At 36.9% G+C, this 144,179-nt stretch overlaps 2 protein-coding genes across 4 annotated transcripts; one reads left to right on the forward strand and one right to left on the reverse strand.

Moving 5' to 3' along the window:
- Window positions 1-11,287: 11,287 nt before the first annotated feature.
- SERINC1 (serine incorporator 1) lies at window positions 11,288-54,172 on the forward strand. The gene is made up of 10 exons (XM_028117019.2): window positions 11,288-11,414; window positions 35,991-36,152; window positions 39,197-39,366; window positions 46,112-46,191; window positions 46,428-46,565; window positions 48,301-48,470; window positions 48,581-48,671; window positions 50,297-50,441; window positions 50,553-50,783; window positions 52,599-54,172. Exons 1-10 carry the CDS (start codon window positions 11,376-11,378, stop codon window positions 52,732-52,734), a joined length of 1,362 nt encoding a protein of 453 aa, XP_027972820.1. The 5' UTR covers window positions 11,288-11,375; the 3' UTR covers window positions 52,735-54,172.
- A 1,162-nt stretch (window positions 54,173-55,334) lies between these two features.
- Window positions 55,335-92,294, reverse strand: HSF2 (heat shock transcription factor 2). Of its 3 annotated transcripts, none has more exons than XM_028117088.2 (13): window positions 92,100-92,294; window positions 78,832-78,940; window positions 78,571-78,698; window positions 77,428-77,552; window positions 75,426-75,501; window positions 72,254-72,315; window positions 71,241-71,328; window positions 69,348-69,496; window positions 68,699-68,938; window positions 67,981-68,086; window positions 63,567-63,620; window positions 60,497-60,581; window positions 55,335-57,585 (listed from the first exon to the last, which is right to left on the reverse strand). In XM_028117088.2, exons 1-13 carry the CDS (start codon window positions 92,190-92,192, stop codon window positions 57,581-57,583), a joined length of 1,320 nt encoding a protein of 439 aa, XP_027972889.1. In that variant the 5' UTR covers window positions 92,193-92,294; the 3' UTR covers window positions 55,335-57,580. The 3 variants fall into 3 exon arrangements, with proteins under 3 accessions (XP_027972889.1, XP_027972887.1, XP_027972888.1); XM_028117086.2 differs by lacking the exon at window positions 55,335-57,585 and adding an exon at window positions 58,151-60,060; XM_028117087.2 differs by lacking the exons at window positions 55,335-57,585; window positions 63,567-63,620 and adding an exon at window positions 58,151-60,060.
- Window positions 92,295-144,179: the final 51,885 nt, after the last annotated feature.

The raw sequence follows: 144,179 nt of genomic DNA on the forward strand, positions 1-144,179 counted from the left end.
ATACAATGTAAAACAATGAAACTAGATCTTATCTTACACCAGTCACAAAAATTAACTTGAAATGGATTAAAGACTTAAATGTAAAACCTAAAATCATGAAACTACTAGAAGAAAACACAGGAATAAAGCTTCCTGACATGGGTCTTGGTAATATTTCGGCTGTGACATCCAAAACACAAGCAACAAAGCAAAAAATAAACTACATCAGACTAAAAAGCTTTATACACCAAATAAAACCATCAACAAAGTGAAAAGACAACCTACAGAATGGGAAAAAATATTTGCAAACCATATATCCAAAATATATAAAGAACTCCTATAACTCAATAACAACAACAACAACAACAAAATCCAATTAAAACATGGGCAAAGGACCTGAACACTTATCCAAAGAAGATATATGAAAGGCCAATAGGTACATTAAAAATTCTCAACATCACTAATCATTAGGAAAATGCAAACTAAAACCACAATGTGATATTACCTCATGCCTAGTAAATGGCCAACATCAAAAGGACAAGGGATAACAAATGCTGGTGTGGATGTGGAACCCTTGTGCCGTGTTAGTGGGATTGTAAATTGGTACAGTCACTATGTAAATAGTATGGAGGATCCTCAAAAATTTTAAAAAATAGAACTATAATCCAGCAATTCTACTTCTGGGAATATATCCAAAGGAAATGAAAACACTAACTCAAAAGATAGCTACATCATTCTTACTTACATGGAATCTAAACAAAACAAAACAAACAAACAAACAAAAAACCCACCACACCAAACTCATATGAGTTTCTATGAGATCAGACTTGCAGTTACCAGAGGCAAAGGGTTGGGGGATGAAGAATTGGAAGAAGTTGGTCAAAAGGTACAGACTTCCAATTACAAAATAAAAAAGTACTAGGGATGTAATGTACAACATGATGACTGTAGCTAACACTGCTGTATGATACATAGGAAAGTTGTTAAGATAGTAAATCCTAAGAGTTCTCACCAAAAAGAAAATTTTTTTCTTTTTTTCCTTTATATTGTACCTATATAAGATGATGGGTATTAGCTGAACTTATTATGGTAATTGTTTCACAATATATGTAAATCAAACCATCATGCTGTAGGCCTTAAACTTGTATAGTGATGTATGTCAATTATTTCTCAATAAAACTAGAAAAAAGTAGTTACTATAATTATCCCAGTTTCACATATCAGAGAACTAAGGCAAGACTGTTTAAGCAATTTGCCAAAGATACTGAATTCTTAATCATCACTAGGTTTCCTCCTGCCTAAGCAAGATAATATATATACATGAAGGATACCCAAGTAGTAGCAATTTTACTATTGAAGGGTTCTACCAAAGCTCATAGTTTCCTTAAATTTTATTTTGTACCTTGATGAGAATTTTCTAAGTTTATAATATTACAGATTTGAATGATTACTTGAATTTCATAATAAATTAGTGACCTTTATTTATTGTTGATGACTGTATTCCATTTCTAACATTTTCCATTTGTTTCACTTCCGGGAATTCGCATTTTTTCATTGAAAACTTTTTCTAGAAATGAAAAAAAAATATTCTCTAGCATATATATTGGTACTCCTATTTAAATACTAGGTATACTTTATCAAACATAATATAAAACACCCACAGATTTACCTTCTATTTGTCCATACACAAATAAAGAAAGTACCTGTGAATATATTAGAAATTATCATACAACATAATTTTGATTATTCCTAACAATAAGTATATATTTAACTTATTTTATTATATCTTTTATTTGGTTGAACAATAAAATGTGCTCTTTTATATTTAATATTTAGAATATATATACTCTATTTAGTGCTACCTTCTCTTCAAAACAAAAAAAGAAAGAAAAAAAGAAATATTATATGATGCCCTTTTTCATGTGTCTGTCTATTTCCAAAAGGTTTATAGAATAATTAAAAAACCAAGTTCAATGCAGTTTTGCTCATGCATAAATGAGAAAGACATATGTTAGGTTTATATTGCTAAACGTCAGAGATATATTTCCAAAGGAGTTAAAAGTGAAATACTATAACCTTAAACTTGACATTAAGATATCTGATGTTAGATTACATGAAAGTAACACTTTTTTATATTACTAAAAGGCTAACTTTACCAGTCATATATTGCAGAAAGAATAACAGGATGTTTCTCTTACACTGCAGAATGAGAACTGTCAGCTAAGATCCAACTGCAATAATTATTACTGATGAGAATGCAAAAAACAGAAATAGCACTACTTGCTGACAGATTGCAGATGGATTGTGGGTTACTAGAAGCAACAAAAATTACATTTCCAGGTGAATAGCAAACTTGCTATGGAAATGTTGCTGAGAAATGAATAGGTTCACTCACCATAATCTTATTCATGCAAAATGATATTGCTTGAGCTGAATTCCTAATTTTTATAGTTATATCTATACATGTAATTATTTATAAACATTTTAAAAACTAAATTCTAAATGAATGCTTTCTTTTATGCTCAGGAATGTTATGTTACTGGTCACATATTTTGAGAGTTTTCTAAATAAAATGTGTATTTATTCATTCAACTAGCTTTATTGATTGTTTATCACAGGCCTAACATTTTTTTTAACCTGAGGATACAAAAATGCCTCAAACGGTCACTGCTCTCAAAGAAGCCTAGTATGTACATTAAAAATTCTCAACATCACTAATCATTAGGAAAATGCAAACTAAAACTACAATGTGATATTACCTCATGCCTAGTAAATGGCCATTTGGGTCGGGAGATAAAAGCACAACGGAATAACAACAAGTAATGCAGGTAACAATAAGATATATGTAGGCATGCAAAACTGCTCAGGCCACATAGAGAGTAGATAAATCGTCATACTTAATGTTAGAGATTAGCTAAGGAAAGGAGGGGCTGTCAGGGAGATTGCTTGCAGGAGCTGCACCTGACTATTAGCTGATGAATTGGTATCAGCTATATAAAAGCTTTTATGAGAAATGGTGCTGGGAATACTTCAGGTAGAAATACGTACAGAAACAAAGACAGGAAGATAAAAAAGTTCACAGCATTTTGGGTAAACTCCAAGCAGTATGGAGTGACTTAAGCATAAAATAAAACACAAGTCACAACAGTGGACTTCCAGTTCTAAGATGGAAGTGGAAATTGACATTTTGCTCATTCTATTCCTGGAAGTCATCCAGGAATTGAATGAGGAGAAACAAAAACAAAAATACAATCTCATTTTCAAAGTAAAATTAGGGGACGGCTAAATCCTAGGTGAAACTGAAAAAAGGCTGACAAAAATTACTGGAGAAGAGATGGGAATACATTCAAGAGGAAGAAAAGAGAGGATCCCTTGGATGTAGATCCCCAAAAGAACCAGCAAAATCCACTTCTCAGTGGATGAGGGCACACTTTGATGTGAAAAACTAAATTCCTTATTTGTAATCATGAAAACCAATAGTAGACAATGGTTATAATGTACCTCTGGGCCTATTTTGGGTATGAAAAGCAGAGGTAGGGTTATCTAAGGATCATGAAAATAAGCTCATATCTGTAGATGGGAAGCTGTGGTAGCAAAAGAAAAAAGAAAACAGAAGAAAAATAAAAGAGAAACTTTTGTGTGGTGGTAGGGGATAGAAATAATTTCCTACTGACTAAGGAGAAATAAAATATAAATAACACCCCTCATACTCTCCCCCCGCAAAAAAAAATCCTAGGTCAAAAGAAAATTTCAGATAGGGTGGAACATGGTGCTGGCCATTTCTCCACATGAATCTCCTTTAATTACCAAGTCCAGGACAAAACTCATCATTTAAAGATGAGAAATTAAAATATTATAAGCATAGGATCTATATAAGAATATTATCAGGAATGATGAGAAAAGGAAGAAGAAAAACAAATAGTAGATGATGACTATAAACCAGAAACAATACAACGCAGCAAATAAAATAGTCAACCATGATCTTAAAGACACAAACTGACTTCTGTGAAGCAATAGATCAAAGCCAGGACAGAGAAAAGAACTCAATGAAGAAATGAGGAAATAATAGGAAGAGAGAAATGTTAATAGCAGAGGTAAGGCACTAGGTGGTAGAAGCTGAAAACATAAAACAAAGAGTTTAAAATGATTAGGAAGAAGATAATATGCATGGCAGGCAGGCAAGAAAGCCAACATATAAATAATTGGTGTTCCTATAGAAGAAAAATAAAGTAATGGAAATAAGCAAATAATTTACAATTATATTTCAAGACAACTTTCTTGAAAAAATTAAATCTGAATTTTCCTATGAAAGGTTTCCCCATGCTCCAGAGAAACCTGACTCAGAATGTTCAATACCAAGATATATCCTAATGAAGTCACTGGACTTGCAATTAATAAAACAACACTTTGGAGATGAAGGTTAAAAAAATTAGGTTACCTATAAGAGGAAAAAAAATCAGACTGAGTTCAGACTTCTCCACAGAAACATTTAATTAAAAATTGATACACACCTAAAAAAGTCCTTACAAAGAGAGAAAGTGATCCAATAGTTTTATTTCTAGGCAAACTATTATACAAATACAAAGGCAAAAACAATTTAAAACAAGGAAGAACTCAAGGAATCTTGTTTTCAGAGTCCTTTCTTGGAGAATCCACAGAGAAGAACCTCACTAACCAAAAGATAACTTAAGAAACTACAGCAAAATACTGGAGGTGAACACTGACTATATTTTGCTAGAGAACTAATATTAAAATAAACATAGAGCTGAGGGGGTCAGAAGAGAACATAAATGTTATATGCCCTCATGCCTTAGAAATAGCAAAGAAACAAAAACTGAGGCAAGAGGATGAGGGAAGAAGTGTAAGAATGTTGACTGCTTCAGTTAAAACAGCAAATGGTATCATTTAAAGCAAATCAAAAGAAAGTAGGAATAGTTATATAAATATCAGAGAAGGTGATTATTGGTATGACACAGCAGAATGAAGGATTCAGTGTAATAAAAAAGTTATAATTGAAAAAGTTAATATAACCATAAACTTGAACATATCAAAGAAATAACTAACCACAAAGTAAATACTATGAGAAATGCAAGAAAAAAGTGATTTAAAAACTTAATTATGGTGGGAGGTTCAGCAGACCCCACTTACAACTGGATTTTTCTAGCAAATAAAAAATAAGGACAAAGGAATTAAATAATAGATGTAATAACCCTAACTTAATAGATTTATGGATCTTTAAATTCCTCTAATAGATAATATACTTTTTCCTTTTCATGTCAGTATAACATCCAGAAAAACCAATCAGATGCTTGGTCATAAACTGAAAAAATAAACCAATAACATAAGCCAATAACATCAGAAAACTTATAAGCCAATAATATTTGAAAAGTCTATTTGGAAATTAAGAAATATCATTACTGCTGAAAACATTCATATCAAAAAGAGAATTTTAAAGGAAATCATAATCTTTATACAATGCAATGAAAGGGAGAAATGGAAAATATTACTCAGGGAAAAATCTATTGCTTTAAATGTCTTCACTATTAAAATAGAATTATGAATAATAAAAGACATATGTATTCATACTGAGAAATGTAAAATATTTGTAGAAAGAATAAATAATTGAAAAATGAAGAAATGGAAAGACAGGAGACTGGAGACATAGGCAGATGAGCTACGTGGCACCTTCAGCTTTATTTTTTAGACCAGGAATAAAAATGCAAATGACTTCAGAGTAATATACATGCTTGAAGCAAATGCAACACATGAGACATTGTGAAGGCCACCAAGCAGGGGAAATTAAATATCTTTAACTCACCTAAAGATATTTAATTCTTTTTTTTCTAACCACTTTGCAATTGTTTAAGTATTAGATATTATTGGTTATCCATCCAATTGTCTCCGTTGTTCTTGACTACAGAGTAGAGCTGCCAGGTCTGACTGTTCAGGATAGGTACCACCGTACAGGGGTTCCTCATCTAAGGAGGCATGATTTATAGCATACAAATTTTTATTAATAGGAACATATTTATTGTAGTATAAATATTATTGACTCTAGTGATGAGCAATTTGGATAATTATTTTCTACTATATTCTAATGAAGTATCTTATCCTACTAACCTTGTTAAAACTAATTCCAAATTGATGAAAATAAATGTCTATCTTAACAGAGTTGATATATATTATACTACTCAATTTATGCAAGAGAAATGTTTCCAATAACTGAATATCCTTTGTGTGACTGCTCTTAAAATATTACATTATATTTAGCACTAGTTCCAAATACTTTTACAGTTTTTTCTCTATATATTTATACTTATGCAAGTATACAAATATATTTATGTAATATTATTTGCCAGGGGAGTCTTCTCAAAATTAAAAATTATTAACGACTAGTTAAGGTGTACAGTGTCATAGGAAAGACTTTCAGACCTAGCAATCATTTCTATAGAAAATGAGATTGAAGCAAGTAAGCTTTGGCTCTCAAAAGAATTTTATTTCCTAGAAAAGAAGATGGGTAGTTATTTTATAGAAAAATAGCATCCTGGGGCACCCCGGGTGGCTCAGTCAGTTAGGCATCCAACTCTTGATTTCAGCTCAGGTCATGATCTCAGGGTCCTGGGATCAAGCCCTATGTTGTGCTTGGGCTCAGCAGTCTGCTTGAGATTCTCTTTCTCCCTCTCCCTCCTTCCCCCCTGCTCTCTAAGTAAATAAATAAAATCTTTTTAAAAAATTTAGTATCCTACTGACTTAAGTTTCTAAATATTGTGAATAAAAATTCACATTTTCTATTTATTTTAGAAAATGGTATTTTAATTTTTATTATTTAGAAGTTATACACTGAATTTTAAAAGTTTGCTTGAGAATGAAGCAGCTTCTAGACTTGAGGTGGCTTGGTAACAGAACTTTAATTTTGTTCAGGTTTGATCCAAGGCCATGTTCTTCAGGGCTCTATGTGGGAATGCTGATGAGTAAATCTATCATGGTATCTCCACTCCCTTTCTCAAGAATTGTTTAAAACAATTCTTCTTGATGCTGAAGAAGAATCTGATGGCAGGTGGGCAGGGCTTCTGGAAAATACTTTCCTTCCTTGTGGAAAAGAGATGTTTGGTAAGGAATAAGGAGGGTGCAGAGAATTTCTTTCTTTCTTGCTTGCTTGCTTGCTTGCTTGCTTTCTCTCTCTCTCTCTTTCTTTCAAAATTATCATACTTAAGTGCTTAAATCAAGCAATCCTAGAACTGCTCTGCCTCCAGGATAGGTTCTAAATGCCTCCATTCTCACCTCCTCCTGAAATGGGGTATTTGGTAAGATTTTAAAAAAGAAACAAACATTTTCAAAATAATGCATGGGAGTTGTACTTTAATAAATTAGGTGAAAATTAAAAAACAGCAACCAAAAAAAAAAAAAAACCTCGTTTAGAATGAAGTCGGGAGGCCAACAGGGGGAGCTCTTACACCTAGCACCAGTTATCAATTGCACACCCAACAGAAGAGATGGACTTTGCATGTCCAAACTACTTTACTCTCCCATCCAGAGAAAGGAAGATTTCTTCTTGCCCTGGCAACAGCCTAGCCAATGAAAAGCCACTATACTTCAAACTCCCAATTTACTCCAATGGACTAGGTTTATAACAGTCCCTCCCAACTATCCCCTTTCCTCTACACTCCTTTCCTTCCTTCTCCATACCTGGCTATGGTTTTGCTGCAGCTTGCTTGTCCTGGATTGCAGTTCTCTGCTATTCCTGAATAAACCCTTATTTTGCTGACAAAATAACTGGAAGTTTCATTTCAAGGTTAACAGTTAATACAAATTATAAAAAGGGCCTGTTTTGTCTTGTGGTTTACTTAGCAGGACCTGAAGCCCTTACCCTATTCTACCTTCAGTTCTAGTGAGGAGAAAATTAGATGGAAACATTTGACTGAGAGACAGACACAGGGTTTCAAAGATTAAGAAATTATGGGGGTGGGGGGAGTTATTAAAGAGAAAGAAAACAAAAGAACAGTCCCTAATATCTAGAAGTAGTAGCTAATATTTACTGAGCACTTACCGTGAGCCTGACACCTTTCTGTGCACTTTGCTTGTTTTCATTTAATCCACACAGCAACATTATGAAGAAGGTACTATTACTCTCCCATCTTAAAGTTGAGGAATCTGAAGCACAAAAAATGAAATTTGCCCAAGATTACACAGCTAATTTGAGATGGAGGTAGCATTTAAGCACAGGCATCCTTACTCCAGTTTTAAGCATGTCTCTAAACGTTTCCCTCTACTGACATTTAATCCAAGGTTGTATCTATATGGAGATTCAATGGGAAAAGTCCATCTTCTGGACTCCATTTGTATGAGAGAGCTCCCTTTTTAAAGCATAATTTTCATGTTATTGTGTTAGCCAACTCTTTGTTTTTCTGTCTTACTAAAGACTAACATTTGGGATTGCTGAACTGTGGTGCAGTGTCTAACCATGCCTGAGTCAAAGCATTAGCCTAAATAATTATAAAAACTTAACAATTACCCTTCTTACAGTCTCTCAGATTTGATTTTTATGCAAAAATAATTAGATGAAACCGATTCAATGTCTGAAGTAAATTATAAATGTGGCTCACCTTATATTTCTGTTGGAAAATGATGATTTAAACATTGCCTTAATAACATATTTAATAAGAATTCAAAAATCTGATAAATGCCTACATAGAAATAGTTGGCTCCTTTCTACAGCATAATAACATTTTTTGGTGAATGATTGCTTGATTTTAATAGTTCTTCAATATATGATAACATTGTATTTTATCGCCTCCTATGTGAGGTCAATAAATCGTTAACATATTTTAGCTAATTGTCCTTCAGAAGCAAAATGTTTTAGAAATGCCATTAGCATTTTTTCAAGTAGTCACTCTAAATGATTATAAAATAGTATATTAAACACTAGAAACTTTTTAATTCTCTACCCACTTCATTATTTACATGGTGAATATTTGCTTTTTTCCCCTAAATTTATATATGTTCTGCCTGAAATAAATCTTATACTTTTGTATTCACTTACTTCACTGGTATAGACATATCTTGTTGTCATGGGAATTACTAGTTTACATTTGGGGGGAAAAAAACCTGTGTGGAAAGAAAATTGTTCACAGACTATCTTAATATTAAGGTAATAAATTAGGAGAGTGTTTTACCTTTATTGTATCTTGATTTTTGATTTAAAAAAATCAAAATCTGTCTTCACTAACAAAAGCATGTCTTTAAGCAGGATACAGCCTCTTCCAATTCTAAGTTTATACTGACCCCTATAGGTTATTTTCTCCTAATCTATTCCTGGCTTATTCTTATAGAACATATGTTAAAATATTTAAACATGTTTACATTTAGACTTTATTTTAGGATTAAAGTCATAACATACTTTTCATAGATCCTTTCTCTCCTTGTATTGTACAATATAAACTATGCATAAATTTTATTCATCCTTTAAGACAATTTATTTTGGGGGAAACTAGCTTGTATTGATTGTCTACAATAGGCTTACACTGTGCTATAACTTATAAGACCATGTGATATTATTTAATCCTCTCAACTCTTTAAGGTTGAAATATTACTAACAAGGATTCTGAGATTCTGAGAAGTCAAGTACCTAACCAAAGGTATTTTCACAACTTATATGGAAAGCAGAATTTAAAATGCAGAATTTGAAAGGACAGGTATGTCAATGACATTAACAATCGAAGTGAGAAGTTAAAAACTAAGTCAATAGTTTCTCCCCACTTGATAATATTTCCATTAAGTTTTTTAGATCCATATTAAGGACTTGTGATTTTACAACATTTCTCTTTGGATGTCTACCTCAATCGTGTATCTTTGTTAAAATGACTTAAGTAGAACCATTTTAAAATGGAGCCAGAGCAGCCATTTCAGGGGAAACGGTTTTCACATCCAGTTTCTCGAAACTTTGAACTTGGCCAAACCAACATTCAAGAAGTCAGCAAGCAGGAGAATATTCTGTTTAGAAAAAGTGAACTTTTGCCTAGTGATCACTTCACCTGACCAATCAATGAGTGCAAATCCAGCCCTACTCGTCAGCACCAACGAACACTTATTTAAAACTATTTACCCAATCTTCCTCTTTTTTTTTCCCATGAAAATCCTGTCAACCTCCTGAAATCTGGACACTATTTGGGATTCTACTTAAAACTGTGTACCCTGAATTGCAATTCTTTGATTCCAGTTAAACGCTTTGCTTCTTGAACTGGTTTCTTGTTTCCAGGCTGACATCTTCAACTCTTAACGGCAATGTTAGTTTTGCATCTCATTACTCTTGGTTTTTAAGCTTGCATTTTCACGTGCTGAGGGGTAACATTTCTGAGACTTCAAGTTCAACATGTCCAAACTAAACCCACTGTCCTTTACCGAATTTCATTCCTTCATTTTTGCTACTTATCATTTAATGGTCATAGTTCTAGATTCCTAGGTGTTACCTCACCTTCACCCATCTAATTTTTGTAAACTTTATAAAACTTTTATTATTAATGACAATGACTATTTCTATTTTAAGTTATTTCTGTGCACCAAACTGTTCTCCCAGAATATTTTTGTAAAAGAACTAGAACTTTGTGTGCATTCCCTGGAGATGATCATTATCACTTAATTTGCAAGGATTCCAAATGTCTCCTGAACAGCTCATAACGTTCAATAAAACCAATGCTATGTTTAAGTTTTTATAATCACTATGTATTTTTTACCTAATTAAAATTTTTTAAAGTGCAAACTTCCTGTAACATCTTAATTGGACAAGAAATGAAAATGCGTGTCAACAAAGAAGTAATACAAAGAACTGTAAGTACCCAAACGAATGGAAATACCCCAATAAACTTGTCCCAGTCAGTGGCCTACAGGAGTACCTGGGAATGTAAGTGGGGGGAAAAGGACGCAAAAGTGTAAAAAAGAGAAATAAGTGGATGACCGGATGAGCATTGAGAAAAAGAAGGCAATCCTCCAAAAGCCGTCAGAAATTTTTCTAATAGACGAGGACAAAATCATCAACCACCACCTCAGCCTCTACTAAACCCAAATTCAAATAAACATTAAGTAATGGTGAGTTTTTCTCACATCGTTTCCTTAAGGTGGCAAACTACCCTCAGCCTGCATTAGCCAGAAATTTCCGCCCGGGTGTTAAAGAACTCTGCTCCGAAACCGGCCTCAAATTCCAACAATGCGCACGCGCAATCTCAACACGACACCCTCCCCCCACTCCACCCAACATGGGCCTCAAAGGAAGTGACGCAAAGCTGAGGGGCGGGGTGGGTTATGCGCCGGAAGTGGCTCGCAGATAGTAAATAAGGCCCGAAAGGGTGGCGTGGTACTGTCTCCATTTTGTCGCCAGCGGCTGCTCCTGCGACGTTGCCGAGATGGGGAACGTCTTGGGACTGTGCTCCATGGCGAGCTGGGTAAGGAGGTTTTTAGTGACCTTCAGGGTGCTAAGCATAGGAGGCGAAAGAGAAGGGAATCCGAGCCGGGCTGGATGCAGCGCGTCGGTAACTTGGTACCCCACCCAACAGGGAGTGCCTTCCGTCCCCATTTTCTCCCTATCTCCGGTGGTCACGCCAACTCAGCTTTAGGGCCCTGAGTCTTGCTAAGAGCTGACAGCGGTGGCCGCGAGGAGCAGTGGAGATGGAAAGATAACCCTGATGGGAGAAGCAAAGACAGGACAGCTGTAGTTTCCCTCCCCCAACCGTCTTTCGTGAGTAGCTTTCGTGAAAGCTACTCCCCATTCTTCCAAGTCCCTTTTTGTTGTTGTTGTTTTCCTGTTGTCTGCGTAGGCCGTCTCTACAGAGGTTTCAGGCCCATTCCGTGAAGTACCCCCTCTCTTCTCGTTCTCTTGCCGGCGACCTCGGAGTCTGCAGCACTGTCATCCCTGGAGGCATGTTGGCCTCTTTGTTCTGTCGAGCTGACTACAATTAAACGCCCGCTATTTGGGACAGCCTGGTGGTAATATTTACTAATAAATATTAGCTCTGTGGCTGGGTCCTCGACCTTCATGCTATGAAGAAATTACTGTATTTCTCAAGTAATAATATATGTATCTGTAAAAGCTGGTCAGTTCAATGGTATTACAAATCTTGTATCTTGACAAAAGTATGCTTCTGTAATCTGAAATTTCATGTTTAATTAGGTGTAGGTTGCATTTTAATTAGATAGCATCGTTAGAGTGATACCATTTTTCATTATAGTGGTACAATTTATTCAGGTGGTGCAAATAAACTTTAAGATAACCCCCCAAAATAGACAACATAATAACGTTACAGTTAATAAAGTTCTTTGTAATTTTGGGCGAGGTATTTCGGTTAAAATCATATTTCTTTAATCCATGATTTCTAAATTCCACTTCTAACGCTTGTCTTATTTCCCAAATGACTCCATTATATACAGGAGTCAGAATTTTTATTATTTTACATACCTCACTTTTTTTCAGAAAGTTCTGATATTGTTTGAACTGTAAGTGTTAAATTTTATAAAATAATACCTGAAGGTTGTTACTTAACAGAGATCATTCTCTTGATTATATCTCTTCTTGTAGTTGGGCATGAAAACCAGGTATTTTTAATCTCAGTAAGAAACTGGAGAATCCACCTGAGTCTGTTTAATACAAAAGAGGCATAGTGTAATAAATGTATTACAAAATAATAAATGTTAAAACATTGCTTTTGTTTTTGGGGGGATGGGGGAGTGTGTGATTTGTAAAGTCAAATTTTGTCCATTTATCAAGTAGACATCTTCTTTGTATATAGTAAAGACTTAAAAGAGGGATTCATGTTTCAAGTTTTCTCTCCAGAAGCATGGTGAACACCTTTTTTGCCACAAGAATAATTATGGTTGGGGGGAGAGGGTGTTAAGGATTTTTTTTATATGTTTGTGTTTTTTTATTTATTATTTTTTAAAGATTTTATTTATTTGTCAGAGAGCACAAGCAGGGGGAGCAGCAGGCAGAGGGAGAAGCAGGCTCCCCGCTGAGTGAGGAGCCCAATGCAGGACTGGATCCCAGGACCCTGGGATCCTGACCTGAGCGGAAGGCAGACACTTAACCGACTGAGCCACCCAGGCGTCCCTATAATTATGTGTTTTAAATCAGAAAATCTCTTTAGTGAACAATATGGAAAATTATATTCCTTTTAAAGTTCTTACAACTTAGTATTTCACCTTTATTGACTAGAAAACTGATAAAATTGACACTGCATTTTAGTCACCGTTAATAACAAGGTATATTGGAAAGGTAGTAACAAGGAGGCAATTTTCTTATCCTCCAATAATTAGATCTCTGGCAGATAGGCTAGGTGGCCAAGGTTGATCTTGTGTGCTAGATTATTGTGGCCAGTCTAGGAATTGACTCTGTAGTATGCAGTTCTAGTCATATTTTACCCTTTCCTTCTAGTTGCTTCTGTCTCCATGAACTGTTTGATTTTGGTGTAGTTTGTCAGCAGCTGAAGGGGACTTTGCCTTGTAATATATGTCCGTTTTTTCAACAGTCTTAATAGTCAGTATGCTTATTTACTTAAAGGTTTTGACAAATTCAAAACTTACTCAAATTTTCAAAACTATTCAAGTCATTAAATTAGAACAGTTAAACCACATTTAAACAAATCTTATTTTTTACTCAGATTTTTTGAGGCTTAATCTATTTCTGTAAAGTTTTTTTCTGATTTGTAAAACAGCTGTAGAAAATTTCTGAACTGTGAAAACACAAAAGAAAAAAATACATGTAATACCGTTGTGCATTGATTGGAGCTTTAATTTTTGAGTTTCTTTGCTAAGTGGCCTAGAATTAGATTGATCATTAATCTTGGTTCATGTGGCTGTTTGATCAGTGATTACATTAACCATTAAATATCTGGATCTCCCACCTAATCCTGTAACTACATTACCAGAAATTTATGCCTATTTCAGTGCTTTCACCCCAATCTCAACAATGATATTAATGGCTAAAATTGATTTTTTGAATTATTGGACTTTATATACAATAACTATCCCCCCTTTTTTTGTCGAAGATACTTAATATACTTAAGAAAGAGCTAGTGATTATTGCCTACCTATTTTGTGTCAGCCTCTGCTAGATTTTTTTTTAGTACAATGACTTGTTTTCGCAGAAATGATTCATAGTCACTGAACAGTCAAGCATAGCAGAGTACAAAGTTAGAACGTCACAAAAAAAATGCCACCACCAATAACATTCCTTCTCTCTCAATGTATATATACATGCATGGATGAATGGACAAAAATATATTTTAGGAATGGTAGCATGCTAAACATGTATTTTTAAACAAAGCATTAAATCTATTTTTTCCTGAGTTTAACAAAAAAAGAAAGGAGTTGTTGAATGTTTAATAAACATTTCTTCATCAGGAGAGTTTCCTAAAAAGATTTATCTAAGGAGATGCAGTGGTTCTCAACTGGGCACATTTGGCAATGGCTGCAGGCATTTTTTGCTGCCCAGTTTGGGGTAAGAGGTGCTAATAGCATCTAGTAAGTAAAGGCCAGAGATACTACTAAACATTTTACACTGCACAGGATGGCCCCCAGCAACAAAGAATTTTTTGATCCAAGATGTCAGTAGGGCCAGGCTTGAGAAATTCTGCTTCATCCTCTTCAATTGGCCAGAGCAGAAAAGGAATGAAATCTGTCTTAACTGCTCTTTAAAAAAGCCTTTAATGAATCCTATTTTTATCTCTACCTTCTGCCTCAATTAGGGAGGCTACCTGGTGCCACCAATTCCTGATTGGTTTGGGAATTCTACAAATTGTATTGCTTAACTTTTTCCTTTGATGGCTTATAATTCAACTTTTTAGGCCTTAAAAGGTCAAAAAGAACAGGAGAATAAATCCAGAAGTCTGACCTTAAAGTTTATTCCTAAGTTTGTTCATTTTAAGTGTACTCCTGAGCCCTTTATTTTTTTTATTTTATTGGGAGTGGTAAATTCACATATTTAGTCTGCCATCTTTAACCAGAATCTCTTTGTATACGTATTATTTTTTATATGTGACCTTTGTGTTTTATAACCATAATTATCCTAGTTGTTTAGTCTTGGAACTAAACAAGTCATTCTTGAAGTGTGTTTCGTGGACCCTGTAGCATCAGTACACCAGGAGACTTACTGGAAACACTAAGGTCCAGCACTCTGTTTTGTTTTGTTTTGTTTTTTTAAAGATTTTATTTATTCTTGAGAGAGAGAAGCAGAGGGAGAAGCAGGCTCCCTGCTGAGTGGGAGCCTGACACGGGACTCGATCCCAGGACCCTGGGATTATGACCTGAGCCGAAGGCAGACGCTTAACCATCTGAGCCACCCAGGCGCCCCAGCACTCTGTTTTAATAAGCCCTCCAGGGGCGCCTGGGCAGCTCAGTCGTTAAGCGTCTGTCTGCCTTCAGCTCAGGTCATGATCCCAGGTTCTTGGGATTGAGCCCTCCATCAGGCTCCCTGCTCCGAGGGAAGACTGCTTCTCCCTCTCCCACTCCCCCTGCTTGTGTTCCTGCTCTCGCTATCTCTCACTCTGTCAAATAAATAAATAGACTCTTAAAAAAAAAATAAGCCCTCCAGGTGATTCCAATACCTGCTACATTTTGAGAACCACTGCTCTACACTTTAAGTGGTTTCAAACCTCAAAGCACTTTTTAACCATGGCTTCTCCCAGTTTTTTTTTTTTAATGTAATGTTCTCTCCTAATTGACTAAATTTTATAATCCTGATAGATTTTTGAAGAATTCATGGATACTGAAATCTTTATAAATTCTTTTATATATAAAACTATCTTACATTTCTGAGAGGCATTGTTTAACAGTTTAATAATATACCCATTTCTTTCAGAACTTGATAGTGTTTTCTATGAATCCTGTTTTGTCTAACAACACCATGGTATCCACTCCCTCCCAACACATCTCACATGTTCTGTTGGCTCGTTTCCTCTGCCTGGATATCTGAAGAGTTTTTACTTCTCTTTGAAATTAACCAGATATGTCTAACTTTAAATCTTTTATCATGTTTTTCATCTAGAAGATAGCATTCTTTTGGGGCACCTGGGTTAAGCGTCTGCCTTTGGCTCAGGTAATGATCCCAGGGTCCTGAGACTGGGCCCGGCCTCGAGCTTCCTGCTTGGTGGGGAGTCTGCTCCCTCTACCTCTCCCTTGGCGTGTGCCTCTCTCACTCATTCTCAAATAAATAAAATCCTTAAAAAACAAAAAAGAAAGAAAGAAAATAGTGTTCTTTTAGAAATACAGATTTACTTCTTCCTCTAAGGAAGTTTTTCTTGGATTCTATCTTTGAATGTCCTCTTTGTTTATTTAGAGAATTCTCTATTTTAAGGACACCAGTTAACCTTCATATTACATTGTTTTCCTTCCATATTATTTTTCCGTATCTTTGTCATTTTTTTAGTTGATATAATTTATCTGAAATTCACACTTTGTAGTATACAGGTCTGTGAATTTTGAGAACTCCTTTAGTTACATAACAGTACAGAACACTTAGCACCTTAAATTCTGTCATCCTAATTCTTGGCAACCCCTGTTTTTTCTGTGTCCAGAGTTCGTTCTTTCCAGAAAGGCATATGAGTAAATCATACAGAATATGGCCTTTTGAGTTGGGCTTTTTTTACTGAGTATAATTCATTGAGGTTTATTCATGTTGTGTGTATTAGTGGTTTGTTCCTTTTTGTATAGTATTCCATTGCTTGGATAAACCACAACTTACTATCCATGTATCAGGTGAAGGGTTTTCCAGATTTTGGTGATAAAATAGCTATAAGCATTTCAATAAAGGTACCACCAAGGTTTTTTGTGTGACTCTTAAGTTCTCTTTTGCTTAGGTAAAATATCTAGCAGTGGAATTGATGAGTAATATGACAAGCATTTTTGACTTACAAGAAACTACCAAGCTGGTTTCTAAGATAGCTGTACCAATTTTTGATCCCAACAAAGAGAGTTGTTAGTACTTAATATTATGAGTTTATTTGATTTTAGCCATTCTGACGTGTTTGTAGTGGTACCTCATTATGCTTTTAGTGTGCATTTCCTTAGTAACTGATGATATTGAGCACTTTTTAATGCACTTATTTGCCATCCATATATTTTCTTTCTTAAAATGTTCGAATAATTTGCCCAGTTTTTATTTTGGTTGTTTTCTTAAGTTTTAAAAATTCCTTACATATTCTCAGTACAAATCATTTATCAGCTACCTGATTCCCATATATTTTTTTCAAGTCTGTGGCTTGTCTTAATTCTCTTCAGGGTGTCTTTCAAATAGCAGAAGTTCTTAATTTTGATGAGACCTAGTTTATCAATTTTCTTTCTTCTGTGGGTCATGCTTTTCAAATTGTATCTAAGAAATCCTCAGTTAATTTTGATATATGGTTTGATTGTGGCTTGTTTCTTTTTTTTTTTAAGATTTTACTTTATTAGATAGCAAGTGCATGGGAGAGGGAGATGCTGAGCAGGGAGCCTGACCTGGGGCTCGATCCCAGGACCCTGGGATCATGACGTGAGCCAAATGTAGACGCTTAACCTACTGAGCCACCCAGGTGCCCCTTAGGGTTCTTCCAGTTATTTCAGTACTGTTTATTAAAGAGATTGTCCTTCCTGTATTGATTTGCTTTGGTACTTTAATCAAAAACCCTTTTTACCATATTTATGTAAGTCTATTCTGAACTTTATTCTGTTTCATTTATTTTTGCCTATACTGTTGCCTAAACCCACCCCATTTTGATTACTGTGGCTTTAAAGTTAATCTTAAAGTTAGGTAGTGTGTGTCTTCCAATACTGTTGTTTCTCAAAATTCTTTGGGCTATTCTAGTTCCCTCACCTTTCCATATAAATTTTTAAAGCAACTGGTTTATTTCTACCAGCCTCCTTCTGGGATTGTGATTGGAATTTGGTTGACTCTGTAGATAAGTTTGGAAAGAACTGACATCTTAAAATATTGAGTATTCAATTTATGAGCTCAGTTTTCCTTGCCATTTAAGTCTGATTTGTTTCATCATTGTTTTGTAATTTTCATCATTTGGGATCTAGTACATATTTTGTTAGATTTAGATTTGTTAGTTTATTTTTGTTGGTTTAATTTCTTTTTTGTTGGTATGCAAGATTATGATTAATATGTGTATAATGACTGTATCCTGGGACCTTGTTAAACTCCCTTGTAAATCTAGTAGCATTTTGTAAGTTTTTTGGCATTTTCCATGTAAACAATTATTTGTGAATGGAAAAGTTACTTTTCCCTTTCCTGTGTATATTCCTTTTCATTTTCTTGTCTTGTTGTATTGACTAGAATCTCTAGTGTGAAGTTAAGTATCTGTGATAGCAGATATTCTTGCCTTGTTTTGAATCTTAGGGGAAATAGACTTTAACCATGAAGTATGGATGGCAGCTATAGATTTCTTGTAAATGCACTTTATCAAGTTGAGGATAATTGTGTTCTTTCTTTGCAGAAAGTTTTGTTCGATTTATCGTGAATGGCTGTCGAATTTTGTCAAGTGATTTTCCTGCATCTGTTGAGATGACCGTAAATGATTTTTCTTTAGTCTGTGAATATGGTGAATTGCATTGGTTGATTTTCGAAAGTTCAATCAGCCTTACTTTCCCTGACTAAACTCTACTTGGTTACAGCATTTTATCCTTTTCATATCCTTTTATTTTATTTTATTTATTTATTTATTTTAAAGATTTTATTTATCTTTAAGAGAGCAAGCGCACAAGCAGGGGGAGCTGCAGGCAGAGGGAGAAGCAGGCTTCCTCCTGAGCAAGGAGCCCAATGGGGGACTCCATTGCAGGACCCTGGGACCTTGAGTTGAGCCAAAGCAGGCGCTTAACCAACTGAGCCATCCAGGCATCCCATATAGCCTTTATTATTTTTTTTAAGATTTTATTTATTTATTTAAGAGAGAGAGAGAATGAGAGATAGAAAGCACAAGAGGGAAGAGGGTCAGAGGGAGAAGCAGACTCCCCGCTGAGCAGGGAGCCCGATGTGGGACTCGATCGCGGGACTCCAGGATCATGACCTGAGCCGAAGGCAGTTGCTTAACCAACTGAGCCACCCAGGCTCAGTTTTTTTAAACTGAGGTGGTTTTTTAAAAAACCACCTTTTTAAAGGCTTTTTTTTTTTTTTAGGGGCACCTGGGTGGCTCCACTGTCTGACTCTTGATTTCTGCTCAGGTCATGATCTCAGGGTCATGAGATTGAGCCCTATGTGGGGCTCTGCACTAAGCATGGAGTCTGCTTAAGATTCTGTCCCTCTCCCCCGACTTGAACACTTGTGCTCTCTCACTTAAAAGGGGGGGGGGTGCTTTCTTTAGAGTAGTTTTAGGTTCATAGAAAAATTGAAAGATAAAGATTTCCTATATATCCCCTGAACCTACACATGGATAGCCTCCTTCTTTATCAACATCTCCCACTAGAGTGGTACATTTGTTAAAATTAATGAATCTATGTTGACACATCATAATTATCCAAAGTCTGTAGGTTACATTATGGTTCACTCTTGGTGTTGGACGTTCTGTGAGTTTGGGCAAATGTATAATGACATGTAGCCACCATTATAGTAGCATATAGAATATATTCACTGCCCTTTTTACTCTGTGCCTTGCCTGTTCATTCCTGTACCCACTCCAGCCACTGATCTTACTGTCTCCACAGTTTTGCCTTTTCCAGAATTTCATAGTCGAAATCATACAAAATGTAGTCTTTTCACATTGCCTTCTTCAGTTAGTAATACCCATTTAAGGTTTCTCCATGTCTTTTCATGGCCTGAGAGCTCTTTTGTTTTCAGCACTAATGTATCATTATTTAGATGTACCACAGTTTATTTGTTCATTCACCTACTAAAGGACATCTTGGTTGCTTCCAAGTTTGGGCAGTTAGGAATAAAGCTGCTATAAACATCCACGTGCAGGCTTTTGTGTGTACATGAGTTTTAATATGTATTTCCCCATATGCATATGAAATATGTGGAACAGTTTTTCATATGCTTATTTGCCCTCTGTATATCTAATTTGGTGAGGTGTCTTTTGACCCATTTTTAATCTGATTGTTTCTTACTGTGTTTTAAGAGTTCTCTGTGTGTTTTGGATAACAGTCCTTTAAGATCAGGTGTGTTTTTTGCAAATATTTTCACATAGTTGGCCTTTCTTTTCATTCTTTTGATGTTGACCTTTGCAGAGCAGAATTTTTTTAATTTTAGTGAATATCAGTTTATCAATTATATTTTTGTGAATCATGCTTTTGATGTTGTATCTGAAAAGTCATTGCCACACCCAAGGTCATTTAGATTTTTTCCTCTGTTATCTTATACTGGTTTATGGTTTTAGGATTTATATTTAGGTTTAAAATCCATTTCGAATTAATTTGGGGAAAAGGTGTGAGATCTTTGTCTATATATCTAGATTCATTTTTCTGCATATGGATGCTCAGTTGTTAACAGTACCATTTGTTCAAAAGACCATCTTTGTTTCATTGAATTGCCTTTGCACCTTTGTCAGAGATTAGTTGATTGCATTTATGTGGGGGCTATTTGTGGGCTCACTCTTCTGTTCCTTTGATTTGTCTTTTCTTTTTGACAGTACCATAGTGACCTGTTATTGTTGCTTTATAAGTCTGAAGTCCAGGGACACCCCAGTGGCTCAGTTGGTTAAGCATCTGCCTTCAGCTCAGGTCATGATCCCAGAGTCCTGAGATCGAGTCCAACATGGGGCTTCTTGCTCAGTGGGAAGCATTCTTCTCTCTCTCTGCCTGCTGCTCCCCCTGCTTGTGCACTCACACTCTCTCTCTCTCTCTGGCAAATAAATAAAATCTTAAAAAAAAAAATAAGTCTTAAGTCTGGTAGTGTCAGTCCTTCAACTTTGTTCTTCAATATCGTATTGGCTATTCTAGGTCTTTTGTCTCCATATGAATTTTAGAATCAGTTTGTCAATATCTACACAATAATTAGCTGGGGTTTTGATTGGGATTGCATTGAATCTATAGGTCAAGCTTGAGGGATTGACATCTTAACAACATTGAGTCTTCCTAATCCATGAATGTGGAATATCTGTTCATTTACTTAGTTCTTTTTTTTTAATTTTTTTTTAAGATTTTATTTATATTTGTCAGAGAGAGCACAAGCAGGAGGAGTGGCAGACAGAGGGAGAAGCAGGCTCTCTGATGAGCCAAGAGACCGATGCAGGACACGATCCCAGGACCTGGGATCATGACCTGGGCTATAGACAAATGCTTAACCGACTGAGCCACCCAGGCATCTCTGTTTAGTTCTTTGCTTATCAGAATTTTATGTTTTTTCTCATATTAATCTTGTATGTACTCTGTTAAATTGATACTTAAGTATTTTGGGGTTTTTGTTTGTTTTTGGATGCTAACATAAATGGTAATGTATTTTTAATTTCAAGTTTTACTTCTTCGTTGCTGATAAATAGGAAAGCAGTTGACTTCTATTAATCTTGTATCCTGCAACCCTGCTATAATTATTTATTAGTTCTAAGATTTTGTGGGGGTTGTTTTGGTCAGTTCTTTTGAAATTTCTGTGTAGATGATAATGCCATCTGTGAATGACAATAATTTTATTTCTTCCTTTTATTTCCTTTTCTTGTTTTAGTACATTAGCTAGAACTTCCAGTACAGTGTTGAAAAGGAATGATGAGAGGAAACATCCTTGTTTTGTACCTGATATTAATTGGGAAGGCTTCAAGTTTCTCACCATTAAATGTGATAACTGTAGGTGTTTTGTTGGTTTTATTAATCAAGTTGAAGGAGTTCCCCTCTATTCCTAGTTTATTGAGAGTTTTTATCATGAATGAGGTTGGATTTTGTCAAATAGTTTTTTGGGCATCTACTGATATGATCATCTTTGTGGATGTGATGAATTACATTAACTGATTTTTTGAATGTTGAACCATTCTTGTATATCAGGGATAAAACCTACTTGGTCATGGTATATAATTATTTTCATATATTGTTGGATTTGATATGCTAGTATTTCGTTGAGGATTTATGCATCTGTGTTTATGAGAGATGTTGATGTTGATCTGTAGTTTTCATTTTTTATAATGTCTTTGGTCTAGTTATATTGCTAAAAATAATGCTGGTCTCAGAAAATGAGTTAGGCAGTGTTCTCTGCTTCTGTCCTCTGAAAGAAATTTCAGAGCACTGGCATTTTGTTTCTTTAAGTGTTTAGTAAAGTTTACCAGTGAACTCGTCTGGGTCTGGTGCTTTCTATTTTGGAAGGTTATTATTGACTCAATTTCTTCAACAGATACTGACTTATTCACATTGCCTATTTCTTGTTGTGTGAGTTTGGGCAGCTTGTGTCTTTCAAGGAATTGATTCGTTTTATCTAGGTTTTCAAATTTGTGGACCATTGACAGTATTCTTTTATTATCCTTTTGATGACCAGGGGATTTGCGGTGATGCCCTCTCCTTCATTTTTGATAGTAGTAATTTATGTTCTCTTTTTTTTTTGTTAGCCATAAGTATACATAAGATGCATACATAATTGAATATAGTGTTGTTCTTAAGATTTTTAACAAACTTAACCTGTTTTAGGTCAATTAAGATAAGAAAGAAGTTATTTTATGTTTGATGCTTTTTCTTATTTAGAATCTGACCTATATTATTTTCCTTGTCTCTAAAGAACTTCCTTTAACATTTCTTACAAGGCAGATCTACAATTTGGCAACAAATTCCCTCAGTTTTTGTTTGAGAAAGTCTTTATTTCTCCTTCACCTTTGAAGGATAATTCAGAGTATAGAAGTATAGGTTGGTGGGTTTTTTTCTCTCAACACTTTAAATATTTCACTATGCTGTCTTTTTGCTTACGTGGTTTCTGAGAAGTTTGATGTAATCTTTTCTTTGTCCCTTTATAGGTAAGATTTTTTTCCTTTGGCTTCTTTCAAGATATTTTCTTTATCTTTTATTTTCTGTGGTTTGCAAATGATGTGTGTAGGTGCAGGTTTTTTAACTTCTGTTTGTGGATTTTTTTTTTTTTTGGTATACACATACGTATATATATATATTCTTTTCTGTTCCTTTTTTTTTTCCTGCTATTCCCATTATATTACATCTTTTTAGTTGTTCCACGGTCCTTAGATATTGTCTTCTGTTTTATTCACTTTCTACTCCTTTTCAGTTTGGGAGATTTCTATTGAGATATCCTCACGCTCTGAGATTATCTTCTCAGGCTTGTCCAGTCTACTAATAAGTTCATCAATGGCAATTTTCCTATTATATTTTCTTGATCTCTAGCATTTCTTTTTGGTTCTTTCTTAGGATTCCCATCTCTCAGTTTATATTGCCCATGTGTTCTTGCATGCTATTTATTTTATCCATTGTAACCCTTAACATTTTAGTCATTGTTTTAAATTCCTAGTTTGATAATTCCGGCATCCCTACTGTATTTTTTTAAAGGATTTTATTTATTTATTTGAGGGAGAGGGAGAAGCACACTCCCCGCTGAGCAGAGAGCCCAACGTGGGGCTTGATCCCAGGAGCCTGAGATTATGACTTGAGCTGAAGGCAGATGCTTAACTGACTGAGCCACCCAGGTGCCCTACCATATCTGGTTTTGATGTTTGCTCTATTTTTTTTTTTTTTTTACCTTTTTATGTGGTTTGTAACTTTTTCTTGATAGTTGGCTTTGGTAACGTTGTGGTGAGGTATTGGGAAAGGAGTAGTGTTCCACAGACCTATTATTAGGTCTTAGTCATTTAGTGAGCCTGTGTCTCTGGACTGTGAACTCACAAGTGTCTCTCAGGCTTTCTCTTCCTCCTAGGTGGAAGAGGATGGCTAATTTGGGCTGGAATTGAGTATTTCCCTTTCCCTGCATTATTGTGACACTGATAATACCCCAACAGGTTAGGGTCTGCTTAACTAGTTTCTCCTTATTGTAAGCATTGTAAAGAACAGAGTGTTCTGGGTATATTTTAAAATGGTTCCTTTTCCCCTCTGCTGCAAGAAGCATGAGGGAATTTCCACAGTAAGTTCCAGCAATTTTTCAGTTAAAGTTTAGGTTGTCCTACTTGGGCATTGGTTCCTAAGTTGACTTCCACTTGTGATTCTCTGCTCTGGTAAGGCACGGCTCCCTGTATTTGCCTATCTGTCTCCAGAGTTCTTGATATTTTACTCTGTTCAGCTTTTTATTGGTTAGGACAGAGTGGTGACTGCTGTGCTTCTTGCATGGGGAAACATGTACTAGAAGTCTTCATATATTTTTTACATTATTGATTTTGAATTGACAAGATAATAAAAATTTATGTTCATGAAGGATATTGGTCTCTGTTCTTTTATAATGTTTTTGGCTGTAGTGTCAAAGTAATTCTGGCCCACTAGAAAAGAGTTGTGAAGTGTTTTGCCTCTTCAGTTTTAAGTGCTTAATAGAACTCACCCAGTGAAACCATCTATGCCTGGGAAGGTTTGTAACTACAAATTTAATTTTTTAAAATAGTTATAGGTCTACTCAGTATACACACACACACACACACATAAACACACACACACACACATATACATAAGATTTTATTTTTTGAGTAATCTCTACACCCAACATGGAGCTTGAACTCACAATCCTGAGATCAAGAGTCACATGCTCTACCGACTGAGCCAACCAGGCTCCAACATTACATATATATTTTTATTGAATGATTTCTGGCAGTGTGGGTTTTTCATAGAGTTTGTCTATTTTACCTAAGGTATTGAATAAAATTGTTCATACTTATCGCTTACAGTTTTTTTAATGCTTCTAGGATGTGTATTGGTGTCTCTTCATATTTCCATAATTCATGATTTGTGTGTGTTTACTCTTGCTCTTTTGCTCTTTTATATCCTGGTCAGTCTCTTTCTCAGTTGTAGTGGTCTTCTAAAACTGGTTTCAGTGATTTTCTTGTTCTGCTTTTTACTGCCTTGATTTCTCTTCTTTGTTATTTTCTTTACTTTTTTTGTTTAATTTGCTTATTTGATTTTTTTAAGGTAGAAGCTCAGATTGTTGATTTGAAATCTTTATTTTTGTTTAATGTAATCATTTAGTACTGTAAATTTCACAAACGTAACATTATTTTCATTTTGTATAATTTCCTTTTGATATCTTTTCCCTGTGGATTAATTAGAAGTCTGTTAAAATTTAGTTTCCAGATGTTTTTTCTGTTACTGATGTCTAAATTCCATTGTGGGCCAAGAATACATGGGGGTCGTTTGATTTGAGACATTTTGTATGTTTATTGCAATTTGAGATTTGTTTTATGGCCAAGAATATGGTCTGTTTTGGTTAAGTGTTCTGTGCATTCTGGAAAACAGTTTGTGCTCTGCTCTGGTTAGATTGAATATTCCCTAAGTGTCAGTTAGGCACAATTAATTGATAATGCACAAATTTTCTATATCCTTACTGATTTTTGTTTTGCTACTTAATGAGAGAATATAAATGTGAGTTTGTTATATTCAGTTTTATTATTTTCCCTTAATGCATTTTGAAGTTCTCTTATTAAATGTAGAAAACATTTAGGATTATAGGTCTCCTCCATGAATATCTCCATGTATATCCCCTTTTCATTATGAAGTGTTCCTCCTTAACCCTGGTAGGATTCTTTGTTCTGAAGTCTATTTTGTCTAGTACCGCTATAGCATGGTATTTATTTTTTCTTTCTTTCACTTTTAACCTATTTGCATTTTTATATTTAAGTAGGATTCTTGCAGAAGAAATAGAATTGTATCTCAGTGTTTTATCTAACATACAGTCTTTGCCTTTTCATTGGAAGTGTTTATGCCATTTACATTTAGTGTGATTATTATGTTTGGGCTTAAATCAACCATCTTTCTATTTTCTGTTTGTCCCTTGTTATCCCTTTTGTGTAGTTTTTTTCCCCCCTTATTTTGCATTAGTTGGCCATTTTTAGTATTCTTTTTTTATTGGCTTACTAGATAAACTTTGTCTTGAGTTTCCTGTGTATAGTATTCATTTTCAACTTTTTACAGTCTGTTTTCATGTCCAGTCATACCACTTATTTACAATATAAGAACCTCACAGTAGTGTATGGTTGAATGTCTTCAGTGTCTCCTCTTGCATACTATTTGCAATCACCATATTTTTTTCCACCTTCGTTATAACATAGGCCCACAATACATTGCTATTATTTTTGCTTTGAAAGGATAATTATCTGAAGGGCATGTGTTGTGATGAGCACTGGGTGTTATACGCAACTAATGAATCATTGAACACTACATCAGAAACTAATGATTTACTATACAGTGGCTAAGTGAACATAATGAAAAAAAAGGATAATTATCCTTTAAAGGATTTCCTTATATTTTGACATTTCCATCGTTCTTCATTCCGTTTGTGTAGATAGCTGTCTGGTATAATCTTCCTTGTGTTTGAGGGATTTCCTTCAACATTTCTGGTAGTTTAGGTCTGCTAGTTTTGGATTCTTGTGTTCTTTTTATGTCTGAAAATGGTTTTATTTTACATTAATTTTTGAAAGAGACTTTCGCTGAGCATAAAATTTTATCATTTGTGGTTTTTTTTAAGTGCTTACTTTTGGCTTGCAGTTTTTTAATTAAAATTGATACCCTTCCTTGTTTTTCTTTATATAATATGCCTTAATTTTTCTGCCTGCTTTTTTTTTTACCTTTTAAATTTTTTTATTTTATGTTAATCACCATATATTACATCATTTGTTTTTGATGCAGTGTTCCATGATTCATTGTTTGTTCATAACACCCAGTGCTCCATGCAGAATGTGCCCTCTTTAATACCCATCACCAGGCTAACCCATTCCCCTACCCTCCTCCCCTCTAGAACCCTGTTTGTTTTTCAGAGTCCATCATCTCTCATGGTTCGTCTCCCCCTCTGACTTACTCCCCTTCATTCTTCCTCTCCTGCTATCTTCTTCTTTTTCTTTTTTCTTAAAATATGTTGCGTTATTTGTTTCAGAAGTACAGATCTGTGATTCAACAGTCTTGCACAATTCACAGCACTCACCACAGCACATACCCTCCCCAATGTCTATCACCCAGCCACCCCATCCCTCCCACCCCCAACCACTCCAGTAACACTCAGTTTGTTCCTGAGATTAAGAATTCCTCATATCAGTAAGGTAATATGATACATGTCTTTCTCTGATTGACTTATTTCACTAAGCATAACACCCTCCAGTTCCATCCACGTCATTGCAAATGGCAAGATCTCATTCCTTTTGATGGCTGCATAATATTCCATTGTGTATATATACCACATCTTCTTTATCCATTCATCTGTCGATGGACATCTTGGCTCTTTCCACAGTTTGGCTATTGTGGACATTGCTGCTATAAACATTGGGGTGCACGTACCCCTTCGGGTCCCTACATTTGTATCTTTGGGGTAAATACCCAGTAGTGCAATTGCTGGATCGAATGGTAGCTCTAATTTCAACTGTTTGAGGAACCTCCACACTGTTTTCCAGAGTGGTTGCACCAGCTTGCATTCCCACCAACAGTGTAGGAGGGTTCCCCTTTCTCCACATCCCCGCCAACATCTGTCGTTCCCTGACTTGTTAATTTTAGCCATTCTGACGGGTGTGAGGTGGTATCTCATTGAGGTTTTGATTTGGATTTCCCTGATGCCGAGCGATGTTGAGCACTTTTTCATGTGTCTGTTGGCCATTTGGATGTCTTCTTTGGAAAAATATCTGTTCATGTCTTCTGCCCATTTCTTGATTGGATTATTTGTTCTTTGGGTGTTGAGTTTGATAAGTTCTTTATAGATTTTGGATACTAGCCCTTTATCTGATATGTCATTTGCAAATATTTTCTCCCATTCTGTCGGTTGTCTTTTGGTTTTGTGGAGTGTTTCCTTTGCTGTGCAAAAGCTTTTTATCTTGATGAAATCCCAATAGTTCATTTTTGTCCTGGCTTCCCGTGCCTTTGGCGATGTTTCTAGGAAGAAGTTGCTGCGGCTGAGGTTGAAGAGGTTGCTACCTGTGTTCTCCTTTAGGATTTTGATGGACTCCTGTCTCACGTTTAGGTCTTTCAACCATTTGGAGTCTATTTTTGTGTGTGGTGTAAGGAAATGGTCCAGTTTCATTCTTCTGCATGTGGCTGTCCAGTTTTCCCAGCACCATTTGTTGAAGAGACTGTCTTTTTTCCATTGGACATTCTTTCCTGCTTTGTCAAAGATAAGTTGACCATAGAGTTGAGGGTCTATTTCTGGGCTCTCGATTCTGTTCCATTGATCTATGTGTCTGTTTTTGTGCCAGTACCATACTTTCTTGATGATGACAGCTTTGTAATAGAGCTGGAAGTCCGGAATTGGGATGCCGCCAGCTTTGCTTTGCTTTTTCAATACTCCTCTGGCTATTCGGGGTCTCTTCTGGTTCCATACAAATTTTAGGATTATTTGTTCCATTTCTTTGAAAAAGGTGGATGGTATTTTGATGGGGATTGCATTGAATGTGTAGATTGCTCTAGGTAGCATTGACATCTTCACAATGTTGGTTCTCCCAATCCATGAGCATGGAACATTTTTCCATTTCTTTGTGTCTTCTTCAATTTCTTTCCTGAGTATTTTATAGTTTTCTGAGTACAGATCCTTTGCCTCTTTGGTTAAATTTATTCCTAGGTATCTGATGGTTTTGGGTGCAATTGTGAATAGGATCGACTCCTTGATTTGTCTCTCTTCTGTCTTGTTGGTGTATAGGAATGCCACTGATTTCTGTGCATTGATTTTATAGCCTGCTACTTGACTGAATTCCTGTATGAGTTCTAGCAGTTTTGGGGTAGAGTCTTTTGGGTTTTCCACATACAGTATCATATCATCTGCAAAGAGTGAGAGTTTGACTTCCTCTTTGCCAATTTGGATGCCTATGATTTCTTTTTGTTGTCTGATTGCTGTGGCTAGGACTTCTAATACTATGTTGAATAGCAGTGGTGAGAGTGGACATCCCTGCCGCATTCCTGACCTTAGGGGAAAAGCTCTCAGCTTTTCCCCATTGAGAATGATATTCGCTGTAGGTTTTTCATAGATGGCTTTTATGATATTGAGGCATGTACTCTCTATCCCTATACTCTGAAGAGTTTTGATCAAGAAAGGATGCTGTACTTTGTCAAATGCTTTTTCTGCATCTGTTGAGAGGATCATATGATTCTTGTTCTTTCTTTTATTAATGTATTGTATCACGTTGATTGATTTGCGGATGTTGAACCAGCCTTGCAGCCCAGGGATAAATCCCACTTGGTCGTGGTGAATAATCCTTTTCATGTACTGTTGGATCCTATTGGCTAGTATTTTGGTGAGAATTTTTGCATCCATGTTCATCAAGGATATTGGTCTATAATTCTCCTTTTTGATGGGGTCTTTGTCTGGTTTTGGGATCAAGGTAATGGTGGCCTCATAAAATGAATTTGGAAGTTTTCCTTCCATTTCTATTTTTTGGAACAGTTTCAGGAGAATAGGTATTAATTCTTCTTTAAATGTCTGATAGAATTCCCCTGGGAAGCCATCTGGCCCTGGGCTTTTGTTTGTTGGGAGATTTTTGATGACTGCTTCAATTTCCTGAGTGGTTATGGGTCTGTTCAGGTTCTCTATTTCTTCCTGGTTCAATTTTGGTAGTTGATACATCTCTAGGAATGCACCCATTTCTTCCAGGTTATCTAATTTGCTGGCATAGAGTTGCTCATAATATGTTCTTATAATTGTATTTCTTTGGTGTTGGTTGTGATCTCTCCTCTTTCATTCATGATTTTGTTGATTTGGGTCATTTCTCTTTTCTTTTTGATCAGTCTGGCCAGGGGTTTATCAATCTTGTTAATTCTTTCAAAGAACCAGCTCCTAGTTTCGTTGATCTGTTCTACTGTTCTTTTGGTTTCTATTTCATTGATTTCTGCTCTGATCTTTATTATTTCTCTTCTCCTGCTGGGTTTAGGCTTTATTTGCTGTTCTTTCTCCAGCTCCTTTAGGTGTAGGGTTAGGTTGTGTATTTGAGACTTTTTTGTTTCTTGAGAAAAGCTTGTATTGCTATATACTTTTCTTTCAGGTCTGCCTTTGCTGTGTCCCAAAGATTTTGGACAGTTGTGTTTTCATTTTCTTTGGTTTCCATGAATTTTTTTAATTCTTCTTTAATTTCCTGGTTGACCCATTCATTCTTTAGTAGGATGCTCTTTAGCCTCCACGTATTTGAGTTCTTTCCGATTTTCCTCTTGTGATTGAGTTCTAGTTTCAAAGCATTGTGGTCTGAAAATATGCAGGGAATGATCCCAGTCTTTTGGTACCGGTTGAGACCTGATTTGTGACCTAGGATGTGATCAATTGTGGAGAATGTTCCATGGGCACTAGAGAAGAATGTGTATTCCGTTGCTTTGGGATGGAATGTTCTGAATATGTCTGTGCAGTCCATTTGGTCCAGTGTGTCATTTAAAGTCTTTATTTCCTTGTTGATCTTTTGCTTAGAGGATTTGTCCATTTCAGTCAGGGGGGTGTTAAAGTCCCCCAGTATTATTGTATTGTTGTCAATGTGTTTCTTTGCTTTTGTTATTAATTGCCTTATATAATTGGCTGCTCCCATGTTCGGGGCATAGATATTTACAATTGTTAGATCTTCTTGTTGGATAGACCCTTTAAGTAGGATATAGTGTCCTTCCTCATCTCTTATTACAGTCTTTGTTTTAAACTCTAGTTTGTCTGATATAAGGATTGCCACCCCAGCTTTCTTTTGGTGTCCATTAGCATGGTAAATGGTTTTCCACCCTCTCACTTTCAATCTGGGGGTGTCTTTGGGTCTAAAATGAGTTTCTTGAAGACAGCATATTGATGGGTCTTGTTTTTTAATCCAATCTGATAGCCTGTGTCTTTTGATTGGGGCATTTAGCCCATTTACATTCAGGGTAACTATTGAAAGGTATGAATTTAGTGCCATTGTATTGCCTGTAAGGTGACTGTTCCTGTATATTGTCTGTGTTCCTTTCTGATCTTTGCTGCTTTTAGGCTCTCTCTTTGCTTAGAGGACCCCTTTCAATATTTCTTGGAGGGGTGGTTTCGTGTTTACAAATTCCTTTAGTTTTTGTTTGTTCTGGAAGCTTTTTATCTCTCCTTCTATTTTCAATGACAGCCTAGCTGGATATAGTATTCTTGGCTGCATATTTTTCTCTTTTAGTGCTCTGAAGATATCTTGCCAGTCCTTTCTGGCCTGCCAGGTCTCTGTGGATAGGTCTGTTGCCAATCTAATATTTTTACCATTGTAGGTTACATATCTCTTCTCCCAAGCTGCTTTCAGGATTTTCTCTTTGTTTCTGAGACTCGTAAGTTTTACTATTAGATGTCGGGGTGTTGACCTATTTTTATTGATTTTGAGAGGGGTTCTCTGTGCCTCCTGCATTTTGATGCCTGTTTCCTTCCCCACATTAGGGAAGTTCTCTGCTATTATTTGCTCCAGTATACCTTCTGCCCCTCTCTCTCTTTCTTCTTCTTCTGGGATCCCAATTATTCTAATGTTGTTTCGTTTTATCGTATCACTTCTCTCTCGAATTCTGCCCTCATGATCCTGTAGTTGTTTCTCTCTCTTTTTCTCAGCCTTTTTATTTTCCATCATTTGGTCTTCTATATCACTGATTCTCTCTTCTGCCTCATTTATCCTAGCAGTTAGTGCCCCCATTTTTGATTGCACCTCATCAATAGCCTTTTTGATTTTTGACTTGGTTAGATTTTAGTTCTTTTATTTCTCCAGAAAGGGTTTCTCTAATAACTTCCACGCTTTTTTCAAGCCCAGCTAGTATCTTTAAAGTCATGATTCTGAACTCTAGGTCCGACATCGTACTAATGTCCGTATTGAGTAGGTCCCTGGCTGACGGTACTACCTCTTGTTCTTTTTGCTGAGGTGATTTTTTTCGTCTTGTCATTTTGTCCAGAGGAGAATAGATGAATGAGAGAACAAAATGCTAACAGGTTTACAACGTCCCCAGCAAATATACTGTATACAAATCAGAAAAGACCTGAAACCAGGGGAAAAGAAAGGGAAAGAAAGAAAAAAGAAAGAGAAGAAAAAAAAAAAAGAAAAAGATAACAAAAACAGAACAATACAAATAAAAGCAGAATATGATCAAATATGATCAGGCTAGTGCATAGATAAGTGCCACACACTAGATTTTGGGCGTATTTTGGTCTGTTAGAAAAAAGTGCCTCCTAAAATTTTAAAGGAAGAAAGACATATATGTACAAATAAGGGTTGATACAATGAAGGGATAGAAAATAACTGTAAAGATGAAAATTATAAAAGATTTTATAAAAGGACTTGATAAGATAAGTTGTTTGAGAAAAGAAAGAAGAAGATTTAAGAAAAAAAGAGAATGTGATCAGGCAGGAGACTAGAACAGAGCCATACACTAGTGATTTAGGGTATATTTTGATCTGTTAGGAGAAACTGTATCTCAAAATTTTAAAGAGAGAACAACTTATATATATGTGCCAAAAATAAGGGTAACTACTATGAAGGAATAAAATATGACTCTAAAAATGAAAAATAAAAAATGTTTTTTTTAAAAAAAGATTGATAAGATGTTGGTTGAAAAAGGGAAAAAGAAAAATAAAAAAAAATTAACAAAAATTAACTTTGATGAATTAATGAATCGTGGTAAAAAAAAAAAAGCCATGAGTTTTATGTGCAGTATTCCCCTAGCGCTAGAGTTCTCCCGTTCTCCTTGATCGGTAAACTTGGTCTTGGCTTGCTGGTTGTTTGTGCTGATCTTCTGGGGGAGGGGCCTGTTGCTGTGGTTTCCAAATGTCTTTGCCCGAGGCTGAATTGCCCTGCCCTTGTCGGTCCGGGCTAAGCAAGCTGCTCGGGTTTGATCTCAGGAGCTTTTGTTCCCTGCAAGCTGTCGGTACAGCCTTGGAGGACCAGGGCAAAAATGGTGGCCTCCCAATCTCCACCCGGAGGAGCTGAGAACTTGGGGCCCCGCTCCTCAGTGCGCCCACAGAGAAAAGCAGTCACTCCCTTGTCCCTGGTCTCCGGCCGCTCTCCGCGCTCACCCGGCCTGTGACCAAGCATTGCTATCTCTGGCACCCGACCCCATGTTGAGTCTCCAAACCCAGCAGATCCCTGCGGTGCACTTCCGCGCTGCTCCTCCCGGGGGAGGAAGGGGAGTCTCCCCAGCTCTGCCGCTTGTTGGGTCCCTGCTGGAGGAGCAGTGGCCCGACTGGGCCGCGGATCACAGTTTACGGCAACCCGAAGCTGAGAGCCCGCGCCTCTGCTCCGTCTCTGCATCCGGCTTCCCCGCTCCAATACCTGGGAGCTCTGGCGCACTCAGGCACCCCTGGTCTTTCTGTGACCCCAAGGGTCCTGAGACCACACTGTCCTGGGAGGATTCCACCCCCTGCTTAGCCACTGCAGCGACGTCCCTCGCGGAGCCGACTTCTAAAAGTTCCGATTTTGTGCTCCGCGGCTCTATCACTTGCCAGAAGCGCCGGCGGAGGCCCCCTCCCCCGCCATCTATCCTCCGGAATATCGCCTTGGATTCACTTCTCCGCACGTCCTACCTTCCAGTAAGTGGTCGCTTCTCTGTTCAGAGAGTTGTTGCTACTCTCCTCTTCGATCTGCTGTTGAGTTCGTAGCTGTTCAGAATGGTTTGATCCCTATTCAGCTGAATTCCTGAGACCAGACGAAATCTAGGTCTCCTACTCCTCCGCCATCTTGCTCCGCCCCCTCTTCTGCCTGCTTTTTAAAGATTTTTCTGCTTACGGTTGTTTTTAAGCAGTTTGTGATATGAGTGGATGTGGTTTCCATCATGTTTATTTTGCTAGAATTTCATTGAGCTTCTTGAATCTGGGAATTTATAATCTTGATTAAATATGGGAACATTTTGACAACTATTTCCTCAGTAGGACTCTTCTGGTCATCTCCCCTTTTGAGAGCTCCAATTTCATTTATGTTAGGCTGCTTGAAATTGTCTACACTGATCTGTTCATTTTTGTCCTAGCATTTTTGTCTCATTTCTTTTGCTGTGTTTTTGGGCTCATTAATCTTTTTTGCAGTGTCTTAGTATTTTTTGGCTTAGTTACTTTATTTTTCATTTCTACAGGTTTGGTATGGATCTTTTATGTTATCTTCTGTGGCTCTCCTTACATGCTGATGGTTTTTTTTTTAATCTCCTTGAGAGTATGAAATATATTTAAAATAATAATTTTATGCCATTATCTATAATTAAGTCATCTGTGTTATTGGGTTGATTTTGATTGATTTTTCTCATTAAAGGTTGTATTTTTTACTCTCTTGCATAGCTATCAGATTCTTATTAGATGTCAGACATTGTAAATTTTACCTTGATGGATGTATTTTAAAAAGATATTCTTGGGCAAAGGTGAGTTATTTGAAGAAAATTTGACCTTTTTGATGTTTCCTTTATGCTTTGTTAAGTGAGGCTGGAGCAGCCTTTAATCTTATGGCTGATTTTTTTTTTCTAAGCAATAGCCTATAACTCACTGCCTCCTGGATTACAAGGTTTTTCCACTATGGCTGGTGGCAATACCAACTCTTCCCCCTCCTTGGGGATTTTATTCAAATGCTTGCAGTGATCAGTGCTTTGCTGAAGATTCAAGTTGAAGCCTCTGCAGATTTCCGGAGCTCACTTTGTAGCTTTCTTCTCTGCAGGATTCTGCCTTGTAAACTTTAGCTGCCTTTACTTCTCTGTGATCAACTCTGTTCCAGCTCCCAACTATCTCCTTAATTCAGGTGGACTGCTGGCCTTTGCTTAGATCCCCTCCCTATACTGGAAGCTCTCCCCAGACAGAAGGATGGGTCAGTCATGGAGCTCACATTGTTTTCTCTCTCAGAAATTACTGTCCTGCCTTGCCTATTGTTAATTGTCTGAAAAACCATTGTTTTGCTTAAATTTTTCCATTGATTAAGGCAGTAGGATACATCTGATCACTATTAACTGCATCTTGACCTAAGTTTATAATAATTATCTCAAGCTTTTTTCTGTTAGTAATTTTATTTTCAGCCATGTCTGTTTTGTTACTTAATAATTAATTATTCTTTAAGTTTGACTTTCTTTTTTAATTATCTTATTTTATTCTTTTCTCATTTCATTTTTTAACTTTTTCAATTGCTTTATGTTTTGTTTCAGACTGGATTCTTCAAACGTCTCTCTCTCACCCTTTTTTTCCTCTTACCCCTGAGGGTTGTGCTTATTTATTTATTTATTTTTGCTAGAGTATGTTTGCATAGTTGCCATGTTTTTTTTTTCTTTTTTGAGCTTACTATAAACAGCTTTGTTCCTGCACTATATTGGTTGCTGTAGTGTGTATGACTGCTACCATACTCCCTTCCCTTGGTTTCTGAGACTTTTCCCCCAGACCTATCGCTATAAGGCTGGAATACCCTAGTCTGTCCAGCTTTCTGAAGTCTGACAGTATGAGGAAGCTTAGCCTAGGTTATGGTGAGTCCTTGTGAGAACCTTAATGCTTAACCTTTCTGAACTATTGGCAAATTGCTTTATCAACGTTCGTCTCTCCTGGTGAGGGAATTACCCTGTTCCCCTGGTGTAGTTTTCTGTGGAGTTCCACTGGAGAAAGTTAGCTGGCCTGAGTTTTCACTTTGTTCACTACTACCATCTCAGAAGAGGAAAAGATAAGGATGCCAGTTCCCTTCTTTTTGTCTTCTGGGGTGTTTGAGAATTCTCAGAATTTTGTGAATTCACCAGTATTGTATTTGGGGGCTAAAAGACAGGAGCCAGAGCTTGTTATTTTCCCAGGGTTTTTTGTTTGTTTGTTTTTCTCAACTCTTTGCTGCTGGTGATTTTTTTTTTTTTTTACTTTGTTATTTTAACTGATTTAGAGGTCAAGCACTTTTATGTTTGACTTTGGTCCGTCTTTACACAGAAAGTACTAAGTTTTATTTGTGGATAATTATGTGTGAACCAAATACATTTTGTTCCCCTTGGTAATTACTTTAACTTCAGTCCTGGGTTTGTTTGTTTGAGTGGATGAAACAAATTTTCACTGTATCATTTTAAACTATACTGATTTTTAATACTCTTTTTCCCAGATACCATGTTTATGTGGCAGTGCCCCATGTTTGCTGTGTCGATGCTGTCCTAGTGGAAACAACTCTACTGTAACTAGATTGATCTATGCACTTTTCCTGCTTGTTGGAGTGTGTGTAGCTTGTGTGATGTTGATACCGGGGATGGAAGAACAACTGAATAAGGTTAGTTTTGTTTTGTTTTTTTTTAATTGATCAACTGAACCTGTAATGAGTATGCTTAAAACTGATTGTTGGGTTTTGGAAATCGTAATGTACAAAGTAAGATAACATGTAATTCCAGTTTTAGTAATCCTTAATCTTTTAGGAAAGAAAGACAATATAAGACTTACATAAGCTTTTAACTTCTCTGATGGTGGTACAGATAATGTGCTGTGGTAATGAGAAATAAGTAATTCTAACCAGTTAAATGTCAGAACTCAGTAGGTCTCATGGAAGAAGCAACATTCTAAGAATGAGTAGAACTTTTGTATGCAGAGATTGAAAAATAGGAAGCAAAATGAGGATAAAGAGCTTGTTGAACAGAATATGTATGCTTTAGGAAGACTGATCTGATCATTAGAAGTCAAGCAGTTAAATGTGGAGGCTCTTTTAATTGTATAATCAAGAACTGTATAGGGGGCCTGCAATAGCTTTTCAGAATATAGAATTAACTGAATCTGGATTTAAATATTGGCAGTGATAGAATCATACGTAATACCCAGGTTCTGATTTTAGACAACTAGCATGAAACTGTTACTGTTAACTGGGGAGGGGAGGTGTTTTATTTTTTAAAAAAAAATTTTCAGGGAGTCAGGTTGTAAAAGGAGATGAGGAAAATATGATTCATTTAGTTTATAAAACATTGACTTAGGGATACTGCACTACATACATGTGTGAGAAAGTGTGTTTGTGTATCTAACAAGAAGTAGAAAACACAGTATGTAACAAAAAAGAAATCCTAGCTAGAGGTGTTTTGGGAATGGAGATGAAAGTTGAAACCATGGCAGCATATGCTGAAGAAGACCATTCAAAGTATGAAGACATAACTTTGACAAAAGCCGTTATTGAAAGGGGTTGCTAGAGAAAAGGGAACCTCAGAAGGAACAATGAAAAAGGGTGAAACAAGTGAATGCCCTATTGTGCAGACCTTAGAAAGAAAGTATTTGACATCATTACTGTCTTGAAAAAGCGATTTCTTTAGAGTGCTGGAATCAGAAGTAGGAGGAGAATCAAACAGCCGTGAGGAAATGTATCCAGTAGGTATAAACTGCTGATTTGAGTATTTTTGTAACAAAGATGGTAGTCTCAGAGGGCAGCTGAGTTAAGGAAAAGATTTTTTAGGATGAGATTTAATCATTTATATTTTGAGAGGGGTTAAAGATACGGGCTTTAATCTGTATAAGGGCGAGAGGGAGAAGGTGATCAAGAAAAGGTATGGAAGTTGGCTTTCCACCAAGACAAGACAAATGACAACAGAAAATTTGAGTTTGAGAAAGAATATGGCAGTTGACCTCCATTTTAAAGCACAGTATCTGCTTGATGTTGCCTATGGGGTAAGGAAAATGAGATGATTATGATTGTGAAAGTAACTAGCATTGCACATGGTAGATGTGGATGACCAGTTAATGTTACTCAAGTCCTTGGGTATAAGCAAAAGACATATTTATATGGTTTTGTCATGGATCTGGTTGACCATGGTTATAATTAGTTTAGTTGGTGGATATTAATTCTCAACACCAAATATTTCTGCTTCTCTGCTTTCTGAAGGTCACCAATGATTTGCATTTCCTAGAGTGCTTGTGAGATGTGGGGCCATGTCTCTAGTACTTACTGATCAGTGAGTTGTGAGTTGAAGAAATACACATCAGCCTCTACTTACTGGTACAAGATTTCCTTTTTTATCTGTCACAACACATACATCATTTGAAATGGTGGCTTCCCCAACGGCCTGGACTCCTGAAATGACTATCAGAACCAGTTATGTACATGTACAAGAGGAAGAACTATGCCTTTGTTGTTTTAAGCCACTGATATTTGGGGGTTGTTATTGAACTAGCTTAACCTCACTAAACTAGGTGGTTGAATTAACTTAATGATGGAAATTCTCCATGTGTGTCCTGCTTTCATACAAGGGAGTGGGATAATTAAGGATGCCTAGTTGAGTACATGTTGCAAGTGATTATGGGTAAGTACATACTGCCATAGGGCTTAAACTGGGTTGGAAAGGTGAGATTTAAGTGAGACCAAGAAAGGGTTACAGACCATGTAGGAACTAGCAAAAGGAAGTAGTGCCTCCCCATTAGCTTAAATACAATTGTAAGTTCTTGGTTTTAAAGGCACAAATTAATAGTCCTATTTTGACATATCTGTTTGCTTTAACATTTTCTAGAGGAAATAATTCATCCTCATATGTAGGAGTAGTGTATGTAGTTCTGAGGACTACTCCCATTTATTTCACTAAAGGTTCTTTGTTTTGTTTTTTTTTTTGTATTCTGATTCCATTGTGACTTTCTGTAATGGCCATCAGTCTTTTTCAGATTTCTAAGTTAAAAATAAAATCAGTGCCAGCTATTTGTTAATCCAAATCCATTCATTATCAGAAATAACACTTGTAGGGATGCCTGGGTGGCTCAGTTGGTTAAGCATCTGCCTTCGGCTCAGGTCATGATCCCAGGGTCCTGGGATAGAGTTCCGAATCAGGCTCCTTGCTCAGCGGGGAGCCTGCTTCTCCCTCTGCCTCTTCCCTCTGCTCATTCTCTCTGTCTCTGACATACATAAAATCTTTAAAAAAAATAACACTTGTAGAATTCAGAACTCAAAATGTATTTAGGTCACATTAGCTCTGAGAAGCCATCATTGTTCTCTTCAGTATTTAGAAGCTGACTTACTATATAATTTCTTAATCTTTTATTGATTGTATTTCTCTCTTATACAAGTAATTCAGCATATCACAAGAGAATGCACCTTTTAGGAAATTTAGAATAAGTCTGCAAGTCAGAATAAACATCCAGTTTTGGTTCAGCATTTGTAGTTTTTCATGGGCTCGAATAAAGTAAAAAGAGAGTTAAATGTCTATCTGATGAAAATGTTCCAGACTTAACTTGCTTACATATTCAACATAAACTGTAAAGCAAATTTCTGTTTTCTAAACCTTAAACTATTTGATTACCTAGAACTTTCATTTTTACTTGAAAAAATTCTACATCATAAACTCTTTGTTTTTCTAGATTCCTGGATTTTGTGAAAATGAAAAAGGCATCGTTCCTTGTAATATTTTGGTTGGCTATAAAGCTGTGTACCGTCTGTGCTTTGGCTTGGCTATGTTCTATCTTCTCCTCTCTCTGCTAATGATCAAAGTGAAGAGCAGCAGTGATCCAAGAGCTGCAGTGCATAATGGGTACGTCTTTGAATGATACAAAAGTCTGGGTAGCGTTTTCTCAGTTATTTTGAGTCTGTCTAAAGAAACTTTAAGATAGTCATGGAGTTTGCAGGTTTATTTTGTTATTCATGAATGACCAGGTAAAAATATCTTCTTGTCTCTACTGAGAATATCAGATTTTACCAATATAAATATTAAATAGTAGTCTTGGATTACTTATTGGTATAATCTCTGATGCATGATGTTTTATACTTCATCATAAAAAGAGAATCAACTGGGGCACCTGGGTGCCGCAGTCAGTTGAGCATCTGACTCTTGGTTTTGGCTCAGGTCATGATCTCAGGGTGAGATTTATCCCCACCTCGGGCTCCACACTCAGCGTGGAGGGAGTCTGCTTGAGATTCCCTCTCCCTCTCCCTCTATCCATCCTGCTTGTGCATTCTCTCTAAATTAATTAATTAAAACAAAAGAGGGTCTGCCATATCTGTTACTAATAACGAGGAACTCATTCCTCCTCCTCTTAGCTCTTGGTAGATCAGTCTTACTACATGACACTGAACTTGGTTACTTAGACCTACAGTGCAACCAAAATGAAAAACTTTAATCCTCAGCAGGGTGATTGATTGTCTAAATGGTTGTACTAGACAATCTAGAAAGAAACTTCAGGGTCCCTCTTTTATTAATATCCCTTAATGTAGAGCATCACTTCTGGTACTTAATTTGAATGTTTTGAATTTTATCTGTTCTTTTCTCCCCATAATGAACTAAAAAAATTTTTTGAGTATCTGCTGTTGCTTATTTTTTATTATGCTACCGAAGACAGGAAGAATGAACAAGTGAAATACAAATATTAGTGAAAAATGTGCTGTGACAGGTTGATTTATTTTGTCCTTGTAGTCATTGGTATTTGTTTATTTGTACTTTTACAAATATATTTATTAAATGTATTTTTAAACACTTCTCAAAATGCATCACAGAATGGCTGTGATAACTATTCCCTGTGATAACACTAGTCAAAGTAGCATGCATGTAGCACTCTTGGAACCATCTTCGTTACATGTGTTTTCTTTTTAATTGAGATAAAATTAACAAAAGATTGTAGATTTAGCATATACAAAGTGTTAATTTCATACATTTGTATATTGCACTGTGATTGCCATTGTAGGGTTAGCCAACACCTCAGTCATGTCACATAGTTATTATTTCTTTTTTGTGATGAGAATAGTTGGCAACTTTGAAGTCTGTAGTAACAGTTTTGCTGCTTATAATCACTCCGCTGTGCATTAGATCTCCAGGACTTACTTACTGGTTGCAAGTTTGTTCCGCTTAATGACATCTCCCAGTTCTGCTCCCCCCACGTACCCCATACTCTGGTAACCATTTTATTCTCAATTTTTACAAGCTTGGCTTTTTTAGATTCCACATATGAGTGATACCATACGGTATTTGTTTTTCTTCGGCTTATCTCAGCGCAATGCCTTTGCAGTTCATATATGTCCTTGCAAATGGCAGGGTTTGCTTCTTTCTCATGGCTGTATAACATTCCATTGTGTATCTATACCACAGTTTCTTCATTCATTGACACACACTTAGGTTGTTTTCGTATCTTGCGTATTGTGAATAATGCTGCAGTAAACATGGGAGAGCAGGCATCTTTCTGGTATCCTGTTTCCATTTCCTTTGGATATAAAACTAGAAGTGGAACTGCTAGATCATATGATAGTTTCTATTTTTAATTTTTTGAGGAACCTTTATACTGTTTTTCATAGTGGCTGAACTAGTTTCCATTCCCACCAACAGTGCACAAGGGTTTCCTTTTCACACATTCTTGTCAACCCTTTTTACTTCTTATTAATGATAGCCATTTCATTTTAACAGGTGTGAGATGATACCCCATAATGGCTTTGATTTACATTTCCCAGATGATTAGTGATATTGAGCACTTTTTCTTTTTTTTTTTTTTAAAGATTTTATTTATTTATTTGACAGAAAGAGGGAGAGCTGGAACACAAGCAGGGGGAGTGGGAGAGTCAGAGAAACAGGCTTCCCACCAAGGAGGGAGCCCGATGCGGGGCTCGATTGGGAGCCCCTGGGATCATGACCTGAGCCGAAGGCAGACGCTTAACGACTGAACCACCCAGGCACCCCGATATTGAGCACTTTTTCATATACCTGTTGGCCATTCGTATGTCTGCTTTGGAAAAATATCTAAGTTCCTCTGCCCATCTTTTAATTGGATTTTCTGTTTCTTCCTGATTTAGTCTTGATAGGTTGTATGTTTTTAAGAATTTATCCTTATCTTCCGGTTATCCAATTTGTTGACACATAATCCTTCAAGCAGTTTCTAATGAATGTATATATTTTCATAGTATCAGTTGTAATGTCTTCTCTTTTGTTTCTGATTTTGAGTATTCTTTTTTTTCTTAGTCTAGCCAAAGGTTTGTCAGTTTTATCTTTTTGAAATACCAGCTCTTAGTTTCATTGATCTATGTTTTTTCTGTTCTGAATCATGTTTCTTTCCACTCTGATATTTGTTACTTCCCTGCTTCTGCTAACTTTGGCCCTCTTTTTTCTGGTCTTTGAGGTATACAGTTAAGGTTATTAGAGATCTTTCTGTTTTCTTAATATATGCATTTATCACTATATACTTCCTCTAAGAACTGCTTTTGCAGCGTCCTGTATATTTTATTTATTACGTTGTGTTTGTATTTTAATTTGTTTAGAGATAATTTCTCTTTTGATTTCTTTGATCTCTTGGTTTTGCAGGAGTGGGTTGTTTAGTTGGCACATGCTTGGAAATTTTCCAGGTTTCCTTTTGTTGATTCTAGTTTCACTCTGTTGTAGTTGGAAAAAATACTTGGTATGATTTCAGTCTTAAATTTGAAAAGACTTTTTTGGGTCCTATCGTATGATATGTTCATCCTGGAGAGTGCACTTAAGAAGAATGTATATTCTGTTGCTGTTAGATGGAATGTTCTGTAAATGTGTTAGGTCCATTTGGCCTAACATATGGTTCAATTCCAGCATTTCCTAGTTGATTTTCTGTCTGGAGGATTTATCCATTGCTGAAAGTGTGGGGTATTGAAGTCTACTGTTTAACATCTGTTAGTATTTGCTTAATATACATAAGTGTTCCGATGTTGGGTTATATTTACGATTTATGTATTTACGATTGTTGTATCTTTGTGGAGAATTGAGTTGGCCCCTTTATCTTTATATAACAGCCTTGTCTCTTGTTACCTTTTTTTTTCTTTTAAGATTTTATTTATTTGTCAGACCACGAGCAGGCAGATCAGGCGGAGGGAGAAGCAGGCTTCCCACTGAGCAGGGAGCCCAATGCGGGGCTTGATCTCAGGAGCCAAAGGGAGCCGCTTAACCGACTGAGCCACCCAGGCATCCCATTGTTACCTTTTTCGTCTTGAATTTTTCTTTTGTTTGATATAGGTATGCTAACCCCACTTTCTTTTGCTTTCCAATTGCATGGAATATCCTTTACTATCCCTTCACTTTGAGCCTGTGAGTGTCCTTAAATCTGAAGTGAGTCTTGTATGCAGCATATAGTTTGGTCTTAGTTTTTTATCCATCTAGCCACACCATGCCTTTTGATTGGTAAATTTAGTATATACACATTTAGGGTAATTATTGATACGTAAGGCCTTATTAGTAATATTCTTATTCATTGCTTTCTGGTTGTTCTGTATTTCCATTGTTTCTTTTTCCACCATTTCTGCCTGCTTTTGTAAATTGGTGTTCTCTGGTTCTTTTGTTTCCCTTTATCTTTTGTGAATCTACTGTGTAGGTTTTTACTTTGTGGTTACTGTGAGGCTTACATAAAACATCTTTTAGATAAAACAGTCCATTTAAGCCGATAGCAACTTAACTCCAATTGTATATAAAAGCTCTTATCCATTTACTTCTTCCCTTTTGTACTTTTGATGTCATAATTTACCACTTTTTATATTATGTGTTAACCTAGTATAGTTTTTTAATACTTCTTACTAACCTTTATAGTTAAATATTAACATGTCATCCTATTATAGAATTCGTTTCCTAGATCTTACTGTATATTTATTTTTACCAGTCTGTTAAATACTTTCATATGTTTTCATGTCACTGATTAGCATCTTTTCATTTAAGCTTGAACTTTGACCATTTTTTGCAAGGTAGGTCTATTAGTGGTGAACTCAGCTTTTATCTGGGAAAGTCTTTATTTCTCTTTCATATCTGAAGGATGACTCTGGTAGATAGAGTATTCTTGGCTGGCAGTTTTTTTCTTTCACAACTTGGAATGTGTCAGTCCCCTCTCCTGCCCTGAAGAATTTCTGCTGAGAAATCCACTGATAGCTTAGTGGGAGATCATTTGTAGATTAAGATCCTCTTTTTCTCTGGCTGCTTTTAGGATTCTCTCTTTTTCTTCCATCTTTGACAGTTTGTGTTTTAGAGAAGGTCTTTTGCATGGAGATAATAGCATAATCTGTTTAGAGTTGTGAACACGGGTGTATACTTCCCAAGCTTGGGAAATTCTCCGTTATTTCTTTAAATAAACTTTGCCCCCTTCTTTCTCTCCTCTCCTCTGGAACGCTAATTATTCTAATGTTCAGATACCATAGATCAAATGGGCTTTCTTCACTCTTTTTCATTCTTTTTTCCTCTGTTCACTACTATCGAGTTATTTCAAAATTTGTGTTCTCTAGGTTGCTGATTCTGTCCTACATTTGATCTACCCTGCTGCCAAGTGCTCGTTTGCATTTTTCATTTCTTCCATCAAATTCTTCGGCTCCAGATGTTGGTTCATTTTTTATGGTTTCTGGCTTTGCTAAATTTCTTGTTTTGTTCATGTATTTTTTTTTCCCTCATTTTGTCTTTTTGTGTTTTCTGGTAGCTCATTGAGTTTCCTTAAAGCAACTGTTTTGATTCTTTATTCGCTAGATTGCAAGATTCCATGCCTTTGAGCTCAGTTGTTGGATTATCATCTTTTGGTGTTGGAATGTTTTCTTGTTTTCATGTTCCCTGTCGTTTTGTATTGTGGCTTGAGGTAGCAGCTATCTCAGGTCTCTACTGGTTGCCCTCATATGGGGTATACTCTTCTTGATCCTGTTATATGTATCTGGGGTTCTCTTTGACCTTGTATTTATACACTTGGCACACACTTCTTGCTCCCTTTTGTGGAAGAAATCTTAGGCTTTTATGACTTCTCTGGTTCTTAAAACTCACCTTGCTGGCTACTGGAAATCTTTTTGTTTCCAGGTGGCGGCAGTACAACTCAAGTTTGTGCTTTCTCCCTTATCTACAGATCATGGTGTGTTTTTCTCAGAGCACTGTCATTACTGAATTGGCTCTTTCTGCCACACTTGGGAGCACAAAGAACTGGTGGCCCAGTGGGAGGTGTGGGTTTAGTACTCCAGGTGTTTGGGGTCCCACATAGCCAGTGGAGATATCCTTGGCTGAGGATCTCCCAGAGACTTGTGAACATACTTCCTGCTTAAGTCCTGAATGTAGTTGGCAGAAACTGTTCCTTTAATGGTTTTTGACATTCTTATCTGCTGCTTTCCCCATCTCCTATCTCCCCTTAGGTCCTGCCTCAGTAATCTGGGTGCTTCTGGAGAGAAATGGGTTTCTCCAGAATTGTCCCACAGAGTTGGGGTAGCTGTCACTCCCAGCTCTCATTTTCCCCCATGGGAGAGGTTGCTGCCAGATTGTGTCCATACTGTATTGCCATGGTGTAGGGGCGATGCTGACAGAGTTCCTCTTCTCTCTGCTGCACTGAAACTCATCTCCCCACCCCACCCCCCGACACACACACACGCCATGCTGGAATCTTACCTCAGGAGGGCTAGACTTTTATAAAGTGTCTCTCATTCATGGATATTTGCCCCCATCGGCACTCTAGGTTTTCCCCAACTGGCAAAAGCTGGGAGGGGTTAGGGAAGTTTATTGGTTCTGCAGCCCATGCCAAAGTCTGTCTGCCTATTACCAAGCACACAGGTGCTGAAGACTTTTCCTGGGTCTCTTGGCAAATGTTTCTGGATCTCACATCTTCCACAGAGGCACTTCTGTTAATGGATGGAAGCCTAATTAGTTGTTAAAAACAGGAGAACCAAAAAATAGGGACTTTCGCCATCAAGATGCTGATGTCCTGAAAGCTGGGTTTTTTATCATCAGAGTTTTGGATGAAGTATTTATCATGTGTTTGTAAAACTATTCATTTGTACAGTGCACCTTATATTTTCACATATTATCCCATTCTTATTTTTAATTTCTTCTTATTCATGTAAAATTATCATACAGTGTGTTAACATTAGTTTCAGGTGTACAATATAATGATACAACAATTCTTTATATTTCTCAGCATTCATCAAGATAAGTGTACTATTAATACCCTTTATCTATTTCACCCACCTCCCCTCTGGCATCCACTAGTTGGTTCTCTGTATTTAAAGTCTGGGGTTTTTTGTTTGTTTCTTTGTCTTTTTTTCTTTGTTCATTTGTTTTCTTCCTTAAATTCCACATATGAGTGAAATCATATGGTTATTTGTGTTTCTCTTATTTCACTTAGCATTATACCCATTCATTATTTAAAATCAACCTGTGAATAGAGAACTGATATTCTCATTTTCTTCTAGTGAATTAGTTATAAATCTGTCTTTCCTAAAACTGTCCTAAAGTCACATAAACTGTTTCTTCAGATGCTCTTAAATGATTTCATATATGAAACTTTGTTGAGTGAATATTTATTAGTAAATTGTATTTCTATTTCTTTTAGATTTTGGTTCTTTAAATTTGCTGCAGCGATTGCTATTATTATTGGGGCTTTCTTCATTCCAGAAGGAACTTTTACAACTGGTAATAAATCTTTTCTTAATTGTGTGATGTTGATGTTTTATAAAGAAACTGACATAACTGTTACCTGGGACTGTAACACTACTTGCTTTGTTTTTTTTTTTTTGTTTTTTTTACCCCAGTTGGCAAAATCAAGGCATTTGTGTAAAATATTATTTTCCCTTTCGTGTATTGTATGAAGATGAAATAATAAAAAGTGAACCAGCCACTCATTTGTATATGTTTTTTTTTTCTTTCAGTGTGGTTTTATGTAGGCATGGCAGGTGCCTTTTGCTTCATCCTCATACAGCTAGTCTTACTTATTGATTTTGCCCATTCATGGAATGAATCATGGGTTGAAAAAATGGAAGAAGGGAACTCAAGATGTTGGTATGCAGGTAAGCTTTGTCTTACAGAGCATCTTCAAGGTAGATGAACTCTGAAGGTGAGAGCATATATGTAGATTCTAGGGAAATCAAGATTTTTATGATGTAAGTTTTTGTGAAGCAGTGTTTACTTCAAAAGTTTGTGAGTGGCATCTTAATCACATTGTGTCAACAACTTGTTGAGATAGCTTTTAGGGAATCAGAACATACCCAAGAGCCAGGAAATAATCCAAAATACCTTGAATGGCTAAAATAGATGTTGCAAAGGCTACTGCTGACAGTATGTACTTTTTACAGCCTAATTTCCTATTCTAGAGCAGGTTAAAAATATTAAAGGGACTAGGACTGCTAGAAATAAACAGTGGCATCATTCATAAACATCAGCATGCAGAAAAAATACGAAAAGCAGCTCTAGAACATTTCATTTTATATAAGTAGAAAGATGCCTTTTTGTGTCAGTAACACATAAGGGGATTCTTGTAGTAGTGTGACTGTTTTGTTTGTAATGATGAGCTTGAGTCCAGTGGTTTTACAGCAGAACAGGGATCAGAATTCATTGGCTTGCCCCAAATGATGAAAAGGAGGGAAGAGACTTGGGTTAAGTGCATAGTCAATCCTTGTGCAAACAGAACTGTGATGAAGACCCTATTTAAGGTGTGCATAGCTGCTGCTCAGTTTCATATAGTAGTTGCCTTATGGAAATGTGGGCTCAGTGTTGCTTAAATTTTTTCTTGATTTATTTCAAAAGAAGCCATAAATCTAAATTTTTATGTGAGATGATCTGAGTTTCAGCTAAATATTTTAAATCAGATTGAAAGCTATATCCATTGTATCTGTTAGCCTGGTATTTCTCTCAGAACTAGTTTGTGGTATTTGAATCTCGGTGGTTAAAATAGAGTTTAGTATTCAAAGAAATAAGCTTTAGTCATTTGGGAAATTCACTTTTATAGAACACCTCATTCTTTAATGCAAATCTAATGCAAGTTTCTGTTTTGTTCCCTGCTGTATCAGCAGTGCTTAGAACTTTGTAGGCATTTAATAAATACATGTTGGGTGGATCCCGTCAGGCACATCTGCATAAACACCTGTATATGGAGCACATATTAACACAAAAACAAAACATTGTATGTGTTTTAATTTACATAGAAGAAACTTGGGTTGTCTTATTAAATAATAATGATTTACTGTTACATAATAAAATATTTTTAAAAGATAATTAGTTAAGGGGTGCCTGGGTGGCTTATTCAGCTATGCGTTGGGACTCTTGATCTCATCTCAGGTCTTGATCTCGTTGTGAGTTCAAGTCCTGTGTTGGGCTCCACACTAGGCATGGAGACTACTTAAAAAATATATTTCTAAATAAAAAATAAAGATAATTAGTTAATAGAGAAAAGCATTGTTTTGTGGGCTTAGCATTAAGTACTTTTCCTTTTATTTTTCTGTATTTTGAAAATTATGGCTAATGTATGTGAATGTGTTTGTAATGGAGCTATTACTATTAATAAAATATTTAATATGTCACCTTATTGTCCTTGAAAATACTATAGTGAGCTCTGTGTGAAGACTATAAAGTCACTGTGATAAAGTTCAGAAATATTCTTCTTTGCTTTTATAGCCTGCATAATGCTGACAATGGTAGTTGCTTCAAATACATTTTGAATAAAATGATTGTTTTTAAAATGAGCCCTATGCCTAATTCCTGATATTCGTGATAAATTCTAATTGTCCAATTATATTTCTTTCACAGCACTGTTATCAGCTACAGCTCTGAATTATCTGCTGTCTTTAGTTGCTATCGTCCTGTTCTTTGTTTATTATACTCATCCAGCCAGTTGTTCAGAAAATAAAGCATTCATCAGCGTCAACATGCTCCTCTGCCTTGGTGCTTCTGTAATGTCTATACTGCCAAAAATCCAAGTATGATCTTTATATCATTAGTTTTTATGAAACTTCCATTTTTCTAAGTTTTCCCTAAATCTTGAATGATGTCAGAATATTTATTTGTCTTGCTTAATTTTTCTTTGTAGGAATCACAACCAAGATCTGGTTTGTTACAGTCTTCAGTAATCACAGTCTACACAATGTATTTGACATGGTCTGCTATGACCAATGAACCGGGTATGTTTTGTTTGCTTAGGTTCTTTTTAATGAATTCTACAAGTTTTTTTTTTTTTTTTCAAAGATGGTCATTTTGAGAAATTAAGCTATTTAAAAAATAAGCCTCTAGGGGTGCCTGGGTGGTTTAGTGGGTTAAGCATCTGACTCTTGATTATGGCTCAGGTCATTGATCTCATGGATCCTGAGATCATCCCTGGGTCACTCAGCAGAGAGTCTGCTTAAGATCCTTTCTCTCCCTCGGATCCTCCCCCCCACCCCCCACCCAACGCTCTCTTGCTCTTGCTTTCTTTCTTTCTAAAATAAGTAAATCTTTAAAAAAAAAAATAAGCCTCTAGAGAAATAAACAGTATGGAAATAATACCATTTTCGTGTTTGATGTACTATGTATTTTTTCACTTTGTTTCTTTCACTAATAAATTATAAGAAGTTAATGTGAAAATTATAACAAATATACCTAATTTGTACAGTCATATTTATGATAGTATATAAAGAAAAGCTGTTAATATGCACCTTGATTCATTGTTAAGCAGTTTTTTTTTACTAATTAAGATATTATTTTTGTCTGTGAGTACCTTGCAAATGAATGTAATTGGGCTCTCTGATGAATCTATAGGCCAGTTACATTGTATTCCATGAGATTAGAAGCCAGTGGGGTGAAACAAATTAGCGAGAAATTAGTTACTGATTTTGAAAATGAAGAAAATGTTCCCTTTTACTTAAAAAGAAAATTATCTGAATCTGATTTCAAGTTTATAAACTTTATATTTCAAGTTTATAAACTCAGTAGGTACTTTATCAATAGTTGGAGGAAGGCTGTTTTTAGTATTAAAGATTATTTTTGTTCAGGTGCTAAGTGGTTAGAAAAAAAATTTTATTAATTTACTTTAGAGCTTACTCTTACCTGAATTGCTCTAAGATAAGAATCATTTTTTTTCTTGTTTATTTTTTCCCCTAATTAAGGATCGTTTCATTAATAAGATGGTAGTTGATATATCTGGCTTTGTGGGAGAGAAAAACATTTGGATACTCCAGTGAATACAAACCTTACTTTTTCTTACGAAAGTTAAGAAACAGTACAGATTAGGTCATTATGAGTTATTTGGACATTTCCACAAAGCATTTGTTAAAATTCTAGTAACTGGTAATTTTATGTGTAAGCTACCTTGCTTACATAGCAACATACTTTGGCAAGTTTATAAATTTCATAGTCACGGTTCTCTTACAACGTATATTAGGAAAAGCCACTGAGATTTTCGTTTAGAACACCTGAATTTTATTCCTAAGTGTACTAGAGTTTTATTATACTTAGGAGACCTCATCTAAATTTCACCTATTTTTTGATCAATAGAAAGCTTAATATCTCAGTTCTCTAGGTTTAAAATGAAATTACTTGATTTTTCTGGGCACTTCTATAAAATTAGCAGTATAATATTTAAAAGGTCTCATCAATAAATACAAGTTATTTCAAAGTATTTTTTCTTATATTTGTACCTTTTTCCAGGAAAATTTTTTGAATATGCAAGGGAATAAAGATTTAAAAAACAAAAACAAAAACTAGGCCCCCAAAATAAATTATTTTTTATACGAGTTCTGACATTTTAATTTGACCTTAATTTACATTACAGAAACAAACTGCAACCCAAGTCTACTAAGCATAATTGGGTACAATACAACAAGCACTGTTCCAAAGGAGGGGCAATCTGTCCAGTGGTGGCATGCTCAAGGAATTATAGGACTGATCCTCTTTTTATTGTGTGTGTTTTATTCAAGGTAAGAAAAATTGTGGGTTTTTTTTTAACAAGAAATCTAGCCATTCATTTAAAAATCATTTTTTTAAAATACCCTTTTTCCTTCTTTCTTCCTTAACTGTCTTTTATGCAGCATCCGTACTTCGAACAACAGTCAGGTTAATAAATTGACTCTAACAAGTGATGAATCAACATTAATAGAAGATGGTGGAGCCAGAAGTGATGGATCACTGGAGGATGGAGATGATGCTCACCGAGCTGTAGATAATGAAAGGGATGGTGTTACTTACAGTTACTCCTTCTTTCACTTCATGCTTTTCTTGGCTTCACTCTATATCATGATGACCCTTACCAACTGGTACAGGTAATTATATTTCATGTGCGTGTGGAAATTTTGATGTTTTTCATGATTGCATTGCAAAGCATATGGTATGAAGTACTTTTTATCCTCCAGTGTATTTCAAAATTTACATCTAAATGAATAATGAGATCAGTATGAGAAATGCAATCTTTCCTTCCTTGCTTTGGCATTAATATTGAAATACTTCCAAATCTTGAAGAGATTAAAATCAGAAGCTTCATGAAATTAACACATTTTTTACAGAAATTCCATGTTAATAGTTGATTCAACACAATGCTTTATTTTTTTGACACTCTAACCAATCCTTGACATGGCATAAGATAAATCTTTTTCTCTATTTTGTTCAAACTACTGTTAAAAGCACTTAAGTTTTCAGAATTAAGACATACATTAATGTAGATTAATATAAAGAATATGGCTACTCTAAAAAATTGGATCCTTAGAACTCTCTGTAGCTGTAATTTATGCTTTTTTTATCACTTTACAATTTATAAATCTTTCTAGTAATAGGAAGGTAGTTATTTTGTTTTCAAGAAATTTCTAATTTTGTCGAAATGGTTAGGTTACTGAGAGATTTAATTTAAGATTCAAGTTGAACCATATGGTTTGGAAAGTTCTGTTTTTAATAATTTATAAGCAGAATACCCTTCACAACTTGTAAGAGGACTTTGAATATCAGAAAAAGATGTGGAAAAAGATTCTTCATTTTAAGAGCACACTTTACTGGCATTTACTATTGAAAAATAAGTATTTTTAAAAATTCCTACACTGCAGCATATTAAGTGATAAGAATCCATGTAGTGTTCAGTAATTCACAGCTTTGGCTGTCAGATAATATTAAACGTTAAGACTTCAGATCGGGGCACCTGGCTGGCTCAGAGGAGCATGTGACTCTTGATCTCAGGGTTGTGAGTTTGAGCCCCATGGTGGGTATAAAGATTACTTAAAAATAAAACAAAAAAAAAAAACCCAAAACTTTAGATGAAAATATTTTTTGTATGTTTCATTTGCACAAAAAGGTAAATTTGGGATGTATTCTGAATCTCTTAAATCTGAAAAGGCTGAAGGTGGGAGAGTGGTTTCCATATATACACACTTTGAACAGATTATACTTTCTATACAAGATAGGATTGAGAAGTCTTTTCAGTCCCTTTTCCCCTGGAGGGAGAAGCAGGCTCCCCACTGAGGAAGGAGCCCGATGCAGAACTCGATCCCAGGACTCTGGGATCATGACCTGAGCCGAAGGCAGACGCTTAACCAACTGAGCAACCCAGGTGTCCCTAGGATTGATAAGTCTTTTTTAACAGCATCTTACTTATCCAGGCATCACACTCCATTTCTCTGCTGTCTCTGACTACTAAGGCAAAAATACAGGTTCCCCCCCCCACTGTTATAGTTTGTATTATGCTATTTCATTTTTATGAAAGACTTATATTAGTACCTGTTTTTGTTAACTGAAAGAAACCCAGAGAAATTTTGCTTTTAAGAAAAAAGCCATTTACCTTACTCATATAGGTATTTTGTAAAAGCAGAGTGGCCTAACAGACTTTCAGAAAGTGAGGACTGTACATAAAGAGCCTCTGAGTATTAGTAAAAGGGCTACTTCAGAGGCCAATGTCCTTTTAAAGGAAATTCTTGATTTTTACCTTCACATTAGCTCTTGAAGTAGTATGGCAAGCAGGGCAACAGATTAGCTCAGCAATTGTGTATCTGTTATCACAAACCGTATACAAAGAACACCTTTGAAGTAAAGCGAAATAAGTAGCATGATAGCTGATAATCCAAGCCTTTCCCTTTCATTTTTTTCTTAAATTTTAGGTACGAGCCTTCTCGTGAGATGAAAAGTCAGTGGACAGCAGTATGGGTGAAAATTTCTTCTAGTTGGATTGGCATTGTGTTGTATGTTTGGACACTAGTGGCACCACTTGTTCTTACAAATCGTGATTTTGATTGAACGGGACTTCTGGCATGAAAGTCCCACTTTGATCATTGCTTGAGATTAACAGTATTCCCAACTTTTGTAAAGTTGTGTATGTGTGTGCTTCCCATGTAACTTCTCCAGTGTTCTGGCATGAATTAGATTTTATCGCTTGCCATTTTATTCATTGTATTCTTGCCATGCACATTGATAAGTGTGTTAGAATGAATTACAAAGGGAGAGATTTAGGAGTCTGGTGGTGAGTTAGGAAAAGTGGACATTGTTAGGTTTATCTTTAGCTCTGTGCCTGTGAAATTAAGAGTAAAAACAAAACTGACAATTTGATTTTTAAATTGTGCTAGTCCCTAAGCTGTTTTAGAAGGTATAAAAGGAAATGTATGGCTGCCTTTTGAAATATTTGATGCCTTGCCCTACAAGAGACTGCAAAGAACGTGGCTGTTGTAAAATTGTATAAACAAGTTGTCTGAAAAATCTTTTCAGGTTTTTCCCTTGATGTGAAGATAAGGAATTTATACAGGTAGGGAGTGTTTGATGGACAACAGTGTAAATTAGTATGGAGATTAAGAGACAGAGGCTTCCTAGAAAGATTGGTGGCGGTGGGTTACTAATTTGAATACCCAGTTAGGGTTGTAATCTTCCCTGGGTAGGGATGGCCTTTCATAACAACATACCAACTTTGTTTTAGTCTTTATAAACACTTGCAAAAGTATAGGTTCAATGGAGATGTTAGGAACTCTGAAGGATTTAGACAAAGCTTTTGAAAAAGATAATCGTGGGTTAGAAGGGGCACTTTGAAAGTTCATTTTGAAAATCAAAGGTAGTAAACTTTTGACAGGACAAAACTAATATACTAAGCCTCAGGAGATACTTAGGTAAAATCTAGTCCAATCCTTCATTTTAAAAATGAAGAAAACTGTAGCTAATCAGTGACCAACCTGGGAAATCCCAAGTTTCCCCCAAAACAGCTGGCATTCTTTTGGCATTCAAAAATAACTGCTATTCAAAATACATGCATAATAGATTATACACCTCGTTTGTGGTGGATAATTTGTTATGTGATTTGCTGGTGTCCAGCTTGCCTTCTACCCATAAACTGAGGCCAGGAGAATGATGGAATGCTATAGATATAAACTGCTTATAGTACACTATACAGTTCAGAAGATGTTTAAAATGCTTTTGTATTTGCTGCCATCTGATTGAAATATATAGTTTATTATAATTACAGTCGTTCAACCTGAAAATCAAGCAGTATGACAGTTAACTTAGAAACTTACTTGTACATGTTATTAGTGTCTTAATCTTAAAAATCTACATTTGCTTCTTTTAAGGTATTTATTAATGTAAATGAGAGATAACAATTCAACTTAATTCCCCAACTTTATTCTGTGTTGATACTGTGTTCCATCATTTTGAATGGCTGTGTTCTATCTCTAAATAAATGAATTCAGAGAAAGTGTGTGGTGTATTAATTCTTTAGCAACTCAAATTTAGGTGGCTGTAATACTCAGACCTACTTTTTTCTGTGTATAAAAGAACCTGAAACAGGGTTAACTGTCCGTTTGTGTGCTGAACACCTGAATTGTTTTAAAGGTGGCAGTTCTACTCTTTTGGTCCTCTGTAAGTAACCCCTGAAATTGGATCCCAGGTAATTAAAGTGATGTTCTCCTAAAGAACCTTTAGTAGACGGGCCAGTTTAGTTTGGAGAATATTTTTAATTCATTTGATAAATATTCTATATGTCTCCTGTAGGCATTTTCCTAAGTTGCAAATGGATGCTTTCTGACACAAGATGACATAAAAAAGTCCCTTAACACAACAAAAAATAGTAATGAAGTACTCTATTCCATATGAGTTACCAAGGGTTAGTGTACTTTATTCAATAATTTAAAATGGTATGATTTCTCCAATATTACAGGCAAGACAATGGCTATGGGCATTTTCTCAGAAAAATCTTAATGTTCACACAATCTATACAAGAACATCATCCATTGCTTTATTCGCAATACCCCAAACTGGAAACATCCCAAAGTGCTTCAACTCGTCAATGTTTAAACACACAGTGGTACATCTATACCATGGACTACTAAACAATAAAAGGAATGAACTTTTGGTACACAAAACAAGTTGACTGGATCTCCAAGGAAGTATGCAAGTGTATTAAAAAGCCAATCCCAAAAGGTCACATAGAGTGTCACTTCATTTATTATAATACACTTTCAATGATGAAAATAATCAGTGGTTCTTTGGAACCAGGGATTAGGAGAAGAATCCTTGTGGGTGGGTTAAATGATTAGTTCTGCAAGAAACTGCCATCTTCCAGAGTGTTCACACTATCGATGTATGAACCAGTTTCTTTGCATCCCTGCCAGCATTTGGGGTCACTAATTTTAGCAATTCTGATAGGAATATTGTGTTACCTCATTCTGGTTTTATTTTTTTTAAGATTTATTTATTTGACAGAGATAGAGCAGGAATACAAGCAGGGGAGTGGGAGAGGGAGAAGCAGGCTTCTCACTGAGCGGGGAGCCCGATGAGGGGTTCAGTCCCAGGACCCTGGGATCATGACCTGAGCCAAAGGCAGACGCTTGCTTAACAACTGAGCCACCCAGGTGCCCCTCATTGTGGTTTTTTTTTTTTTTAAAGATTTTATTTGACAAAGAACATAAGTAGGCACAGCAGCAGGCAGAGGGAGAGGGCTCCCCTCTGAGGAAGGAGCCCGACGCAGGGCTTGATCCCAGGACTCCGGGATCATGACCTGAGCCAAAGGCAGACGCCCCTCATTGTGGTTTTGATTTACCTTTCCTAAATGGCTAATGATGTTGGATATCTCATTTGCTTTTTTGCCATCTATAGGTCCAATGTCTATTCATGCCTTTTGGCAATTTCGTAACTGGATGGTTTTTTATTGTAATTTGTTGAGTTTTGAGTTCGTATATTCTAAATACACACCTTTTATCATATAAATGGGTTTGCAAATATTTTCTCCTAGTCTGTCTTTCCATCTGAACAGACAGGGTCTTTTGCAGAGCAAAAGTGCTTAATTTTGATGAGCTTCAATTTATCAAGATCTAACATGTTTTTTCTTGTGTTGTAGTTCCTTTATATTAAACTTGTCACTACTTGGCCAGCTCAACACACTTTTTAGTACAGCTCTGTAACACTCTGAAAGCATCCCCATTTACTGGGCAGATGATTTTCTGTGTTCTAAGATGTAAGATGATAAAGAGAAATTTTTGTTCCTTATTAGGGTTCTCCAGAGAAAAAACCAGTAGGATACTTTAATAAATGGTGAAAATGGCACTTCACCCCTGTGGTCTCTCTTACCCCAAACCCAGTAATTCCTGTCTAATCATGGGAAAAACAGGAAACCCAAATGAAGGTCACTCTACAAAATACCATGCCAGTACTCCTCAAAACTGTAAAGGTCTGGTTTATTTGTATAGTAGTTTGATACCAATTCCATGAAATTTGTTCATTTGTTTTATGGCCTAATATATAACCAATTCTCAAAAGATATTTCATATGTGCTTGAAATGAATATTTAGGCTCTAATTTTTTTTATTTTAAAGATATTTATTTATTTGAGAGAAAGAGAGCATGAGATGGGGGAGGGTCAGAGGGAGAAGCAGACTCCCTGCTGAGCAGGGAGCTCGACACGGGACTCCTGGAACTCCAGAATCATGACCTGAGCTGAAGGCAGTCGCTTAATCGACTGAGCCACCCAGGTGCCCTAGGCTCTAATTCTTAAACGTAACATTCTATGTATGTACATCACAATGAATATCATTTTGTCATCTTCCCAGTCTGCAGACTGTTTTCACATTTAAGCCTTTTATCACTTGAGCATACATACCATCCCTATGAAAAACAAGGTGACACACCCTAAAGGAACATACAGCTCTGTCATATGTGTGGCAATACTTATAACCGCCCCCCCCCAAGTGAAAGAAAGTTATAAAGGGGATGAAGATGGGGGAGCACTCAAAATCAATGGTCTTTATACTGTGGTACTTGTTTTCCAAACAGTACAGAGACTTCCTCTGGTAAACAAGAGTTTTTAGAGAAATCAGTTTCCAGATCTTCAATTGCCTTATTACTCCTTCCTGAACTTGGATCTGCCTGAAAAGATGCCTTAAGGACATCAAGGCATCATCCCTCTCAACAATTACTTTCCACCTTTAACGAAGATGTACCTCTTAAACATTCTGAATCTTACCAAGGCACTTCCGATAAAATCTCGAACACCAAATAAAGACAAAATTTTAAATACCGGTGAGAAAGAATGACACTAGGGAGAAAAAAATCCTGTTGCAATTCAGGTAGTTTCTATTTTTTCACTTTCAACGAATCAAAAGATGATCTAATTAAGTCACCAGCTGGTAAGTCATTAAAAAATAAAATAGTTCTAGTATATAATTCTGAAGTTCAAAGGACTGAGTGATGGTGCTATAACAAAATTCCTTCCATCATAGACTTTTTGGTATTATAAAGTTTTTAAGAGTTGAATACTTAGGAAAACAAAAAGGAATGAAACTGATGCTCTTACAGTGATAATCTTCACCTTCAGATACAAAAAAATTGGAGAAGTACTCTTCCCCACCCCATCAAGACCTGTTCACTAAAAATGTTATTTCTGATAAAATTTTACTGTTTAATGTTTGCTAAAATTTGAGTATTAGCGAACACTAAGATCAACCAAAAAAAAAAAAAAAAATCCAAAGGCAGAACATAGTTTGTTCTCCACTCACCTGAAGTCTACAATGGGTGTCCAAGATTGATGGGTGGCTCTCTTCTAAGCAGTGATTCAGGAAGCCAAATTTCTTCCTTCTTGAATGTATACTCAGAAGCCATATACTCTGCATCAGGCTAGTGGAGGGGTAAAAGAGCAAGGAGGATTGCAGAGGGGAGGTTTTCACAGACCAGACCTGGAAGTTCTGTACATCACTTCCGATTTATCTATCAGAGGTTTATCTGAGGCGCGATTATTGCTATTTATCAGAACTCAGTTACACAGCTACCCTGTTTACGAAGTAGTAGTAATCTAACTGCATGATAGAGAAAATGGTTTGGATAATTAATACTGTCTTGATGAACTGTGTGTAATTGGACACAAACTTCTTTAATGCTTAGAAACTTAAGGTTATAGGAAACAATTTCAAATTTAGTTGCAGAGAAGTGTGACAGTATCTTCGATGTATAACTTTCACACGTAACAAATGTAGGATAAAATTCTTGGGAGAAGTGGAATGGATGATGATGGATATCAAATCAATATGGTATTTAGATTCCTTTAGATACATTTTAAAAAGCATATAACTACGTTTAAACAGTAACAATTTTATTTTTAAGTGGTAGTATTTATTAACAATACCCTAAATTCCTTCCAACTAAAGATGAAAAATTTTAATTTCAACTTAAAAAAGTACTAGAAGGTATTAAGTTTTTCAAGATTTTTAGAAGACTTCTAAAGTTCCAAAATGTCCCCCAGGAGAAGAAACTTAATCATATTCCACACTGAAGAAGAGAAGGGAATAAGAAAAGTCTCTAAAGTTCTCTCTCTCAGGCTCTAAATTCTTGTTCTCACTTTAACAACCTCTAGGAAAGTGACCTCTATAGCTTATGTAGAAACTAACTTCTGGGGACTTGAATTAGTTCACCAAGATGCCACTGTCAGAGCCAAATGTTTTAAGATCTGCGAAGGAAGGGTTTCCTCTCTCTCTGCTAGGCTTTACTTTGAATATTTACATCATAGTAAGAGAAATTCCAGGATATAGAGAGACAGAATATTGCCAAGAGGAAGGCCAAATTTGTAATTACTCATTAAATGGCCCTATAAAATATTCAGATATAAACTGCTCTGCTTCCAGCCTTCTGCCTGAAGGTAGCATTCAACTTGATAAAAGAGGTGCCTGCCTTGCATTAAGCCTCTATAAGCCTACTGAACAACTATTCCAAAGGGAGAAAGTGTTACTGTTTCATCTTCTCTAGGGGCAAAAATTACAGGTCTTTGGGTGGCATCCAGTGATAATGTTCTTATCTCATTTGGGACAATGAGAGGCATACTTCTCTTAGTTCTTTATTAGAAATATAGAAAGCAAGCCAGTATAATTTTTTAACACAGAAGAACTTAAAACACATTAAGTTTAGAGACCTTATGTTCCTTCCTTCTTGTAATACACAGTCTATCTTGAGATGAGGCACGAAGATCTTGGTGTGACTCAATAATGGACAACAGACAGTTTACAATTAAAGTCTATCTACTTCCTATAAAAAGGAAAAATTTTTACATGTGGGTGTCACCTCTAAAGAAGACACATAACAGACACTAGTACGCAACATTCATTATATTTATTTTACTAAATAGTATGGTTCAAAAAAAAAAACACAAACAAATCAGAAAACTTTTACTTAAAACTAGTCCAATGAGATGGATGGGGTTGACGCCATCCCATCCCCCTTCTTTTTATGTGTATGGAGCTGGAGCCCTATCTGACAGCAAGCACTCAGGTATACTTTGCCTTTCCTTTGAACATGAATGAACTTCTCTGAACAAGAGACAAATGAAGTTTTACAAGATACAGGCACTTTATGTTCCCAGTTTTAAAAATAAGCCAAGTGAAAAATATTTGATAAAAGTAACTGGAACAGACAAAGGTTTAAGAGTTCTACCATTAGTTCTAGTGACTTACACTCAATGCAAACAGACAGCATCAAACAAGTAAAACAAACAAAAGTTTAACTGGGGTTAATGGGCATATATGTAAAAAAGAAATCCAAGTTACTACAAGTGGAGAAAAATGGCCATTTGAATCCAACTTAAAGATAATGCCAACAATGTGCATTAAATTTTGTGTACCTACGTAGCTGAGTAACATCTGAAAGCTTTGCAAGAGTGTGTAAGTGAGAAAAGCAAAAGGTGCTTTTGATTCCACAGTATCTGATTAAACAAAACAAAGCAATTTACAAAAAAAAGTACCAAATGATACTTTAAAATAAATAGTTCATCATTTTGATGAATATATACATGTAGAGTCCACTTCCTGGGGATTTAGCTATCTAAAAGGGGCATATCACTATCCAGAGGTGCAGGAGCAAGTTCACATAAATAAAACAGTGTGGCTTCACTAGCTTCGGCTTCAGTCAATGGCTCCAGGCGAACAAGCTTACTCTGGGTTGGCTCTGGATCTAGGCTGCTATCCAGAAGCTCATCAACTTCTATGGGTTTATCTACAGAGGACATAACTTCTGATGATGCTGTACTCCCCTGTTCAACAGTAGAAGCAGGGTTCCCATCGAGGAATGCAAGAAGTGGAAAGGCAGTGTACTGGATAAGCTGCTTATCTATAATAAAGATTAGAAAAATGCTCTTTTATCACCAGCTTATACAGAGTTCAAGCTGAAGGTGGAAAAAATGGAAACAGCTGTGCATATATGCAATCACTACCCTTATACACCCAAACAAGAAATATACTTTGTGTCAGCAAATTTTAAAATGTACTAGTCGGAAGAGTTAAGTCTTTTATTCAATAATTAAGAGAGTTCTTTCAGTTCTCCTAAAGTTAAATTAAAAAAAAAAAAAGACTTAAAGAACTAGTACCTCACCAATTTAATTTTTTCTCTAAGCTGAAACCTTGATACATTATGCATAGAACTGAGAACAGTACATTCTGTGGTCAATTGTTAAATATGGCAAAGACTTTCCTTGGCTCACATTAGTTTCTATGTAGTACTCTTAATTTTAAAAATCTGTAAAAACTAATACTACATTTATACCTACCTGTTTTGGGTTTAGATTTTCTTCCCTCTTCTGAAACTGGCTGAACTACATTGTTCTTGGTAGTTTCTAATCCTTTATTCTCAGACTAAAAGAAAAAAAATAATATAAAAAATACTTGTTTCACATTTTATATATTCCTAAAACAGCAAAAATAAAAAAAACTGGTACAGTATGTGAATATTGGTATATTATCTGAAATAAAGGGGAAAGGGGAGCACCAGGAAAGATGAATTAGAGAGACAAAGAGATTTGAATAGGTAAGACTGGTTAAGAGACCGGTTAAGAAAACTACTGCTATCATCAGTGGCTGAAACAAAGAACCTAAACTAGGAATGACAGTTAAATACGAAAAGAAGGGGCATTTCAAAAAGAACAGACAGAATTTGTCACAGGTAAAAGATGGGAATGAATCAGAGATGGCTGGTTTCAAACTAAGAGATAATTCTTTAATCAATTAAACTCAAACAGTTTTGATTAAAAGTATGTATTACTCATCTCTCTTCACTCACAAACAGAATACTTAGCATAAGTGAACATATTTAGAGTAGCTCAGGATGACATGGTGATATCCTTAAAAGTACTATTTCTGTATTTGGAAGCCTCAAAGTTGAGGTGAAGTTTCTTCATTTCCTTTTTGAGACTCCTGCAAGTTCTTTTCTGTCATTTAAATTGCTTCTTTCAACCAGTCTTCTCTCCTCACATCTGATTATAAAGGGGATTAAACCTTTAGTGCTGTTTAGTTCTTCAGTGCTCTTTTCAACGATGTTCAAACTGAGGTGCTGAGGTTCAAAATTTTCCCTAAATAGCTGTAAGTCCCAGACACCTGCATGCTCGTTAAGTATATACGGTGTAAAAAACATACTAATTCCTATGATTCCCCTGATATTCATCATAAAATGAAGCAGTGCAAGTTTCCAGATTCAGCAATAATGGCCCCAAGGTATAATAAACTAAACCTTTCCAAAAATGTACATAAAAACATTTCTGATTTAGCAATTGCAATAAACATTAATGCAATAATACCATCATTATTTTTTACTTTTTAAAATAGGTAGTTTTCAAGGGTGCCACTGTTGTTCTAAAACATATGAGAACGAGGATGACAAAGGGGATTCATCTCCTGTACAAATTCTTATTCATTAGTAGTGACCACTTAGATGGCTCTACTGAAGAGTACAAGTATCCTGATTTGTTAGAAAAAAAGTGTTGTAATCTAGGTTAATACAATACTTGTCATGAGCAAGGGAATGACAGCTGATGTGCCAATTATTTGAAAACAATCTAGATTTCAGAACTATAATGAAAAGTCATTTTCTTTCTATAGCACTACAGAACAATATGCAATTTGCTGTTTAACTATTCCTGAGAACTTAAGGAATTAAGCAATTGGTTTTGGAATAAACAGGATAATCCAAGAATAAAGAATGATTCAATGTGTAGCAATAAACAAACAGTGTAGCACATTCACTAAATGAATGCATGATATGGGTTCATTCACCTTAAGACCTAACATTTAATAATACCGTATTTACTGAAACCCAGTGTGTTGAGGTGATCCATAGAAACTTACAATATAAATCCAGGCAAACTGTGGTCCACATGCCGAATTCAGCATGCTGCCTGTTTTTGTAAATAAAGTTTTACTGAAGCACAGCCACACTCGTTCTTTTACGTACTGTCTACGGCTGCCGTTGCACTACAATTACAGTATTAAGTAGCTGTGACAGAGAACATATGGCCTGCAAAACTCAAAAGTGTTTACCAACTGGTCTTTTTATAAAAGGTATGCTAACCCCTGATAAAAATTATCCAAATATTCGGGGCACCTGGGTAGCTCAGTCATTAAGCGTCTGCCTTCGGCTCAGGTCATGATCCCAGGGTCCTGGGATCGAGCCCCGCATCGGGCTCCCTGCTCTGCAGGAGACCTGCTTCTCCCTCTCCCAATCCCCCTGCTTGTGTTCCCTCTCTCACTGTGACTCTGTCAAATAAATAAATAAAATCTTAAAAAAAAAAAAATTTCAGGTGCTATTTACTTAAAAAAAAAAATCCAAATATTCAATGTATAATCAACTTTTTAATTCAAAAACTCACAAATTCTTTCAACTCTAAGTTACCCAGGCTATAACTTTGAATATGTAGAAAATCTGGTTAGGCTATCCTCACATGTGACATTAGAAAAATTCTACCCCCTCACTCTAATCACATACATCTAAGTGTTCATTTTTAGACGACAAAGAACAAAAACCAAAATAAAATTTTAAGTTCACTAATCTAGAATTTGTACAAATTTCAGAGGACTTGATTTACACCTTTGTATTCAATAAAAAGTGGGACTGAAGTCTGGTATAAATGCAAGATAAACAGAGTATACATCTATTATAAAAACACCTATTGTATAAGCTATATACAAAGTAACAGAATGATTCTAATCACTTGCTCTTAACAATGTCAAACTGTCCTTATTACTCATTAAAAACCAGTTCTAATTTCCTGTCAACATTTGCTAATCCCAACTGGAATTAGGAAAATAACAAAACCATTACTTTAAAAAAAAAAAAAAATGTCCAAAATCCATACTTCATCGTTTCAACTTGCCTTACCTACAATTAGTACAAATTAGTTCAAATCCCTGAGCTTCTATTGTATGCTAATAAAATGAAGGAACTTATTTAAGAATATGGGTACCAGTGAATTTTCAATAAAAAATGCTGTTTATAGAAGGAATAAGAATGTAAACTGAAGCACATAAAACATGAAGAAATAATATTTTAATAATTTATTTCAGTGATACACCTGAACATGCCAAGTTTAAGTCAGCTGATCTCCCAGCACTTTGAGGGCTCATTTTGTACTGACAGTTAATCAAACACGTGCCTGCAGAACTGGGCAATAACTCACCCCATAATCAAAAGCTATTTTTTCATCTAGAGTTTTACTATCTTGATCACACATATAAGGTAAGAATACAAAATGCTTTTTGTAACTGGGAGTGATACTGCTCTCTACTTACTAGGATTTTTTTTCAGATTCTTACAGCTATGGGTCCTGAGCAACATGAATTAAAACTTACTTTTGTATTATTGATGTAATCTGTGGGATTCATCTGCACAGAACTAGTGAAAAGCTGAAAGACCAAACAAGAAAGATGATAAGTTTAAAAAATATTAAAAAAGAATTAACTGTGTGTTCAAAATTTTTATACAGCCATGTTGGGTGAAGAGATGTAGCTCCTGCACTAGGAAGTTTTCATACAGTCAAACAGTTTGAAAGAGAAAAGCAGGAAAGCAGAAAGAAAAACATACAAAAGCGGGGCAAGCTAGCCCATGCATCAGCTGTTGTAAGAATTTCTCTATAAAACAGTGGGGCAAATCACTTAAGACAAAGAGTGGTTTACCCAACTTCTCCTCTCCTTCATTTCCTTATTATTTTCTCTCTAAATGCCTTTGGCTTTAAGTGGCACCCAGGACCGAGTTCCTTGCCCTGACAGTAAGCCTTCAGTGCTGATTATGTGAGAAATTTACAGAATCTGCTCTATGACGGTGGCTCCTAAATTACACCTCAAACAGAGCCCTCTGACCAAATGGCATACCTCCTTGCTGGTTTTCACCTCATCTAGCAACAGAAGATGTAAATGCTAAGACTACTGCTTACTGCATGCCTCAGTCAAGCCAGTTTACAGACATAACTTTTAAGTCATAAGCTTCATTCATTCCACAAGGATTTATTGAGCATCTAAGAAATAACTGACATCATGAAGAATACAAGATGAAGACACTATTCCTGCTCTCTAGGAGCTTACAATCTAAAAGAAAAGAACAACATCAAATAGCAACATATCAGATACAATCCATTATTATAATACTAATGGATGGTGGGGATCAAAAGTACTAAGAAGAAAAAGGAGAAAATCGTGTGTGTGCGTGGGTGCATGCACACACGCACACACACACACAAAGATGAAACAAAACGTCTTGATGAAGCTATCCAACACATTAGTCACTGAAGAATGGTTAGGACTTGGAGAGGAGAATGGAGGGAAGAATAAATTATAACATTAGCAATAATAGAGAAGGAATGGTTGGGGGGAGGGGGAGGTAAGTTCTAGCAGTAGACAAGATGATCAGTCCAAATAACATAAAAGTTCTGAGTTGAATAGTAAGTTATATGTGTAAAGTTCAAGAAGTAAAGCCAAGGCCGGTCAGAGCATAAGGCCACATTCTGTCAGCAGTAAGAGCCTTGGAAAAGGCCTGAGCAAGGAAATACAGTGATGAAAGCATTTTAGGAGAATGAACACACCAAATGGTTAACAGGATAGAACGAAACGCAGATAGATAACTCCTCCACAGTCTCTAGACATTGATTCCTCTCCTTAAAGTTCCATTTTCAAAAAAAAAAAGTTCCACTTTCATGATAGCCCTAAAAATATCTCCAGCTCTTTTCTTTTAATTTCCTCCCTTTCATACTACCTACTAATCCATGAAAAGGAAGAGACTCAGATCCTTTAGAGTAGACAGTTTACATGACCGCCAATCTAATCTCTGCCAAGTTCAGCTTGTCACTGCCTCTGAGACCTGACCAGATTTTGTCCCTACTGAAAGTGGCATCTGTAGAGTATAAGCTACTCACTCCTTCTTTGCCCCATCCAACGTCACCCACTAAATCAGGGATAATGGGGCACCTGGGTGGCTCAGTCATTAAGCGTCTGCCTTTGGCTCAGGTCATGATCTGGGACTGAGCCCTGCTCCCTGCTCAGCGGGAAGCCTGCTTCTCCCTCTCCCACTCCCCCTGCTTGTGTTCCCTCTTCTCACTGTGTCTCTGTCAAATAAATAAATCTTTAAAAAATAATAATAAATCAGGGATACCTTCACGTATTCCCAGTAGATGCATAGTGTGAAGCAGAAAAAAGTAGACCATACATGAGGAGCTGACACAGTTGGTTGAATCCTAAAGCCAGGCCTCTTCTGCTGACTCTACACAGTCACTCAGAACTGAACTCTGCAGAGAACCCATGAACTCAGCATACCTATTCATGTCCTTACCATCTTTGCCACCTCAGAAAACAAGGCAACCTATGGGTGATTTTTACAATCAGCATAATTCAAGGATGAAATAATGAAGGTCTTAGATGAGGGAGGCAACAGAAAGTAGGGATGATCTGTGAGTGCTATTTTTTGAAAATACACAGGACGTGATGAACAATGAGATAAAGATAAGGAAACCAAATGACTCAGTGATTATCCTCCTGGAAGTCTGATACCACTACAGAAAATAAGAAAGCTGAGAAGTGTAGCTCATTTAGAGAACAAAGAAAAGTTTGGGGTTAAACACAAATAATCTAAGGCAAGATCTTAACTGATGATCCCAAAGGCATGGAATTAGAATTCAAGCAAAGTTTACTTTAAAAAACCATTAAGAGCTGGAGATATAAATTTGAGAACAATCCTATAAGCCAAAATCCCTTCACAGAGGAAGGACAGAAAAAGAAGAGACATAGAACAAATAAAAAGATAAAAGAATGGGTACCTTGGGGAATACTCACAGATAGAAAACAGGAAGAAGAAAAGCTCTTAGAGTAAACAGAGAATAGTTAGGAAGACAGGAAAAAAAGTTCAGTGCCTCTAAAATCAACAGAAGTTCCACTGTCAAAAATAACCAGTATTAAAAATAATAGCACTAATTATTTATAATCCCCACAAGAGCCCTTCATGTTAGGTATTAGCCACATTTAACAAATAGGGAAACTAGGCAAGAGAGGTGAACTTTCCCAAGGTTAAATAGCTTAAGTGACATGAGCCAAATGAAACCCAAATCTGTCTGATTCAAAACAAACCTACTAGCCCAACGGCCTGATTTTTAAAAAAACTGTAGCCTACTCACTATGGATAAACCAAGGCAGCACAGGCTTACAATAAATAAGCAAGACAATGCAGGGTTTCAAAAGAAATATAGAGTAAAAAAGTAACAAATAAAGCCACTCATTTCTAAAGTTTTATAGTAAAAGAATTAGAGAAGCAAAATGGTAAATGATCAGAGCAACACATCAAAACGTTTAAGATGGAGATCTGTATTCACTGAAGCGAGATGGGAAAGATCAAGGACAGAGACAGAAAAACAGAGAGGCAGAGGGCAGGTGTACAAATAAGCTTAAAAGAGAAACTAAGCACTTCCTCTAAGAAAAAAGAGGAGATTCCACAGCTTATGAGAGAACCAGGGCATGGTGATTATCCTCTGTGAAGAGGGAAGAGTGGGCTAGCTAGACCAGGTCTTGAGGACAGACAAGTATAAATGTTCCAAGGTTAAATTAAAATAATCTAATTAAAGACAGCAAGGATTTGTAGAGGGTCAGAATTACGGAATTTTATTTCCTTCTTATGACCTAAGGGACAGCTATTCTAAAGGTCCCTGGATTCAGGGACTGACAGAATCAAGAAGGGCTGACGAATTACTATTAACAAATTAAAGTAGGTCATTAACATGGATGTTGAATTCACTTAGGATGATAACACAGGCCAGTATTGAAAGGAAATCTTCAAAGAAAGTGAAATACATGCTGTAATATACTGATGATTTGGAAAGGATAATCAAATCATGGATATTGACAAAGACTGAGAGGCAGATGGGTAAGGTGGTAAATTAATAAGACTGAAGAGTAGGAAAGGACTAATTCCTTTTAGCCTCACCAAGAAGCTCTTAAAAGGACAAGACTACAGAATACTTTGATGTGAGAGAGCTGCATTTTAAGGCAGAAAATGCAAAAAAAAAAAAAAAAAAAGAGCAACAAAACTTCTCAGGATAAAGAAACATATTTACAACAGAAAATGGAAATCATTGAGAGAACAATATTCATCTGGATGGGACCATTCATCTGGATGGGACTAAGCCACATAAGGGAGAGAGGAGTGGTAGGAGCAAGAGGGAAGAGAGCAAGAAAGATAGCGCCAGAAATGGGAGATAAGGATTCACAGTGCAGACAACACTGGAGTCATGTTCATGTAGGTGGTGGTGGAGACTGGAACAGAATAACCGTAGGACTCAGGACATAAAAAATTTAAAAATATAGCAAATATAATAAAATATAATTCATTTGAGTGGAAAACATTAATTCCCAAAGTATTAAAAAGTGTCTCCATGCTGTTTCCTGCCCAAGTAACTCTATTACTAAATTTCCACCAATTTCCATTCAGTGACAATTTGTTCTAGAGCAAAACAAATACGGCAACAAGTCCAGAGAAGACCTGGATTTAGTAGTACTGTTGAACAGAACTGATATGTTGTTATAGGAGGATTAACTGAATTGCTATTCAGAAATGGGTAGTGATCACTGTCCTGAACCCATCTGCTCATTGTTTGATAAACAAAATCATTCATTTAAAAAAAGAAAATGCAAAAACAGTGAGAATACAAAAAAATGATGTAGTGATTTATAAACAATATACGTAAATACACAAACTGCCAGTAGAGCAAAGATTATTCAAAGTACCTACATCAACCAGGAGATCTGGGTCTATGCTAAACTGTCTTCCTGACAGCATGGCTTGGAAGTCCTCTAAGCTGCAATCAATACTGTCAAGATAATCCAACAGCTCAACCCTGAGGAAAAAAAGATTTAAAAAAATACATCAAATATTAGGTTTCCTTGTTTTTACATTTAAAATCACATTACAAAATTTTTAACCTTAAGAGACCCTATTCAGTATTTGAGATTCCTGAAAATGTGGTTAACTGAGAACTCACAGCCTTTATACAAAACTTTAGTATTTACAGAAAATAGATTCTGCAACACAGTGTGATTTATCTTTTTTCCTCTACACTATAAATTATAAAATGTTTAACTTCTTATTACTGATTAATGCTACTAATTTCTGGTTTCCTTATGCTATAAAGTAAATCCCTTAATGGAGATTATGTTATTCCACAGTCCTGATAAAAACACAAAATACACATACACACACGCTTTATGGACATTTAAAACAAGTATCTTATTAAAGAAATCTAAGGAATTGCCAAGAAAATTTCAAGACTGCTCCTGGGATGATTAAATCCTTCTCAAAAAACATTTGCAGAGCTCAGCCCTGACCAAAAGAAAGAAAGACAGATTACATGGGTTCATAATCTGAAAGGAAGATCATTCAAAGAGAATAGAACATGTGAAGTAAACAAAGAAAGCAAATAAACTCAGATAACATCTACATGAGCACTCACTTTCCCAGAAGATTGATGTTATCATTTAAAATGGAATCCATCATGGTCACAGGATCTTCTGTGGTCAGACTAGATGAGCCATTTAGCTGGACAGCACTAGACATAAGAGGACTGGTGCCATCACTGCCTGAACTTAGGGATTCTCTGGCTGGTTCATTCTGATCTCCACTCTGAATGACAGGTGCATACTCATCTTCATTGTCATCTTCAACAATGACAATATCAGGGTATTGGCTACAGCTATATCAGCAATATGAGAAAGAACCAATTACATTTTCAAATGCATTCAATAAATTCATTCTGTCCATTCATTCTCCATGGAAGCTTTCTCCCCAAAACACATATTAAAAGGCTTAAATTTCTTGGGTGAGTAGCTTAACCACAAATATTGATTCATCCTGTGATACGAGACCACAAAGGATGAATTAAAGATGTTTAACTCCAAAATTAAAAAAATCAGAATTCTCATTACTTTTTGTTGGAAGTCTTTTTGCTGAGGGGAGAACATCTGGTTAAATAATTTGGCTTTTTCAGTTTAATAATCCAAATATGAGTTACAGAGTAGTTTATCATAAAGTGGTTTTGAATTTAGCTCTTTAATAACAAAAGTAACCAAGATTTTCACAAATTTTACTTCAAATTTCCTTACTTGGAGGGATCAGATATAACATCCTCATTAGTTTCTGGAATAATTGGGATATTTTCTTCATCTGCGTTATCATCAGTTACATCATAAATGATGATGTCATCTGAAATCCGCTCCCTTGCCTTTAAACCTTCAGTCCTACTGTGTGGAACCTAAAAAAATCAGGGAAAAATATCAAAAATTGAAATTATATTGACTACCAAACAATATACCATTTAAAAAGTGCTAATTGGAGACCCATTGTTTACTAAATGTTAAGGAAACAATTTAGCTATGTTCTCTGCCCTAACAGGACTCAGACTAATTGGTATTCGTTATCAATTCACAAAGGTATGAGGTGTGTTACTTTATTCTATTTAACTATTTCTTTTACTGTAAGGAATCTTGAAGATGGCATGCCTCAGAATGATTCCATGAAAGATCCTCACATTTTAAAGTATTTTTTGTATCCAAAAGGTTAAAAAAAAAGTCTTAAAACTTCACCAGGAATTTCAAGCATAACCAGATGGCCACTGTGCTGAAGAGGATAATTTTATCTCAAGCTACTCTATTGACATGTGGTTTATTCTTTCTTATTAAACGCTTTCGTTAATAGGAAAAAAAAACCATTACAAGTATTCCACAGTTAAAGGTCAGCCTGAATTTTTAGCAATAATTTTTTTTATTCTGCTACAGATATATTCAGATCATAGGTACCTAAATAAAAAAGCATTCAATTCACTAAAGCAAATTAAGCTATTATAATGCAAAAATCCATAAATCTCAACAGTAGATAAATCTGAGGTAAAAGATGTAAAGTACTTAAAAATATATAAATCCAGTTAAATTAAGAAATCTTCATCCATTTACATTGAGTCTTCAATCCTAAAAACACAATAGTTAGGTATGCTTACTTAAAAATACTGGGAAGAAAAACCTGATATTAACTCCGATTTGCCAAAGAAAAAAAATTTTGGTACTTCAATAACAAATCTGAAGCAGTATTTAGAATTCTAAGATTTGAATGTAGCAATGACAATCATCTATTAAAAGAAGTGTAGACTCTGGGCGCCTGGGTGGCTCAGATGGTTAAGCGTCTGCCTTCGGCTCAGGTCATGATCCCAGGGTCCTGGGATCAAGCCCCGCATCGGGCTCCCTGCTCCGCGGAAGCCTGCTTCTCCCTCTCCCACTCCCCCTGCTTGTGCTCCCTCTCTCGCTATGTCTCTCTGTCAAATAAATAAAATCTATAAAAAAAAAAAAAAAAAAGAAGAAGTGTAGACTCTGGACTGAACTGATTTGCCAACTGTGTAAGTTTGACAAATGATCCAGAGAGTCCATGACAAAAATAAAGGTAAACAAAAATGTTTTGCAACTGCTAAAGAGTCTAGTCTATGCAATTTATAATAAAAGTTGGAAACAATTTAAAATAACCAATGGATAAATTAGTAATTACATTATAATATTCAATTGATATCAGGTAGTAGTTCAGATCTAAATCTGTTTAAATCTCAAAAGCAAAACCAAATGAAAAAGTCACAATGCAAAATGGTATCATTTATATGAAGTTTAGATACATACAAAATAATACCAAATATTGTTCATGAATTCACACATACAAAATGACCATGGGGATGATAAATACTAATTCAAGATAATGATTATCTAGGAGAGACTGAAGAGGAGGCAAAAAACAAACTTGGGAACAGGCAACTAAAACATAATTATATTTATAATACTTTATTTCTTAAAATATCTAAAGCAAGTAATAAAAAAATGTCATGATTAGATAAAACTGGAGCATGAGCACTTAGATTATTCACTGAACTTTGAATGCAAATTCTGAATTCATGAAATACTGCATACTATAATAAAAATTGGTCTGAGATAATATAAAATAGAATTTAAACAAAAAATTACTTTATGATGGTGATTATCAGCTGGTTCTTTGACTATATGCTGAAACAGATTCTTCTTTTGGGCTCCATTAGTGTTTAGAAGTAGAGGCCTGAAAATCAGAATATATTCATGAAATTCAGTGAAGCAAACATATAAGAAATTTCAACTGCTCCTAATATTTTACCCTCCCATGAACATACACACTTTAATAATAAAAGATTTCAGTTAGTGATACACAATGAATTCTTAAAAATGGTCACATCTTAGGAACAGAAACTAGGAGATGGCTGTGTCTAGGGCTTTGATTTCACCATTCTTTTATACTATTTTTGTTAAAATAAATACAATAAACTACTCTCTCTGGATATACTTCATTGCTGACTGAACTGTATCACTCTTTATGAACTGTACTTACATAATAAAAAGTAAGTAGATGATGTAAGAACTAGTTTGTGGAAGCTGACTTAAGGCCATAGCATAAGGTGTAACCATAACCAAGCTTTGCTAAAACTTTAGTCTTACAAGATAAGTTTTTTCTCCTTCCAACTATTCCTTTGTCCACTATCCTTCTTAAGGTTTAGTTGTGACAATGGCAGTTACTAACACTTTCCGGTATCACAAGCCATAGTCAATATATAGGTTTTTAAATTCCTTATTAGTGGATTAAACATGAGAGATTAAAGTTTTTGATTTTTTTTAATATATGACCTTCTTTTAAGGAGTTTCCCTCACTCAAGCCTTCTAATGTTACATTAAACTGCTAATGTGAATAAAAATGGATTCCTTATTAACTATGTATATGTCTGTAAAGTGACCAGTTAGGCTATCCTTGTCTCTGAAAAACATTAGCAGGATGACAGCAGGAAGAAATAACACTACTCTTGAAATGCTGAGAGTATAATTTAACAAGGAAGGACTATTCATCTGGGACAACAGACATACACTAAGCAAATGTAGGCCATGCATAGTTAAGCACTAAAATGTTTAGTTGTCCATGAATAGGTCAAACGAAGTGTTTTACAACAAAAACTTACCTTTTACGTTTTAAACTCACAAGTTGGTTATTCTGAACCAGTGTAACAATAAACTGGACAATCTAAAAGGAAAATATAAACAAAAAATTTTCCATCATAGACTCCTCTAATTCTTTAGTCCATATTACAAGTCTTATAAAATTAATTCAAATACATATTTTCTATTCTAAGCCACATAATTTCTCACATGTTAACAAATTTGAAATCTTGGGTGCATCTTACAATTGTTATATAAAGAAATAATCAGTTTCCAGGCAGAAGAATAACCTGTGATAAAAGTTGCAGCTACCTACGATACCAAAATGCCTAAGACATTCATCTACCCATCCATCCATCCACCCACCCATCCATATATCTACCCAATACTCAGCTCAGTTACTTGTTTTGATGCTAAGAACCAAGCATGCCCGGATAGAGATCCCAAGTTTGTATCAAAAAGAAAAAAAAAAAGTGACAGGCAACATTTTTCTTAACCCAGGTAACACAATTTGAGGCAAAAGAGACTGCCAGCTCTTTCAGAAGAGAGCATAAAATTTTCAAGGTAGGAAAAGCTTCTTGGCTTATTCTAGAAAAATTATTGCTTAATTAAAAATACTGTCATGGCATGCCTGGGTGGCTCAGTTGGTTAAGCATCTGCCTTCAGCTCAAGTCATGATCCCAAGGTCCTGGGATCATGGGCTCCTTGCTCAGTGGAGAGTCTGCTTCTCCCTCTGCCTCTGCCCCTCCCCACAGCTCACTCTCTCCCTCTCTCTCTGACAAATAAATAAAAGCTTTAAGAAAGAATATTGCATGAAATATTTAATTATACAGCAACAGAAATAAACCCCAAAATACAGCAACTAGAGGTTATCCAAAAATAAATTCACAATTTTAAAGTTAAAATACATATACTTTTTTCAAATAAACAATGAATAGATTTTGTTTTGGATGGTGTTGCTCTTAAACATCCAAGATACCCATAGGGCCAATCAAGAGAAGTTGGTTTAATCTTCAGAGCTTGATTAAATTTAAAAGTACTAAACCGATCAAGACATGCAAACAATCTTTCATATGACAGTGTTTCATAAAGTGTGGTCCATGGACCAGCAGTATTAGCCCAGGAACCTATTAGACACACAAATTCTCAACCCCACTCTGGAATTGCTGAATCTGAAATTCTGAGGACAGGGTCCAGCAATGTATGTTTAGCAAGTCCTCCAGGTGATATTGATGTGAATGTGAGAATCACTGGCTTAGGGTATGCCTTGAAATTTATTGTCATCTTCCTGAAGAAGCTGAAAAGGTGAGGATCATATGGTGAACTATGAAAAGCAGTATATCACTGAGAGGCTATAAATAAAGGCCAAAAGGGACTGGAGGACTATTTAGGCTCTTTGCAGAAAAGTTAAACAGCATTAGAGTCATGAAAAGGAAATTAACCACTAAATTGTTTATTCAAAAGAAAATGTTGACTGACGGCTGATGAAAAGACAAATTTAAGCTTAAAGGTACCTATGAAATAATTTGGCTTCAGTTACTTTTGTTAATTTATAAATGTTATAGAAAAATTCTAAAAACATTAGTGGTTGAATTTATGAGAACATGAAGCATTGGCTAAATTTCTCCTGAAATTTGTTCTACATATTAGTTCTCTTATGACAATTCTGCATCACGCTGTACAAAGCTTCCTTCCTGAAGGAAAAGATAAGGCATCTAACATTTACGGCATCTAACTTCTGGACCTGACAAGTTCTATTAACAGGTACTATTATCCTATTCTGTAACAAGTACCTATACCAGGTAACTCACACACACTATTCCAACTAATCCAAGGCCAAGGAGTAAAATGACAGATGTATGAAGCCATTCCAGGAATAGAGAAAAGATTATCAGCTATCACTATGCATTATGAAAACTCCCTAGAGCTCCACCAAACCACATATATTCAAACTCAAATTTGAACAGACAGAATGTTAGCTTTCATGAAAAACTGAAATGTTATGTATTTTACCAACTTTCTTTGCTTTTAGGAAAAAAATTATATAGTATTATAAGCCAATATCTAACTATAAAACACTGTTTTCTGGAAAAGTTGAGAAGATTTTTTAAAAATAAAGTACAGGTTTAATAAAGTACACCTATCGTTTTAAATCAGGTATTCTTAACAGGGTTGCATGCTGGAATCAGCTCTGGAAGTTGTGAAAATATATGCACTTGGACTAAACACTTAGAACTGAATTCTACATTCAACCCTCACTTGCATACTGATTTGAAAAGGAAAAAAAAAAAACAAACACTAGTATACCTATTTTGACTACAAGCCAAAGACTGCAGCCATTCATCTCTGTTCTAAGCCTGCTCCACTAGACCCAGATTCTGTCATAACCCTATTTTTAGCTAAAGGCATCTCAGCACAAACCAAGTGAAGCACTCCCACCCTTCCTCCCCCACAAAAACCTGTTGCTTAAACTTAAGAGTCTAGTTTACTCATGAGCAAAAAATAGCTGCCTTAATTACTTTTATGTTTCAAGTCTTATTAACATATGAAAGCTGATATGAAAAGACTAAAGCACAAGGACACAAGGCAACTGAGAGATTTTCAGTTCTCCTAGTAATTTTCAGCTCAGATACTAAAATCTACAATTTATTTTACAACACACTACTTTAACTGCTTTTCCATAGAGATTAATAATGGCATACACTGATAATTTTTTTGAACTCATAATTTGGTCAACTGATTTGAAAATTTTAGTCATTTGTCTTCTAAGACCATATTTATGCCTTTTCAAGTAAAAAAAAAAATAGTAAAAACAATAACAACAAACCCACACAGTAAGGCTGTCATTCACAGTAAAAAATGTAAAGAAACTGGTAGTTTTCTTTCTATTATGTTCCTAAAAATAAAGTATCTTTAAAGTTGTTCTATCAGGCTAAAGGTCACTTACTAAAAGCTAATGAGACTCAAGCTGAGAGACTATGGAATAACAATACTTAGCTAATGAGAAACGTTTCTTATTAAAAAGAAAATACAACAGTTGACCTAATTTGTTTGATTTCATAGTTTCACTACTATATGTGAACCTAATACATAAGAAGCTAAGATCACTCATTATTCAACAGAGGCTTTTTTGGGTCACAAATGGAACACAAATTAAACAAAGGCAGATTATGGTCATGGGGGAAAAAAGCTTACCTTTCGAATAACTTGTTGCTGTTGTGCATGTTTTGCTCTTAATTCTGACACCTCCTTCCATAGAGACTCATTTTCACTATGTTATCATTTTTTAAAAAACAAAACAGAATTTTGTCAGAAAGCCAGACCTCAAAATCTTTAGTTAAGAATACCAGGGAACTTTGCTATATATTTTCATGAAATTGGAAAAACTCTGGTTCAATTACATAAAATGGCAACTATCTTGACACAACTCCAGAATCATCCCTTCATAACTACAGTACTTTCTACTCATGGCAATATAAACACAAAAATGTAAGACTCATGCCTATAGCCATATAGTAGCAGGCAATTTACTTCTCTGGCAATGTGGTTCATTACTTCTTGTTTAAAAAATAAACTAACCTTTCAACTATGCCTACCAAGTGAATTTAGGACTTGCGCTTAGAAAAGAATTCTTAAAGGAAGTGACATTTACCCAGCACTACCTGTGCTCCAGGGATTATGCTAAGCATTTTATGTGTATTTCTTATTTAAACTTCTATAAAATCAGTCAAGAAAGGAATTATTTATTTTATAGAGGAGGACAATGAGACCCAAGAATTGCGAGGACTTGCCTAAGATCACACGGATTATTTGTATTAAGTGTTGAAGTCAATCAGGTCCTAAAACTATCTTAAAATCTGTTTCAAACATACGAAAACACTAAAAAAAGTTTTTTTAAAGCATGTCTAAATATATGACAAACCAATAACTGGCCTAGTAGTAACAGTTTCTTTTCCTTCATTAACTTTTATTGAAATTGCACTGTTCTGTTATTAAATGTTAGCTGCAACGATAACACTGAGAAGGCATGAAATAATTCACCTATTAAATACTTTAATTTTTGCTCTTGTTAATTTCCATAATATCCATCTTCCTCAAGCCAAACTCTTACAAAAGGGACTTCTATATCTTACATAAAGAAGATCTTGAAAATAAAACTTTAATACTTACTGAATAACTAGGGTATTTTCTCTGACTCAGATATTTAAAGATAATACTATCATCTGCCTACTAAACATAAGTAGAATGGTTACCTCTAAAACTTACAGGATGAATCTGGGATCCCATTCCTTAAGGGCTAACCCTGAGATTCAAGGAACTGGGTCAAAGGGCACCTCAGGAGACACAAGATACATACAATAAACTGGCATAAGTGATTACATAAAATATGCAAAATGGGACAGCTTAAAATTAAGCTTTATTCAAAAAGGGAATCAAAGTTCAAGGTTACTCTTTTAATGAAGACACTTAAGACAGCTAAACTAATGTCCCACATTTGAAATGGGAGACAGAATCCATAAAATAACTACTCTCAAGACCTCAGTCCCTATTAGGATAAGAGAAAATCCCAACCACTTACTAAGGAAAGTACACATCTACTCTATATACAAGTTGTTATTGTGGCAAGTAATGGTGCCAAGAACTGCAATAAAGCAAAAGCATGTTTCTATAATAAAAGTTTTGAATAATGCTTTACCACATCTAGGTAAGATAAATACCAAGTAAGGCAAGTCTCTTGCATCCTTTTTCCCTATTTTTTATGTCTTATTTTTTCCTAAGAGATAGACCACATAGAAAAGTTTTATGAAACCACCATAAAGAATATATGAGTAACGTGTAGTGTTTTTCAACGGCTTGTATGCCTTCATGTGTGTGAACATCATATGAAAGCTAACCTAAGCAGAATCGTATTTCCTACATTGATTTAAAGATCTACTGTTTCATCAGTGGGACTTGTGCATCAAATTGTTTTAAATGCCCAGATTTATAAATTCTTTTGAATACTGTCAAAAAATATAATACTGAGGTAAAGTCAAGGGCTACAAATCAAAACTAAAGGGAACCAATACTTAGAGAAAAATGACCTTTTACCTTGGCTTCAACGATGTGATCTAAGTACTTAAAACACTAACCTTCAACCTCCAACACACACACACCAACCCCTATATTAAAATTATATTTGGAAATAATACTTTACCTTTTTAATTCAGAAAGCCTGGACTCAATAGTTTCCTGTTTTATTTGAACCTTCTGAGCACTACTTATAATTTTTGTTAAATCTTCCTGACGAATCTTATTTTCTTCTGGTTTTGAAGATGAAACCTTTTGAAAGCAAATTTAGGAAATCAAATACTAAACACCATGTTTTTAATTCAAAGTTTCCCTACTGTGTTTTGTAGCCCATTGAGGAACTCAGATTTAGTTCCAAAACGCCCAGGACAGGATTCTATAAAAAGAATAAACTCCAGGGGCGCCTGGGTGGCTCAGTCGTTAAGCATCTGCCTTCAGCTCAGGTCATGATCCCAGGGTCCTGGGATTGAGCCCCGCATCGGGTTCCCTGCTCGGTGGGAAGCCTGCTTCTCCCTCTCCCACTCCCCCCACTTGTGTTCCTGCTCTTGCTATCTCTCTCTGTCAAAGAAATAAAATCTTAAAAAAAAAAAAACAAAGAATAAACTCCAAGACAGAGAATAAGAAATAATCAATCTTTTTTTTTTTTTTAAATGTGCAGAAGTTTCCACAAGCAGGAACAACTTAGGGACTTTTTTTCATTCCCTTTCACCAAACTCACTGTAATTTCCCCAAGCCTCTTTATTATCACATTCCACGTTTAATTAAATTTATGCAGTAACAGCTGCACACTGGGCCATTTTCTTTCATGGTCCATTACTCTTTTATCCCCCTTTTTTGTGGATTTAGTAAAAATATTTTATTTCAGCAAAAGATACCATTAACTAAAAAATGTATTATTAAATGCTTACTATAATGCAAGGGACTTACTTATTCTCAGTATTGGATATTCAACAGTGAACTACAGAAAAAGCCCTCCAAGGGAGTCAACATTTAACAGGAGCTAACATTTTTTAAGCTAAATTGGAAGGAGTGACCCATCCCAATATGGATGATTCTTCACCCTCAGTCAGAGTGTAAACATTTTCCTTCCCTCTAGGAGAGAAAAAATATAAAACAGAAGGAAATAATTAAAGCTTTATTAGTCTAAGTCATTCCAACAGGGAATACCTGTGTATTTCTATACATTCTTAATTTTAACAGGTGAAATACTGTGTTGGCCAAGTATGCTATATGGTAATGCCTTAAATAAATCACATTAACAATAGCTCACCTTCCTTTTAATGTTCTCCAACAAGTCATCCTGGCCTTGTTTGAAGTAAGGATGCTGAAATTCAACAGGACCATCTCGTTCCTGCTTTACAATTCCAGAGTCAATATGCACAACCTTACGGAAACCATCTGAAAAAGATTAAAAATTTAGATGACTAAAACAGACAAATAATTTCCCTTTCCTTTATCAATGTAATGGGAAAAAATGGGTTTAATCAGTGGCTGATGATAGTACTCCAAATAAAATACTGCCCGTACTCACACATATTCAGTTGCCTCACAAAGCTTGCCATATTATTGTGCTTGAAATATTTGGGAAGAATTTCTTTTGCAAATCTTTGTTCATCCAAAACCAGAAAACTCTGGCCATTCTGAAAAAGAGAGAAAAAGTCAATTAACTGAAGTCCTCTTAGGTGATACAATATGAACCCCAAAACTGGGCAGTCCTTCCATGATACTTTTAGATCCACATTTTATTCCTATTAACAGCAACAAGAAACAAACTATAATTAACTGCCAAATTGTAATTAAGCTTTTTGATGTCAACCTCAGAAGTTCAGAAGTATGTCTAAAACCAAAAGCTGCATCACGCACTATGGTGAAATATTAGAATTTCCATTAAATCAGAAACAAGAAAAGAAATACTGTAAGTAAGCAACATAATTATTTAACACTGTTTTAAAACCAATGCAATTAGACAAAAATAGACAAAATTTAAGAGAAAGTCATATCATTATTTGCAACAGACATATCTTTGCATAATCAAGTGAAAAACTGTAAAAAAACTTTCAGTAAAATATCAGGCTAATAATTAATATTTAAAGTCACTAGTGTTTTTCCATACAAAAAAACAATTTGAACCTTACTATAATACAGTATCAAAACAGCACAGTACCGGCATAAACACAGAGACAGACCAATGGAACAGAATAAAGAACCGCCAAATACACCCTTACATAGAAGGTCCAAAGATTTTTGACAAGAGTACCAAGACCATTCAAAGGGGAAAGGAGAGTTTTCAACAAACAATGCCAGGAAAACTGGATACTCACGTGCAAAAGAACAAAATTTATCTTACACCATATATAAAAATTAACTCAAAATGGATCAAAGACCTAAACGTAAATGCTAAAACTATAAAAATAGTAGAAGAAAACATAAGGGGGAAAAGCTTCATGACACTGGATTTGGCAATGATTTCTTCGTTAACATCAAAGGCACAGGCAACAAAAGCAAAAACAGACCACTGATGCTACCTCAAACTTAAAAACTTGTGCAAAGAACACTATCAATAGAGTGAAAAGGCAACCCACAGAATCAGAGAAAATATGTGCAAACTGTTTAACTGATAAGGGATTAATATCCATAATAAAGAACTTCTACAACTCAACAACAAAAAAGAAACAACCCAATAAGAAATGGGCAAAGGACTTGAACATTTTTCCAAAGAACATATACAAATGGCTAATAAATGCATGAAAAAATGCCTTACATATCACTAACCATTAGGGAAATGAAAACCAAAACCACCATCACCACTTCATACCCCTTAGGATGGGAATTATTTTTAAAAAAATACCAAATAAATTGAAAATAAGTGCTGGAGGAATTGGAGAAATTAAAACATTGCTGGTGGAAATGTGAAAAATAGTGCAGCTGCTATGGAAAACAGTATGGTGGTTCCTCAAAAAACTAAACACGGAATTACTATATAATCCTGCAATTCTATTTCTATGTATAATCCCAGGGAACTGGGCAGGTACTCAAAAAGATATTTGTATACCTATGTTCATAGTAGCATTATTTGCAATAGTCAAAAAGTGGAAGCAACACAAACGTCCACTGACAGATGAACAGATAAACAAAATTTGGAATATACACACAATGAGTACTCAACCTTAAAAAGAAAGGAAATTCTGTCAGGTGCTACAACATGGATGAACTTTAAAGACACTATGCTAAGTGAAATAAACTAGCCACAAAAGGACAAATACTGTACTATTCTACTTATATGATATCTAGAATAGTCTAATTCACAGAGACAGAAACAGAATGGTTATTAGGGCTAGGAGGAAGGAGGACTTGGAAACTACTGTCTAATGAGTATGAGGTTTCAGTATGGAAAGGTGAAAAACATTTTGGAGAGAGATGGTAGCGATGGCTGCATAATAATGTAAATGAACCTAATGCCACTGAACTGTATACTTAAAACTGGGTAAAATGGTTAATTTTATGTAAGGCATATTTTACCATAACAATTTAAAACTAAAGTAAAATAAAAGATTCCAATAACAGAAAAAATGTCACATATCTAAAGATAAATCTTAAAAATATACAGGACATTTAAGAGAATATTAAACTATAGAGGGACAAATATAGAACTGTAAAGCTGTCAATTCTAATTAACCAATATATTCGCAATAAATTCTCAATGAAAAAAATTTTTGGAGAGGAGGTGAAGAGATGCTAACACAACCAAATACTAGGGATCAAGTGTAATATCTGTTCTTATCAGTTTAAAGTTCACTTGTAAAATAATTATGTAACAATAGGCAAGAAAATACTAAAAACAATGAAAAAAGAGATATTAACCCTATCCTATAAAAGTGGTACAATTATAGTGTTTACAAAGTTTCATACTAAAGAAGGGATAGTAAAAAATAAATAAATAGAGAGACAGAAGCAGCAGCAAATCTATTTGAGAATTTTTAACAGGTAATAAGTACGGGTAACATTCAAATCAGGGGAGAAAATCAGGAGAAAAAAGATTATTAGTTCATGAACTCTCTCTTTGGAAAGCAAAAAGCAAAAGCTCAATGCTAACTCACTGCTCCATCACTCTTTACAACCAAGCTTTTGGAAGTACGATGCAAACCTAGAAGTCATACTGGTAAGTGGTAAGAATTTATATTTATTCATGGAAGCTGCTAGCTGCCTACCCTATTTCCAAATTCCTCTACTTACCTTTTTTATTTTTGTTATTTTAAAACTAAAATAGCATATTTTAAAGGTGTACAGCATGATTTAATATATTTACGTAAAGGACTACTACAGTCAAACTAATTAACATACCGTCTCCATCAAGCTAAAAAGCCTCTGCAGAGCAAAAAAAACAACAAAATAAAAAGAAAACCTAACAGAATTAAGAGTATTTGCAAGCAATATATCGGATAAGGGAATAATAATCCAAATACGTAAAGAACACATACAACTCAATAGCCAGACAAAAAACAAAAAAAGACACCAATTAAAAAAGAACCCAAATAGGCATTTTTCCAAAGATACAGAAATGGCCAACAGGTCTATGAAAAGGTGCTCAACATCACTAATCATCAGGGAAATTCAAATCAAAACCACAATGAGGTACCCACTTCATATCTGTTAGGATGGCAATTATTAAAAAAATAAAAGATAACAAACGTTGGCGAGGACGTACGGAAAAGGGAATTTTCATATACTGTTTGTGGTAATGTAAATCAGTATAGCCATTACGGAAAACAGCATGAAGATTCCTCAAAAAAATAAAAAATAGAACTACCACATGATCCAGCTACCCCTTTCTTGGGTTTACACCCAAAGGAAATGAAATCAGTATCTCACAGAGTTATCTATGCTCCCATGTTCATTGCAACATGATTCACAATAGCCAAGATATGAAAACAACCTAAGTGTCCCTCAATGGAAGAATAAAGAAACTGTGATACACACACACATACACAACAGAACATCATTTAGCCTTAAAAACAAAGAGATCCATTTGCAAAAACTTTCTTACTAACAGAACCACAATTTTATTTGATGCTGCAACTACATTTCTCAGTCCCCCTGACAGAGGCAGCCGAATACACACCTGGCAATTAAGATATAAACAGAATGGACTGAGTAGGGCTTCCAGAAAAGCTTCTAAAAGGGGAAAGATCGAAAGTGTCAAACCCCTATTTCCCATATCCCTGCTTGGAACTTGAAGCTAATGAGTAAAACTTCTACCACCACTGAGGTGGAGAAACCAAGTAAGGCTGAAAAGACCAGAATGTATCGTCAGACTTAAAAAGAAAATACATCTCTATTTAAACCATTGTTTGGATTTCTTTTTTTTTTTTTTTTTTTAAGATTTTATTATTTGACAGAAAGAGAGAGAACAAGCAGGGGGAGCGGCAGGCAGAAGGAGAAGCAGACTCCCCGCTGAGCAGGGAGCCCGATGCAATACATGGCCCATCCCAGGATCCCCACATCATGACCTGAGCCAAAGGCAGATGATTAACCAACTGAGCCACCCAGGTGCCCTATTGTTTGGAACTCTATTATTTGTGTCTGAAACTAAACCTAACTTAGAGTTATTATAAAAATTCAATTAAGTCAATTAACATAAAAATATTTTAAATATTTATGACAACTGCATTAATTAAAAATTTTGAACAAATCAGTAAGATGAAAAACCCAATGTAAAATTTAGAAGAGGCCCAATCTCATAATAATTGAATGTACAGAAAATAATGATTTTCACTTATTAGACTGGCAAAATTTTAAATGTCTGATGATAATCAGAGTTGGTTAGTAGGTAGTAACTATTAAAATTTTAAATGCATGTTTTTCCTATCTTAAAAAAAACTTTCCCTTTACCTTACTTCCCTCTCAATCTACCCACCCCATTTGTCTTTTCCTTCACTGCAAAATTTAACAAATATTTCAAAGCCCCCTTCTCTAATTTAGTACCATCTACATATTCTTGCTAAAAATTGGTTTCGTTCTCCCTCACTCTACTCAAACCATTTTTCTCTAAAATGTCAAATGCCAAATTCAATGCCTTCTTTTCAGTCCTGATCTTCCCACACCTCTCTGTGGCATTTCATTTGGCACTACTGACAATCCCCTCCTTAAATACTCTACTGTTTTGGCTCTGAAACTATATACTATTGGGTCTCTTTCTCATATTTTCTTCCAATTGTATTCATCTATTAAGAGGTAGTGTTTTTTAGATTTCTATCCTTGATCATGACACCTTATACACTCTTTCCTTAGGCAATCTCATCCACACCAGTGTATCTAACTACTGACTGTATTACGTATGATGATTTATTATCTACTCTCACATCTACATCTCTGCCCTGACCATCTCAAATTTCACATTTAAATTTTTCAATTGTTAACATTTTTGCATAATGTTCTTTAATTCACTATGTTCTCAACCTATTCTCTATTTCAAATCCACCCTCCTACTCACCAAAGTCAACTTTTTTCCTGTATCCTCTCTCCTGGCATGCCCGTCTCCCCTCTAACTATGACATCAACAAGAAAAAGATAAATTTAAAAAACTCTCAATTTTAACAGCTGATAACTTAAGGGGGAAATATGAAAAAATTCCTTTTAAAAATAAGAAAAAGGGATCCCATGATCACTACTTCAATTTGACACCCTGAGGTCTCAGCCACTGCAGGAAAAAAAAAAAAGGTATAAAGTTCTGAAAGAACAAAACTATCATTCACAAATGCACGGATGTACACTTAGAGACCCCAAATCAGTAAAATGATTGGTTCACTAGTTTATTATCAACATACAAATGTTATCTGTATTTATAACTACCAGCAACAGCCAGAAATGTGATTTTAACTAACGGACACCACTTACGACATCTTAAGATACCTAGGAAGAAAATCTAACAAACGTGCAAGACCTAATTACCAAAAAAATATACAACTTTGTTACACAAAATGAATTTAAGAACATGCCTCGTTTATGGGAATATTCAACATCATAAAGACATCCATTTTCCCTAATCTGATTTATAATTTCAATGCAATTCCAATTAAAATTCCAGTAAGTTTTTTTAATGGAACTTGATTTTAAAACATATACAGAAGAGCAAAGCCCAACAATAGTCAAGGTATTCCTGAAGGATAAGCTGCCCTCCCAAAAGCAAGACACTATAAAGCTACAGTAATTAAGACGATAAGGGCAAAAAAAAACGAAAACTGTTCAGTGGAATGCAATAGAGAACCTAGAAACAAAAATCGTAATTATCTACCTGTAATTTTGCTGTAAGACAGAGGGAGCAATACACATCACCACGGAAAGAAGGAAGCATTCAATGAAGGAGCTAGGACAACTGAATATTTATATGGAAAACAATGAAACTGGATTCCTCACACCACACACAAAAATCAATTCCAGATGAATTAGACACATAAAACGCAAACTTTTAAAACTTTCAGAAAAAAAGAAGAGAAATAGAAAAGTATTTTTCTCTCCCTGGGGAAGAGGTAAGAAAAAACATCCCGAAGAAACAAAAAGCATGAACAAAAAAGATGAATATATTATACTAAAATTAAAAACTTGTATTAATCAAAAGGAAAAGATAAGTCTCAAACTGGGAGAAGACATAAGCAATACACAGACCCAAAGAATGGATATACAGAATATAAAAGCAATTCCTACAAATATTAAAAGACAAGCCACCCCATAGAAAAATGGCCAAATACTTCATAGAATAGGAAACACATATGGCGAATAAATACGAAAAGGTGGGCGCCTGGGTGGCTCAGTTGGTTAAGCGACTGCCTTCGGCTCAGGTCATGATCCTGGAGTCCCAGGATCGAGTCCCGCATCAGACTCCCTGCTTAGTGGGGAGTCTGCTTCTCCCTCTGACCTTCCCCCATCTCATGTACTCTCTCTCATTCTCTCTCTCAAATAAATAAATAAAAAATCTTTAAAAAAAAAAGAAAAGGTGTTTGAACACATTACTAATCAGGGAAATATAAATTAACACCTCATTGAGATAATACTTTACTAGATTGGTAAAAAATTAAGAAGAATGATAATATCAGGTTTTGAAGATGTGGATTAATGGAAAATTTCATGCTTGGCTAACAGGAGTATAAAATCATTTAATCTCTTTGGAAAACAATTCATACCCTATTTTCCAGCAAGTCCAATCTTCAATGTAAGTATATATACCTTAAATTCCTGCTTATATACACCAGGAGAAGTATATAAGAATATTCGTAACAGCAGTTGACACAATCATCTTCTATTTTTTGAACCATTTTTTTCCATTAACTTCTATGACCTCACTCCCCTGTTTTTCCTCCTGTTGCATTGTTTCTTCTCAGTCTCCTTTGCTAGCTTTTTCTTATTCTCATATGCCCTCTAAAAATCAGACTGGCCTTTCAGCTTCTTCTATCTTCATTTGTCTCCCTAGATGATCTCATCCAGTCCCATGGCTTTACCACTCATAAGCTCCAAACTCCATCCTGAATGCCAGTGTCTTATATCCAAACATCCTGTTCAACATTTCCACTTGGATGTCTTGGGAGTGCAGAAGTCATTCAGGCTGTTCAAAAATATTCCTGTTCTCCTTCCTAGCACTGAATTTCCCCACCTCCTCTGAAATTAGACATGGTCATTTGACCAAGTGTGGTCAATGAAATGTAAGCTAAACAAAACAATTTTCAAGTAACACTAGTGTCCACTGTAATGTCAAAGTTAATATAGGCCAATCTCCACCTGCATTTCTCTGAATACTCTCCCATCTGAGCAAATGGTGTCATTTATCTTGTCGTTCAGCCCAAATCTGAGTCATTCTTAATTCTTCTGTCTTTCCTGCAACTCCAGACAATTTATTAATAAGTTCTACTGCTTTACCTTTAAAGTAAATATCAAATCCAACAACTTATCATCATCTCCACTGCAAATACACTAGTCTCAGCCACACTATTTTCAATAACATAGTGGAAAACTGTGATAATCTACAAACTAGTTCCCTAGATTTCCAGTCTCCTTACCACAGCCCTAAGGCCCTATACCATCCACTCTTGCCTACTCTGATCTCAATCTTACATTCTCCAGATACTCTAACTACATGGGCCTTCCCCAATCACATGAACATGCCATGTTCAAGGCCTTTACATTTGCCATTCCTCTTTGCCTGGCCCATCCCTTCAAATTGTCCAGATCTCTGCTCAAACATCATCTCCTCAGAGAGGCTTTCCTTATCACTCTACCTAAAATACCCACAAATCCCAGTCATTTTATGTGCTAGTTTATCAATTTATTGCTCCAAATTCATTCCTCATTGTCTGCTTTGCAAATATAGAGGTGGGTCCCTTAAATATCTTTTTTCTAGATGGCATGGTGATAGGCTTTATCAGCAGAAGATACTAGAGAGATATTACAAGAGAAGGGGGTTCTCCTTCCTATTTCCTGGTTCTTTAACAATGGCCAGGTTCCTACAGTGCAGGCAGGTTCTCCAGCACCTAGCTCTTGCAGTACAGAAGGTCAGCAGCGCAAGGCCAACATTCTCTCTCCCTTTGGAGGTTTCAAATCAGAGTATATCTGACAAGACATGTCCCCATGAACAACTATCAAGGGTGCTCTAGAACAAGTGCTGATAAACCTTTTCTTAAGGCATTAGATAGTAAATACTTCGAGCTTGCAGATCATAAGGTCATATATAATACTGCCGTTGTAGCAAGAAAGCAGTTATAAACAATATGTAAATAGATTAGGCATAGTTATGTTCCAATTAAACTTTATTTACAAAACAGATGACTGGCCCATGGGCCATGGTTTGCCAATCCCTGCCTTAGAAGGTATATTTCTCCACAAGCTCTGAAGGATGAACTTCCATAAGTTCCACCTGTGTGGCACCAGTGCTTTCTTTGCCATTGAGATGTGATCATACTTTTTATAACTGCCAGTCCTATCTATATTCTTTATAGAGTTTTTACTCCAATCCCCCTGATATAGTAATTCTACTAAACTTTCCCTGTTTAAATGTTTAAAAACAGTTCTTTCCTTCTTTTACATTATGTGACATGTCTCCTAATTGGACCCTGATCTCTCTCTTTACCCTGCTTTCTTTTCTTTATGGTACTTACCACTAACTGAAATTATATTATCTGTGTTTGCTTACTTTTTAATTATCAGTGTCCTCCTCTAGAATATAAGCTCTATGAAGCCACTCTGTTCACTACTGAATGAATTCCTAGTACCTAGGACACAACATATTCATGATAAATATCTGTGTGTGATCAAATAAATGAACTGCTGGTCACAGTGGACCAAAATATCTTTTTAGAAGTTCAGCTCTTGAATTATATCAAATGAAATGATGAATGCCCCTTGCTTATATCTGCACGTGCTCTCCCTCTCATACAACCCTCATTCGCTCATATTCTGTGTCTCTGCTTATGGTATTCCTTCAGTCTCCACTCTAAAATTAGTAGATAACCTCTGAGTGCAAAAATTCCACCTTACTGCCATTTAAACCTGTGAGGCTCAAGCAATACAATACAGAACTCTCCCAACACATTCCACAAGGGGCAGAAAGCAATTACTGAGTGAGGTGGGAGAGATAGGTAGCTTCTTTTTAGGTTTTACCCATAAAGGTTGGCAGGCTTCCAAATAATAAGTTGTTACTGCTTGAACTGGTAGTAAGTTAAAAACATCCAAAATAATCTTACTAATAATTTTTCAGTCCATTACTTTAAAACATTTTTCAGAATAGAAATTTGTAACTTTTCTTTTTTTTTATTTTTATTTATTTATTTGAGAGAGAGAGAATGAGAGAGAGCATGAGAGGGAAGAGGGTCAGAGGGAGAAGCAGACTCCCTGCTGAGCAGGGAGCCCGATGTGGGACTCGATCCCGGGACTCCAGGATCCTGACCTGAGCCGAAGGCAGTCGCTTAACCAACTGAGGCACCCAGGTGCCCAGAAATTTGTAACTTTTCTTAAAACAGTCCATTAACTTAAGGTTCACCAACCATTCCTTCTGAGTCTCTCATTCTCTCTTATGTATACAAATAAAAAATACTAGTCGTCAATGAATCTTCCAACATTTCTGTAGGCTCATCTAAGGTGGATTTTACTCCTATTCTCCCACAGCTGTGGCTTTCTTGTTTTTACTTGAGAATAGTGTAATAATGCAATGGTTGCTGGGAAGTTCAAGATGATACCCAAATATCAAGTTCTGGATGCTCAAATTCATCCAAAATAGCTAGAAAGCACTAGACCAATACTGGTTTTGCTCCATTTCCTTCCTATTTCCTCATTTGTCTCTGCTGATTTGAGAGGGATGGAGAAACAGAAAATGTCAAAGGTCATAAAAAGGTGGACCAAATAGGTATGGGGTCTTTTTTTTTTTTTTTTAAGATTTTATATATTTATTTGTCAGAGAGAGAGATCATAGGGGGAACGGCCGGCAGAGGGAGAAGCAGGCTCCCTGCTGAGCAAGGAGCCTGATGTGGGACTCAATCCCAGGACCCTGGAATCATGACCTGAGCCGAAGGCAGCTGCTTAACCGACTGAACCAACCAGGCATCCCCCCCTTTTTTTTAAGTAGGCCCCACGCCCACCATGGAGTTCAGTGTGCAGCTTGAACTCACAACCCTAAGATGAAGACCTGAACTGAGATCAAGAGTTGGACGCTTAACCAACTGAGCTACCCAGGCACCCAGGGTATGAGGTCTTTAGTGGAAATCATTTCTTGGTCTTCTCAAACAATCTGAAGAACAGAGACAAAGGTAATAACATTAATAAAACAATGACCTCCAGTTCTTTCCTGCTTTTGTAACTACTTCACTTCAACATACACTATCAAATTTCAGTTAACAGTAAAGGCTGTTCCTCACTATCAATGGCAAGAACTTCCAACTTCCACAACCTCTTGTCCCTGAATATCAAGTTTCTGCAGTTGCTTCCAAGTTAAACCGGTACCTTCTGTTTAGGACTCAGTTACACTTAAAACAGCTTTAGGTAGTCCAACAGTATTATCTCTGTCCCTGATTCTGGCAATTGACTGCCTACCAGAGCCAAAATAGCTATAGGAAATGTAAAAACAAAAAAGAAAGAAAAAGAAACTTTTCAGGGGAGAATATGGGAAAAAAATAAAATATGTACAAATGTTTTAAAGACACTCTGGATCTAAAGACATTTCTGTTGTTTGAATCAATAACATATTTAGTATAATTTTGACTGCTCAGAATATTACATTTCTATAATCATGAGAATGGGGGTGTTATTTCATTTTTCTTCATTTTTGCAATACTACAAGTTTCAAGAAAAACTAGTTATATAAGTAAGTCTTCAGGAATATTAAGCCAAGCTTCTCAAACTGCAGTTGGTTTTTTCCCCTTACCCTACACTCAAGCTAGAGGAGTAAATTATTTTCCACAAGCGAAAAAAAAATTGCATAAAAGATTGGTTTCCAAAACATCTGCTGCTTCTAAAAGGTCTTAATATGATTTTCACTCAAATAGTATAAATGCTAAATTGCCTCAACAGAAATTCAGCAAAATCTATTTGAAGGAAACCAGAAACAACCATAAATAGCAACTTCTAAAAGATGAGAGTAATTTGCTTTGTTTTTTCCATTTAACATCATTGTTTATTTAGAGTTTTACCTTTCATTTCATTGTTAACACTGCTTTTGGAAAAATCTGTGGGAAAGTAACAGAGACAAACTTCCTAAGCAACCAAGCTAAGCCCTAAACAACATTAATCCAGAATTGTTCACTGACTTGCAAAAGTGTAACATTTTGATATAACACTAAATATTGTACCAACCTATATTAAGTGAAGTGCTGATAACGGAAGACTGATCTGGGAGGTCTGAAATCTATGTTAAGAGTCCCACTTCCAATAATGGCTAGATTTGTAATTATGGAGAAGAAATCTAACCTAAGCCTCAAATCCTCATCTATACAATGATGAGGCTAAAGTGGATTATCTCTAAGATTCTTTTCAGGCACAATTCTTTATCATTCCCACCATTTCCATGACATATTCTAAGGATTTCACTGATTCATCAGACATTTATTAAATACCTACTGTGTCCTTGGCACAGGCATGGTATCTGCCCTCACTGAAGTTATATTTCAACTGTCCCATTATGTAGTAGAAAATGAGTAAAACATAAGCCTAGACTTAATAATATGATAACTAAGAATTATTTTTAAATGGCGATACAAGCCAAAAAGGTATGATAAAATCAGCTTGGGTGGGAGAGAGACTCTGAGTCCAATCTCTAATATGAATACAAGGCTGAGTAACAGCAGACTGTGCTGATCCATCCCTGTCAACTTTTAATCCTTCTGACTGATGAAAAGCATGAGACATCTGTTTATTTTTAAGTGTATGCTGGCGGCTGGCTTCCTTATTTTCACCTTTCTTTGTACAACTGTACAGAATTCATCAAACACTTAATATACACCAACCAGCTGATGATAGTGACCTTCAAGAAAATTAAGTCGTAGGAGGGGTATAAAAAAAAATGCACAAATGACAGTAATATGAGAAAGAATATGGTGTTACAGTTGTCGAAAACTTCATGTACTCAATACAGTGCTCCCTCTTAAGATAAAAGTAAAACTGAGAGCTCCAAAATAGTAAAGGAAACGAAAAGAAAAGGAGAAAGAGAGGAAGTAACATTTACTCAGCACTTAACAGGTGCCAGGCACTGTGAGGGTAGTTTTCACTTACTCTTCTCCAGCCCTCTACACAAGAAAATACCCCAAACAGATGATCATCTACAGTAAGAAAAATCCACCCCACTCCACAAAATGATTCCAACAGCCTGAGAGTGCATTTGAATGCAAATGCACTGTTTATGTAATAATCATTCTGCTTAGAATCTTAGTATTTGGAACTAGAAGAGTCTTGGATCACCCAGGGAACCCATTCATCTTAAGGACGATGAAACTCAGGGGAAACAAGGTAAGGAGCTTGACTAAGGTCATCCTTGTTTAGTGGCAGAGTTGGGAATCAAACCAATAATCAAGGCATCACATACCACTCTCCCAGCCAGTTTAGTGAAATTCAGTGATTCATTTTAGCTTCTAAGTTACTAAACACCTGTGTATATTAAAGCACTTTTATTAAAATAATCATAAAAATCCGTTTCTACAAATGGCTCAGAATTTCCAAAGAATGATGTACCATATTCCACACAAAATTTCGAAACCTATTGATAACCAGTAACCTGCGTTTACTGCGTTTGAACATTTGCCTATATTCCTGACTGCTCTCCTCATAAAGATTCAGGTGCAAAGCGGAGTGTATTTTTTAGAGAGAATCAGGTCGCTGAGGTAAAGCTTTCTCAGACAAACCCCCGCGCCCAGGGCTGCCTATGCACTCAGCGATTCGTAATCCGCGAGCCCGGAGGGAGGACGGAGAATGAGTGTGCAGTAACGTGGCTCCCGTGCCCTCGGCTCGTCGGCCGCCTTCGTCCTGCCGGGCCGGTTCCGAACGCCGACGGGGCCGGACCGTTACGGGGCCTCCCGGGCCGCGGCGCCCGGTGCGGACCGCCCCTCCCCCACCGCGGCCTGAGCCAGCGGCGCTGGCCGGGACCCCCGCGGCTCCCCGCGCGAACAATACAAGGAGTCCCTTAGCGAGCCTGAACGCCGGGGCCCGCGCCACCCCGCGCCACGGGCCTCGCAGAAGGCATCGAGTCGCAGGCCGCGAGAGACAACCCCACGGGAGGGAGAGAGGAGGCGGTTAGTCAGGGGGTTCGGAGGCCGCCGTGCCCTCAACCCGTACCTGGCTCCAGGTGATGAACTCGTTGGTGTGGGTTTCCTCCACAAGCGTCCATAGCTTGCTGAGGAAAGCCGGCACGTTCGAACTCTGCTTCATTGTTAACGAGACGCAGGGATTCCAAATTCTACACCCGAACACGGCGGCGGCTGTAGCGGCGGCGGTGGCGGCGGCGGCGGCGGCAGCTGCTGCTCCGGGAGAACGCCCACAACGCAGGCGCAGCAGCTCTCGAGCCCCGCCCCCCCAGCCTTGCCGAGCGCGCAGCGAGGCTGGGTGGACCGGCGGCCGCACATGATGGACAGGTCTCGGCGTTCGGCCCCTGCGCGCTCGTCCCGCGCTGGTCCCGTTTCCGACCAACCCCAGGCGCGGACCGCACGACAAAGAGAAGCGATAGGATGCTGCGACGAGGAGGGGGTGGGAGCAAAGGGGGCGCTGCCTTCTCATTCGCCTTTTATATAGGAGCCGTCACTGTAGCGGACCTTAGGCTTAGTGGGCTGTGTTTGGTTGTTTCACGTGGAAACGGCTTTGGGTTTCTGAGCTGTGGCTGGGAGGCTACAGAAAGTCTTCAGGGGTATTTCAGCCATCAGTTGGGCCGGCAAAGTGTGATTTGGGCTAGTCAGGAGGAAGTATAATAATTCACATGGAGGGTGGGGGGAGGGTAGGGAAGCAGCTTTCCAAACATGATGCTAGGCCCCAATTTGAAACTGTCTTAAAAATAGTAAACCCTGCCCTTAAGTTTTCATTAGGAGAAAATGGTTCCATTAAAATACGTTTATCAAAAAGAGGAATTTAAATATTAACTCACTCTTAATTATGTACTACAGTGAACCATAAACGGCAATAGGCACCTTACACACTGTTGTTGTTGTTTTAAATTTTATTATGTTAGTCACCATACAGTACATCATTAGTTTTTCATGTGGTGATCCACAATCCATTGTTTTCATATAACACCCAGTGCTCCATGCAGTACGTGCCCTCTTTAATACCCATCAGGGGGCTAACCAATCCTCCCTCCCCCTTTCCCTCTAAAACCCTGTTTCTCAGAGTCCATAGTCTCTCACGGTTCATCTCTTCCTCCAATTCCCTCCCCCTGGTCATTTTTCCCTTCCTTCTCCTAATATCCTCCATGCTGTTCCTTATGTTCCACAGACAAGTGAAACTATATGACAATTGACTTTCTCTGCTTGACCTATTTCACTTAGCATAATCTCCTCCAGTCCCATCCATGTCGATGTAAAAGTTGGGTATTCATCCTTTCTGATGGCTGAGTAATATTCCATTGTATATATGGACCACATCTTTATCCATTCATCTGTTGAAGGGCATCTCGGCTCTTTCCACAGTTTGGCTATTGCAGACATTGCTGCAATGAACGTTGGGGTGCATATGGCCTTTCTTTTCACTACATCTGTGTCTTTGGGGTAAATACACTGGAGTGCAATTGCTGGGTTATAGGGGAGCTCTATTTTTAAATTTTTGAGGAACCTCCACACTGTTTTCTAAAGTGGCTGTACCAACTTGCAGTCCCACCAACAGTGTAAGAGGGTTCCCCTTTCTCCACAACCTCTCCAACATTTGTTGTTTCTTTCCCTGTCCATTTTTGCCTTTCTAACTGGTGTAAGGTGGTATCTCAGTGTGGTTTTGATTTGAATTTCCCTGATGGCTAATGATGAACATTTTTTCATATGTCTGTTAGCCATTTGTATGTCTTCTTCAGAGAAGTGTCTTTTCATATCTTCTGCCCACTTTTTGACTTGATTATTTGTTTTTTGGGTGTTGAGTTTGAGACGTTCTTTATAAATTTTGGATACCAGCCCTTTATCTGTAGTGTCATTTGCAAATATCTTCTCCGTTCTGTGGGTTGCCTCTTTGTTTTGTTGACTGTTTCCTTTGCTGTGAAGAAGCTTTTTATCTTGATGAAGTCCCAAAAGTTCATTTTTGCTTTTGTTTCACTAGCTTTTGGAGATGTATCTTGAAAGAAGTTGTTGTGGGCAATGTCAAAGAGGTTACTGCCTATGTTCTCCTCTAGGATTTTGATGGATTCCTGTTTCACATTGAGGTCTTTCCTCCCCTTTGAGTTTATCTTTGTGAATGGTGTTAGAGAATAGTCGAGTTTCATTCTTCTGCATGTTACACGTTGTTTTTAATTCAACGTTGAATGCCAACTGTATGCCTAGCAAAAAAGACATAGTTTCACTTGTGCTCTTTTAATAAATTAAAATAATTATTTCTGCATATACTTAACAAGTATATTCTTGTTTCCCAGAGATTGTCTGATATAGTGGGGGGAAAAATTGGGCAAAGAGTCAGCATATTTGAATTTAAACCCAGTTTCAAGGACACTTCAGTGGATATTAAATTACACTGGTTCTGTGTAATTTAGAGTAATCCCTTATTCTGTCTGTGTAATCCCTTCCCTATTTCCTCATTGGAAATAAGACTATTCCTCTTTTTACCCATGTAAGATAATATTAATAGGTGTAGCAATATAAAATATTGTACAAAATTAAACTTTTATTTTTTGCAAAAGTCAGCATATGAATACAAGAATTTACAAAGAAGTCAGAGATAACATTTTATACAAAATTCACCACAGGATTGGGTTTATTTCCTGGGTGCATGTAAAATAATACATAAAAAAATTAAATACAGGCAATTTCCAGTGAGCAAATATTTATTGAATAGTGACTTCATGTTCAGCCCTCGTCTGCTTGCTGAAGCAAAATCAGATATATGGCAGGATACATCCAATATATCTGCATTGAAGAACTAATATTTGAGAGCACTTATATATGTCTAGGGCTTTATATATATTATCTCTCCTAATTCTCACAACAACCCAACAAAGCTGATTTTATCATCCCATTTTTCCAATGAAGATTCTGAGGCCCAAAAGTGAATTAATTTACCTGTAATGTAGCTAGTAAATGAGAGAGGGAATTTACACCCAGGGTTTATTAAGCTCAAGAGCCTGTGCTCTTTCCATTGCATGATGATGACACCACCTCAGTGTTTAAGATGTTATCGAGAAACAAGATAAACACAATGACCAGCAATTATCAATTTTTTAGAAAAAGCTAAATTGATGGCATTAAAAATACTAGGAAAGTTTAGAAAGGGTTAAGTAAATTAAAGTAGTAAGAGAAGACGTCTTGGAGGATGGTGACCTTAAGTTGGGTCTTGAAGTACAGTTGCATTGGGATAGCTGAAAGGAAGACAACAGTGAGCAAAAATGGGAGGCTAATGAGCATGATCTGTCTATGGAGGGTGACAGCTCAGAAGGGAAGATTGGTAGTGTCTGAGGGGAAAATATGACCTACTTTCATGGCATTGTATTATTTCCATCTGAAAAAAAAAAAGATGTGTTTAGATACAAGGAGAAACTACTCTTTGGGCATTGGACCTGTGTAGTTGTAGGCTCTTGGGTTAATAGGGCTCTGCACTTCAAATGCTTGATTTAACTGCTCTTCTGTCACTGTCTTGAAATTCTTCATTTTTTAACAAGGCACCCTGCATTTTAATTCTGCATTGAGCACTACAAGTTCTGTAGCTGGTCTGCTTTCAATATATTGCATCTCATAGACCAATGGTTCTCAAACTTAAACATGCATCCAAGTCACTTGAAGGGGGGACACTGTCAGTATAAAAAATAAACAAGTAACATGTAGATAGTATTTATCCACTCATGAAGCCCGCTAAGGGGATAAGTTATTAACCAGGAAACCTGGTGATGTGACCAGGAAATAGATGGTGTGTCTAAAATCACATGGCTTTGGAATTGAAACCATGTTTTTCGTACTCTGAAACATACATTTTTTTCCCTTATACCAGTGTGCCTCAAACTTTAGCCTATGTCAGAATTGCCTGGAGGGCTTCTGAAAAAACAGATTTCTGCTTTTCCTCCCACTACACTCAGTAGGTCTGGGGTTCAGGCTAAGAATATGTATTTCTCACAAGTTCCCAGGTGATGCAGATACTGCTGACCCTGAGAACTACTGTTCCAGAGAAAAAATTAGTAAACTGACCTTCCTTTGCTAACATGTACAGACTTGTTATTCACCTTTCACCTCTTAACAAAATCCAGATGTTCCAGAAATAATTTAAACTACTGTGTCTTCTTTCGCATGAACTTAATCCTTAATATTTATTGTAATTAATAAAGTTTTTGAAAACTTTAAGTACTGACTAGAGACATTTGGGGGGAAGAGAAAATTATCATTGACCCATTTGCACTTGTATTGCATTCAGTTATAAAACTGAGAAGGGAGGAAAACCAAATCAAACTAATTCACAGTTATTTGCCACCTACAAATCCCATAAATATAGGAAGAAACAGATTTGACCCAGTGCCCACAATTTTTGAAATGTTTACAAAATTAGAGGATAAAAATGTCACTTTCTTAAAGTGAATTGCCTCCTATTGACTCCAAATTTTAAAAGTTAAAACATTTCCACAGCTCATTTCCAGCCTGAGTGTAAGATTTAGAAGATCTAGAATAACATTAGAAAATATGAGTGACATAGGCTTTTACTTAGGAAACAGAAAAGCATATTGTGGAATACTTTGATGCTTCAAAGCCTCTGATTCAGATTGTACAAATTCTATCTGATCAATTATGCAAAACTAGTTGGAATCAGCAGTACAAGCAGAATACTAGCTTTTTTTTTAAAAGATTTTATTTATTTATTTGAGAGAGAGAGAATGAGAGATAGAGAGCATGAGAGGGAAGAGGGTCAGAGGGAGAAGAAGACTCCCCGCTGAGCAGGGAGCCCGATGTGGGACTCGATCCCAGGACTCCAGGATCATGACCTGAGCCGAAGGCAGTCGCTTAACCAACTGAGCTACCCAAGTGCCCCAGAACACTAGCTTTTAAAGATTATTTTCAGAATAGCCTGATAGAAACCGAAGGTGAACTGCACAGAGGTTTTCATCTACATCCTATCTGGACAAAGTGTTGAGTTTCTTCAATTTTGGAATGACCCAGGTGTCTTTAGGCAAATCACTAGACACCTCCAAGTCCTAGAGGCTTATACATAAAATGTGAGTGAAAAGACCTGTTATATACCTTCACAGAGTAGTTTTGAGGATCAGATAAATTACTTTTTCCTCCAGCCTGCCTCATAATCTAGAGATATATTTCTGAAGCAAAAATCTGAAAAGGTTACTTCCTGACTTAAAACCAGTCAGTAGCCTCACATAAATTTCAAAATAAATTCAAACTCCTTAAGATGGCATAAAAGAGCTTTTATGCTCTGATGCCACCCATCATTCCAGTCACTCACTCTTCACCTTACTCCTACCCTTTGCCACACCCAACTGCTTGATACCCTACTGGTCATGTTCTTTCACACTTCTACATATTTCCACAAGCTGTTGCTTCTGTGTGGAAGCAACTTCTTCTACCCCATTACACCTCACATTTCTCCTTAACCTTCAAGGTCAAGTACAATTCCATACAGAAGTCATCTCCTTTATGAAACTTCCTGGAGACCTTTATTATAGCACTTATTATATCATATTGTAATTATTTACATGTATTTTTTCACACTAGACAATGAAACTTCAACATAAAGACTATGTCCTATTTATATTTATTTTCATCTGCAATGGCTATCACAGTGTCTTGTACATGTTCAACTCTCAATAAATATTTGTTGAATTAATCAATGAATACATGAACAGATGGGTGTTAAGACCATTTAGTCTTCCATGGTTCCCAAATTTGGGATTAGTTGCTCCTCTCATATGCTCCCATAGCATATGGAACTTGGCCCTCATGGTTATACCACACTGCTGTTGCTCATTTACTTCTGAGGAGCTCTCACTGGCCTGGAAGATTGTGCTTACAATGTTCACTGTTTTATCCTTAGCAGCAAACATAGTGCTAATAATATAGGAACTGCTCAATAATTTTTGTTTTTTTAATTTTTTATTGTTATGTTAATCACCATACATTACATCATTAGTTTTTGATGTAGTGTTCCATGATGCATTGTTTGTGCATAACACCCAGTGCTCCACGCAGAATGTGCCCTCTTTAATACCCATCACCAGGCTAACCCATCCCCCCACCCCCCTCCCCTCTAGAACCCTCAGTTTGTTTTTCAGAGTCCATTGTCTCTCATGGTTCGTCTGCTCAATAAATATTTGCTAAGTGAATAATTTTAGCTTTTGAAACCCTTTGGATAGAATGTACTCTACCTAATAGCAAGGAAACTCCTTAAAACTTATTAGGTCTCAGTCCATATGAACTTTTTAGTTGTTAAGAGAAGAAAATGAAGAGGACAACTTAAGGATAGCCCAACTGAGAGGCATATGATTGAGGAGTTATTAGTGGAACAAATATCAGAATCCTGAAAATGCCAGACATTAATGGAATGTTATAGTCCCAGGCTTGAGGTCATTTGTCTTTGAAACAAACAGCACTTTGGTAACAATGGCAAAATGCTTAAAGACCATATAGTAGGCTTTTGAATAAGTAGAGAACTAAAAAAAATTTGTGGAAGTTAATTTCTTAAAATTTTTAAGTAGATCAAAGAAGAAACTTCTTTTTTCGAAGGCTACAACTTAGGTGCCCAGACCCTGACTGAATAAGCCTTTTAAGTAGGACGTGTGTTAGTACCACTTGTAGCAGACTGGGGCTAGGACTGCTCTACATGAAACTTCCACTGTATGCCATGTTTGCTAAAATCTGACCCATCACCCAACAAAGGTGGTAAATCCAGGTTTGCACAGGACTTTCTACCTTAGTGCTGAAAGTCCTAAGCCACAAGTACTCCCTCAGGCCCAGGCAAACCAGGATTGTTGGTCACACTAACTCTAGCCTCTTCCAGTTATTGACATTGGACAGGAAGCAGGGACTGACTCATCAAGCTAAGCCAAATAACTTATATAGCAGCCAGTGCAGATGAATGATCTCAAATTTCAATGCAGTTCTTACTTAGCCTTTCCAGAAGCAGGGTGACAGTACTATTTCACAGGCATCCCAACAGCTAGGTGATAAATAGAAGGACTCATGTATTCCGCAAATCTATATCCCAATGGAGGCCCAGACCCTGAAGAGAGACATTGATAGGAAAGAAAACTTAAGGCCAGAAAACTTAAAAAGACTAGAAGCAATAGAAAAATGTAGTCGATTAGCAACATGGTCTGTGATAGAAGAAGCCTTCCATTATTTCTAAGAATAGCGTCATGCCAGGGCTCCATTTCCATTCCCCTGGGACTGGTCTTGCTCCAAGTAGAAGTAGTGGCTCAGATGCGTGTTTGGACTTCATCTTTCTAAACAATGGGGTTTAAATGATCATTGCATTCAAATCATTTGATGGTGGAGATCTGAGCCCCTTCAACAATTCGATGAGCTGGGTTATATGGCTTGAGTACAGAAATCTACTCATACCCAGGCTTCAGTTAGGAGGTAACCACTGTCATGGATGTGTGCCATGATCTGAGAGGTGTGTAGGGAGAGGTGGCGATGACTGGAACACTTCTAACCTCTTTAACATTTAGCTGAGTACTATGAGCAGCATCCAGCGACCAGCTGAAAAGGGAGACTTCTTTTCTAGTGTATGTGCTCAGAGTGTGGTTAGAATTGGAATGACTTCTGACCTTCAAGAGAAAAATCTGGCATTGTTTGAATCAAGGACTTGCAAGAACACATTAAAGAACTGCTAATTAACGGCAGGACTCTTACTTATAAAGATCTTATATATGAGGATTATCACATTTGCTATAATTTACTTTAAAATACTGCTATTTAAACAGGGGTCTATAGTGTGATAATTCATTGTAATCTAACCCTAGGGGAAGTTAGTTAGCATTTGAAATCCCCTAATTAGGAATGCATACTCCAAGGGTGGTTAGTGAGCACTTGAAAGACCAATCAAAAGCCTACTCCCTGAAGGCTTTGTCTTAATTTTATTTTTTTCAACACCACACATTTTGTTAATTAGGCTAACGGATGTGGAAATGATTTTTCCTTGGTAAAATGAAGTTCAGGATATGGGTATTGGCGAGATACAGTGTATTGGCTTTCTCCACTCTTGACTAACCTAGGCTTGGGGATATCTTGAGCCAGAGCCTATGCCCTTCTGTAGGGACCCTAATCTTAGGATTCTCGTAGGTCCTGTATTCAGAGGGCTTTCCTGGTCAGTCCTGGAGATTTGGGTAGCCTGGGTCAAAGTAAAAATGGAGGACCACACACATATTTTAGAACACTTAAAGATCACATATCAAGTTAACAAACTTAAATAAAATATGTTCTCTCTTCCTACCCTGACAAGTGTCTTCATAATAACAAATTTGAGGGGCGCCTGGGTGGCTCAGTCGTTAAGCGTCTGCCTTCAGCTCGGGTCATGATCCCAGAGTCCTGGGATCGAGCCCCGCATCGGGCTCCCTGCTCCGCGGGAAGCCTGCTTCTCCCTCTCCCACTCCCCCTGCTTGTGTTCCCTCTCTCGCTGTGTCTCTCTCTGTCAAATAAATAAAATCTTTAAAAAAAAAACAAATTTGAAAGATATGTATAAAGCTATAGTTTTATAAGACACTAAGTTGACAAAATATCCAAAAAGACCAAATTTAATTATTATTGTCTGACATTCTGTTGGTTGGAAAGTGGTGTCTTAGATGACCAATAAAATAAATACGTATATAATTCAAAATTATCATATGTTTATTCTATAAAATTGTGTTTTCTTGCCTTTATTTCAGCAAAATCATTAAGACTTCCACATGATCAGTGTTCTATTGATGGTAATGATCAAAGTACTAAAAACATAATCATTTTCAAAGAACAATTATATCTAAAATCCAAATTTGAATATATTTCATAAAATATTATTTAAAATAAGTGCAAAAAATTAGTTATGTTAATATGTTTAGGTTATAAAATACTAAGAATTATGTAATAAAATTTAAAATTAAATATAAACTAAAATTAATATTTTACATTTTAAATGGTTCCCCCTTTTGGCTGTTGTAACACTGCTGTGAACATTGCTGCACATACATAATTTTATACATTTTGCTTTTCTGGCTTGACAATGCATGCTGGACATTCTTTCAAGTCTAATGATGTAGCTATAATTGACTTCTTTTAATGACTCCATAGTATTCCATGGTGTGTGTGAAGCACAATATATTCAGCCATTCTGCTACTTACTGGTGGGCATCCGCTTTGTTTCAAGGCCTTTATTTATTTATTTATTTCGCTCTGAAAGATGCTGCAAAAAAAAAAATCCTTAAACATGTCTTTAAATACTCATGCTTTTATTTTCCAGATTAGTGAATTCAGATTTTCCTGTATAATTTGCATGGTAAATCTACACTTCCTATTATTGTACTGGGTATATAAAAAGAAAGTCCTGCTGATTAAAAAGGCCCGCGTTTGAGCTAACAGAATGCTATTGTGTATGTATCCAATACTATGACACTTCCTAGCAACCAGAAATGTAAACATCATGCATCTATGGCAATAGAAAAACGTTTAAGCTTTATAGAGAAGAATCTAATATTTGGTGCTACCGGCAGTTTTGACTATTAGGTAGAACTTAAAGGGAGTACCTTTATTCTTTGGTAGTTTCACAATAAATTAATGCAAAGCCAGAAAACTATACATTTTATTACACATGATTTTACAGGCACTGGTGGCTGAAGATATGCTGCTTCTGGGCCTGTTTCGTTCTAGTTCAGTTTGCACTGGATTAAACTCATCATTGTCAGTAATGATCTCCTCTAGTCCTTGTCAGCTATGCGGAAAGAGTAAAGGAAAGGAACTAGTGTCATGAAGATATTTACTGAAATGGAGACCTAGAGAGGTTTGATCACATTTTCATACATTCATAGTCAGTATGATACATATTCAGCTGTTTGATTTGGAACTTTGTTTACTTTACAGCGTATGTCTTTCCACCACCTTGTTTAGGATTTACCCTTCGAAGAGCCTAAAGGAATTCAAACCAAATGTGGTGTCCCAAGTCTCCCACCTGGTGTGCCTGGAGTGAGTGCTTGGCTTTTCCAACCAATAGTGACAGTCTTCCCTTTTGACTCTCTGTACTCCTCTAGACCCTATAACTGGGATTCGGTCATAGTTTTCTGATTTGCACTCCAGTTCTGATGCTAGGTCCAGGGCTCTGCCTTGAATGTCCACCCTGTAGGCTGGGCTGCTCCCTTAGTCCTCAAAGTAAGACTCTATGATAGTAAGTAAAGAAAGTGCAATCAAGGTCTGCATTTCTCATGATGACTGCTTTGATACTTTTAGAAAATACAAAAATCTGCAATAAATAAAACAAGTACAAGCAAAAATGCATGTTTGGTTCTCCTGCTTTGCCTAGTGCTTCATTACATCATTGGGTGCTCTCGTCCCAAGTCTTGCTTCAACCAGATAGATCGTTTAGATCTTGATGCTAGGTGTTATGGTCTTGGATTGTGTCTTCCCTCCCTCCCCTACCTCAGTCCACACAATTTGTATGTTGAAATCTTAACTCCCAGTACTTCAGAATGTGACTTTTTGGAGATTGGGCCCTTAAAGAGGTAACTAATGAAGTCATGTGGATGGTCCCCAATCCAGTATGACTGGTGTCCTTATAACAAGGGATTAGGACACAGATGACACATAGGCAGAGAAGCAAGCATTCGAGGACACAGTGAGAAGGTGGCCATCTGCAACTGTAGGAGAGAGGTCTCAGAAGAAACCAAACCCCACAGCATTGCTCTTGCACTTCTTGCCTCCAGAACTGTGAGAAAATTAATTTCTGTTGCTTAAGATCTTTAGTCTGTGACATTTTCTTATGGCAGCCTTAGCAAACTAATATCTAGGTGAGCACTGCCGCAGCCCAGCTATTCCTTGGCTTCCCTTTTTGGGGCATCAGTGCCAGACTGTGTAGGGAAGAAATTCACCGTACCCATTGAATACTGTGATAAGATCTGCTGGCCAGCCACTCCCATCTGGACCTCAGCCAGGCTCCCTGTCCTGCCACGATTTTACCTATCCACCCCTCCTCCCTTGCACACTGGCATTGTTGGAAGTCTTGCAAGTGAGACTGCTAATGTGCTCTCCGCCTAAGGTTTGTGACCTTTAGCTGCACCGAAAACTCAGGTCATCCAAAAAATCCAACCATTCTGCATATTAAAGCAATGTTAATCAAAATATTTACTAACTTCGTTGATTTATTACTGAATACACTGATACATACATTTTATTTTATTTTATTTTATTTTATTTTATTTTATTTTATTTTATTTTATTTTATTTTTATTTATTTATTCACAAGAGACAGAGAGAGAGAGAAAGAGGGAGAGGGAGAAGCAGGCTCCCAAGCAGCAGGGAGCCCGATGCGGGACTCGATCCCAGGACCCCGGGATCATGACCTGAGCCGAAGGCAGACACTTAACCATCTGAGCCACCCAGGCGCCCTGATACATACATTTTAAAGGCTATTAATATTTTTATCTTAATATCAAAACTCTGTGATGATATAATAAGGTATTACTCTAAGCCTAGGTGAATAATTATTTCTCTCTATTAGAATTATAGTTTAGTCCATGATATTTATCATTAACTAGAAAAGTTTTAAGGAATATGCAATTGTTAATATCTAAGAAGAAAAAATTAACCATCAGTATTTTAAAAGTAGTCAAATCATTTTTCCCCTTTGCTAGCCTACTTACTTTTAAATTATTTTTAAATAAGTTTTTATATGGCTTTATGCTATTTATTTTTAACTGCAAATACACATCAAAACATGTTACTACTCTGCTCAAAATCCTGCAAAGGCTTCCTATCTCCCTTTAAGTAAAAGCCAACAAGCTCAGGGCACCTGGGTGGCTTAATCGGCTAAGCATCTGACACTTGATTTTTGGCTTAGGTCATGATGTTAGGGTCCTGGGATCCAGCAGGGAGCCTGCTTGTCTCCCTCTCCCTCTGCCCTTCCCCCTGCTCTCTCTTTCTCTCCCTCTCTCTCTTCCTCTCTCCCTCTCAAATAAATAAACAAATCTAAAAAAAAAAAAGCCAACAAGCTCATCTCTTACTACTCTCATTTCTTTCCAGATGTACTGGACTCCTTAGTGCTCTTCAAACACATCAGGAACACTTTGCCTCAGGGTCTTTGCACAAACAGCTTCTTTGCCTGGAATGCGTTTTCCTCAGTATGTCAGAGCTAACTCCCTACTCTCAAGTATTTGCTCAAAGGCCATCTTTTCTATGAGGACTATCCTGACCAGCCTATTTCAAATTGTAACGATTTCTTACCACCATCCTTTCATGCATCCCTAATCCCTTTTATTAGGGCAAGGATTTTTTTTTTCCTATTCTTTCTCTATTTGCAAGGGCAAGGATCTTTGCTTTCTCACTGATGTATCCCAAGATCCTAGAGGAATGCCTGGCACATCATAGGTACTCAATAGAAATTTATGAAAAATGAATAAATGAAGGCATGAGAGGAACAAATTTTTACATAACACTCTATCAACTAAGTTAATAACCAGAGCTGACTAAAGGACTTGACATAAAGGCAAACTCTGTTTAATGATGCATTAACCATACTCCAAGTTATTAAAGAAATGGCTCACTCATGGGGTCAAGAAAAAATATAGGCTGATCCTTAAAAACAGGAAAGAAAAATCAAAGCACCTTATTGTTATCATGAACTTTGTTCCCTCAATAAATGTGTGTCCAACATTTTCCATACCATCTGTAAAATAAAAGTATTTGTCTCATCATTGAAGACTTAGAATATTAATGTTTTGAGCCTTTGCAATAAACTTGCAGGAATCAAAACTTTTATATCAATTAATTTTTTTTATTATTTATTTATTTGACAAAGAGAGACACAGTGAGAGAGGGAACACAAGCACGGGGAGTGGGAGAGGGAGAAGCAGGCTTCCCGCGGAGCAGGGAGCCCAATGCGGGGCTGGATCCCAGGACCCCGGGATCATGACCTGAGCCGAAGGCAGACACTTAACGACTGAGCCACCCAGGCGTCCCAAATCAATTAAATTTCGACATTATATAGTTCTTGCTAGCTTTCCTTGGATAACTCTAGAAATATGCGTTTTGATTTTTCATTCTTTATTTGTATCTCCATAATTGTTTAGTTGAAAAATAACATTTTTTCTCCATTTATCTTACTTCTATAACTAAAGATGTTATAGAAGAAAGATTCTTGAACAATGTGGGGGTTGGGGGACTGACCCCCTGTGTAGTCGAAAATCCATGTATAACTTTTGACTCCACAAAGCTTAACTACTACTAGCCTACTGTTGACTGAAAGCCTTACCAATAATGGAAAAGGTCGATTAATACATATTTTGTATGTTATATGTATTATATACTGTATTCTTACAATAAAGTAAGCTAGAGAAAAGAAAATGTTATTAAGAAAATCAAAAAGATGGGGCACCTGGGTGGCTCAGTCATTAAGCGTCTGCCTTTGGCTCAGGTCATGATCCCAGCGTCAGGGGATTGAACCCTGCATCCTCCGGTCCCTGCTCAGTGGGGAGCTTGCTTCTCCCTCTCCAGCTCCCCCCTGCTTGTGTTCCCTCTCTCGCTGTCTCTATCAAATAAATAAATAAAAAATCTTAAAAAAAAGAAAGTCAAAGGGAGAGAAAATATATGTACTGTATTGAAAAAAATTTGCTTGTAAGTGGGGCCGTGCAGTTCAAATCCGCATTAAGGGTCAACTGTACTTGGAGTTTTGTAGACACGGATTTGGACCCTAGCTCTGTCATTATTATCGACAGTGTGACCATGGATCTCTTTGAGCCTCAATCATTTAAAAGATCTCATAAGGTTGTTGTGAGAATTTAGTTAAATAATGAATTCATCGTGGATAAATTGGTATGTATAGTAAATGTCCAAGAAATGTCCCCTGACACTGTCAAATAACTCCCAAAGAGTAAAATACTGTTTGTTTTTTTGAGCAGTTCTTAGATATCTCCCAAGCTTATTTATAATTTTCAATTTCCACTAACAAATGAGCAGGCTCATATTTCATACTAGTTACTTATGCACTTGTAAGATATGGAATGCATTGATTAGTTTAGTTAATGTTTCTTTGAGTCTTATTAGGTGTCCTCAATCATACTAGTTCCATAAATCAAACAAGGATACAAAGCTTTGTGGTACCTGCCAAAGGAACTTATGATCACACAAAATGAAAATACACAAAGTCATTACAGAGTAATTAAATATTAACTAGGTAAGATGAACAAGGAGTACAGTGAAGTAAAAGATCAGAGAGGGTTGGAGAGATTAGAAAAAACTGCATGGAAAGAGTACAGGGCATTTGAGTTGTCCTCAATTAACCCTTAATATGACAAAAACACCAACAAGAAGAAATACTTTTACAGCACTTAAAATGTTTCAGGAACAGTTATAAGTACTTTACATTTTTTAACTCATTTAATTCTCACCGAACCCCAATGAATTAAGTACTCTTTTTACCCATTTTACAACAGAAGAAAAGATAAAAAAGGATGAGAATTGGTAATTGCGATATTTGGTCTTTCCCATCGAGATTACAGAAAGGTGGGAGAGGTTTACCAAAAGGCAGAGCCTATTCTGAATATTGCAGAGGGACCACTTTATTGTCTGACAAATACGTACAAAATTCCCAGCTATTCTTTCACAACCCCCCCCACGATTAAATCATTCCCTCTTTCACCTCATGTTATTGTTCATAACAATATGAATTGTTACACTCCTCAGTTACACTCATTAATACCCTTCCATTCCTCAAGACTCCTCACAGAGGCTGTCTCTTTATAAAGAGTTTTCATGTTAATCCTGCATCCCCAGAGAAAAACATTATATTTTTCTTTTTTTTTAAAGATTTTATTTATTTATTTGAGAGAGAGAATGAGAGATAGAGAGCACGAGAGGGAAGAGGGTCAGAGGGAGAAGCAGACTCCCTGCCGAGCAGGGAGCCCGATGTGGGACTCGATCCCGGGACTCCAGGATCATGACCTGAGCCGAAGGCAGTCGCTTAACCAACTGAGCCACCCAGGCGCCCAATATTATATTTTTCTGATGGTACTGATATTACACTGCTTTCTTTTTTTTTATTATTATGTTATATTAGTCACCATACATTACATCATTAGTTTTTGATGGAGTGTTCTATGATTCATTGTTTGCGTATAACACCCAGTGCTCCATGCAGAACGTGCCCTTTCTTTTTTTTCTTTTTTTAAAAGATTTTATTTATTTATTTGAAAGAGAGAGAATGAGAGATAGCACGAGAGGGAAGAGGGTCAGAGGGAGAAGCAGACTCCCTGCTGAGCAGGGAGCCCGATGCGGGACTCGATCCCAGGACTCCAGGATCATGACCTGAGCCGAAGGCAGTCGCTTAACCAACTGAGCCACCCAGGCGCCCCGAATGTGCCCTCTTTAATACCCATCACCGGGTTAACCCGTTCCCCCACCCCCTCGCCTCTAGAACCCTCAGTTTGTTTTTCAGAGTCCATCATCTCTCATGGTTCGTCTCCCCCTCTGATTTCCCCCCTGCTTTCATATTTATTTGTGTCTATTATTATGTCATGGGCGACAGAAGAGAGGAATCATGTTTTTTTTTTTCATTTTCATCTTCCTTATTCATTCCTTCTTGCTACCCGCCCCCCCACCCCTGGTGCCTTGTGTCTTATATAGTGTAGGCATCTGTCAAGCATTTATAAAATAAGTAAACTAGTGAAAAAAGTCACAGATATTGTTCTTCCTGCGACACAGAAGTGGAAAAGAGGTAGCTTTGTAATAAATGTGAAAAAAGAGAGAGAAAAAAATTTCTTGAGAAGATGGCTAGGATTATAGAAGAAGGGAATTTTATGGATGGAAAAAAAACAGGTGGATGAGAAAAAATTATTAAAAAGAAATGAAAGAGCAATAAAAACAGAAGTTGAAATAAAATGTGATTGGAGGAAGAGATAAAGTAAAACTAGGCAAGAATAATTGGGAGACATTTGGAGAGAAGGAGTTGTAGAAATGAAAGAAAAATGGAGGTAAAATTCAAAGAAAAGAAAATATATGAAAACAATAAGCGAGAAAAACATGAGACAGTAGGAAAGAGATAGTGAAAAGGAATTTAAACATGCTTCATTTGTGGGAGTAAGTCTGTGACTGGGCCACCCTAAAAGCTCTTTGTAGAAGTCAGATTTGTTTTGGCTTAACTCCCTACCCCAGATGCAAAATCTTCAGGTAAGGAGCCCTGAATCTTTGCACTAATTGATGATACTCGTACCAGGAATTATAGAGGTGTTGAAATATTTGAAAATGGTGTTTCCAGAGTATTTAAAAAATAAATTGACGATAAGATCTTTCCCTCATTATATTTGTCCCAGAAATAATATTTGGCAACAATAGGCACCATTAAAGACAGTTGACCTTTTTATACTAATTTTAAGAAATCTCCCAATTATTTCGAATGAATATGCTTTGCACACCCTCATGGTGCAGAGTTTTTGCATATGCATGCTTCTGAGAAGTTCAAGCAGGGTTAGGCTGTGGTGAAATTAGCTAGACTCTCTGACGTTAACCTTCTGGCCTGCCCCTTCAGCTCCCTCTGCTGTTCACGCTGCGTTACTGCTGGACCTGTAGATGCATGCACTATTTTTGGACGCTGAGCTAAAACCAAATACCACAGAAAGAGACCGCACTTATGAAAAAATATATCTACTAGAGAAATTTGAATCTAATCTTAAGAAGCCCCCAAATGGTGTTTAATATGATTGACTTCCTAAGTTCCACTCTCCCAGCACTAGAATTGCTTATTCCTAGCAAAACTACATCACCAAATATACTTCAGAGTTGTATTCACGGGGATCAGATTTTTCCACTTGGTTAATATAAGTTTTCTTTTCTTTTTTTCTTTTCTTTTAATAAAAATTAAGGATAGTTAACATATGATGTCAGTTTTTTTAAAAGATTTTACTTATTTATTTGAGAGAGAGAATGAGATAGAGAGAGAGAGAGCATGAGTGGGGAGAGGGTCAGAGGGAGAAGCAGACTCCCCGCTGAGCAGGGAGCCCGATGAGGGACTCGATTCCGGGACTCCAAGATCATGACCTGAGCCGAAGGCAGTCGCTTAACCAACTGAGCCACCCAGGCGCCCCATATGATGTCAGTTTTCTTTAATGATAAGACATGAATGCACAGTAAATTATTTTATTGGCAGTATGATTTTTTTTAAAATGTCTAGAAGATGTTAAAGGCATATGATTTCTCCGAGTCATTTCAATGACTCATTAGGACAATAGAATTTTGGAATACTCTTATAGTATGGTTCATAGTTATTTAAATATTTCTAAAAAGTTATTTTCTTAAATTTAAAAAGTGTGATCATTTCTGAGTTCTTAGGAAACCATTTCAGCATTATATTTATAATAACGAATAAATTGCATTTATGACATGTATTACAATAATGACTATGTTATAGAGATCAACAAATTTTAATTTCTGAAATATCTATGTTCATGGTCACCAAGCCACTGAGTATTAAATACCTCCAACAGGGATAAGCAAGCACTGTAGGGCCACTAGCTACTAAAGCTTAGGCAGGGCAATTAGTACAAAGGAAGAGAAGAAAATAAAAGAGAAAAAGAGATGGGGGAGGGGCGGGAATGAAAGAAAGTGAAGGAGAAAAAGAAAGGAACAATTTGCTCCAGTGAGCAAAGAGGAGTAGAGCACCCAAACACTCTTGCCCAAAAAATCACAGAAGGATGAGAATTTGGCTTAGTAGCACTCACATTAATCCTTTAATTCAATTTGACCTTACCTAGGTTTTTACTAGTTTATAGCAAAGCTTAAAAATTCATTGTGTAAGTTTAAATTTGGCATCTCCAAGCTTTGGCATTGGATTTATTTAATGGTAAAACATGATTTTTAAAGTTAATTGAACAAGTAATTTTTTGTTATCAAAGCAGTAAATGTCCTTGTTAAAAGAAATAAAATAAAGGATAAATATGAAAATTAAGGAAAAACTATGGTTCCTGTCCCCATCTCCACCAGTATTAGTCATCAAAAGCATCAAATATGTATTTATTCACTTGTATGTGGCACTGACAAGGTATTATAAGGGATTTACATACATTAGCTCACATAATCCTCACCCCAAACACCATGAAATACCATTATCATTCTCATTTTACAGATGAGGAAATAGGCACTGTGGGGTTAAGTAACTTAGCTCTCTCACAGCTAGTAAATCTCTAAGACATCTCCGAAGTGTGCTTTATTCCTAAATGTATCAGTTTTAAATATTCTTTATTGACTTCTTGCGACGATAGCTGAGAATTTAGCTTATTTTTACCAAACTTTCCAACATCCGCCTGTCTCCAAATGTATTTTTATCAAGAATTTGATCTTCTATGTCATAGCTTTAGTTTAGCTGAGGTAGTATAACTTTTTTTTACTACCTTTATTTCTTGTTTCTCCAACTATAGAGAGTATCTATACTTCGAAGAGGCAGTAGCCCCTCTTCATTCCTTCAATTCTATTTTCCCTTCCATCTTCACCCTTTGTCACTGTACTTTTGCTTTTATTGAAGTTCATACCCCTGACATTCTACCCTATAAGCATAATACTTTCATACATTGTCCGTAAGTTGATTCTACAATATGAAATTCAATAGACACTGAAAATGCTATTGTGATTGTGTAAATACTGATCCCTGGAAAGTCAAATTGAGCATTATATTTATATTTCTTTTAAGTGGTTTCTTCCTTCCTTCCTTTCTTTCTTTTTAAAGATTTTATTTATTTGACAGCGAGAGAGACACAGCGAGAGAGGGAACACAAGCAAGGGGAGCGGGAGAGAGAGAAGCAGGCTTCCCATGGAGCAGGGAGCCTGATGCGGGGCTCGATTCCAGGACCCTGGGATCATGACCTGAGCTGAAGGCAGACGCCCAATGACTGAGCCACCGTCGCACCCCCAAGTGGTTTCTTTCTTGTGGAATTTCTAATTGGTGTCTTTTTTCCTTGCATCATTTGTCATTATTACATATTAAAGTTTGTTCAAACTTCCTATCATACAGCCTATGATATTGTGGACCTTTTTATCACCGAGTTCTTCTGCTTGGAGCTCTCCTTCCGGTATGACTTGCTGTTCTGGTCATCCTGGAACTCGCCTTCACTGCTCTTCTGAGTAGGATTCACTGTTTCCTAGCATTTTCTTCTTTCTTGGCTTTTCCTTCCTTTTTTTGTTGGGAGTATATCCTAAAGGAATTTCATCAGAAATACCATCCATGGTAGCTAAACTTTCTGGTGGCTTACATGTCTGAAAATATTTCTTTTTTCTTTTTTTTTAAAGATTTTATTTATTTATTCATGAGAGACAGAGAGAGAAGAAGAGGGAGAAGCAGGCGGAGAAGCAGGCTCCCCACGGAGCAAGGAGCCCGATGCGGGACTTGATCCCAGGACCCTGGGATCATGACCCGAGCCGAAGGTAGACGCTTAACAACTGAGCCACCCAGGTGCCCGGAAATATTTCTTTTTTCTGCCCTCACATTTGATGACTGATTTTACTATACACAGATTTTTAGGTGGAAAGTCATTTTCTGTCAGAATTTTGAAAGCATTCTTCTATTGTTTTCTATCATCTAGTACTGTGATAATTTTGATGATAGTTTGTGTTTTGTTCCTTTTTAAGGAACTTGCTTTTATTTTCACACTGGAAAATTTAAATATATAGTTTTTATTTATTGTTTTGTTATACAATGATATGGCTCAGTGTATATCTTTCTTTTATTTATCAAGCCAGACACATCATGGGCTCTTTCAATTTGACTTTCACTGAAATACTTTAGCAGTAGGAGATTTTTTCTATGATGATGATTATTATTTATTACTATTATCCCCTCCCTTCCATAATCCCTGTTCCCTCTAATGTCAGACATCTTAGAGTAATCATCTATGTCTCGTTTTCTGTGATATTTTCCACTTCTTATCTTGTCATTCTGTTATTCTGTAAAGCTTTTAGTATTCATATTTTAATTTGGCATATATTTTAATTTAACACATTTGATTTCTGGTTTTTAATTTTTAATGCCGTCCTGTTCTTGTTTGTTTTTTTATTTTTATTTTTTATTTTTATTTTTTTAAGATTTTATTTATTTATTCATGAGAGACAGAGAGAGAGAGAGAGAGAGAGGCAGAGGGAGAAGCAGGCTCCCAAGGAGCAGGGAGCCCGATGCGGGACTCGATCCCAGGACCCCGGGATCATGACCTGAGCCGAAGGCAGACGCTTAACCATCTGAGCCACCCAGGCGCCCTTGTTTGTTTTTTTTAAAGATTTATTTATTTATTTTAGTGGGGGTGGGAGGAGCGGCAGAGGGAAAGAATCTCAAGCAGACTCCCTGCTGAGTGAGGAGCCCCATGATGCAGGGTTTGATCCTACGACCCTGAGATCATGACCCTGAGATGACGACCTGAGCCAAAATCAAGAGTCCAGACAATCAACCCACTGAGCCACCCAGGCGCCCCTTATATAGTATCTTCTTGAATATCTCTGAATATCTTCTTGAATATCTGAAGATACAATAAGTAGTATTGTTTAAAGATCCCTCTGTTGATGAGTTACCTATGTTTTTCCTGGAGTCATTTTTGCTTATTTTGATCTTTCTTATTCGTATTGCAGGTTTTTCCCTCAGATTTTCGGTGGTCCTTGCCTGTCCATTTATTTTTCTGGGGTAATAGAAAAGCTGAGTGAGTGACTGCCAAAGCCAGTGACTGCACTGGAAAGCTTTGTTTTAAGGTGTGTGGGTGGGCAACTGAACATTGTAATTGGGGACTCCTAAATGTCAGAGTTCCAACTCCCACACAAGCTGCCCTACTTCTTCCCAAGCAGTGTTTTCAATTATTATAGAGAAGAATGGCTGCTTTTACTCCTCCCTTCTTCCCTCCCTCCCTTCCTTCCTTCCTCCCTGCCTCTTTCCTTCCCTCCCTTCCTCCCTTCCTTCCTTCCTTCCTTCCTTCCTTCCTCCCTCTCTCCTTCCCTTCCCATTCTTTCTTTCTTTTTTCCTTTCTGTCTTTCACCCAGAGCTGTGATGAAGGAAAATGCTAGGTGCGGGACCTTCTGAGAAAGATGTTGGGTGACGGAGGAAGGTATGGATGGAGAAAACATGTTTTGTCTGAACTCTTTCAATGAATATCTCCATTTTTAGCCTGTGCCTCACTTCTACTCTTACCTGTAGTTGGCACTTCAGAGTTAGTTCTCAGTCCCCTGGATTCCACTGGGCAGATTAACTTCCTATGTAGCCCTTTCTGTGTGTATACTTTATAGTATCTTTTTTTTTACTTTATCAGTCACTGGTTCATTATCTGCTTGCAGTCTTCCCCAAATTTGTTGAAATAATCTGTGGATTGTCCTGCTTTAATTCTCTTTTTCATTGTTTCTTTATACAGTTTCTGTTTATACCTCTACTATTATTTTCACTGAGTCTTGAGCAAGAGAGGAGATAAATGTCTTTCATCTGATTTTTTTTCTTGTAATGAAGACAGAAAGGGCCATTGTCATTCATGACTTCATTTGCTCATCCAATAAATATTTATTAAGTCCTTATTAATTCTATGCCATGCACTGAAAATAGAATGATAAGCAAGACCAGAGAGTGTTTCTGTGCTCATGGGGATGCCAAAGGGGGCGGATAAGAGGGGGCCTGGCCTAATTTCAGGGGGCAGTTTCCTTGAGAAAGTGAGTTTGAATTGAGATGTAAGGGGTAACTGAGAATGAGATATATTACAATAGAATGGGAGGAATAATGTTCTTGGAAGAAAGCATCTTTTATACAAAGTTCCAGGGTTGGAAAAGAAAATGGTGCTTAGAAGAACAGAGAATTTGAGTGGCTACTGCATGGGGACAAAGGGAAGAGCCAGGTGACGTGAGAGGGGTAAGCAAGTACTGGCCAGATGAGATTGAAGAAACGGGGCCTTCTTAGGTAGCTTCAGAGCTGGAGCCTCCATCCCTAGGAGCACTGGGAACCTGATGAAGGTTTTAAGAGGGTTTGGGGGAGGGGGTGGGAACAATGTGAAAAAAAAAATGGTCTGGATGTAGTGTGTTGAACCGGGTATAGGCACTAGTGATGAAGGGAGATAAGCTTGGAAATTATGATAATTGCCCAAGCCATAAGTGTTGGCTGTTTGAAGATAGAATTGCAGGAGTGGAGATGGACAGGAGTATACAGATTTGAGAGTCATTTAGAGGCTAAATCAATGGTCTGGACAATGGATTAGATTTGGAAAGAAAGGGAGAGGCAGTTTTTAAGGATAACTTTCAAGTTTCATGGTGCCAAAGCCCAAACCAAGGATAACTGCAGGAGAAGCAAGTTTGAGGTAAAGAATATGATGGTTCTGAACATGCTGAGTTGAAATGTCCTTGAGACGAACAAATAGAAATTCTGATTTGGCTTTTGAATATAAAGATGTGAGAGTTGTGTTACAGGTATTAACTTGGAGTCAATGACATTTAACTATTAACTAAGACTTTATTATTGAATGAGACTAATTAGGAAGAAAGATCATATAGGGAGGAGAAACGAAGGCATAGAGTTTTAGTTCTGATTAAGTGCTTTCAATATAGGATTTTAAGAGTAAGAAGCCTCTTCCCATTTAAAAAATGTATTTGTAAGTCATAGAAACAATTATTCTTAGAAAATAGAATATCTGGGTGCCTGGGTGGCTCAGTTAGTTAAGTGACTGCCTTCGGCTCAGGTCATGATCCTGGAGTCCTGGGATCGAGTCCCACATCGGGCTCCCTGCTTGGCAGGGAGTCTGCTTCTCCCTCTGACCCTCTGCCCTCTCGTGCTCTCTATCTCTCTCATTTTCTCTCTCTAAAATAAATAAATAAATAAATCTTTTTAAAAAAAGAAAATAGAATATCTGCCATAAAGATAGAGTTGTATATTAAAAATATTTATTCATAGAAGGTAGTGTAACTATCAATTTAGCTCACTCAGCTACAATAATGCTATGAGACCCAGAAAGATATTTGGTAAAACATTTTGGTGATGAGGTTCAATTCTTTCCCTTTCTCTTTTGGTAATAAAACATTTAGCTTTGAAAGTTTTTATAATCTGCCTTTCAGTTTCCCTTTTAGGAATACAGATTTTTTTTTTTTAATTGAGAACTAAAAAGAGAGGTTTTTCCTTGTTTAAGCTATTTCTTGGTAACACAGTGTTACATTTAATTTAATTTAATTTTAAAAATTTTTTATTTTTTAAAGACTTTAGTTATTTGACAGAGAGAGAAAGCATAAGCAGGGGGAGCAGCAGGCAGAGGGAGAGGGAGAAGCAGGCTCCTGGCTGAGCAGGAGCTCGACGCGGGGCTTGATCCCAGGACGCTGGGATCATGACCTGAGCCGAAGGCAGATGCTTAACCAATTGAGCCACCCAGGTGCCCCCCTTTTTAAAAAGATTTTATTTATTTATTGTGTTACACTTAATTTTAAATAAATAGGCTTGGTTTAATGTTAAAGAAGATCTAGCTTTAGGCTCTCTAATTTACTAAGAGAAATTAGAGTTTAAATTATATTCAAGAAAAAATTTTAAGTAACTGCAACTATAAATATCCATGCCAGATTCCAACTGGCATCTGACTTCATCATTGGAAGTCACGACTACTGAAAATCATCTCAGGCAGGTGAAAATAGTTTCTATTTTATAATTCATGGTGAGACCGTTCAATGGGAATGTTTATGTTCAGGATAAATTTTATGTATTTCCTCTAGGTGGTGCACTAGGCACAGTTATGTTGAAAAATCAATAGGAACTACCTAAAGCCTTTCTATTTTATTCTGCATTTGAACAAAACCAAATCTCTTTTGTCTACCTACTATAATTTAATAATTGAGATGATATTGTTTCATATTTTTGAGATACTGACATGTATACAATAATTGCTTGAAGTATAATAAAACTCAGGTGTGATTTTTTTTCTTGGTAATGGAATAAACTTATTTTTTAGCCTTTAATGAAGAAAATTTTGATATATCATATCTATTTCTTTCAGCTATTTCAAGTGAAGGATAAATATCCAAATATCAAAACCATCATCAACCATACAACTAGCAACGTAGAATGAAAAATAGGTCTACATCCAAGTACTTCAGATTAGCTATTGGAGGTTATGTACTGCTGCCATGCCTTCATATACATCAAACAATTCCCATTTCTTCCCTAACATCAATGAAAGGAATAGGAAGTCTGAATGCAGTGGCATAATACATTTTGGTTTATCTTTCCCCTTGTTTGTTGCATAGGACAGAAGTCGCCACAAGAGTGCAGGGCAGGCTTTTTGGAGGAAATAGTATGGCGGTGGATTGATAAGCACTGGTCTGATATGGCTGGAGAGTATAATTTTTAGGGGTTCATATGAGTTTTAATAATCTTTAAAACTTAGGTTCCTTTTCTAAAATAAGTAGTCATGTTCAAATAACCCTGAAGTCTTCCTTTATTACATCTGAGTAATTATTTAAGGTTGTATTTTTTTCTTCTAAATCACTAATTGACTTAGAAGTTTAAGACTATAATTAAAGCCCATGTTTCTCAAACTATTATCTTCTTTCTTCTTCTCTTTGTAGCGGTAGATAATGCAGTGCATTTTTAGCAAATATAAGGTATTAGTATTAGCAGGATAAACATTTCTTGAGAACTGCGATTTCAGGATCTAGTATTTCAAGAAAGGCTTTTCTAAATCCCAAATATGTAGTATAGAACAGTAAGTAAAATACCTCTGGAGTTCAGAGTTTTGTTGAGACCTTATGTAAGAAGGAAGGTCTTAACATGAGCCTTGAAAAATGGGATGAACAAAGGCTCAGAGGAGGAAATTCCTCTTTCCCCCTTCAGTTTTTTCCTCTTCATTATCTTCTGAATCAACTTTAAATTATAAAAAGAAATGCACACCAATACAAAAGAAAGTCAAAAATTCAAAAATGTGTAGTGTAATAAAGAAAATCCCCCCTCCTTGTCCCCAGCTCTAACACATTCTCTAGAGGCAGTCATTATTAACAGTTAGGTGTGGACATAGGATATTTTAATCCATAAATATTTATATATTTTACATCAACGAGATTTAACCACATGTCTGTTCTGCAAATTATCCTTTTTTATTTTTGCTATTTACAAAAAGATTTATTAAGGCTCTAGGGGTTCTGGGAGAGAATCCTTCCTTGCCTTTTCCAGATTCTGGTGTCTCCTGGAGTTTCTTGGGGCTGCTTCATGCCAATCTCTGGCTGTGTCTTCCTGTGGTCTTCTCCTCTTCCCCCTGTGTCTTCTGTGCTTCTGTTTCCTATAAGGATACCTGTTACTGGATTTAGGGCCCACCTGGACAATCCAGGAGGATCTCTTGAGATCCTTAATTATATCTTAATTACATCCTTAATTACATCTCCTAAGTAAGGAAAAAAAATGAGACTATAAGGTTATGTTAGCATGTTATAACAATTCTACTCCTCTTTATACAACATCTATAGCCTTCTTAAACTTCTAACATCATTCAGCCTTCTGTTCTAGTAAGAGTTGCATAATCTTTTTTTTTTAAGATTTTTTAAATTTATTTATTTGAGAGAGAGAGAACGAGAGAGAGCACATGAGAGGGGGGAGGGTCAGAGAGAGAAGCAGACTCCCCGCCGAGCAGGAGGCCCGCCGCGGGACTCGATCCAGGGACTCCAGGATCATGACCCGAGCCGAAGGCAGTTGCTCAACCAACTGAGCCACCCAGGCGCCCAAGAGTTGCATAATCTTTATATTTGATATTGCTTTTTCGGTGAATGCAGAGAGAATACTTACGTTTAAAAAATCTTTTTATTTTGAAATAATTATATATTCATGAGAAATGGTACAGATATGTACAGGGATGTTCCCTGCATCCTTCACCCACCCTTCCCCAAAGTTAACATCTATAGTACAGTATCAAACCAGGAAATTGACATTGGTACAATCCACAGAACTAATTCCCATTTTAACGGTTACATACGCACTCAGATGTGTGAGTATGCGTGTATACTTCATGCAGTTTGACCATGTGTAGCTGCCTGTAGTTCCTACCACAATAAGATTAGAACTGTTCCATTACCACAAGACCCCCTCATGCTGCTCTCTTTACAGCTACAATCCCAATCCCTAACTCCTGGCAATCACTAATCTGCTCTTCAACTCTATAATTTTATTTTTTCATAATGATATATAAATGGAATTAAATAGTATGTAACCTTTTAAGATTGTCTTCTTAAAAACTCAGCATAATTCCCTTGAGATTCATTGAAGTTAGCGCAATTGATTTTTGCACTTAACATTATATCAGAAACATCTATGTTAATACATACAGATGAATCATATATATTTACACACATATATACACAATATACATATTTACAAGAGCACAATATGCCATTGTATAGATGTATCATAATTTATTTAACTGGCTACTTATTTCTTATTTGACGTTTGGGTTGTTTCTTAGGTATTATTTTTAACAGCACAATGTTTAATAAATAAATTTGTATGTATATATATATTTGCTTACTTGTGTTAGAGTATCTATAACACAAGTGCTTAGAGTTACAAGGGATGACTTTTATATATATATATTTTAAAGATTTATTTATTTATTTTAGGGGCAGGAGAGGCAGAGAGAGAGAGGGAAAGACAGTCTTAAACAAACTCTGTGCTGAGTGCAGAGCCCGACCCAGGGCTCAATGGGCTCGATCTCAGGACCCTGAGATCATGACCTGAGCCAAAATCAGGAGTGGCGTTCAACCAACTGCACCACCCAGGCTCCCTGCCTTTTACATTTTTTGATAGGAAATAGCCCTCCAAACACTGAAGTACTTTTTGTTGTTAAGGAATTAGAGCGCCTATTTTCCCATGTTTTTATTAACACCTTAAAATTTTGTCTTTGCTTATCTGCTGGATTAAAAATTGTATTTCACTGTTTAAATTAATATACCTTTAATTGTGAGTAAAGATAAGCCCATTTTTAAATACTATTGGTTATTTGTATTTCACTTACAAGAAAGAAATGTGAACGTATATTCAGGGAGTGATGAGCAAGCAGTTTGTCTGGAGCTGAGTCTTTGGGATTAGAGATGTAGGGGTCAGACTGTGACATAAAAATGCAGAAATTAGTCTAAAGACTGATGAATCATTGAAGAGTTTGTGAAAAGTCAGTATGTAGTGTGTCAAAATTGGGTAACTAAAAATGGGAATTCACTTAAGGTACTACTGTGGTACTTCAAAGTCTAAAATGATGAGGGCCTATGCTAGGCATGATAGTAGTCCTGAAAAGATTGTTGAGAGGGACATTTTCAAGGAAGAAAAAACAGGAGATACTCACTGAACAGATTCTGCAAGAGAGCGGACTCCATATTGATGTTGGGATCTAGTGTGTATGTGTAAAATGATATACTTTATAGATGAAAGAAAATTTAGATGCTAAGGACTGGGTGGAGGTATTTTATATTAGACATTATAAGTGAAATAAGCAAATATTACTTGTAGGGCTCACCATGTGCTAGCACCACAGACATGCGTTTATATATGGTGATGCTATAAGTACTTTAAGATTACTGGTATTTCGTACTATGTCTAAAATAATTGGAATTTTGGAGAGGGTGATGGGAAGAAAAGGATAAGATATGGTTGTCATGGATTAAATAAGATATGAGAAAGTTAAAAAAAAAAAAAAAGATATGAGAAAGTTAAGGGTTCCCGTCAGGCAGGCCTAGGTTTCAGTTCCGACTTGACATCTTTTTAGTTTTGTGATCTCAAGCAATGTTTAACTCCTAAACTTTAGAAGTCTTCTCTCTAAAACAGACAGTTGACCCTTTGAAGTGCACACGTCCAAGTGGCAGTTGAAATACGTTTTTGTTGTTGTTGTTGTTTTGCTGTGAAAAGCTTTATTTCCATTTGGTCCAGGGCCTGAAAGAAGGCTCCAAGGTGGTTAAAACGCTGCTCAGCGGTTGAAGGGAGAGGCTCAGGCAGAAGCCCTAGCACCAGGGGAATGCCAGAGGCGCCCCTCAAGGCCCGCTGGGCTCTGGAGGCTCCTAATTCCTGCTCGACCGTGAGCCTTTGGAGAGAGACTGGCCCAGGCCAGCCTGCAGGGCAGACTGGCGTGGCCGCCATCTTCCTGACGCTTTTCACCTCTTGTCCCGGAAGTGGCTCTTCAGGAAGTCTGAGGTGGGGTCTGGCTGCCTGGGCAGAACCCAGGGCGTGCAGATCCAAGCGCCTGGGACGGGTTCTTGTCCAGGACCGTCGGCTGCCGCGTCTCCTGGGTTTTACCCACTCGTCTTGGGGCGGCTTCTGCACGCCCCTGGAAGAGGGCGCGGTTTCCCAGCTGGTTTTGCATTTTGGGAGAGCTGGGGGGCCTCTCGCTTCTCAGTCAACTCCGGAGGAAGCGGCCGGCGACCTCCAAAGCCACATGATCACGCTGCAAACAGAGGCCCAGAGAGAGGTAGGTGTAGGGGCCCTGCAGATGCATGCTGTCGCTGGAATAATTCCCATGAATCTGGGGTGCGTGGTGGATGGCAATGAGGAGCTAAGCGCACAAAAACAAAACCAAACCAAAAAACCAGTGTTAGCTGGTCCTGGAGGTGGGGGATGGCTGCGAGGATGTCTTTGAAGGTTGGGCCTGGAAGAGGTTGGAGGGTGGTCCGAGGCTGGAGGAAGGGGTGGCCTCGGGTTTGTTCCATCCAAACACTGTTAAAGCAAGAGACAGATCTGTGGTCCCACGGGTTGCACTGCCTTTATGTGGATTTTTTACAATACAGTACTGTAAATGAATTTTCCTTATGATTTTCTTAGTAACATTTTCTTTTTCTAGCTTAAGAATAACAGTGTATAATACATATAACATAAAACGTGTTAATTGATTATGTTATTGGTAAGGCTTCCCATCAACAGTAGCCTATTAGCAAAGTTTTGGGGAATCAAAAGTTATGCATTCATTTTTTAAAAATTTTTTTATTGTTATGTTAATCACCATATATTACATCATTTGTTTTGGTGTAGTGTTCCATGATTCATTGTTTGTTCATAACACCCAGTGCTCCATGCAGAATGTGCCCTCTTTAATACCCATCACCAGGCTAACCCATCCCCCTACACTCCTCCCCTCTAGAACCCTCAGTTTGTTTTTCAGAGTCCATCATCTCTCCTGGTTCGTCTCCCCCTCTGACTTACTCCCCTTCATTCTTCCTCTCCTGCTATCTTCTTTTTCTTTTTTCTTAAAATATGTTGCGTTATTTGTTTCAGAAGTACAGGTCTATGATTCAACAGTCTTGCACAATTCACAGCGCTCACCGTAGCACATACCCTCCCCAGTGTCTATCACCCAGCCACCCCATCCCTCCCACCCCCGACCACTCCAGCAACCCTCAGTTTGTTCCTGAGATTAAGAATTCCTCATATCAGTGAGGTCATATGATACATGTCTTTCTCTGATTGACTTATTTCACTAAGCATAACACCCTCCAGTTCCATCCACGTCGTTGCAAATGGCAAGATCTCATTCCTTTTGATGGCTTATGCATTCATTTTTGTCTGCATGTGGCTGGTACCCCTGACCCCTGTGTTGTTCAAGGGTCAACTGTAGTAACAGTGATAGTAATTATCTCAAAGAACTGGTACATCAAATGAAATAGTCTGTGTAAGAGTGCTCAGCATCGGTCCTTGCATGTAGTAAACACTCCATATTTTAATTATGTTTATTATTATAATTATGATTGGACAAAATTGTGTAAGTGTTTTCAGTCCTACCCCTCTAATTTCCCCTGAAGAGGATTTTGGTTGTGTTCACTTAGCTTCCTTGCCTTTACCACCTTTCAAAGGAATTCGGACATTTCCAGAAAGGATATTACATTTTCGTAATGTCAAGTGAGGACAGTAGGTACAGATATGGAAAGGAAAAAGTCAGTGGGCTGATCCATAGGGAGAAAAGTCATGGATGTTCTGGATGACATCCCTCAGGAAGTCGCAGTCTGTGGGGAAGGTTTGGAACATCAGGTGCAAAGGAAAATGAAAAGAGAACCAAGAGTGAGAGGAGGCAGAAAAAAAAAAAAATCTTGGGTTAAGAAACTGGGGTTTTGGGGACTGAGTTTCTGGAAATCTGGTGGGAGCAGCGAAATTGAGAAGAAGAAAGGGATTCTATTGTATTATTGTATATATGTATTTGGATCTTCTTTTCATGTTCTTTGATGGATTAAAGTAAAATATTTAAGCCAGAAACTTACATTTTGTTGTACTCTGTGTCCCACTGATGTTACTGGTAGTGCTGCCAGGCAGGAGACAGAGGGTAATTGGCAGAGACCTTCCTCCATGCCCTTTCTTTGTGTATGTTAACTCAGAACATAGTTCCTGGCACATAGTATGTACCAAGTAAGTGCTTGTAAAGCTGAAAAAGTAGTGACATCAGGCTGAGCTCTGCTTTCACACTGTTTTTTTTTTCTTTTCTTTTTTTTTAATAGCAACACCATCATTTTTCAGATTCCTCTCCTGCCCCCCCCCAAAATAAAATGTTTGGTGTCATCTGTGAAGTTTTCTTCCTTTTACCACCCTGGTACCAATCATCACCCAATCCTATCCACACTTATTCAGTAAACTCTTTTTTAATCCAGCTATGATATATGATAATGCTGTTCTAGGGGTCACACTCAAATATCTGCTTGGGTTAGGAGGGTAACAGAGCTGTCTGGTGTGAGGCAGTAGGGTGTTGGGCATTTAGAGCCAGAGTTTGGGGTTTGGAGAAGAGCAGTATGTAACATCATTCTGAATCTTTCCTTTGAATTCCGATTCAGTTGAGAGAGACAAGTCTAGCTGAGGACGATCTAAATATTAGTTTTATTATTGCCAGAATTGTTAGGACACTTGGGTATGTGGCAGAGATACTGAACTCCATCAATACCGAATCCCATAAATACACAGACTTTCCCACCCACAGGCCTGTCTGGATTCTGGCAGCCCTCTTCCCCTGGGGCAGAGTTGTAACATTTCAGTTGTGTTAAGGATAGAGGATAATGTGTACTCTCTGCAGGCAAATTGTTCCCATAAAGGAGGAGGGGCAGGGAAGGATCTCAGCTCTGCTTGATTTCAGCTCTGCTTTTCTGGTTCCTGTTCCCAAATTCATCAATGAATACATGGAGTTTCCGGTTACCTCTACTTGCCAAATTCCATGGAGTTATTGTTTTTGTTGCTTTTAACCCTTGGGTTTAACCATTAAGGCTTCTATGGTCAGTCAGGATTATGGCTCTCCTTTCTAGGGGACCAGATAAACTTTTGAGACAGCTTCCCTTTTCATGAGGCCACTCCCTTCCTACCAATTGCTGTGCCTCCTACCATACTAGTTATTGGTGTACATTTAGCACCTAGAAGGCTCCAAAATAAATTGGACCAGTGCAATAATTAAAGTAACATTTTGTAACCAAGGCTGACCATAATGTCCAAAATTGCTTGTCAGTTTTGCAATAAGATTGAATGCAAACATTAAGACACTTTGGTAATAAAATGCCATCAGCACAATGATGTCCCAAACTTGAATATAAATGTCTTCCAATTATAATATTTCAGGGAGATTCCAAAGACTTGAAATCTCAAATCAAATTATATTGCTAAAATTTAATTAAAATCAAAGGACTTTAAGTCTTCCCAAATTTCAAATTCTCTCTCTCTGGTGCCTGGGTAGAGTTAGGTTCTTTTAGCTTCTGTGGTCAGTTTTTCACTAAAATGCAGGTAGTTCCTTCAGTTGTGTTACTTACCTCTTTCATACCATTGCTTTTAAAAAAAAGTGTCCAAAGATTTAATAGAACAAAAGATGATCTGAACACCAACCCCCCACCCACCTAATTTAGAAAACAGGCCAATTCCAATCTCACAGAGCAGAAATCCCAATGAAAGTGTGTTCTCAGGACCCTCTATTTAGCGTTGCTTAAGTTCCAGTAGTATTTGAGAGAAAGAAGTTAGGTGGAGGTATTTTTCTCAGTTCAGACTTGCTGTGATTCCCATCCATGATTACAGTTCTTTCAGATCTATGATCAGGGAATTTGAGAGCCTGAGAGCTCTCCTAGCAAGAGTTAATTTTGGCATTATCCGATGACCAGAATTGGGGAGGGGAAGCTATCCATGTACTCTGTATTTATTTCCTGTAAGCTTAGAAATTATGGTGGTGGCCCATGGGTCTCATCTGAGGTGTTTTTCTTTTCTTTTTTTTTTTAAAGATTTTATTTGTTTATTCATGAGCGACAGAGGTGGGGGGAGAGAGAGAGAGAAGCAGAGGGAGAAGCAGGCTCCCAAGAAGCAGGGAGCCCGATGCGGGACTCTATCCCAGGACCCTGGGATCATGACCTGAGCGGAAGGCAGACACTTAACCATCAGAGCCACCCAGGCGCCCTGAGGTGTTTTTCTTTTCCTTTTGCATATTTATACCCTTTGAATTTCCAATTCAGTTTTTCTCTTTGAATCTTCTGCTTCTGGCACTACAGAGCTTAATGAGTGTGGACTCTGTCAAGAGACATAGCCATTCAATATCTTGTGAACAGGCATTTTTAACCCTGTACCTGTTCTTTTCTTTTAATATGAAGTGCCTAGTACCAGGAACTTGCTGTAAGGAAGTTACACCTACCTGAGAGTCGCTGTAATAGATTTCTGAACCAAAGTTCCCTTTGGTAATTCTGAAAACTGTGTCGCTAGGGGCCTGCTTTTTAAGGCATTGTTCTTGGTTTTTAAATGTTCCAGGTCTTGAGTAACATTATTTTCTCCCACATCATTTTCTGTAGCTGTAGGGTATTTGTCTCTAGCTTCACTTTTCTCTACTGTCCTGTTAAATCTTTAGAGAAGCTCAACTGAATTTTTAATCAGCTTTTTAAATTGTTTCCTTTCCTTCTTTTAGCACCATTTGCTTGCTCTAAATGCTTCTCCTCCCTTTAATTTATTCTTTGTATTTCTACCCTATTCCTCCAGATTCTGTGGAGATGCTGATAGTGGGACAATGGGATTATGGGACTATTAAAACCTTTGCTTGTCAAATATATCTTGTCCAATTTATACATTTTGAGTTGGATAATCCCATCTGGGAGATACTCTACTTTCAGAGCACAGTATCACTCTGAAACTCACTTAATAATTCTTGTTGTACTTTATGATGATCCTGACTTTCTCCCCTCAAATCTATGCAGATTTTTATTTGAACAACTTAGTATTGCTTTCCTAAGCTTAAGGGGTTGTTTCCCAACTACTTTGACAATGGACTATATATTTGCAGTTTGAGAAGCCACCTGTTGATAGTTTCCAGGATCCTGGTCTCCTTAGGGGAATCATTTCTTTTGTTTTTTGAGATTTTACCTCTGTCTTCCTCTCTCAGATGTTGTTGGGCCCTAGTAGCCACTAGATCTCTCTCTCTATTTCTCCTCTTTTATTTTTTCCTAATGCATTCTTTAACAACAAACAATCCTGGATACTGGATGCATTTTTTTTTTTTTCTTTTTATGTTTCTCTTGTGGCCTTCAGAATCTTGTTTTCTCCATTATATTTGTCTATCCTTTTTTTCTGTATTTCAGTTTTCGCTGGTGAAGATGTCTCTCTTCCTCTAGCTTAGATAGTCTCTTCTTTTATTTGTGTCCAATTTTCTACCAGAAAAATGAGTTTGAAGAGGCAAATTTGAGTCAGATTTTAGAGGGTCTTGAATATAAATCTTAGTCTGTAGATTAATGTGGCTGCATATTAGAATTACCTGGGGAACTTTATTTATTTAATTTTTTTAAAAAGATTTTATTTATTTATTTGACAGAGAGAGACACAGTGAGAGAGGGAACACAAGCAGGGGGAGTGGGAGAGGGAGAAGCAGGCCTCCCGCCGAGCAGGGAGCCCGATGTGGAGCTTGATCCCAGGACCCTGGGATCATGACCTGAGCCGAAGGCAGACGCTTAACGACTGAGCCACCCAGGCGCCCCTACCTGGGGAACTTTAAAAAATCCAATATTCAGACCCTGTGGGCACCTCAGTCACGGAGAAGCCTTTGGCGGTCTCCTCTGCCAATGGGCTCTGTGGTCTAGTGTCCCTGTTCCTGCCACCTGTGATCATGCCCCGAGGCCTGCGGGGGGTGGGGGGGGTCACCGGCGAGGTTGCCACCAGTCCACAAGTGACAGCACAGCAGCCATCCCCTCCAGAGGTTCACTCTAGCACTGCCTGGGTTCCACTCCCAGTAACAGTTCCTGCGGAAGTGCCAAGTACCCTGGGGAAGCCATCCCTCACCACCCTGTCTCCCCAAGACCCACTGGGGTCACGGATGGGCATGCTTCTTTTTGGGGAAGTCCACTCTCCCGTCATGGCTACAGTGTTGGGAGTCCCCAGAACCCTTGGAATCTTCCCAGGCTACCAGAGGCACGGTCGGTCACCTGTGACTTGGCTCTGGAAGCTATGAGGAAGCAGCCTGGTGACCTGCCTGGCAAAACCAACACCAGGCCCCAATCCTGAGTGGCCACTACCTGGCTTCAGTAAGTGCTAGGCTTGCCTGAGCTCCTCCCCTCCGCCACCTCTGCCCTCCCTGTAGACCAGGCAGGCTGCAGTAAGCAGAAGCAGTTGGGCTCTTTTATATCAAAACAGCAAAACACCAACAAGGAAGTTGAGAGAACTCCACTCTTTACTCTCCAAGCCACACACAAGACTTCCTGACACCCTGTAACCGTGTGTCTTGCACCAAGTGGAAAATAAACTCCAAGCAGCCAGTAAGACAAAACAAAACAAAACAAAACAAAAAACACAACAACAACGTTTAGGGCTCACTGTCAGAGATTCTGACTTAATTGATATGATGGAGACTGGACATGGGTGTTTTTAAATTCTAATTCTCAAGAACTGTGAAGGGTTTGAAATTTTACTCTGATAGCTAAAAAGTTAGTTTCAAGGATGTTGGTATAAAACCTGAGATTCCTTTGTCAGAGATGGAGGACAGTTTATGACTCAGAGAATATCAGAAGCCAGAGTATCAGCATTTTTTTTCTTTTGCTGGTTCCTTGAGTTCTAATTCCCATAGGGTGATACAAATGACATCTGTACACGTAGTAGGTTTCGTTATGGGAGAGGATTAATGAATTTAGGGGACCAGAATATTCTATACTGGAAAGTAGCATGCCTCCCATTTGCTCCAGAGGGAGAGACACTGTATCTTCTATATAAACATCCTTGAAAATAATAATCTAAAACAAAGGGAGTCAGTGCTTTGTTTCATACCCTGAGCAAAACGTGATAGGCCTGTGGGAAATTGACTCCCAAAAGAGTTGAGACTGTTTCTGTAGACAAAGGGGAATCCTAAAATTGTTTTAAGCAGGTAAATAAAGGAAGTGCTTTAAAAAATACAGAAATTTTTACCAGGAAAGAATTAAAGCAGAGTAACAGCTTAGAAACTATTATACTAATTCATGTAAAAGTTGAAAAAGGCTTTGGCCAGGTGGTGGTAGAAGACAGGGACTGAAACTTTAAAGAAAAATTGATAAGCATGGGTTATGGATTCTATACAAGGGGAGAAAGATAGTGACAGTGGGAAACAGTTTTCTCTGTGGAAAAGTTAATTTTTATTTCTTTAGTAGGCTGTTCAGGTTATCAATTTCTTCTCAAATGAGCTTTGGTAGTTTCTATTTTTTAAGGAATTTATCCATTTCATCTAATTTGTTGAATTTATAAGTATAAAGTTGTTCATTAGCCAGACAGATGTATGTATAAAAATAATTGTCCATTGGTTTTAAACCGATGAAAATATAAAAGATTTTTCTTCCCACTAATAATACTCTTTTTCTTTTCCCTTCCTTCTTTCCTTTTTTTCTCTCTTTCGCTCTTTCCTTCTTTCTTGTCTTCCCACATCTCCCTATGCATAGGGGGGCATAGGGAAAAGTGCCTTCAACTTTGGAATTGTTTTGACTTCCCATCAACAATTATTTATTGAACACCTACTGTGTGCTTGGCACTGTTTTGAAGCTGAGGGTACATTAGTGAACTATATGGTCTGCCCTGATTAAGATAATATTCAAGTGAATGAAGATATTATTTGATCTCTGAACTCCGGTTTCCTCATTTCTAAAATGGAACTTTCCTAAAATCAGGGTATTGTTACTTAATGAGGTAATGAATGTTAAGTTCCTGGCACATAATATGTACTGATGAAATGTTACCTATTATTATTATCATTATATTCTTTTTGGTCTGTAACTAAACTTTTGCATTTTTTTTTTTGAAATTTGCTAAATTCCAGGTACAGTGTGGCAGGCAGTCTGAAGTTCCTTGGTAACATATACAGTTGTATGCGGCTCATTAGTTGCTTATTTTTTTTTAAAGATTTTATTTATTCATTATTCATTTGAGAGAGAGAAAGAGTACAAGTGGAGGGGAGAGGCAAAGGGGGAGGGAAAAACAGACTCCCTACTGAGCAGGGATCCTGACACAGGCCTATCCCAGGACCTGGAGATCATAACCTGAGCTGAAGGCAGATGCTGAACCGTCTGAGCCACCCAGGCATCCCTCATTAGTTGCTTTCTTGAGCTTCCCAAGCAGGAGACTCAAAATCACCTGTTGATAATTGATTAGCCTTTTCTAAAAGTTCTTTGAGGATGACATTTTTCTTCTGAATGTATGAAAAACACATTTCCCTCTCTTTACCTCACTGTATGCATGGTCTTTTTGCCTCATTTGTCACCTTTGACAATGTTTCTGGTTTCTGTAGGTAATGTACTACTTGGTAGAGTAGCCAGAAACTTGCAGCTTGGGTACAAGCTGCAAAATTTCTGTTTTAAGCTAGAGAATTTTGTATGTGGTTTCTATCCTGTGGTACATTCAAACCAAAGGGTGTTGTGAACATGAGGAGAAGGCACAGGAAGAGGTTAGCATGTTGCAGATTTTTCTTTATTCGTCTATATGAATTTCACTGCATAATAGCAATATGAATGCCAAACAAAATAATTGCTGTTGATTTATGCAGTTCTTGTGAATCACTTTGCTTTTGTTCTGGCGCCCTACAACAGCTACCTGAGGTATGATCTATGATAACCACTCAGAAATGTGCTGCCTAGCAGGCTGCCATGCTTAAATAATCTAGTTTTGTTATTTTACTCAGCAGTAGTGTGGCTTTGAGGGATATTAATCCAGTGCCAAACACTCTTTTCTAAAGTAAAGCAAAGTTCAGAGTCTTAAAGGAGTAGACATCTCACTTTAAGAGGCTTCTGATTATTGAGTGTTATGTGGATTATTGCTGTCTCTGTATGATAAAGGAGCAACCAACACTTTTATTCTTACTATAATCAGAAAGTGATTTTTAGATTGAAAGTAGAAGACTTTTTCTAAAATTGTCATGTGTGACTGAGGTTTTTGGTAACCAAATATATGACTATATATTTGGAACTAATGCATATAGCTAACTTTTGGGTTTTTGGAGGGACCACGAAGATTGTTCAAGTTAGATCGTTCACTTGATGACAAATTGATTTCAATAAGGTTCAATATTACCTCTCTCCGTGTGCTAGTTAGCTTCACAGAGAAACACATACTGTTCCTTGGCCACAGGCTTTATTCAGGTCTCTGGTTAGCTGTTCCTTATATACTTGTCAAAAATTGAAGATTGGAGTAAATACATTTATTAATGGAAATCAACTTGAATTTGCTTCTTATGATAGTTCTTTGGAATTTCATCTGTGAAATCATCTTATCACTAAACTATCCCTTCTAGTAGGGAAATGTGGTAGAAAATAAGAGCGCAAGTAAATACCTATTCATTGAAACACTGAATAGTTTGGGGAGTTTTCTACATTACTTAGAAGAGTTTGTTGTATTTTAATAAAAAAATAATCACAATGTTTTCACAAGATAGCCCGTTAAAATAATTATATAAGTATTTTCTCTCTAGCTATCAGTAAGTGCAACTAAATGAGCTTATAAAATCTTTTTAGTAATGCAGTACATCACTGTCTAATTCACATATGCGGTTGATCATGGGCAATTACTAGCAGTAGCGCAGTGCTGTGGAGAGAGAATGGGTTTTGGAGTTAGAAAAATTTGGGTTTGAATTCTCATTTCCCCATTTGCCCACTGTCTGAGCCATGATAGTCTTTTACTAATAGAAAGTAAATAATATATACTTCCTAAGATTGTTGTAAATATTGTATGTAATGCCCTCAGCATCAAAATGGGAACATAGTAGTTGTTCAGTAAATTAGGTTACTTTTCCTCCTGAGATTTTCAAAAGGGTAGCAAGGGGGATTGACCTGTGCCTGGGCTTTTTGCTATTACCATATGAGATTAAAGCTGTAAGAAATAAAATCATCTATGCTTCTGTAACTTACTGATGGAGAAAACATCTAACAGAGACATAGTAATTTCTAATGTTGGATGTAAATGTGAAGTATCTTCTTACTTTCATTAGCTCAGAAGTCTGTATCCATTTTCCTCAAAGCAAAGCAAAGTGAACAACTCTTCATTTTGTTAATTTTATTAAAAACCTTGTTATTTTTATCTCTATTTTATTTAAAGATGCATACACAAAAGGATTTTAAACAAAAAAGAGTACCCACTCAGTCTAACTGAGAAACCCAAGCAAGCCTCAGCTTTATCTTTATTGATATATTTCTGTTGAGGGCTTGGGAGTTTAGATATTCAAATTTTTCTTCTTCCTGTCTCATTACTTATGCCTAGTCTTCTTTGGGATTGCTATAGAAAATAGCAAAGAGAGAGGACAAGAATACATTGACCTGGATTCTGAATCCTCATGGCTGCAAAACATTTTTTTCACTATCTCTTGATTTATTTCCACGTCAAGCATCCAATAAGTGCTTTGCACAAAAACCATGCTAGCTTTGAAGTGCTTAAATTAGTGTTTTGGTTTTTAGTGGGGAAGGACAAAATTCATGTGGGTTGTTGCTGGAACAAGATGTGCATTTGAGACTCGGGAATTCCACAGTAATTTTTATCTTTTTTTTGCTTTTTTGTAACAACTGTCAGAGTTGGGATATTGCATTTGTGCTGTCTGTTTATCTTTAAAAGGAATTGAAATTTGTACACAAAATGAGTTTGCAGCTTGTTAGAGCATCAATGTTGGCGACCTAGAATATAGAATTATTCTTTTGAAATAGTAATAAATCAGTGCTTTACAATCTAATTAGTTCTGTGCTCCTGGGAAATCTTAAAGTTCTAACTTCTTACAAGAATAGCATGAAACTTCTCCTTGATGATAAGAGTTCCCCAAGAACATTACTAAGGTGACAGTGTATTTGAGCTGTATCTATTTTTTCATTTTGATAGTTACTCAGCATCATTTAGATTCCTTATGTCCTTCAAATTGGTAATGTTATTTCTCTGTTGTTTAATTTTTTTTAGTGAATTGCTTCAGTAGCTATTATATTTCACCCTAGGAGTATCTCCGTTTTTCAGGTGAAAATGAATTATCTGTATCTTGTAAATGAAGCTTAGTAAGAGGGCAGGAAGAAGGCATGGATGATAGGATGATATATATATGTATGCTAAAGATCAAAATACAAATTATTGTATACAATGCAAATACAAAATTAAATTTGATCTCAGCACTGGGACCACAGCTAAGGAATAAAGAAACTTGTGGTAAATGAAACCTTGAGCTAGAAGATGTCACACTTGGCTTCTCATCTTAAATCTGCCACCAATTTGCTATATGATTCTGAGTACTTACCTATCTGGGTTCAGTTTTCCTTATCTGTAAAATTACTGTGTGTTCCACAAGATTTTTTTCCCCTACTTTAACAATATGATCTGGGTTTGATACTAGTATCATCAAACTACCTGGTGGAAATAAGCCCAGAAACATCCCTGCCTACAAAAGATTTAGTTTGAAATGCTACTAGAAACTAGGATAGAAAACAAGAGCCAAGGTATACTTGCCTATGGAAGTCAGATACCCTGATAGGGCTCAGGAGGGAATATATGACCAAGGACAAGGTAAGCCAGAGGTTTCAAAGTCTGAGAAGTTTGAACCTATGGGACTCACAAGAGCCTAAGTGTAGGGCAAGTGGATAGAAGAATAGATTTAAGGCAGTAGCTACAAGAAAACTTTAGGGTTTGCCTCCCAATCCCTTCTATACTCCCTGTTCAGGCAATATTCAAATCCAATTATGTCTGGTTTAGAAACTGAAGAAAGAGAAAGGACAGCAGGAATATATTGCTGATGTAAACTGAATCTAGGTAAAGAAGAAGGCAGAATAATCCTTAGATATGTAAATCAGATCAGTTTTCTCTGACATATAAGACACTTTCTTATATGTCATTGAATTTAGGCATGACTTGCTATCTAAGGTCACATAGTGTGAACTATACTTAAACTTCATTAATTTTCCTGTGAGGGTAACTTAATTTTTCAAAAGCACTGTTGATTGAATGACATAAATGTTTTGAGCCTCCACATCTCTGAAACTAGGAATATAAACTAGAAATTTGACATCGCCACAAAAATGGAAGGATTTATTCCCACTGAGTTTTCTTTTCTCAGGATCTATAGGTATGCAAGAGATAACAGGCAATATAGATATGATTTTATAAATAAAAAGTGAAAGCAAAGGATCCAGTTCCTAAGCAAAAAGATACTGAAATACTTATTAGATACGTCCACTTGAAGATCGTGCCATCATCCCATCTTCTGAACTCCCCTCTCTCCTACTCTGTAGCCTCTTTTTTATTTCTTATGTATTTCAGGCATCGACCTTAAAACTAAACAAAACAAACAAGCAAAAAAAACATCCTTTCTCTTTTTCTCTCTCTGGTCTTTTGTAACCAGGCAGGTTCTAAGCCCTGTTGATTTGCCATCTAAAAGGTATCTAACATCTAACTTTTTTTCCACTCCTGTTGCCTTCCTAATCAGCTCCCTACCCACACTCCCCAAACTGCAATTGCCTTCTTTTTTTTTTTTAAGATTTATTTATTTATTTATATGAGACAGAGAGAGAGAGAGAGAGACAGATAAGCAGAGGGAGGGGCAGAGGGAGAGGGATAAGCAGACACCCCCCCTCCCCCACCACTGAGCAGGGAGACTGACATGGGGCTTGATCCCAGTACCCTGAAATCATGATCTGAGCTGAAGTCAGACACTTAACCTCAGACACTTCGCTGAATGAGCCACTCAGGTACCCCTGCCACTGCCTTCTTAACTTATTCTTACTGTATTCTAATTCACTTGCACCTTCCATATATCCCTTTATTTTCTCATTCTGAATTTTATGTTTTGAAAAGTTCTAATGATAAACTGCATTTGTAAGTGGGCATGGCACTTAGTTAATTTATATTTTATAAGTCTAAGATATATAATATGTAACTACAATAAAAGTTTGGTCCACATGTGATAATCAGCATAACCACACCAAGCAAATACGCTCTTTTAGCATCCTGTACAGTCCTCCATTTGTGAACCAGGCATCTTGGGGCTTCAGGCTGCATACCCCTGTTCTAATCCATTTAAGTGAAATACTAAAACTCCATTATGTCTAGGGACACCACATGATATATTGTTCAAACTGGAGCATTTTGGACAGTGAAAGACAGGGGTATCAGTAATTATAATTAAGCTTAGACAGTGGTGTAAACTAGGACCGTCCCAGGCAAAGTGGGAAGTAAGATCATTCTAGTCATGTTGCTCCCTTCTATAACCTCAGTGTCTTCCACCACCTATGAAAAGAACTAAATCTTTTTTAACTTGGCATTCAGGAACTTCATATTAACTCCTTGTGTCTTTCTGATGGGTGAATTCACTGATCCTGTCACATTCTTTGCTTAAACTTTTCACCCTTGCACCTTTGCTTATGTTACCCTCTTCCCGGAATGTCATTCCCTCACCACTTCACCTATTTAATCCCTACACAACTTTTAAAGTACAGTTCATCTCTCCAGTTTCCCATGAAGTTCCCCTACTTTAGTTATTGTGATTAACTACTCTTCTCGCTGAACTCTTTCAAGTACTGGTTGGTCACTTGACCCATTCATGCAGTCTTGCACTGATAAAAGATTTTTAGGTTTAATTATCTGATATCTTTCAAATGGATTTCAGATTCCCCAAAGGCACATTTCCTATCTTATACTTCCTTTGGTACTTTAGGGTCTTCTTTTACCCTTTCTTCCCACTGTCATGAATTAGACACTGGTTACCCTACAAGGAGCTCTGGAGGTGATGTTAAAATGAAGGAAGGGATTCTAAAGGCCAGAGATTGAAGGAGGAATCTTCACGTGAAATGAGAAATATGGAGGCTGGAGAGGTAGGCAAAACTACAAACTTCATGCGTGCACCAGTAGCTAATAGAAGGGGTTGGAGTGAGGGGTCATGAAAGGTGGGTCATGGAAAAGAGAGGGAGAGAGAGGTTGGGAACATCATGGGAGAAGTTGGGAGGTATGGCAGCAGTAGAATTCTGAATATTGTCTAGACTTGGAAATTTGGTGTTCAAAATGGTCCACAGTCCAGGAGCTTATTAGAAATGTAGATCCATAGGCCCCACTCTAGACCTGCTGAGTCAGAAACTTCATATTAACGAGCTCCCTAGGAGATTCATTTGAGAAGCACTGGCCTGCAACATCCACTTGTCTTTGCACACAGATTTTATTGTGTGGCTGTGTTCTGGTGCATGAGTGGATCTCTCTGAGTTGAATATTGAGGGGTGACACTCAGGATATCCAGTAAGAAAGATGTGTAGAGTAAGTGCTGGTTTGAAATGTAATTTATTTTCTTATTGGTTTCTTAGGGCTTCAAATGACAGCGCAGTCTGTACAGACTTTCACAAAGGTGGGGATGAAAGAGATTTGAGCTCTGTGTGTATTAGAATAATATTTCTCAGATAAGAAACTGTGACTTAATAAGAATTGGGTGGAGGAGAATAATCGAAATAATCTAATTATAGAAGAACCAGAGTTTTCAAGTGTCTGTTCATGTCATTAGGATCTGTAAGGTTTTTGACCTCAAATATCTTCTTGCCAGTTTTAAGTGCTTCAGGACAGGAAAACAGTTGGCCATCTGGTTTTACTAAACACATTCTCACGTACAAGGACAAAATGTATTACTTGGAGCAGCTGAGAAGTGCACTGTTGGAAGAATTTAGGACACTTCTCTATACAAACTCTTTCTCAAGGATGAAGAGCTTGGCCTGTATCAAAAATTAAAGGAATTTCTGTTGGGAGTACTTCTGATTCTTTCTTCATATGTTTCAGTTTTCTGTAGATGGTGTCAAAAATAAGCATTTATTTGGGCGCCTGGGTGGCTCAGTGGGTTAAGCCACTGCCTTCGGCTCAGGTCATGATCCCGGAGTCCCGGGATCGAGTCCCGCATCGGACTCCCCCTTCTCTGTGGGGAGCCTGCTTCTCCCTCTGCCTCTGCCTGCGACTCCCCCTGCTTGTGCTCACTCTGTCTCTCTCTCTCTCTCTGTCAAATAAATAAATAAAATATTTTAAAAAAATAAGCATTTATTTGAACTAGAGAAGGTATCTCACAGTATAAGCTACACATAGCCCCTTGCCCACCCTTCCTTTAATGGAATAGAAAACTTTGCTATCTAAATCTTTGTTAAGAGAATTCTGTTATATATATTTTTTGTTATTTTCATTATTGAATTAGAGATGACACTTGGCTAGTTAGAATTCTGTTTAAGAAAAAAACAAAATCACATATTGAAAAAGATTAATGATAAACCTCTGATAAAACATTAACTATATTGTTCTGTAGAAAAAAGCAACATAAAGTAACAGAAAATAACAAAATTCTGTATATTGTGCTAAACACATTATTTTCACCATAGATACAAGCTCAGAAACACAAAAACCTTTCAACATTGCTAATTTTATACTTTTATACTAATTTCATACTAAGTATACTTTATACCTTATCCCCCCATGATTTGATCTAACTTGTCTCCAGGAGATGTTATTTTTCTCAGTGATCCTTGTACATAGGGTGCTTTGTCAAAGAGTGCTTTGAACACAGTTATTAGCAACGCAAAAATACAAGATCAAAACTATGAATTTATATCTAGGGAGGATAGATTCAAAGAGGTGTCAGCTAGCATATATATTTGTTCAGCCAAAGGCAAGATTACTCAGCAAATATTTAGTAGATTGTATTTCTTGATTTTTTTTGTATTTGATCCGTTTGTTTAATAATTTGCTCTTGAGGCAGCATCATACAGGCATTTGTCAAAATATGAACCGTTGTACTATATTAACCAGTTACTAACTTTATATATGATGTAACAGGAGGAGCAGGCTATTTAAACTGGGTATCAAGAGAACTGGTGAAAAATGATAACATGATGTCCTCAAATTCACTAGGATTGGGGTAGATTATTTATAGAAAATTTTTGACTTCAAAAACTTCTTACACTTGTAATTCTCTTTAGATAATTTATTTTAAGCCAGAGATAATGAAATAAAGAGGCAACAAAAACCAAAACATTTACAAAACCAAACATGTTGCCTATAGTACAGCCCAAAGCTTGTGTAGAGTGGGATTGCATGCATCCTATCCTCTGGTGCCTCCCCACCCCTGTTGCTGGTACCCAGGGTGCCCGCCTTAACTCCTTTGCAGTTTTCTTGTCATGTGTCAGGCCGTTCTCAAGGAGCCATGCAAGTTGAGGGAGGCACATTCCTTGTGTAAGTGGAACCATTCTTACTTTGCCCATGGATCCTATGCCTCCTTGATAGGGCAGTGTGCAGAAGGCAGGAGTGTGGTCAACATTATTGCATTATTGTAAGATGTGTTGTTCTACATTCATACTATAACATTCTGACTACTAAATTTAACATGACCAGTATATTAATTGTTGTTTACATTTCCCACATACTCTGGATAAGACTGTATTTGTGGTTGTCTTGTGCACTTACAGTTTGAGAAGATGATTAGCAACCTTTGGAATCATTGGAAGCCAGTATCTACAGGCAGCATGAGGGGTAATTCAGTGATTCAGAGATAGTGAGAAAGTAGAAAGAGGTTTTCTGTCTGCTGCTCTTCTAAAATATTTTAGGCTTATTTGAATGAAATCAAAACTAAATGAATTCCACTCTCTCATTCAATTCAGGCTTCTTGTAATGGATATTTGCCTCATTTTTTTGAGGGGCTGGAGGGCTGACCAGCATGTGATGTCTCTTCTTATATTTTTGGAATTTCCCTATAATTAGTCTGGGAGAGAGGCAGAGCCCATCTTGCATAAGAGAGGCTGAGAATGCTTGATGTTTGCTTTCCCAGAGTTCCTTTCATCTAGGATCTGAGCACATAACCTATATTCCACCAATCAGACAAATGTGTCCTCCTCCAGCTTTGAATAAAAGTTATTTTTTTTAAAGATTTTATTTATTTGAGAGAGAGAGAGCACAAGCAGGTGGAGAGGCAGAGGGAGAGGGAGAAGCAGACTCCCCACCGAGCAGGGAGTCTGATGCAGGGCTCGATCCCAGGACCCTGGAATCATGACCTGAGCTGAGGGCAGATGCTTAACCGACTGAGCCACCCAGGAGTCCCAGAAGTTATTGATTCAAAAGAGCAGACACTGGAGAAAATCCATTTTGGTGATGGCTGGTGGCAGCAGTAGCGGCAATAATACCAAGTTTTTAGGGCCAGTGCGAGAAGCAGTGGCAGAGTGGCTCTTGGCATTCAGCATAAGTAGTAGGAAGCTGCAGTAACTTCTCTGGATTGGTTTTGTGGAATGGCTTGGCCATGGTTCTTTGCACTCATTTGCACCTGTTCTTTAACTCACAGAACTGTGAGTAGCCTTTCCACTTTTCGAGAAATTCTCTTTTTTCTAAAATAATCGTCAGTTTATGTTGTTTGAAATTATAAACCCTGATTGAAGTATCCCATGCCCCTCTGGCTATTCTACTTTGTTCTTATGCTGGAGCCCTTCCCTGATTTTCTTTACCTTTAAGGCCTCCTTTGATGCCCCCTCCTATCCTGACTTCCTTTTGTCCTCTTCTCTGAGCTCCCCTCCTAGTGGAAGATGGGAGCAGACAGTGTGATGAGCCTTGCCGTCACACATTTTACCTTGAGAACTAGCCCTGCTCCCACCTGGATGTGACCATTTCTTGCATCTAGGTCATTGAATGATGTGTGAAGCAGAAGCCACTATATCTGAATAAATAAAGCTTATCCACAGGTTTTGTGATGATGTTTCATTTACATTCTGTGACAATTTCATTACTTGCTATGGGGAGATTTTGCCATGCAAATGGCCTGCATCTATTTTTAGGTCATTTCCTTTGTTGAACTGTTTCATGGTGCAGCTTCAATTGTTTAGAGACATGCAGTCCTAGAATGCTTTAATTTTATTGACATTCCCCCCCACCCTTGCCTGAAAATTTCTGGGAAATTAAAGATTGTTAATGTAAGAGGCCTAACTCCTGATGCTTTCAATTTCAGTACTTGTACTGGCTTGTTCCAATCAAAATTCTAACTAATTTGGAATTATGGAAAAGTTATTATGCTGACATTTAAACTCATTTGGTGGTAAATGTGGCAAAGCTCTCTTTAAATACCATGAGGAAGGGCGCCTGGGTGGCTCGGATGGTTAAGCGTCTGCCTTCGGCTCAGGTCATGATCCCAGGGTCCTGGGATTGAGTCCCACATCGGGCTCCCTGCTCCTTGGGAGCCTGCTTCTCCCTCTGCTTCTCTCTCTCTCTCTCTCTATCTCTCATGAATAAATAAATAAAATCTTTAAAAAAAAATACCATGAGGAAGAAAAGTAGTAACAAAAATCATTTTATGGGTTTTCAGTTATTTTTTTCTAAAGCGGTAATGGTGACACATTTTTGAACACTGAAAAACAATGTTACCTTCAAAGTTAGACCCTAGGCAGTTAGTTTGAGTAGTAAATCTTGTTCTAAAACCAGCAAAACAATTGCTTTCTTTTTATTTATTTAGTTATATATATATTTTTAAAATTTGTTTTCTTTTTAAATCCAGATGCAGAGTTAGTAATGTATACTATGTTGTCATATGCAGAAGTCATGGACTTCTACATAAAGAGACCCATTGGAGCAGTTGTACAACTCATAGCGTGAAAATGAAGTAGCAACTCAGGGAGAAAGCTTCACTCAAATATTATCTTTTTTTTTTTTTTAAGAGAAAGTCATTATATAGGCCATTAGAGTGGCTCTTTAGTTATCCAGTGAAAAACATGGTGAGGAGGGTATATTAGTTTTCTATTGCTGCTGTAACAAATTACCACAAATTTGGGGGCTTAAAACAACACAAATTATTATCTTGCAGTTCTATACGGGTAGAAGTCTGGCACAAGTCAACGGGGCTAAAATCAAGTTGTTAGCTGGGCTACGTTCCTTTCTGGAGGCTCTAGGGCAAAATCTGTTTCCTTGTCTTTTTTTAGTTTCTAGGGACTGTTCACATTCCTTAGATCCTGGCTTCCATCCTCCATCTTCAAAGCCAGCAACACGGTATCTCCATAACAAGTCTTTAAGAGTCACATCTTTGACTCTGAGTTATGCTTCTATTTTTAAGAAATCTTGTGATTACATTAGATCCACCTGGATAATCTCCCTATTTTAAGGTCAGCTGATGAGCAAACTTAAGCCATCTGCAAACTTAATTCCCCCTTGCCATATAATGTAATATTTCACAGGCTCCGGCGTTTAGGACACAGACATCTTTGGGGAGGGGATATACATAATTGTTCCTACCATAATGGGAGATGATGTTATGTAGCTATGAGAAAACAGGTGGAAATGCTAGAGCCACAGAGTATAATTCTTTGGGGGAACCCTAGAAATACAGTGAAGATGGCCCAGAGTCCTGCTCTACAAAGTCTGCTCCATGGGGCAGCGCATGGGCATCACCTGGAGCTTGGTAGAGAGCAGACTCTTGGGCCCTACCACAGACCTACTGATCCCGGACTTAGAGTTTAGCAAGATCCTCAGGTGAGATTCATATGCATATTAACGTGTGAGAAGCAAGGTTCTAGGAGAGGGACTCTTATTTCCTTCCTTCAGCTCGGAGAAGCTTCAGTTGTATCTGCTTCAGTTATTGGACTACTGCTAAGTTTTCACGTGAAGAATTTGAAAGGGAACTGAAAGGAGTTTGAAAGTCAGTGCTGTTTGGGAGGCAGAGAATCCTCTCAGTCATTGCTGCTCTCCCTCTTAAGTCCATTATTGACTTCCTGCTTCCATAAGAATCAGAATTTTCTTTGGAGGGGGAAGAGTGGGAGATGAAAAGTGACAGAAAATGTAGATTGTTTAATTTTTAGAAGATGAAAAGAAGGGTATTGAGAATAGACGTCAAACGATAATTTCAGTCTCTAGCAAAAGTATAGAATGGAGCAGTAAAAAAATTGTGAGTACTTTGGAGAATTTTGGAGAACTGTGACATTACAAGGCTTCATAATGAGTTCACCGAGACATGGCGTAAAAAATTTTATGTCCTTTTGTAGTAGAGTTGCTGATATGGCAAATCAGGAGAATATGTGCACAACATATCTTAATTTTTGTTTGTGAATCAATTGGTCAAATGTAAGGTGAATGATAGAAGTGATAAATTTTGGGGCACCTGGGTGGCTCAGTCGGTTAAGCATCTGACTCTTGGTTTCAGCTCAGGTCATGATCTCAAGGTCATGAGATTGAGCCCTGAGTTGGGCTCCGTGCTCAGCGCGGAGTCTGCTTGTCCTTCTCCACTTGCTCTTCCCCCTGCGCTTTCTCTCTCATAAATAAATGAAATCTTAAAAAAAAAGAGTGATAAAATCTTATCTGGTTAAAAACATTGTATCTAAGGTGTGTTGCATGATGATTTACAGAGAGCAGAGAGGTAGAAGGCTCACCATAGGGATCTGTCCTTTACTGTGTTACTCATTTTTATAAAAGCCACCTAGGAAGATGGGAGATCCAAGTTCCCCCCCATCTCTCCTTTAAAGGAATAGCAGATAGAGTATACAGTTTTGATAACCAGAATTAAAACTATCATTCCTAAAGGGAATGCTGTGATTAAAGTCACAGTGAACTTCATCAGTGTTGAAGGTCAGCTGAAGGTCTCTCCACATCCGTAGACAGAGTTAGTGATCTGCTTGGAGAAACACAAATGCAGGAGAGCTGGGATTTTAACTGATTATATGCTTCCCATGAGCTAATAGTTTAATGCAGCCAAATGAGGGCAGGGACTGCTTGATTTTGAATCCCCAAGGCCTAGCCTAAACCAAGCACTTAGTAGGTACTTGGTAAATGTTTGCTGAATTCATAATTACTGAATTATAGAAAAGCTAGCATTTTGTTTGGTTACAGTAAAAGAAGTCTATAGAGTCTATAGTATAAGGTGATTCATTCCTACCATATTACATATGCTTCTGAGTACCATGTTTTTAGACTCATAGTGACAAAATACTATGCAGGAGAAAAAACTGGAAACTTGGAGAAAAAATAAAAACTGTGTCCTGTGGGGAACGTTATTAGTGGAACAAAGAAGAAAAAGGGAAGATTTTTAAATAGGCATCATTTTAAAATCCTTATGTAAACCTGAGGACAGGCTTGTTATAATAGGCTGGTAAAGAGCAAATGTAGGCAAGCTACAAAGCTGTAAATTGTAGTTTAATATAAGAATTTTCTAACCAACTAGGCTGTCAACCGATGGAATGGGCCTCCTTTGACAGCGAGGCATTTCCTATCACTGGATGCTAAATGACCATCGGTCAGGTAGACTGGATAAAGGAGGCTTCATGGCATGGAAGGATTTCTTAAAAAGATTTCTGATTCTCAAGCTCTTTAGGGCATGGGCTGCAGATTTTTGTTTTTAATCTACTAACCTATTCAGGAAATATTTATTGACTTGGCATTTATTAGTTTTAAGGAGTTAATATCTCTTAGTTTGCTTCTGTAAATTTGAATAAGCCGAAGTCAGAGAAGATAAAGGGATCAGAGCATAAAGAATTTTAAGGAACAGGACTCTTCAAGTCGTTAAGGAGATACAGGAATTTCTAGTTAACTCCTAGTTGCTAAATTTCTATGCTGTCCTCTTATTAATTTTTCTCCTAGAGTAAATAAATGAAAAATTTAGAGATGCTAATTAAGCAGAATTTCTCTGGGTTTCTTTTAATTTTTAGTAATCACAATAGATTTGTATGATTGGAAAAATGTTGTTCAGTCATTCACTCATATCTCTTACTTTGAGGAAAAAAAGACATTTAAGAGCTATTCCCTAAAACGTGGGGACCGAAAACTTAACCTTGTAATAGAAAAGTAGATATTTTAAATTCATAGGTACAAGGATCACTGTCATTAGAAGTGTTCTGTTGTTATTCAGGGACATGCGTTGCTTTTGATGTGACTTGACAGTTAAAACATTACCTCTGCAACAGAATGATTTCCAGAAGGAGACATGTGGATTCAGAGAGACTGGCAAGTGTGATGGTAGTATGCTAAGGCCCCCAAGGAGTGGAGCAATAGTGACAAAAATCTCTTGAAAGGAGATGAGAAATAATGGGGTCAAGGTTTTCTAGGCACATCGCAGTCTCGAATCACCTTCATATTAAATCAAACAGTAAAGGTTTCGTACCGCAGTCAGACAAGATAAAGTTTTGGAAGAGTTCTTGGTGAAAAAATTGCTGCAAAAATACTTAGAAAAACTAAACAAAAACAGTTGAATTTGTGTTTGTCATAACTTTTCTCCTCCTACTTGTCCCTGGTAAATTTGAGGACAAAGCCAGTGTTTTGGTTAAACAAAGAGATTGTTCTGGGCATGACAATGTGAAATAAAAGATTTTCTGTCTAATTCTTCTCATATGTTGGACAAACTAAGTTTATTGTTTAGAATACTTTTATGGGGCAAAAAAGTTAATGAAGTAAAAACAAGTCATGAATCCAGTAAATTCACTATAATTCTGAATCTCCCATTGTCATGTGTTGCTATTAGTTCTTCCACTGCCCTTTCTCTATGGTAGGACTTACATGTCATGTTCATGTATAACTATACCCAATTTTTTTTCTAAAAACAAAGTTTTTCTCAGGTTGCCATTTTTTGAACATTTTCTCTTTATTATCAGTTAAAAATATGTTACCTGCTATGTTACAAGAATATATGTAACATATGCATATGAGTTCTAAGGTATCATGATATAATGCACACCAAGGAATCTGCCATTGAATTAAAAAATGTTACCCGTGTTTTACATTTAAACTGGGTGCTTGCTTTTTCTGCTATCCTCTTGACTCCCCCCCTCTATCCTGAGAGGCAACACAGAGATGTATCATTCTCTTGCCCTAAAATAAAAAAAAATTGTGTGTATGCCTAAACAATACAGTATTATTTTTGCTCGTCTTGAGCTGTAAAATTTGTGTCATACTGTATGTAGCCTTCTGATGCTTGCTTTGTTCACTTAATTATGTGTGTAAGAGGCACCTGTGTTGTTGCCAGTCACAGTTTGCTCATCTGTACTGTTTTATTATTTCATGTGTGAACACATCACAATCTCTTTTCTTTAGATGACCATTTGTTTATTTCTAATTCTATTTTATTATAACATTATAACATAAACATTGCTACCGTGAGCCCTTTGGCGCACATGACCAAGCAATTCTCTAGTATATACATAAGAATTTCTCTAGGATTGGAAATTCTAGGGTATGGGATATCCACATGTTCTGCTTTACAAGGTAACACCAAACTTTCCCCAGGTGTTTTTCCAGTTTACCCTCTCTTCATATTTTATGCGTTATAGTTGACCCTTATGTTCTCTAACACTTGATAATGTCAGACTTCTCAATTTTTTCCATTCAAGTTTTCACAGATTAAATATTTTATTATAAATAAGGACATTCATAGATAATTTTTTAAGCAAAAGGAGATAGTAATAAAATGGCAGTCAGGACAATTGATGTTCATTCATTCAGCAAGTACTAATTGAATGCCTACTGGGCATTCATAGCTATCACTGTGAAAAACGTGAGCATATAAAGAAAAGCTATAAAAAGTGTTCTCACTCTAAGGGGATTACAGTATATATAAAACTGAAGCATTCAAATACTAGTACAAGATAGCATTATCATTTTTTTAGCTTTCTTTCTCCTCTCCCTTCATGTTCTTTGTCTCTATAACTTAGGACTTCTCAAGAAAGAAAGTTCAGTGTTCCCTGCCTTAAAAGTAACCTTCGAGTGTCTGTTCTGTTTTAT

This window comes from Eumetopias jubatus, unplaced genomic scaffold, assembly GCF_037043125.1.
Source record: "Eumetopias jubatus isolate StellerSeaLion01/CBP00866 unplaced genomic scaffold, mEumJub1_p1.0 scaffold_6, whole genome shotgun sequence".
Taxonomy (NCBI): Eukaryota; Metazoa; Chordata; class Mammalia; order Carnivora; family Otariidae; genus Eumetopias; species Eumetopias jubatus.

Excerpts from the sequence above, each read along its gene's own strand:
- SERINC1 (XM_028117019.2), top strand. The coding sequence starts at position 11,376 with ATGGGGAACGTCTTGGGACTGTGCTCCATGGCGAGCTGG. Across the intron at positions 46,192-46,427 it reads AGAAGGAACTTTTACAACTG|TGTGGTTTTATGTAGGCATG; the intron begins GTAATAAATCTT and ends TTTTTCTTTCAG. Across the intron at positions 48,672-50,296 it reads TGCTATGACCAATGAACCGG|AAACAAACTGCAACCCAAGT; the intron begins GTATGTTTTGTT and ends TTTACATTACAG.
- HSF2 (XM_028117086.2), bottom strand. The coding sequence starts at position 92,192 with ATGAAGCAGAGTTCGAACGTGCCGGCTTTCCTCAGCAAGCTATGGACG. Across the intron at positions 71,329-72,253 it reads GTGAGTTTAAAACGTAAAAG|GCCTCTACTTCTAAACACTA; the intron begins GTAAGTTTTTGT and ends TCTGATTTTCAG. Across the intron at positions 60,061-60,496 it reads AAAATCTAAACCCAAAACAG|ATAAGCAGCTTATCCAGTAC; the intron begins GTAGGTATAAAT and ends TCTTTATTATAG.